At 34.5% G+C, this 132,201-nt stretch overlaps 7 protein-coding genes and 1 long non-coding RNA gene across 28 annotated transcripts; 3 read left to right on the top strand and 5 right to left on the bottom strand.

Moving 5' to 3' along the window:
• Nucleotides 1-15,603: 15,603 nt before the first annotated feature.
• LOC105215395 (G-protein coupled receptor moody) lies at nt 15,604-29,562 on the bottom strand. Of its 4 annotated transcripts, none has more exons than XM_029042347.2 (6): nt 29,392-29,561; nt 22,714-22,770; nt 22,236-22,376; nt 18,133-18,303; nt 17,076-17,851; nt 15,604-17,012 (listed from the first exon to the last, which is right to left on the bottom strand). In XM_029042347.2, exons 2-6 carry the CDS (start codon nt 22,767-22,769, stop codon nt 16,495-16,497), a joined length of 1,662 nt encoding a protein of 553 aa, XP_028898180.1. In that variant the 5' UTR covers nt 22,770; nt 29,392-29,561; the 3' UTR covers nt 15,604-16,494. The 4 variants fall into 4 exon arrangements, with proteins under 4 accessions (XP_028898180.1, XP_011187591.1, XP_028898181.1 ...); XM_011189289.3 differs by lacking the exon at nt 29,392-29,561 and adding an exon at nt 28,473-28,792; XM_029042348.2 differs by lacking the exon at nt 29,392-29,561 and adding an exon at nt 28,077-28,172.
• Nucleotides 29,563-50,128: 20,566 nt separating this feature from the next.
• On the top strand, nt 50,129-56,924 carry LOC105215396 (G-protein coupled receptor moody). 3 transcript variants are annotated; one of them, XM_054232435.1, is made up of 7 exons: nt 50,129-50,413; nt 50,484-50,535; nt 51,799-51,987; nt 53,953-54,191; nt 54,256-54,769; nt 54,918-54,991; nt 55,704-56,924. In XM_054232435.1, coding segments are annotated over exons 1-7 (1,434 nt in total). In that variant the 5' UTR covers nt 50,129-50,411; the 3' UTR covers nt 56,068-56,924. The 3 variants fall into 3 exon arrangements, with proteins under 3 accessions (XP_054088410.1, XP_054088412.1, XP_054088413.1); XM_054232437.1 differs by having other exon boundaries at nt 50,129-50,533; XM_054232438.1 differs by lacking the exon at nt 50,484-50,535 and having other exon boundaries at nt 50,130-50,413.
• A 1,024-nt stretch (nt 56,925-57,948) lies between these two features.
• LOC105215398 (MAP/microtubule affinity-regulating kinase 3) lies at nt 57,949-80,847 on the bottom strand. Of its 10 annotated transcripts, none has more exons than XR_008471580.1 (16): nt 80,711-80,847; nt 79,313-79,473; nt 78,835-79,100; nt 78,077-78,193; nt 73,905-73,968; nt 73,042-73,157; nt 72,817-72,987; nt 72,623-72,746; nt 71,660-72,567; nt 71,259-71,489; nt 62,785-62,912; nt 62,614-62,726; nt 59,841-60,210; nt 58,798-59,767; nt 58,332-58,706; nt 57,958-58,209 (listed from the first exon to the last, which is right to left on the bottom strand). XR_008471580.1 is itself a non-coding variant. In XM_054232430.1 (15 exons), the coding sequence occupies exons 2-15, from the start codon at nt 79,431-79,433 to the stop codon at nt 58,117-58,119; spliced, it is 3,792 nt and encodes a 1,263-aa protein (XP_054088405.1). In that variant the 5' UTR covers nt 79,434-79,473; nt 80,711-80,846; the 3' UTR covers nt 57,949-58,116. The 10 variants fall into 10 exon arrangements, 8 of the variants coding, with proteins under 8 accessions (XP_054088405.1, XP_054088404.1, XP_054088401.1 ...); XR_008471581.1 differs by having other exon boundaries at nt 58,449-58,706; XM_054232430.1 differs by lacking the exon at nt 58,332-58,706 and having other exon boundaries at nt 57,949-58,209; nt 80,711-80,846.
• A 3,579-nt stretch (nt 80,848-84,426) lies between these two features.
• LOC105215399 (uncharacterized) lies at nt 84,427-86,234 on the bottom strand. Of its 3 annotated transcripts, none has more exons than XM_011189292.3 (4): nt 85,894-86,234; nt 85,428-85,838; nt 85,269-85,371; nt 84,427-85,210 (listed from the first exon to the last, which is right to left on the bottom strand). In XM_011189292.3, the coding sequence occupies exons 2-4, from the start codon at nt 85,750-85,752 to the stop codon at nt 84,664-84,666; spliced, it is 975 nt and encodes a 324-aa protein (XP_011187594.1). In that variant the 5' UTR covers nt 85,753-85,838; nt 85,894-86,234; the 3' UTR covers nt 84,427-84,663. The 3 variants fall into 3 exon arrangements, with proteins under 3 accessions (XP_011187594.1, XP_028898170.1, XP_028898171.1); XM_029042337.2 differs by having other exon boundaries at nt 85,428-85,824; XM_029042338.2 differs by having other exon boundaries at nt 85,428-85,819.
• Nucleotides 86,235-87,213: 979 nt separating this feature from the next.
• Nucleotides 87,214-88,930, top strand: LOC105215400 (trimethylguanosine synthase). The gene is made up of 2 exons (XM_011189293.3): nt 87,214-87,569; nt 87,626-88,930. The coding sequence occupies exons 1-2, from the start codon at nt 87,327-87,329 to the stop codon at nt 88,787-88,789; spliced, it is 1,407 nt and encodes a 468-aa protein (XP_011187595.1). The 5' UTR covers nt 87,214-87,326; the 3' UTR covers nt 88,790-88,930.
• Nucleotides 88,931-89,169: 239 nt separating this feature from the next.
• On the bottom strand, nt 89,170-91,461 carry LOC105215402 (uncharacterized). Of its 4 annotated transcripts, none has more exons than XM_029042336.2 (5): nt 91,200-91,461; nt 90,872-91,097; nt 90,752-90,801; nt 89,521-90,697; nt 89,170-89,455 (listed from the first exon to the last, which is right to left on the bottom strand). In XM_029042336.2, exons 1-5 carry the CDS (start codon nt 91,381-91,383, stop codon nt 89,344-89,346), a joined length of 1,749 nt encoding a protein of 582 aa, XP_028898169.1. In that variant the 5' UTR covers nt 91,384-91,461; the 3' UTR covers nt 89,170-89,343. The 4 variants fall into 4 exon arrangements, with proteins under 4 accessions (XP_028898169.1, XP_011187598.1, XP_011187597.1 ...); XM_011189296.3 differs by having other exon boundaries at nt 90,752-90,816; nt 91,200-91,460; XM_011189295.3 differs by having other exon boundaries at nt 89,521-90,801; nt 91,200-91,460.
• An 8,674-nt stretch (nt 91,462-100,135) lies between these two features.
• On the bottom strand, nt 100,136-103,823 carry LOC128922340 (uncharacterized). The gene is made up of 2 exons (XR_008471582.1): nt 100,463-103,823; nt 100,136-100,354 (listed from the first exon to the last, which is right to left on the bottom strand). It is a non-coding gene; the product is annotated as an uncharacterized LOC128922340 (long non-coding RNA).
• An 8,314-nt stretch (nt 103,824-112,137) lies between these two features.
• On the top strand, nt 112,138-128,148 carry LOC105215403 (calpain-D). 2 transcript variants are annotated; one of them, XM_011189299.3, is made up of 10 exons: nt 112,138-112,568; nt 113,937-114,451; nt 117,733-118,483; nt 120,036-120,250; nt 123,185-123,448; nt 123,623-125,103; nt 125,976-126,182; nt 126,247-126,513; nt 127,609-127,751; nt 127,812-128,148. In XM_011189299.3, exons 1-10 carry the CDS (start codon nt 112,288-112,290, stop codon nt 127,987-127,989), a joined length of 4,302 nt encoding a protein of 1,433 aa, XP_011187601.1. In that variant the 5' UTR covers nt 112,138-112,287; the 3' UTR covers nt 127,990-128,148. The 2 variants fall into 2 exon arrangements, with proteins under 2 accessions (XP_011187601.1, XP_011187602.1); XM_011189300.3 differs by lacking the exons at nt 113,937-114,451; nt 117,733-118,483 and having other exon boundaries at nt 112,146-112,568.
• Nucleotides 128,149-132,201: the final 4,053 nt, after the last annotated feature.

Genomic DNA, 132,201 nt, shown 5'->3' with positions numbered 1-132,201 from the left:
CAAACAAACAAATTACTAATAATTTACTAAAAGTAATAAATATTGTAGTATAACACGGCAACTCGACATTGTAGTTTTGGGTCTTTTTTAGTACCACGCAACCCGCGCGAAGTGTCCATTGCCTTGAGTTGTTGTTGTTCATAGTACCAAAATCTGCACTACAACCCGCGCCAAGTGTCGATTTAGTAGTATTTATCGACATAAATCCTTGCGAAGTGTCTTGCGTTTTCCTTCATTCTATTGCATTCGTATCGCTATTTCTTTCTATGTATTTTAGATTATCTACTTGTAGGTTTCTACAATGAATCCAAGTTTCTTGTCCCTTGTCGAGAGGTCCGCGTCCGCTTTCGAGAGGTAATGAAAATAAAAAGTAGTAAAAAAAGTTTCCGCGTCCGGTTACGAGAGGGTCCGGTTGTTAGAGTGGAATTGGTTCTGAAAACGCAAAGTAAAACTTGGTTCCTGAATTTTTGTCCGGTTAAAAGAGGGGTCCGCTTATTGTAGGTGTCCACAAGTAGAGGTTTCACTGTATATGCATACAGAGCAATGCGCGCACATTTGAGATGTTCTTCACTGATAAGTAATAATGAGACAATTCGAATTTTTGAAGACATACCTGTATATGTACATATGTACATACGTAAATGCTCAATATACATATCCCAGCAAGTCATGGGTACTGAAACTCCAATACATTCAAAGAAATTTTAATAACACCACTACATACACACATATGCAACAAAGGGCGAAATGTGCATAAACATTTACCTCAACTCTTCTTTCGTAAAGCACCCTGAATGATAGAAAGAAACAACCAAAATTCTCGTGTTTAAACAAGTTTTGTTATAATTGAGCTATGTTTTATTTAAATCAGTGATCTGTATCCTAATTAAAGTTTAAATTATTGAAGCACGCATTTTTAAATAAGTAAAACGTAAAATAAAAGTTTGCTAAAGCCAAAATATGGAATTGAGCTGTATCACCCAGCAATACCATTGCATTGTCAATTCGAAGCACGCAATAGAAGCTACGCCAACAATGGTCAACTTCAAGGGCGAAACCATTGAATACGTAAATAATTGTTGAATATAATAATATTATCTTGCCTTAAATTCTAAAATTTTCCATACAGATATTTCAAACCTCAAACGGCGCGTTAAAGGTACGCAACCTAATTGGTGTCACTTATGGCAGCAGCGTAGAACTTTCGAATCGATGGAATATGTGCTGCAAGCAAATCCAGAACTATGGATGCAAACGCTGCTACATCGAACACAAATCATTTACACACCAGATATTAGGTTTAATGTCACTTTTTACGTGCAATTAAACCTTTTGCTCAACACAAGCCCAGGAAGAACTAAAAACGACATGGCTTAGGTGCTTTTGTAACCGTTTATCATCGCGACGTGTGTCAACTGGGTTTTGCCAATAAACTAGAGGGCAAAACAGTTGCAGTATTTTTAGAATTACCGGCCCCTCAGTTGGCCGTGCCATTAGCAGCTAAAACTCAGAAATTAAAGGGGAAATTTAAGTGAATGTTTGTGATCATAGAAATTTAAAAACTTCTTGTATGTTCAAATAGGAAGACTTTTTTGATTCATTTTCACCTTGTATTGAGCAATCATAACGTTGTTGTATCGCTTTACAAGGACATGGATTCACCGAAATTAGTTCAATGGAAATACTACAGCAAGAGCATGGATGTTAAGACTAGAACGTTACCAGTGCTAGATTTCGAATTCCTGCAACATAAGGTAATTATTACCAACTTTTATGTTGTAAAAATTCTAATTTTACTTTATATTTTATAGAAACCCTCCTCCCAGAAAATGGACGAATCTAGTACTAATGAAATTAATGAAAGAACAGATCTTCCAAATCTCCTAAAGAAACCAAAATAGTCCTCACATGATGTGCGCAACTTACACCCCCAGGCCGCTCGTGGTATTTGACATTTGCCACTCTTCCTCCAGCCTTTGTCAGATAGCAAAAATTGTTCAAATATTCGATACGTTTTACATATGTACATATATAGTGTAGTACGATAATACATTTATAAAGTAAATATAATAATAAACACCTAAATGGCATGATATTTTCAATAAATATGAAATATAATTAATGATTTTGTTATTAAATTCTCTTTTGGGATTTTGGTAGAACTAACCGAAAATAGCGGGTATAGTTTCTGGCTTTTGTGGGTCGCAGTACTGAAAGTGCACGTGCAGCACGTGCACGTGGTTAGCAGTTTTGGGTCTTTCATCCGTGATTGTACCAATACCATTCCCCAAATTGTGCAAGAGATATATATAAATTGTTAAATGATGAATGTAATGTGCAAGAAAGGGATGAACGATCACACGTACACAATAGTTTCGGGTACTTTTGTCAATTCGCCCTTCAGAATGGCATAGTAACTTTCATTGAAACTGCTAGTACCGCTCCCAGGCATTTCACCGAAGAATTCGCCGGTACCTGTCTTGCAGGGATGTATATGCAAGTTTAAGTTACGAAATTTGTAGTTCATTTTAGTATTATACGAAATTTATTTAGTAAATATAAAAATATAAAACATATTTTTATGAAAGTATGTCCATATGTATATTATTATAAAACATTACATAAATATGTATGTGGGTCCGTTTGCATATTTTTTTACAAATATACCTCTGAAATCGCATAATGTTTTCAATTGTGGATGCATTCATAAATATCCGCAAAACGAATTTCATATCAGTTGTATATAGTGAGCATATAAATGCATCAACATATAAACAAAAAACCTAACATGCGTCTATAATAGAAATGTAAACCTCTGAGCATATTTTTCAATTAATACTCAACTCTGTTACGAGGCACTGTTAATATTTCTCCTTCCGAGGCAGCAGTGGTGAAACTCGCTTATAGGATTTTGTTAGTTTTTGACAATTCACACGCTGGTCCGCAATTGGACCTTCTCTATATTCTACATTCTTTGGTGTGAAGTCAAATTTTTATATAAAACATCGACATAAAACATCGTTGAAAGTGACATTTTAGATTCGAGACATCGATGGCTAACATCGATGCTTTTTGACGAAAACATCGATACATCGTTTGCATCCCTACTTACAATCGGCAATATAAGGGCTGCCGGACTGGCAGCAACACACAGTTCTAATAAGAGAGTTGTCGAGTGAGGACAATTCCAAAGACAGAGTTGTCGAGTAATATTTCTCCTTAAACAAGTTATAAGTTAGAGTTGTAAAGTAGAGTATTGAGTAATAAAGCTAAAAGCTGAAGAAACTTTGCATGTGTAGTGGTGTATGAATTAGCTCCGTCTTGTAGGGTCTCTTTGTGGTTGAGAATTGATAGTAAAAGAACTAGCAGTAGAGAGTGTCAGCTGATGGCATGAGAGTTCTTGACTTCAGCTGGTGGAACTTTCGCTAGCAGCAATTAGCTGTATAAGGTTTGTATAGGTTTCCACAATGCTTTAATGCAAGAATGATAGAAAACAAGATTGTGATATAGTGACGCGCTCACGACCCCCGAATGGGAATAGGCAACAGAAGAATTGTCAAATGGAAAACGGAAATGTAAAACATAGTGAACCAAATTGAATAATGTGCAAATAAAATATCACAATGAACGTGATTCTTAATATCGTCATCTATAAAAGAATCCAATATAATTACAATTAAAGTTATATGTTTTGTTACAAAAAGTTCGCCATTTTGCCAACTATTTTGTTGGTTGGAAAAGTGAGAAAAATATCTTATCTTTTTCAAGTTAATACATTTTTCACTTAGAATTTTAAATAATAATTAAGCACTAGCTTCAGCTCTTTGTTTTGGTTTTATTGTTTTGTACTACCGTGCAATTTGTCAGTTTTTCATTTGTTTTTATACTCTCGCAACCTGTTGCACAGAGTATCATAGTTTTGTTCACATAACGGTTGTTTGTGTCACCAAGAAATATAAGAGTTAGATATGGGGTTATATATACATAAATGATCAGGATGACGAGTAGATTTGAAATCCGGATGTCTGTCCGTCCGTCTGTCCGTCTGTCCGTGCAAGCGATAACTTGAGTAAAAATTAAGATATCTTAATGAAACTTGGAACACATGTTCCTTGGCACCCTGAGGAGGTTGCTTTCGAAAATGGGCAAAATCGGTCCACTGCCACGCCCACAAAATGGAGGAAACCGAAAACACATAAAGTGTCATAACTAAGCCATAAATAAAGTTATGAAAATGAAATTTGGAACATAGGATCCCATTAGGGAGGGGCACATTTGGATGTAATTTTTTTGGAAAAGTGGGCGTGACCCCGCCCCCAAATAGGTTTTTTGTATATAACTCGCAAACCAATAAAGCTATATAAGCCAAACTTTCTGCAGTCGTTTCTTTTAGCCATTTCCTTATACAGTCCAAAAATGAAAGAAATCGGATAATAACCACGCCCACCTCCCATACAAAGGTTAGGTTGAAAATTACTAAAAGTGGGTTAACTCCCTAACGAAAAACGTCAGAAACACCAAATTTTACATAAGAAAAGGCAGAAGAAAGCTGCACTGAGATTTTTTTACAAAATGGAAAATGGGCGTGGCGTCGCCCACTTATGGGTCAAAAACCATATCTCAAGAACTATTCGACCGATTTCAATGAAATTCGGTATATAACACTTTCTTGACACCCTGATGACACGGGTGGAATATGGGCGAAATCGGTTCACAACTACGTCTACTTCCCATATAACCCAATTTTGAATTCCATCTGATTCGTTCACTTTATAATGTATTCATAAGGAACCAATGAAGCTAGCGGAATAAAACTTTACACAAATACTGTATTTGAGCTGTGACATCACTTGTGGAAAAATTGTCAAAATCGGACCATGACTTTTCAAGGCCCCTGATATCAAACATGAAGAACTCAGTGCCTAAGGTTAATTTTTCACCGAAAATATAGGTAAATCCCTCAGATATTTTAATGTAATTCATTCCCTCTGAATTTTTTTCTTATAACAGTTTCTCTCTATACCTGAAATGGTAAAAATCGGGTCATAACTTCCCCCAGATCCTATATACCTAATTATAAGTAATATTAAATTAAGTGATCGTATAGTCTTCGATACATTGTATCTTGGTGGTGAAAACGAGTGAAATCGGTTTAGGAATTACCTCAGTCCCCATATACTATTTATGATGATTTTCGTTATTCTATTGAACTTTATGCCAAATATATGGGTCGAATTGTGTTGTCTTTATAAAATTACATTAATAAATTGCGAGAGTATAAAATGTTCGGTTACACCCGAACTTAGCCCTTCCTTACTTGTTTGTTTTGCTCGCGTGTTTGGGGGTCTTGAGTGCGTCACTCAACAGGAAATTAAAACCCAAAAAAGCTAACTGTAAACGAATGGCGTAATCTTGTCTTCTATCATTCGTGGCTTCAATGTGTAGATCAGGGCTACTTTGCGCATTTGCTTTGATTTTGATCTTTTTAATAATTTATATTTGTTGAAATAAAAATTAAAAATTCATTAAATAACGCTGAATACACAAATTTTTTGAACTAATATGAATTTGATTTAAACGATGATATACGGTGATATATGATACTATGATATATATGTATGTGCATATATTAATTCATTCAATATTATTTTTATTTAGAAAATCTGAACAATTACGAATAATTATCTGAATCTTTAAGATAATTAAGGAAATTATCCAATCTTGATTATCTAAGATTATTCAAATAATCAACTGAAATTGTGTTAAAATCGGTAGAAATGGAAATTTTGATAGAAATAAAATGCTAACAATTTTTACTTTTTTAATATATTTATTAAATTCCTCGATTTGAAATATGCCTTCTATAGATACATGTTATATAAATTTATTAATAACGCAAAACTTTTTTAGAATATAAATAATAATATTTACAATTTGCCAATGCACAATATTTCCCGTTACTGCTTAAACGAAGCAAACAAATTTTGTGAACTATCTATCTAGTTCCCGAAATCGAGTTGACCTGTTAGAACCCACTTTTTTGCTTTTTGATAATGAGTAATAACCCTATATATTTTTTAATCGAGAGGACGTCCTCTTTCCAATGGTGCCCTTAGATCGCGGCGCCATAGTAATCGGAATTGTGACTATAAATCCACATGAATTTATATATATATTTGTTAATAAACATTAATAAATGGAAGTTGAACACTAATTTATAATTTTACGTTGATCTTCATCGATGACGTAGCACTTTTTATATTAGTCGAAAACAATAATGCTTAACGAGATATTCTTAGTTATATACGTCTTCTATATAAACTCAATCAAAGGGACAGAACGTAATATTGAGTATAAAAGAGAAAAACCGTGATTGAAGAAAATCTGTGAGAATATCATTTGAATAAAATTAGTATATTTATATATTTGGGTTAAGAGAAGGTCTTTATTAGAGTACATGGTGCCAAGCAATTATTAACTAACAACTTGTTCAATATATTCCGCATAAAAACTACTACAATAACGAAAAGCAGTAAACCAAATTTGGTGTATCCAAAATTACACTTACAAAATTTTACCAAAATGATCCGAAATATCGAGTAGAGTCCGATTTTTTTCGATATCTTCATTGGCTCTTGATTTATATATTGTATAGTGAAATAATCAGATAAAGTTGTAAATTGTATTATATGGGAAGTAAAGGTGGTTATGAACCGATTCCTATTGTTTTAGTTTTTAGAATATAAAGATGATCAATAATTGAATGTATAAATGTACGCTATAGACGACACAATTTTAACAATTTATGTCTACATTTGGGCCTTATACATATACATTCATGTTTTTGGGCTTAACATAACAGATATTTACATAATTCACCGCTGTATGATCTTGCATTATTCTAATAACTCGGTACTTTTTCCCTTTCAGCATGTCTAATTTTGCTTGTCCACAATGTCGCAAACCCAATCCGAAATCTCACAAGATATTTTTAAATTTGGAAGACACAGAAAAAAATAAGGCTGTAGATCAATTAAAAGCTGAGCTCAAGTTGGCAGAAAAATTGCAGGAAATGAGAAAAATGGTTCAAACTGATGAAGATATTGAAACGAAAAATAAATCATTGAATTTGAACTTTAAATTGAATGGTATAATAATGAAAGGAGTTTCTAAATCGGATATTAAAACTCCACTCATCAATACAATTTTAATGTTTGCTAATATAATGAAAGTACCTTGAAACTGTGTTTGTTTTCGATCGAAAATTTCTTTTAAGAACTCAAAATCACACTGACAAACTCAACATAGTTGTTAAATTTACAACACAGGAAATGAAGGATTTATTTCGTAATAATAAGAATATTCTGTCCGCGCAAGGCATAACAATTATCGAATATGTGACCCTAGAAAACAATGTATTATTTGATTTTTGTGCAGAAAGATGACGGCGATATACTGCACCGTATATGTAATAAAAACAGCGTTGATACTATCAAATCAATGTAAATAATTATTTTGTTAATAAACGATGTTAAAATGTTAGACAAATTGGTTTTTGTTCCACTGACACATATTTATAACCATAATAATATTTGTACTAGGGCTGCTATATATATTTCTGGCCTAATAATGAAAATAGGAATATTTATCAACGAAAATGGTTTTATTGTTTTTAAAAATATTCTCCATCAAGCTAAAAATGTCAAACTTTCCAATGGAAATGTCAGATTGCACCTGGCAACACTTAGTGTTGCCTAGGCCAGAAATATATATAGCAGCCCTCGTAGTTAGTAATTGTCATCGATTCACTAAATTTTGTTGATTGGAACCAAACTTACAAATATTGGTGTTAGTAGATAGAGGGGGTCTCCTCAAGGATTGGCGAATCAATAACTTCCGGTAGAAGTAATTTCGACTTCTTCTTGACTGGCGTAGACAGCGCTTACGCGGTTATAGCCGAGTCCACAACAGCGTGCTACGCATCTCCCCTTTTTGCAGTTTGGCGCCAATTGGTAATACCAAGTGAAGCCAGGTCCCTCTACACCTGGTCCTTCCATCGGAGTGGAGGCCTCCCTCTTCCTCGGCTTCCACCAACGTGTACTGATGCAGTCATCGAACACTTTAAGAGCTGGACCACTTTCGTCCATTGGAACAGCATGACCTAGCCATCGTAGCCGCTGTGTTTCGTTGAGTAACACATACAGCTCATCATTCCATCTTTTGCGGTATTCGCCGTTGCTAATGTTTAAGGGACCATAAATCTTCCGCAAAACCTTTCTCTCGAAAATTCCTATGCCGTTTCATCGGATATTGACATAGTCCACGCTTCTGCACCATAAAGTAGGACGGTAATGATGAGGGACTTGTAGAGAATAGTTTTTGTTCGTCGAGAGAGGACTTTACTTTTCAATTGCCTACTCAGTCCATAGTAGCACCTCTTGGCAAGAATGATTCTATGTTGGATTTCAAGGCTGACATTATTATCGGTGTTGATGCTGGTGCCTAGGTATACGAAATTATCTACAACTTCAAAGTTATAACTGTCGACAGTGCCGTGGGAGCCAAGACGCGAATGCGCTGACTGTTTGTGTGATGACAGGATATATTTCGTCTTGTCCTCGTTCACCACAAAACCCATTCGCTTCGCTTCCTTATCCTGGCGGGAAAAAGCAGAACTAACGGCGCGGGTGTTGTTTTCAATGATATCCATATCCTCGGCGTAAGCCAGTAGCTGTACATTCTTATAGAAAATTATACCTTCTCTGTTTAGCTCTACGGCTCGTACTATTTTTTCCAGCATCAGGTTAAAGAAGTCACACGATAGCTAGTCACCTTGTCTGAAACCTCGTTTGGTATCGAACGGCTCGGAGAGGTCCTTCCCTCCTTTGACGGGTCTTCTCAAAGATTTGGCGCATGGTGAATATCTGGTCAGTTGTTGATTTTCCAGGTCTAAAGCCATCCAATCGGTTTGTTGACGGTGGGCTTTAGTCTTTCACACAGTACGCTCGATAGAACCTTATAAGCGATGTTAAAGAGGCTTATCTCACTGTAATTGGAGAAGATTGTGGGTTCTCCCCTTTTGTGGATTGGGCAGAGCATACTGAGATTCCAATTGTCGGTCATGCTTTCTTCCGACCAAATTCCTCAAAAAAGCTGATGCATGCACCTTATCAGTTCTTCGCCGCCGTATTTGAATAGTTCTGCCGGTAATCTATCGGCCCCCGCTGCTTTTTTGTTCTTCAAGCGGGTAATTGCTATTCGAATTTCTTCATGGTCGGGTAATGGAACATCTGTTCCATCGTCATCGATTGGGGGATCGGGTTCGCCATCTCCTGGTGTTGTACTCTCACTGCCATTCAGCAGGCTGGAGAAGTGTTTCCTCCACAAACACAGTATACCCTGGTCATCAACAACTAGATCACCTATCTTGAAACCTGTAGTTAGTCGCCGGATCTTTTCGTAAAGTTTTCGAGCATTACCCCTGTCGGTCAGCTTGTCAAGCTCTTCATACTCACGCATTTCGGCCTCTTTCTTTGTTTGTCTGCAAATGCGTCTCGCTTCCCTCTTCAGTTCTCGGTATCTTTCCCATCCCGCTCGTGTTGCGGTCGATCGCAACATTGCGAGGTAGTCAGTCTGTTTTCTCTCCACTGCGAGACGACAATCCTCATCATACCAGCTGTTTTTTTTTACTTTTCCGAAAGCCAATGGTTTCGGTTGCAGCTGTACGTAAGGAGTTTGATATGCCGTCCCACAGTTCCCTTATACCGAGATGTTGATGAGTGCTCTCAGAGAGCAGGAGTGCAAGTCGAGTAGAAAATCGTTCGGCTGTCGGTTGTGATTGCAGCTTCTCGATGTGGAACCTTCCTTGTGTGTGTTGACGTGTGCGCTTTTCTACACAGAGGCGGGTGCGTATCTTAGCTGCTACAAGATAGTGGTCCGAGTCGATGTTGGGACTACGAAGCGTACGCAAATAAAAAAAACTGGGGACATGTCGTCCATCTATCACAACATGATCGATCTGATTGCGAGTGATTCGATCGGGGGACAGCCAAGTAGCTTGATGAATATTCTTATGCTGGAATCTATTACTACAGACGACCATATTTTGGGCCCCAGCGAAGTCGATGAGCCTCAGACCGTTTGGCGATGTTTCGTCATGGAGGCTGAATTTTCCGACTGTTGTGCCAAAGACATCTTCTTTACCCACCCTAGCGTTGAAATCGCCAAGCACGATTTTGACATCGTGGAAGGTATCTTTGTTCACTTCGTCCTTCTCTTCCGTCGGGGCGTAGGCGCAAATCGTTCCTGGCCACTCCCAAATGAATGGCATCTATCTCTATCTATTCTATCTCTGTTTGTTCATATAACCCTTTATTAAGGTATACACTTAATCTCTTTAATTAAATTAAAATTTATGAGATCATGAACGAAACATTGTTGGAGATGTGTTTAATCGAAGACGACAGCAGATTTGGGTGGAGGATAATTCATATTAATCGCCTGGGAGATTTACACTCCAATTATGTAAGGTTACTGGCGAATAGTCGCCAGTGTAGTTGCTTTGGCTACTTAGACTAGATTTCATATTACGGTAAGCAGATAACAGCCCTGAGTTTACATTTTTGACAATTATTTTGGCAGCATTGTTCAAATGTGAGTGAAAATTTGTGCAGTTAAAAATACAAATACGTGAACAAAAATATTTTATTTGAATCAAAATATAAACTAGTAGGGAAAGGCTAAGTTCGAGTGCAACCGAATATTTCATACTCTCGCAATTTATTGATGTAATTTTATTGAGATAACACACAATGTGACCCATATATTCGGCATAAAGTCCAATAGAAAAACTAAAATCATCATATATGGTATATGAGGGCTGAGGGCAATTTTTATTATACTATCTTCATCGGTTCCTTATGTATACATTAGAAAATTAAGGATTCAGAAGGAATTCAAAACTGAGTTAAATGGGAAGTAGTCGGTCGAGTAGTTCCTCAGATATGGTTTTTGACCTATAAGTGGGCGATGCCACGCTCATTTTCCATTTTGAAAAAAATCTTAATGCAGATTCCTTCAGCCATTTCTTCTGAAAAATTGAGTGTTTCTTTACGCCACGTCCATTTTCCATTTTGTAAAAAAAATCTTAATGCAGATTCCTTCAGCCATTTCTTCTGAAAAATTAAGTTTTTCTGTAGTAAGTTAACGTTTTCCGTTAGTAAGTTAATGCACTTTGAGTAATTTTCAACCTAACCTTTGTATGGGAGGTGGGTGTGGTTAATATTCGATTTCAACTGTTTTCATAGCAAGTGATGGGGTATGTAAAGGAAACGACTGCAGAAAGTTTGGTTTCTATAGCTTTACTGGTTTGCGATATATATACAAATAATGTAATGTAATTTTTTTGGGGAAGTGGGCGTGTCCCCCAAATAGGAAAAATGGGCGTGGCATCGCCCAATTATGGGTGAAAAACCATATCTCAGGAACTAATATTTTCTTTACACCCTGATAACACGGATAAAAATTGTATTGGTTAATATGTGAGATATCTTAGCAAAATAAGTGAGCGTATAGTCTCACATGATATAGTGTACCCTGCTGGTGAAAATGAAAAAATTACCTCATATATGTATGTATATTACGATTTTCGTTATTCTATTAAACTTTATGGCGAATTTAGGGGTAAATTTTGTATATTTGTAAGTTTCTTCAATAAATTGCGAGAGTATAAAATGTTCGGTTGCACCCAAACTTAGCCTTTCCTTACTTGTTTTATTTGTGTTTACAATTTCTTCGCCATCTCAATATATGTACAGCTTTACTCAAAACTGCAATCTATAATGAAGATGATCAGTAGCCTTTGACATATGTATTTGGATACTATAATGAGGGTTGATATTAAACTGTCAAATTAGCCATTAGCCTCTCTTAATGTATTTTTCGGGCTAAGGTAGACTAAAATCTACTTAACTCAGGCTATTATAGATATATAATATGGGTGTTAAAAATCTGTACATAAAGAATAATTGTTACTTCCAAATAATATTTGAGGATATCTTCCAAACATTATATTTCTTCGATTCTAGTGAGAAGGTACACATTTCTTCATATCATATCATACCATTTTTTGCCAGGCAAATACATCATACACATTGCATTGTCGCCGGCAGAAGATTTCGGCAATTCTAAGTAGTTTGTCCAGCTGATATTACGTCGGCTGATGTTGTTGTATAAAACTTATGCCACACAGCACATTGAAAGATTTGAATTTACAAACATTTACTATTTTATCAAATTTGAAAAGAAACACAATTTATGTAAAAGAAACAACATCAATGTAAGTATATATGTATGTATACCTGTAATGAGCATCCAATTGAATTTAATTTGTATTGCACTAAGTATTATAGTTTTGTTCACCTAGCGGCTATTTGTAATACCTTAAACTAATAAATATTTATGTAAGTCAATATAATTAGGATGAACTCAAATTGAATTTCGCATGTCTATTCGTCTGACGGTGCAAGTAACACCTTGAGTAAAATTAGTGCAGTAGTTTTCCGAAATAACGAATATTCGTTTTAACGAAAACCGCTTATAACGAACAAGCAAATTTGTTACATTGAGTACTTTAAATAACGAACATCGGGGATTTGTAATTACTTGGTTTAACGAACAACATGAAGAAGACATATGAAGAAAGAGAAAAAATCAAATAACTTCGAACCAGAATTAAAAATAAAACTTGAAAAATTTCAAAAGAAATGTGCAAATTGAAAAAATGTTGAATTTTTAAAAAAAGCTTAAAATTATTGATCAGCACCAAATAGAAGTATAAGTGCCAGAATTGGTCCATTTTGGAAGAATTTATTGGATTTGAATTGTTTTGTTATGGTTTTTCATTTTTTAACAAATAATTAATAAAACAATTTATTAAACTGCAATTTACTGATATTTAACTAATTTTTATTGAAAAACATACAACTAAGTGAGTACGAATTAATAGACCTGACAATTAATGTGTTCGTTATTTCGGAAAACTCCTGAAAACTAAACAAATCCTCATCAAATTTGTTGAAGACATTTCATTTTAGAATGTTATTAAACAGTGTAAAAATGGGTGAAATCGGATAATAATCACACCCAAACCCATAATATGGTTCGGTTAAAATACTTAAACCCGCCTACTTCCCATGTAACCCAATTTCAAATTTCATCTGCTTATTTCACTTGAATACATGAATCAAACTGAATTTGTCTGATACGTTCACTTTACAATATACATATACTCCAAGAACCAATGAAAATATTGGATAAAATATTTACACAAACACTGCATTATTTGCACTTACACTGGTCTACATCAAAATTGCCTTCTACATGAAAATATTATTATATTGATTGTATTTCACTCGTTGAACATAAATATACAAGTTAAAATTCATAATTAGCTCTTATTGTGCATTCATGCCTTATAAATATAATAGAGGGTAGCGCGACAGATTTATCACATTAATGATGATAACTCAAAATATTTAGTGATTACCCGCAGAAATTTTATTATTTCACATTTGTTTGTTGTGTTTAACGTTGACTGTGTTTTGTTCAACAGTTAAAATGTGAAATTGTTACCGTTTTTTTTGTAATTTTTAGTGAAAAATCTACAGTTTTCGTTATGTCGCGTAAATGTGTTAATGGTTCAGACAATTTTTACTACATTTGTGGTAAGGTGACCCTTACTAACCAAAGATGCTCAATAACACAACGTTTAGAAACTGCTTACTTCCATTATTTTGGAATTAAAATTAAAAACCAAGACAAATCGTGGGTACCACATTTTAGTTGCACAACTTGCTCAACAAATCTGATTAAGTGGCTAAACAAAAAGAAACGTTCATTGCCTTTTACTGTACCAATGATGTGGAGGGAACCTACCAATCATGCGAATGACTGTTACTTTTGCTTGACTCCATCCATCCAGCACGAAATATCACGAAAAAAGAAACGAAGCGTAGTATACCCTGACGTAGCCTCTGTATCGCGACCTGTACTACATGGAATAGATTTACCTGTTCCTCGACCTCCCGAAGAATACCATCAAGATTCTGAAGAAGCGATTAATTCAATGGAAGTTGACTACAATGAGCCTACAACCTCACAATCGCCACAGTTTGTGGGTGACAATATTTTTTGTGACGAACCTCATAGAATTTCGCAAGATGAACTCAGCGACCTTATACGAGATTTAAATTTGCCAAAAGATAAAGCGGAATTACTAGGATCGAGACTTAAGCAATGGAATTTGCTTCAACCGGATGTCAAAATCAGTTTATACAGATATCGTCCGAAGAACTTGATGCCCTATTTCAAATCCGAAAACCAGCTTACATTCTGTAATAACGTAAATGGCTTGATGAACACTTTGAACATTGAATACCATCCACAGGAATGGCGGCTGTTCATAGTCTCCTCAAAATTAAGTTTAAAAGCTGTTCTTCTCCATAATGGTAACACACAACCATCGTTTCCGTTATGCCACGCTGTGCATACTAAAGAAACATACGAAAATATGAAATTAATTTTAGATGCTATATCATACTCAGAGCACGAATGGCAGATTTGTGGTGATCTAAAAGTTATAGCAATGGTGTTGGGTTTACAAATGGGCTATACCAAGTACTGTTGTTTTTTGTGCGAGTGGGATAGTCGGGCTAGATCTTTACATTACATAAAAAAAGATTGGAATGCTAGACTAAGCCTGAATCCTGGAGAAAAGAACGAGAGATTCTAAAGGACCAAAACTTTGATTCAGTTTTACAGGGCTTTGAAAAAGAAGCATGGGAATCTTTTAGAGCAATCGTTCAAAAGTATCAACAGTTGGGTTGCAATATGTCCCTAAAAATTCATTTTCTTCCCTCTCATCCTGTTTTTTTTCCTTCTAACTGCGGTGATGTAAGTGACGAACATAGTGAACGATTCCACCAAGATATCTCGACAATGGAAAAGAGATACCAGGGCCGATGGGATGCGTCAATGTTAGCGGACTACTGCAGGAATTTGAAAAGAGATACCCCTAACAGTGATTACAAAAGACAAACGAAAAAGAAGAGAAAATCTTATTCAAATACGTTATTTTTTTTAAATTGTAATATTTCCAATTTTATATAAGTAAAAAGCAAAAAATAATAGTAAATAATTATTATATTTTTTTTTATACAATGTTTTGTACCTTAACGTGATACTAAAAGCCAAATTTTGTATATTAGGTATATTTCCAAAATAAGAGCTAATTCAAAAAACATATTCTTGTTTTCCTATTCAGTAACCTCAAAGCAATATAAAAATAAAGTATTCAATTGAAAGACACACAAAAAGTTACATTTTGTAGACCAGTGTTATCGAAAGCGGACTATAACTTTTCCAGGCCCAATATATCGAATAAGAAGACCTCAGTGCCTATGGCTAATTTTTTACCGAAAATATCGGTAAAACTCTCAGATATTAAAAAAAGTCATACCAAATAATTGATACCAATTATGATTACAATCCAATCACGGTTTCGTGAGTTAGTGATTAAAATTTGTACTTGCTTTACTTTTATAGTTTTAAATTGATGTATTTTTCAAGCATAAAGACTTATCAATAGGCAAATGTTGACAAAAATCTTCTTCTTCTACGTTGTGTGTATTAGTTGCATGTTCCTTTGCGACTTATTCCGAAATGTAGTGTATTTATATTTATGTTTTGGTATATGCTTTACAATTTATTAAACTCATATCTTAGATATATACAAAGTAATATTCGATATCGTCAATATTAAAACTTACTCCATCTATAAACATGTATACAAGAATTATTTAATCTGTATGCAAATGAAAACATTTTATATATGTATGTATGTATCAAAAAGCGATTATAATAATTTATGAATAATCAAACATTCAAAGGTTAATAAATAAAAATATATTATTTTAGTACCTGACTTTTTTTTATCTGATTACAATTCTGACACATTCGTTCTCAATACAAAGAATATAATAAACAAGTGGACTATGCTGATGCACTATATATGGTTGTATGAAAACAATTGCTTTTGGAGTTGTTAAATTTAAACATAGTGTTGTTGTCCTTATAAATAAACACGTTTCTTAATACGAAATCCATTAATCGACACAAATACATACATTTATAACTGTACATCAATGTATGTATTATATATGTCGGTTGCAATGGAAAAATACTGTTTAAACGATATTAACAAATCCTAGTCAATATAAGTAACTCTAAGCTAAATGTACATTTTTCATCCGAGTTTCAAACTCTACCTTTTCTTGATTGATTCGAAGCTCTACTGACTCCAAAGTAAAAGTCAATTTGTCTCTTATATTATAATTTTAAATATAAATTATTTCGTGTATTCTTAACTGCTACTTATGGTAAGCCATGTAAAAAATATAAAAATTGTAACAATATTAAAGCATATCAAGTAGTCTTTTAAATTTTTGGTTTATCTATAAGTTTGACATCATTATCTGGAATGACATTTATGTTTTGACCATAAGATGGGACTTTCTTCAGGACACCGTCCTTGCTCATGCTTGACTTCGTCTTTACTTCTGGGTAGATGGATGGTTCCGGTTGAGTTGGAGTCGCCACATCTTCCTCTTCCTCCAGTATGATGTCGTCCCCTACCAGAACTATTCGGCGATGCTCCTTGTTTGGGGCTCTTTGTAGGGAATGCGACGAATGGTTGGCCAATGGGGATACTTGTGTCACGAGCAGTGATCCGGGGAGCATTGTTGGTTTGTTTTTTGCAGGTATGCTCTCCTCCGTTATTGAATTTGTAGTTTCCAAGGGACTCTGTGTGAACACTTTGTTCGTTAATTCCATGGAATTGCACTGTTGTGGTTGGTGCACATTGTCCGGTTTGCAATTTTGTTGCTCTCCCACTGACATTTGTGAGACCATTGTTCGACTGTGGTTGTTGCTCAATGCGGTATCTTTCCATTTCTCTAAAACGAACCAGTGACTTAGTTTACAACGCTCATCCAAAATGATATATTCAGCTTACATACCTGCAGCACTACTTCCCCCCGCGGTGGATTTTCTAAAAGGCAATAACTTGGCGGGTTCGCACATAATTACCGTCTTGTATGCTTTTCGATATTGCTTGTTCATTATAACATATATTATTGGATTTATACAGGCGGACAAATAGAGCATAATGTAGCTGAATATATGGAAATTAGGATACTCCACTTCTTTGTCGGCTACTTTAGCTATCGTTATTGGTAGATAGCAGATCACGAACGACAAAAATATGGCCAATACCATTTTTGTTATACGCCACTCATTCCGTTTAGCTCTCATCTCTCGTTGATCCTTGATGCGTGATGGCTTTTGTACGGCTTCCTGTTTCACATCTGTGGAGAAGCTACTGTCCGAAGCCAGGTTAGATGACACTCTGTGTAGTTCATTTTCCATTACCGTCCCCGTTGGCGTTTGGATAGGTCGTAAATTGTTAGGAATGGAATTTTGCTGATTCGCATGTGTTTTCAGTCGCAACTCGGACTGGCGTACAACCCAGAATATTTTTGTGTAACAAGCAATTATGACCATGCCGGGTATAATGAAGGCAGTGATGAAAAGTGTGGTCTTGCTGCTACGGCCATGCGAGCTCATAATCGAACATGTTCCCAACTTATCATCATAGTCAAACTTTCCCCACACACCTAAAAGTGTTGGTACCTGCATGCCGTAAGAGAATGCCCAACAGAATATTATCATGACAGCAATCCAATGTTTCCTGTATATTTTTGCGTATGAAGCATGATGAGCGATCATAACGTACCTTGCAAAGAATTATGCACAACAATATTTAGTATTTTCATAAATTACAAAAATAAATTTGATTTGTCAACTAAGCGTAAAAATACATATATTGCAGGAATAATTCTAAATAAACAATGAATGAACCAAATTAATAATTTTAGGCGAATACGAGCGTTAATACACGAAATCAGTGTGAGTGATGAATTTATAGAACGAACCCTGTCCCAAACTGTTCTTTAGTATAGTTGAAGATCTATTACTTTTATAATGTAGTTTCTTCAGTTATTAATAAATTTTTACCTGTTGATTGTTATCATTGCAATGCATAGTAGCGATACACCGATGTTTCCATATTGAATGAAAGGTATCAGTTTACATAGGAGTTCTCCATGGGTCCACCTACCTTTTAAAAATCTTAAGGCACTGAAAGGCAGTACTATAGCACAGAATAATAAATCGGCCATACACAGACTGAAATGCAAAAACAAACAAATGTTCATATACATATATAGATCGATCCATACAAAATAAAAAATTTATTTTACTACATGAATTTGTAATCGAATACAAATTGAGTTGAATCGGGTAGTAGTCCACGCTGGAAATTTAGTTGTTGTTAATGATAAAAAAGCAATCAACTGAATAAACTTACAACTTGTTATGAACAACAAAAAGAATTGTAACAGCTGAATTATATCAGCACCCGGCCAACATAAAGAATTATATCAGTAGTCGGCTGCACGAAACGTAAAAACTAGCTTCCCAATTATAATCTTAATATGGTTGGCAAAAATCTCCCGCTGAACCCTCCTCGAGGGTGCCAATTGGAAATAGATACTACAGTGCCACAACTGCAACAGGAACGGTCTAGAACAGTCCGACTTGCTGCAGTCGGGGGGTCTCTAGCTAAGGTTTGGCCTTATCGCTGAATGTTCGTTGTTCTTCAATAGCACAGTATTCAACGATGAGGTCTTACCATGGTTGAGGGTACAAAAACGGCTGGATCAAGGTGTCATGCGACCCGTGTCGAGGATCAGCCTGGGGGCCCTTAAATAGCCCAGTCTCAAACGAGATACGGAGCTTACTGATACCTGGCGCCCTCCGTAATAAGATAGCCTTACACTCGTGGGTCCAAGATGAGTTCAATTAATAATAAAGGAAAAACAACATAGGAGTCCGCTCCGACAAAGCCGGAAGGAACTGGTTGTTCCGGAAAAAGAGTTAGTTTAAATAGTTAAAAAGACCAGTGGAAAGGCAGGAACTAAGCTTGGCCTAGAGGCAATGGCAAGCACTAGCACTGGAGATGCAGCTAACGCTAACTCCAGTAAAGCAAAAACATCGGCGGGAGCCCAAGCCAAGCTAAGTTGCCAGAGTTTGACTACAAGGCAGGAAGGCAAAGGTGATGGCAAAGGTGAGGTTGTGGATAGTGTTTTCGCCAAGGAATGGCCCATTCTCACGGTCGAGGAGAGATGAAATGCTGCGTACTTATTAAGAAGGGTAAATCTGCAACCGCCCTCAAAGGAGGAGCTCACGGAAGAGCTCCAGAAGTCCATAGATTGCGCGAAAGTAATTCTACCCAATTTTAAAATTGAACCACCAAAAGCAGCGGCAAAGCGACAAAGGTCAGCTGAAGAGGCTAAGCCGTAAGCAAAAAGACCGAATACGAGGATTGAATTACCCATAAAATCATTTGCGGAGGTCACCTGAAACTGCATTATCATTGGCGTCCTGGATGAGGGAGATCCCGAGGGCAAAATCCCCAAGACCCAATGGAAGTGAGTACAAGCCGCTCTGACAAACTTGGCGTTGGAAGTGCTATTAAGCAATCCAAGATAACACAGCTGTTAACTGGGAGATGGGCGCAAAGAAGTATCGGCTAGTTTCGAGCTACATACATGCCAGTACCATCGCAGCTGATAAAAGAGCTGGTACAGGACTGTGAGGCATCCAAGTGCATGATTATACTTGGATGCGACTCAAATGCACACCATACCCTTTGGGACAGCACTGATATCAATGACAGAGGTGAGTTGCTCTCCGCCGTCTCAACCTAAAAACAAAGAGGATTTAAATAACCTCGTTGACCAATTCACAAAAGCTTGTCGACAAGCACTAGAGGTCGCATGTCCATTAACACGCAGTAGGGGAAGGATAAGGCCTCCTTGCTGGTCACCAGAGCTTAAAAAATTACAGAATGATTGCAGAAGGCATTTTAATATAGCAAAACTATCTCGAGTAGAGGAGGACTGGGATAGATACTATAACCTTCTAAAGTCTTATAAAAAAGGAATAAGGAAAGCTAAAAGAACTTCTTGGAAATCTTTTTGCGACGATATAGAGAATACAGCAGATGTATCTCGTCTAAGAAAAATACTAGCAAAGTCTGATCATAACGTTGGATATCTCCAAAAGCCAGATCACGGCTGGACAACATCCAGTGAGCAATCCCTGGGGCAACTAATTGACACTCATTTCCCGGGTAGCTCAGATAATCAGGCAGATGAGTATGCAGTATACATAGAGGAAGGGTTAGAACACATTCCCCAAGATATAATATCGGAAAGTAAGGTAAGATGGGCAATTGATAGTTTCAAGCCCTTCAAATCTCCAGGACCAGATGGGATATTCCCAGCGCAACTACAGCAATCCCTGAAGTGCATTACGGACTGGTTAGTAACAATGTTCAAAGGAACACTGCAATTTAACTATATTCCATCGTTGGAGAATGGTGAAAGTAATTTATATACCAAAAGCAGGCAAGAGATCGCATACGAAACCGAAAGACTACAGACCAATCAGTCTCTCCTCTTTTCTCCTAAAAACGCTTGAAAGATTGATAGAAACAGATATAATAAACAAGATAGCTCCAGAAAAACTGTCAGTTTCACAGCACGCGTATTCTAAAGGAAAATCCACAGAGACAGCACTCAATTTATTGGTTGTAGAAATTGAAAAATCTCTGGGGATAAAGAAATACGCCCTTATAGCCTTTCTGGACATAGAAGGCGCTTTCAATAATATTCAGCCTAGAGCACCAGTAAACGCGTTTAAAGATCTAGTCATCTCTGAACCTCTTGAAAAATTGATTAACCAGATGCTTCTAAGCAGGGTCATAATCTCAACGCTGGGGGCTTCAGAGATGCGTAAAGCTGTTCAAAGAGGTACACCACAAGGAGGTGTGTTATCCCCACTTCTTTGGATTTAACAATAGATACAATGTTTTAGATCTGGAAAAGAGAGGAACATGTACTCCTACCTACGCCTACGCTGGTGATGTAGTTGTTTCGGTTAGAGGGGAATTTCCAAGTACTCTCGCTAATCTAATGCAAGTTGCATTAAACGATATAAACCGATGGGCAGAATCGTGCGGATTAAACTTAAAACGGAACTAGTATTATTCACAAGGAAACACAGAATTCCAAATTTTACACCACCAGCTATAAATGGTTTGCATTAAAAGAAAGCCTGCTCGTGCTGGCAAAGAGGGTGCTTACGACGAGAAATATGTATATATATTTTTACTGACAGCCAAACGGCTTCAAAATCACTTAAGACCCTAAGGATCTCCTCTAAGATAGTAAAATAATGCCATGAAATATTTATGGAACTGACTTCATACTACATCGTAAACATGCAATGGGTTCCTGGACACAGTGATATTCCAAGTAACTGTATGGCAGATGAACTAACCAGATTAGGCACAACGTTACAATTGGATCCGAGTAAGGAGGATATATGCATACCGTTGGCCACTTGTAAGCACTTTATTGATAAGCAGGTCATAGTTTGGGCTGAATCCAGGTGGATAGAATCTATGACTTGCACAACTAGCAGGCAGACGTGGCCTAATTGGAATAAAGGTCATACGAGCCGGCTACTGAAATTTAAAAGGAAGGACATAAGAACTCTAGTGGGAGTGTCTTATTGGAAGACATGCCGACCAACTGGGGTTACCAAACAATGACTACTGTAGAAGCTGCCAGGAAATAGAAGAAGAAGAGACTGCTGTGCATTTTCTATGTGAATTCAAAGCATTGTACAGGAAAAGACTCACAACAATCGAACATGGGTTTCTAGACAACATCTCGGAAGTTGCGCACGTTAAACTTGTTGAGCTGCTCAACTTTGTAAAAGCCAAAGAGAGGTTCAAAGAGGACATTGTAGTGTAAGGAGCCTTAGTCCCGATGGATTCACAATGGGCCTTCTAAAGGCCTAGGTGCGTCATTTGACAACCACTACCTTCCTACCTACCTATCTATAATCTTAATATATTAAATTAATTTGCTGTGCGAAAAGGCTATTACGTCGGACACATTTTCCTTACATTCCTTGCTTTTCTTATTTATTGATAGCGTCAACAAATATTATCGCGTTAAAATCTTACAACAAACATATACACATACCTTATTATAAACGCAGCGGCTACGTTTCGAACTTTGGGGCATTTATACAAAGCAGCAACGGTGAGAAAATTACCAAAGATGCCCACGATCATTATAATAAATGTTATAACTCCAGCAAATGTTAAAGCCGTCGGAGAAAATCTGCAAGGTATACAATTTTATTAGCATCCGATATTTTTCTTGTCTTATTAAATAGTACAATATTCTCCTAAAATTTCTTAATTTTCTTAAATTCTAAAAGATACACCCATGTATCAAAACTCATTTTTTAAGTCGGAGATGAGGTACCAAATGCTGAGTTTTCGAATTTTTTATAAAAAAAAGTCACAAAATACTGTTTTAATATACTGAATTGTTTAAATAAAATATATAATTGTATATATTATATTAAAAAATAGTAAAAGTATCTATTATTTTAACCACTGAAACCCCCCTAACCCCTATATTATTTTAGTATAAATTGTATATGTACACATACTGCGATTTATCGTCCTCATTCAACATACTCGGCACTTCAGTACTTATGAAATCCATTCTGAAATAAATAAAATAATAAATTTATTTGGGAAAACGTAAAGATGCATTATTTTTTTGAATAAAAGTATTATATTATTAGTATATTATTAAATCGGTAAAGTCAACAGGGTGATCCGAATATGTAATACAAAGCCGTCTGTATGGCCCAAGTTTTCATCGATATGTGACAATAGATGAAATAAAACATATCACTCGTCCGAGCGATTTCAGGTCGTTAAAATATGCAACAGTCCGCTGGAAAATCTGCCTGGTTCTCGCCCAGTGACTTTTTCTATTTTTCAGATCTCAAGGAAATTCTGGCTGGAATAAAATTTACGATGAAGAAGTAGTCCTTAGACCGAGCTATGTTTTGAAGTAAATTTAAAAAATAGTTATGATCGATGTAAGGCCTTCGAAGATTAGAGAGTAACTAGGAAATTTCCGTAGTCCAGGTCACATATATATATGTGGACAATGCCAATCATACTCTATCGCCGAATTAGGCATTTGATATTTTTTAAATATTCAGATTTACAATTATACGGAAAGAAAGCGAAAATTTGGAAAATAGTACAGTATTTACAGCTTTTGTCTGACAAAGCTACCAAAATCTGTACATATCTATAATATTAGAACACCAAATAAGTTAATTTGATTTTATGAGCGAGGCGTGTCAGAAATTATCGAACTACCAATTACTAACTGCAATCAAGAGAATTAGGTTAACCTTTTAATGAAGTTCAATTTAGCACTAAATTGCTGAGAAAAAGTATGAGTATGTTCATACAAACATACAATGGATATGCTGTACATATGTGTGTAGAGGCCGACAAATGCATGCTCAAACGCAATGGTATATGTATATGTGCATATAAAATTTAACTGACAACTCAACTTTTATCTCCAACAAACACTCAAAGGATGCAACATTGCGAGAGTGTAAGTAAATAGATAAGACATTTCATGTATGAGTGTATATAGATATGAATATGTATATAGATATGTGACCACCGATTTCGAGGCGGTAAATTAGTCCGTTGCCCACCCTAATACCATACCAGAACGGGGCATTTACGAGTACTTTGGCAATAATATTTAATAAACCAATAAGATTTTCACATTATATGGCAATACATACATACATATGTACAGTACATACATTGTTTTCTACATGCGAGTAAATGCTTTAATAAGCGGCTGTGAAGACTTTCGTTGGCTTGGTAGGGTTCGCCCAGAGATCGTGGTGTACTTCGTTGTCTTTAAATTAGAGTCAATTAAGTAATTTAAAAGGTCAATTCCAAATATAAAACTATTAACATCTGGCGAATAGTTTCTCTGTTATTGCATGCGTTCACGAATAGAAAGAGATGACTTTTCACATCAGAGCTTCGCTTAATAGAATTTGTTTAATTGAATGTATTATTTTCTGTGGATGCAACGATCAAATAGTTATTATGGAATTATGGTTGAGTGGTTTTATTTAATTTTTTTTGTGTTCTATATAATGTACATTATGAATAAATAATACTAAGATTCCCCTTATTATAATATATACATACATATGTATGTATGTAATATATAGTGAAAATGAAGATGTCAACATTTATACGCAATTTTTGTACTACGTCTCTTTGCACATTTCATGCAATTTCTTAGAAATATTATATTTGTATATATCACCTGTTATTGTACATACGAGTATATATTTATTGAGAATTACCAATCTTAAAACAGCCACAAAACCCAATAACAGTGAAATTTTGAATTAAATGCCATGGAATTTTTTTATCTACAAGTTATTTATAAATGTGAAATTAATAATAAATTGAGAGGCTAGTAAATCCGCCATTGGTGTTTATTTTTATTTGAAGAGGAGGATAATGCATGTGGGCAAAAACCTAAACCTCAGGACTAGGGACTGGACTGGACAAATACATATAAGTAGTAGATATATCAAATATTTTTGCTTCGAACTTTTGATTTGGCAATAGAGGTCAAATTTCATAGAAATTTACTCCCATAAATCGAACTTTTCGACCAGGGCATAGTACAAAAAAATAAAATTTTACTACCGACGCAGAATTTTAAAAGAGTCCCTATATTCGTATGAAGGCGAACAAGAAATTGGATATTACATTAATGGATTTCATAACTTATGTAACAAATGTATGGGATACAGACGTCGAGAGCCAAACAATAGCAAAGTGCAACCAACATGTATGTACATAAAACTTTTATCGTAGTAAATAAATAAAACTGTGTATAAATCTGTATTTTAAAGCTTTTTAGAAAAAATTAATTTTAATGAAAAATTTTAACACTCGAGGTTATTTTGTTGATTATGGTGATTCCAGTTAGAGAAGTTCCACTGTGTATTCAATATATACATTTTATATTTGTATGGAAAATATCAAATGTAATGTATATAAGAATATACTATGTATTTGGCGAGCAAAATAAATTAATGAATCATGATAATTATGTAATTGGCAGTAGACATAAGGTTTTTCCAGTACATGTCTAAGGGATTTACATTTTTCATTCAACATATTCCCGCTTTCAAGTGAGTTAATCACTTGATTTCTATTGTTGAATCCCTAATATTTTTTCTATGGCGAACGCACAGTTTCAAATTAAAAACTAATAATTAAACTAATAAAACTTTTATCGTAGTAAATAAATAAAACTGTGTATAAATCTGTATTTTAAAGCTTTTTAGAAAAAATTAATTTTAATGAAAAATTTTAACACTCGGTTATTTTGTTGATTATGGTGATTCCAGTTAGAGAAGTTCCACTGTGTATTCAATATATACATTTTATATTTGTATGGAAAATATCAAATGTAATGTATATAAGAATATACTATGTATTTGGCGAGCAAAATAAATTAATGAATCATGATAATTATGTAATTGGCAGTAGACATAAGGTTTTTCCAGTACATGTCTAAGGGATTTACATTTTTCATTCAACATATTCCCGCTTTCAAGTGAGTTAATCACTTGATTTCTATTGTTGAATCCCTAATATTTTTTCTATGGCGAACGCACAGTTTCAAATTAAAAACTAATAATTACACTAAATATTATAAAATTTGTATACTCTCGCAGCAAAGGTGCTAAAAGAGTTTTGTTCACCTAACGGTTGGTTGTAAGTCGTAAAACGAGTTATATATACCAGGGTAATACCTTTCGGGCACTTCCTTATACAGTATAAAAAGATGTGAAATCGGATTATAAACACGCCTACCTCCCATACAAAGGTTATGTTTAAAAATACTAAAAAATTTTTAAATCAGTAAGAAAAAACACCAGAAACCATACATTTCATTATAAAGTTGGTACAGAAAGACTGCACTCATAAGTTTTCAAGATACCATATAACGAACATGAGGATCTCAGTGCTTCTAATACATTTTTTAAGGAAAAGTCTCTCAAGTATTTTAATGAAATTCTTCTAATAATAAATTTCTCATCTAATAATATGTCTCCGTGCCAAAAATTAGTGAAATGGGGTCATAACTTCCCCTAGCTCCCATATAAATACATACCTACCTAATATTAAGGTTTTCCAACTTTATACCATACATATACCGAAAATCTTGATAGAAATTATTTAATTGATCTATTTCCGTTCTGTATAATTACAGCTTACGATTATTCCTGTAGTAAGATCATATTTTTAATTTTGGTATACAACATTATTGGAGAAAATATTCTGGTGCACCATGTCATATTTACATACCATATTTTATGTAAAAAATGTTCACAGCGTAGCATGTTTGCTACAATGTAATTTTTAGATTCAAAAAATCGCGATACCTTGTTTTATTTAACCTTTAGGTGCTCGGTAGTCTACATTTGTAGCATTTTTGCAGAAAAAGTTGAATAAAAAAATTTTTTTCATAACAACATGGTCCGAAATTTTCAGTAGCTTCCTAAAAATCAAGTCTAAGCAGCTTTGGCCACTAACACGTAAAAAAAAATAGTTTACAGCACCCCTAGACCCTACTTTTCAAAATGACCATCTCCTGGCGGTTAGTCTACAAATGTAGACAACATAGAAAATGTATGAAAATTCACATCACTCTTTCACGTTACTGACTTTTCAGCGTATTTCGCAATAGCAATAATTGTTTTTGCAGTGATTTATATTCAATATTCATATTGTGGTGATCAGTTTTGCGTTGCTTCTCAAGCATTTCTTGGTGCATAACAACAATAAATATGTCTATGCCTCAAACCGTCCGAAACGAGTCGTTAAACGGTAAGTGTATCTTTTTCCATGATATGGATAATATAAAAGAAAATAGTAAACACAGGCTAGGGTACGAAGTGTTCAAAACTATATTGAGAATCTATTGAGTGAGGTTGATGAAGAAGCAGAAGAGGGCCTAGATTTTGATGATTCTACTGATGATTACTTAACACCTAGTATAAATCCCGAAGAATCAGATGCCGAAAACGAAATGATACTTGAAGAAGACGATATTCGGATGGAGAGAATGTCGTGCAAAGACTGGTTTACCCTTGGCAAAACACCGGAATAACCATAATCTTTTTTACTTCATTGAATCTGGCTAGGCATTTGATGTCGAAAGTGCTCTCTCTTCTTGGTACTGTTCGTCAAAACAAAATAGTTGTGGCAAATGAAATGAAAGCAGACCGCAAACGAGCAGAACAGTCAACAATTTTTGGCTTTCTCGAATCAAAATTTGCGTTGGTATCGTACGTGCCAAAAAACGGAAAAGCTGTTATACTACTATCCAGTACGCCCTTGACAAATGCTATTGTACCTGAGAAGAAAAACAAGCCACATTATATCCCTGACTACAACGCTACCAAAGGAGGCGTCGATGCAATGGATAAAATGCTTTCTGCATATTCCACTAAACGGAAAACTTTTCGTTGACAAACGACGAAAGTTCCTGCGATGCCTTGCAAAACAGCTTTTCATGTCAGCAATTGAACAGCGCTCTGAAAATCCAAGGGTATTAGGCCATGCTCCAAAACGCCTGGCTATTGAAAGGGCACTCGATAGTTCTCCTGTTTCCGGCACTATTGCGAACCACTTGCCTGATATTTCTAACGTCTTTCAACCTATGCACCCTGTTCGTTGTCAAAATTGTGAAGCAGGAAAGCGTAAAACCACACGCAAGATTTGCAGTTGGTGTAAAAAACCTGTATGTGACACACATGCTACAACATATACTTTGGGTAAATGTTGTACCAAGAATGATATTTAAACATTTTCAACTTAACTATGTATCTAAAAACCATATATTACTTAACAACTATGCATTCAAGTATAAAACTCTTCGTACCAGTGTTTTTGTTCATATGTTGACATAGTTCTCCATACAAATACATAATTGCTACAAATGTAGACTTCCGACCGCCAACGTAAGTTTACAATCCCGAGCACATAAAGGTTAATGTTTCATTCCAAACAGATATTACCATATATCATACAGTTTCACTGGAATGTTTCACAGGAACACGGTTTGTTTTTTTAATTATTAACCTTTTATTTAAGTACACATATTTATAAATGTTGGCAAATACAAATTAAGAAAACTCCGTAATCATCGACACTTTTACATAAAAAAATTCTTAATGGAAAACTGAACCTTGGGATATCAACATAACTTGTTAAGTAGTATACATATGCAAATGTTTGTTAGATTGAAGACAGACTGCAGGGTTAATGTTGTACTCACTTTTTATAGTCAAATAATCTTAATAGTTGACCAAATTGTTATACGTAAATGAACTATGAATTTGCTGTAATTGAGCGGCTTATCAGTCACCAAAGAGCTGAGAGTGTCACTGAAATGTTTACATGCGTATGCACAAGAAAGTGATACTCGCCAGTTGTTGTATAAACAAAAATCGCACAATCGTGAGCGCCTACACAAGCCTGAAGTTATGTGAGTATGTATTCTTTATATCCGCTAGAGTGAGCTTAAATTGGGAGTGTGAGCTATGACTGCTATATACCACATTTCGTGAATTTAATTAATTATTTTATGGCCAAGCTCTAGAATGTAAGTATGTACGTATATATAGAATAGGAGTGTATGTAGTATTTATGTATGCCAATTCAAGCTTAACATTGTCTGAATTGCGATGACAACTTGAAATGTATTTGTGTATTTCTGTATTTATGTACGTGCAACCGCCAGTTAAGCGTGAGTCAGTAAGCCCGCTTTATTTGCAGCTTTCCTCACATATAAATATATTTGTTCAGTTCCGAGTAATGTAATGTAATGAATCGCATCAGCTCTACCAATAACCCCAACAACAATTGAATATGCCGAAGTGCCGCTTTTGTAATTATAATAACACAGAAACATAACTATGATTCACGTTTATAAGTCAGTTTCAAGCAGATGACTAACACTGATTTCTCACTTTTATAGCCAATATTTGTGCAAATGTATTTGGTCTTGTGGGAAATCGCTGTATAAACCACATTCTCCGTTACGTGCGCATACAAAATTAATATCACTCGTTTATTTAAAACTCAAAAAGATATTATCATTGAACAAACAGGAAAGAAATTGCAGTTTGTGATAAGAAATTTGATATTTTAGTTACATTCGCATACGCAGTGTGCTTGTGCATATGTTGACTTACATAAAAACACTTTGCTAACTTTTTCGAAAACTCATACGATTTGTAGTCGAAATTTCGTATTTTCGTTCTTTTGAATGAATTGTAAGCGCGTAAATACTATGAGTGCAGTATCAGCGGTACACGAACCGAATGCGTTGACATTATAACGACAATTGAGCGAAGCAAGAGAAACGATTAAGTAGTCAGTAAGCAGGCGAGTGGTAGTTACTCCCAACGACATCAATAACACGATCACCAGCACTACTCATCGCGACATGCATACACACTTACTTATGATTATTTCAACATGTTTGTGTGAATGGTATATGCATCGCTTACTTACCACAAGATTGGCATAACTCAAAAACGGAAATTTCAAAAAAACGGTTATTATTTTGAGAGTTTGTTTCATTACGTCCGGTATATATGTATGTATGTAGGAGGGCTTATGTAATTTTTGTTCTTGCTTTTATGAAACTGATTCCAGCGACTTTTTACTGATAAATTTACGATACTTATACACATACATATATATTAGTATGTAAGTTATGCATCAATTGAGTTATTTACGTGTATACAACAACACACGCTTCATTATCAACTTTAGACGTTTTGCTAGACGCGAACAACCGCTACATGGGTATATACACACATGCATACAAATAGATCTACTAATTGACACGGGGTTCGACATGCAGCCTTTAAAGTCAACTATAATAATAAGCGAGTAAATATACAAACGTATGTACATATATAACCAAGTAGGAAAATATATATACATTTACTGGCATATAAGCAATATCTTATCGGAAAGTAAACGCGAATGCCACATAAGATCGGTTCTGTGGGGAGAATTAGGGATTGACTGGGCGTCCACGCGTTGTGCGTTTATGTGCGACATATCAACACACAAACATATGAACATATATTCCGATATCGATTACAACATCAGACCTTTAAAGTGAAGTGTTATTTAGTTGCCTCCCTATCAAATGGGCATAGATTTGAAATTTACCTGGAATGCAAATATCAGTAGAAGAATTGGCTGGTGATATCAAGTCAGAAGCCAAGATGTTAACTCTAGATTTATTGTAACATTGTTGGTACAATAGTATCTGCGATGCGTTTACTTATAAATTATACTTACATATGTATATCGTATAAATAGTGCCGTCCATATCTACTCAAATAGAGAATGAAAGGGTTTGTTAAAGTGATCGAATGTCGGTTCATTCAGTGAAGAGCACTCATCAGCTTACGTTAATACATACATAGATATATACATATATATGTATATATATTTTTTTTGATATATTTGATTATATATATATACATAAATAAGTATATATTTGCGCTAGTGATTGTATGCTTCACGCATTGCACGATACGAAGACTGATAATACCACCATATTTTCTTATCTTCTATTTTTACCTCCTTACATACATATGTATATTCGATCACATACACATATGCATGTGTGTGAATTTTAATATTTCTACAAATATATAATGATTATTTAAGTCAAGATTAATGTTAACTTGTAAGTATAATATCGCGGCACAGTGTGCTAATTTCTCAATTTATGCACAGAAATTAATTTGACAATCCACTATTGTACTTTAATGCCGATAATACAAAAAATCACTACTTTTTTTTGCAGTTTGATTCATATGTCACAGACCCAATCATTCCTTGCGATAATATTATGAAGTTCTAGATAAAGAAATGCATTATTTTTGCATTAAATTGAATGTCTTATTTAGCACAGTTAGAATTATCCGATTTATGTCAAATATGCCAAGTGTTGTTCGACAACTCGTTGAGATTTTGAAGATAATTTCATAATGCCACTTTTATGGAAAGCCTCGTTGCTATATTAGAAAATAGCTTTCGGAGCATCTATCTTGTCCCTATCGACATACATACATGGTCTGGCGTTGTCCTGATGCCAAGTGCTTCCTTCAGACGGTCACATTTTTGACAGTTCGGATTCGAATTAAGTTTAGCTGTAGTGAGTTAGATCAATCCCCAAAACCATATAGTAAAACCTTCCTGACCGTCGATACTTGCTTGGCCAACGTTTGCGCCATCTCACAAAAATCATATATATAGAGTATTTTAACTTTTACAACCAACACAAAAGTTACCAAAAATGGCTAACTTTTTGTAATAATTAATTATAAATAAGGATGGGATCATGTATAGAAGTTCACGTAAGTGAGGAAAGTTTTTGATTGTTATTCACTTGGGAGCGGCCAGAAACGATTCTTCTCCACATGGTTCAAGCAGCTCACGACTTCCGGTTTTAGACCAAGTATCCTCTGGGTAGCCAACAAACAGTTTTGAGGCGAGCTAAAGTGAGAAGACGAACCCGCTTTTGCGGTTGCGCATAGGATTTGGAACCCACCACATAAAAACGAAATATCAATGAAAAATCGAGGAAAGCCTCGAAAGCCCCACCTTTTGATGACGACCCCTGCAAACGTTTTAAGGATTATGATTCGCCATGCACCTGGAATGTCCGGACCCTTAAATGGGAATATCCCTCTGCCCAGCTGGTTTATGTCCTCATACGAAAAAGGCTGGCATCACCGCCATCCAAGATATACGATGGACAGGACAAGGAAGTAGGAAGGTGGGTCCTTGTGACATCTACTACAGCGACCATATAAAGCAGCTCAAATTTAGTGTTGAATTTGTAATGGGAGAGACTCTGCCGCAGAGTCCTGGCATTCACTCCGGTGGTGGAACGAGGTTCTTCAACATATCGCTTATTTGCGCCCACGCCACGATGTCAAAATCGTGCTTGGCGATTTCAACGCTAGGGTGGGTAAAGAAGGTGTCTTTGTCACAACAGTCAGAAAATTCAGCCTTCATGATGAAACATCGCCAAACGGCTTGAGGCTGATCGGCTTTGCTGGGCCCGAAATATGATCGCCTGTATTACCAGCTTCCAGCACAAGAAAATTCATCAAGCAACATGGCTGTCTCCTGATCGAAACACGCGGAACCAAATCGATCACGTTGTGATAGGCGGAAGACATGTCTCCTGTGTTTTAGATGTGCGTACGCTCCGAGGACCAAATATAGACTCGGATCTTTATTTGGTAGCAGCGAAGGTACGCACCCGCCTCTGTGCAGCAAAGAACGCCCGTCAACAAACACAAGGAAGGTTCGACGTCGAAAAGCTGCAATCGCAACAAACAGCCAAGAAATACTCTACTCGACATGCACTCCTGCTGTCTGAGAGCACTCATCAGCATCTCGGTATAAGGGAACTGTATAACGGCATCTCAAACTCACTGCGTACCGCTGCAGCCGAATAAATAGGATTTCGGCAACGACAAAAACGAGCTGGTACGATGAGGATTGCCGTCTCGCAGCAGAGAGAGGTAACAGACTGCTTACTTCGCAACGACCACAACATGTGCGGGATGGGATTGATACCGAGAGCTGAAGAGGGAAGCGAGACGCATTTGCAGACAAAAAAAGAAAGAGGCCGAAATGAGTATGAAAAGCTTGAGAAGCTGGCCGACAGAGGTAATGCTCGAAAATTGTATGAAAAAATTAAGCGACTTAACGAAGGTTTCAAGGTTCAAGAGCATCCTCATGTAGAGGTCAAGATGGTAATCTGGTAACCGATGTCTAGGGCTTACTGGGATTATGGATGGAACACTTCTCCGACCTGCTAAATGACAGTGAAAGTACAACACCAGGAGATGGCGAACCCCCCATCGATGACGATAGAATAGATGTTTCATTACCCGACCATGAAGAAATTCGAATAGAAATTACCTGCTTGAAGAACAACAAAGCGGCGGAGGCCGATAGATTACTAGGGATGCAAACGATGTATCGATGTTTTTGAAACATGTGATGTTAGCCATCGATGTCTCGAATCTAAAAACATCGATGCATCGATGTCACTTTCAACGATGTTTTATGTCGATGTTTATATCAAAATTTTACTTCACACCTTCACACTTTTTCGGGTATTAACCCGAAACCCTCTATTTGGATACGCTTTACATTGGAATTCGATTTTTGTAAAATACGGAGAATTCGTTAAGGGAATGTGCGCTTGGACCCGCGGTTACATTTATGATTTATTTATATAATTTACTACATAATTCTGGCGTAGGATCAGAGATTCAAATTACTTAATTTTAAAGATGCTAGGGCTGAAGGAAATACTTTTTTTTTTGTTTCATAGAAAATTAATCGCGCTGATACAACGGAATCTTCGGATGAGTGTGAAACAGAATACTCGTTTGATGTTTGGAACCAGAATAAACATTTGGTCCACCAAAAGGTGAAATGTAAGCTGTCAAATTTATCTACAATTACAGGGACGGAAGGTTGAAGAGAAAGTGTATCTCGGCTGTTACCCCTACCAATCAGAAGCCAATAGAGTTTGGGTTGACTGTTTTCTAAACCCAGGGCAACTATCACGCAGAAGTAAAATCGAAAAGAAATGAGAGTGAAAAAATTTTCCATGTCGTTGTTTTGAAATTCTGTTATTTATTTGAGAAAAAAATTTAACAGACATATAATGCTTAGTGAAATAAAATGTATCAACTTAAGGCGTACTACATTTTTCATTTATTTATGCTTCTGCTTCTGTATTTCACACTAAATTTAAAATAAGTTAAAAAAAAACCAAAATACATCGATGTTTCGATGTATCGATGTTTAAATGGCCGATGTTTTTGATTTCGATGGTTTTTGAAGAACATCGATACATCGAACCATCGATGTTTCATTTTACGATGTTTGCATCCCTATAGATTACCGGCCGAGCTATTCAAACACGGCGGCGAAGAACTGATAAGATGATACTAAATAGAAACAAAGCCTAAGTATTTGTTTTGGATCGGCGATTCTTAAGTTATAAAATTATAGCGAAAAGTGGCATTATTTTTTATATATTAGATAAATTGGTTTGTATGATATTTTCTATTAATTATTTAAAAAAGTAGGTGAATTTTCTTGGTGAAACTGTTGATTGGTGTCGAAAGTTTCTGTACTAGGTCTATAACTAGCCTAACCCTTTTTTATACTCTCACAGACTGTTCTCACTGTTGCACAGAGTATGACGGTTTTGTTCAACTAACGGTTGTTTGTAACATCTAAAACTAAACGATGCTAAGGTTATATACATATATCAAAATGATCAGGAAGGCGAGTAGATTTGTCTGTCCGTCCATCCGTCCGTCTGTGCAAGCTGCAACTTGAGTAAAAATTTAGATATCTGGATGAAACTTGGTACACATATTTATTGGCACCATGAGACGGTTGGGCGAAATCGGACCATTGCCACGCCCACAAAATGGCGAAAACGGAAAAGCTTAAAAGTGCTATAACTAAGCCTTAAATAAAGCTATAGAATTGAGATTTGCTACGGAGGATCATATCAGGCAAGGGCATGTTAATATGGAATTTGTTTGGAATTTGACGTGGTTCCGCCCCCTACTCGGTTGAACATATCTCGCAAACTACTAAATCTATATCAACCAAACTCTATAGACAGTCCTTTAAACACTCTATTATACAGCATGAAGATGGATAAAATCGAATCATAACCGCGCCCACCTCCCATAAAAATGTTACATATGTTGAAAACGACTAAGTGATTTAATTAAGTAAGGAAAAACTCCAGAAGCTTTGAATTTAATGGTAAAGATAGTACATGAGAGCTGCACTCAAATTTCTATATAAAATATTAAATGGCCTCCGCCCGCTTATGAATCAAAAACCCGATCTCAGAACTACTCGACCAATGTCAACTAAATTCGGTACTTAACATGTGCTTGGCATCCCAATAGCTTAGTTTGGAAATGGGAGAAATTGGAACACAATCACGCCTACTTTTCCTATACCAGAACTTTGAAGTGTTCACTTGCTTGTGACCTGTTTTTTACCGGAAATATACTTAAATCTCTCAACTATTCTAAAGAAATTCATAGAAGATATGTTTTTTTTTTACTAGTGTGCCTCTGTACCAAAATTGGATCAATGCTTCCTGTAGCCTCCATATACCTAAAAAACGGATTTTCCTACTTACGGTGGACTCTATACCTTATATATCGGTTAATATGTGAGATATCTTAGCAAAATGAAGTGAACATATAATGTTGGATATAGTGTAGGTGGGTGGTGAAAATGAGTAAAAACTGTCCAGTATTTAAACTAGCTTCAATGTAATATATATGTATAATGACTCTCGTTATTCTAGTGGACTTTATGCCGAATATGTCGAATTGAGTGTTATTATAATAACAATCAATTAATAACTTGCAAGAGTATAAAATGTGAATGAACTTAGCCTTCCCTTACTTGTTATGTCTAAATATATTTACGCATTTGATTGTAACAATATATTGTTAATAAATATGTACTTATAGATATATACATACTTAGCTCTATAGTTTGAAAATATAGAAATCCGTTGGAATTTCACTGAATGATTTTAGCATTTTGTTTTTCAATTTATACGACTTTATTAATCCTGAATAGGAACTAACAGAACAGATTTAATATTTGAATGTACTAAACAACTATATAATAATGAATATACACTTAATTGCTACATGCTTGTACATAAGAGGTGTATTAAAAAAGCGATAATTTTAGTTTTTTGAAAAAAAAGTTACTTATTCGTCTACATCAAAGTTGTTGCCCTTAAAATAGTTCCCATTCGATACTTTGCACTTATGTCAGCGCTTCTTCCAATCGTCGAAATACTTCTCAAAGTCACACGCAGTCATATCAGGCGAACTCATAAAAACACGTCTAACCTTTAAAGGTTGGTATTGCAGGGGGACAAACTACCATTAAGTGAAAATCTATAAAGTGGATCACAAAAATCAGGGGCATCAATAGATAATTCTTTATTTGGAAAGTGGGAGTGATAATAATTTTTGTATATAACTTGCAAACTACTAGAGTTATAAAAACCAAATATAATGTTGATGAAATTGCATGTAAACCACGTCCGTTAACTCACTAACGAAAAAACGAAGCACTCAATTTTACAGTACATGCATACATACATCTGTTACAGAAAGGCTACACATTAAATTAACATATAGTACATCTAAATCGTTCACTTTACAAAAATAAAAGTTATGTAAATCAAACCCCAGTGAGTATATCGAAACGAAACATTGCATAAATACTGCATTGGAGTGCCACACCTCTGTGGCAAAAATGGGTATATTGGCTCTGATAAAATTACCAACAGCAATGTAATAAATATAAGTTATCTAAATACCTTTTTAACGTGAAACACAAGGCAATAAATGTGTTAATAATTCATTTGTAAATGGAAAATACAGCAAGCTTTTATGAGGTATGAAAATTGAAGGTTTGCAAAGTTCTGCTGTTAAGACGGTTCGACTCCCTAGAGCGCACTTGTATTTTTCTAATAATTTGTTCTTCAAACCACTGCACACGCTACATACTCGACCCTCAACCGGGTACTTGGGAGGTTTTGAAATTTTGTTCAGCAACCAGCTGCGAGCGCTCTTTTCTCGACTCTCCGCCACGCGATTGCAATGCGAAGAGAATGACTTGCAAGACGATTTTCAGTTTCAGATTAAGATTCTCTATCACGTGGTCTTTCTTGAAAGTTGAGATTCTAGCAATAAGTAAAAGCACAGTAGTTTTTGAGTTTATTCAATTCAAACATACATACAAATCTTTCCTCTTTATAATAGTAGTACTAGTATTACTAGTAGATTTCACTCATTTTCACCACCAACATACATTATATCTAAGGTTATATGCTCATTTAATTTGACTAAAAACCACGGCCACTTAAAATGAATTACAACAAAATGTGGCCCTCCCTAATGCGATCCTTTGTACCAAATTTTACATTCATAACTTTATTTATGGCTTAGTTTTTTTTTGGACGTGGCAGTGGACCCATTTTGCTCATCTTCGAATGCAACATGTTGCACGGAGTATAATATTTTTGCCTACCCAAATATTGTTTATACCACCTAAAACTAAACGAGTTGGATATAGAGTTATATAATTGATCAGGATGACGAGACGAGTTAAAATCAGGATGTCCGTCAGGGCATCCGTGAAGCAAAAACTTGGGCAAAAGTTGCAATATCTTGATGAAACTGACGTATACGTGTTTGAAAATTTTGGAAAAGTGGGCTATTTAATATTTATAAAAATACATACTCTCTTCACTTGGATCGGATAACACAACCACGCCCAACTTTCAAACAAAGTTTGTGATGAAAACTAATAAACGTGGGTTAAATCGGTAACGAAAAATAACAAAAGCACAAAATTTTATACAGAAGAGAGTACATGTAAGCTAATTCAAATTGGTATTCAAATTAGAAAATGGATGTATGCACCGCATATAGTATTTTTATTAAACTTAAAGTCTCGGCTTGTAGTCGGTTACCAACCACACCTAATACTAACCTAACCTAACAACATAATTCTGGATTCTGCTTATTCACTTTACAAGTTATAAGTGAATATATTGCAGTAAAATTAGCACAAGTACAGACTGGAAGTATGTCATCGCTTAAAAAAAACCAAAAAATCTCGAAATCGGTCTATAACTTATCAAGACCCCAGATATCGGTCATCAGTACCTGTGGATAATTTTTACCGAAAGTAATTCTAAACTTTTCATATATTCTATAAATTCAGAATATATGAGTCAAATTGTGGGTATTAATAAGGTTAATTAAATAAAAGCACTAAAGATTAAAGTTCTAATCAATAAAAAATTCTGAAATGAATTCAATTTCCGAACTCCAATAATATTGGAATTAACAGAGGAATCTAGTCTCTTTGTATTCTATTCATAATACAAATATATTTATTTAGTCATGATTTAAACGTCCCAAAAAACACTGGCTTTTTGACTTATGACACGATAAAGATAGTCGAAATACTAATTTGATACGGTTGTGAATGCGGTTAAGCGTCCTTTCTTCTGGAAAGTGTATTTGTATATTTTCAATATTATTATCATATTGTCAGGAAAAAAATACTTAAATGTAAACAAGTATATACAGTAGAATCTCGAAAAAGTTAACCAAAAAGTCCAAAGGGTGTTTTACTTTTCCGAAACCTAAAAAGGATTTCCAAAAGATTTTCGAATTTGAAATAAAAAACACAAAAATAAGCAGACTTTTGATGATATAAAACATTCAATTTATTTGCATGACTCACTTTTACTCGTAACAAAACATAAAACATTTTGTTTGTATTTTTTCACATTATACATACATACATATGAACATAATAATTTGAAAGGGCTGTTTTGAAGAAGCGGTGGATAGTTGTTTGCTTCGTTTCTTTTGTGTAATAGCTCCTGCCAATTTTCGTGCGCATATCGATAACTAGTTCCTTAACTTCATTGACAAACACTTCGAACTCTTTAACATCTGACGTCAACACCACCCACCTTGGATAATAACGATTGTACCTCTCGAAGTGTATCATCGCGAGAACTATTTGATATAATCAATGGAAGTTCGTCTTCGCTGTCGTATTGATCATCGTCCCACTGTTTTATATTTTTCCAAGCTTTTATAAGCACAGTTCTTGGTAATTTATTACATGCTAATTTAATCAGCGAATTGAATGTCCTTTCAAAATATTCTCAACCGGAAAGTTTTATGTGCTACAATGTTCCTTAGCTATTTTTGTGGGCTTTTTTTCTGGCTTGAAAGGATTTCCCCACAAAATTTTAAGTGACGTTTCTTGAAATTTGCTGGTTCTTGCATGAAATAGTTTTCCAGGGTGCAATTTGGTCAATTCGAGCTTGTCTCTGGTTTTTCAAAGTGGACCACTCATTGCAAAATTACGCTGTCTTTGGCTTAATAACCATTTATATAATCTTGCCTCAAGAACAGGATTTATGTAAGGTTTCCTTGGTTGCAACTTCATGTACATATGTTATCCACTGCCTCCAAATTCATGACGTTTTTATACTCTCGCAACATGTTGCACAGAGTATTATAGTTTTGTTCACATAATGATTGTTTGTGTCACACAGAAATAAAAGAGTTAGATATGGGGTTATATATATATAAATGATAAGGATGACGAGTGAAGTTGAAATCCGAATCTGTCCGTCCGTCTGCCCGTGCAAGCGATAATTTGAGTAAAAATTTAGATATATTTATGAAACTTGGAACACATATTCCATGGCACCCTGAGGAGGTTGGTATTGAATGGGCGAAATCGGACCAATGCTATGCCCACAAAATGGCGAAAACCGAAAACGTCAGAAACACTAAATTATACAAAAGAAATGGCAGATGGAAGTTGCCCTTACTTATGGGTCAAAAACCATATCAATTACTCGATCGATTTTAATGAAATTCTGTATATAATATTTTCTTGACACCCTGACAACACGCATGAAAAATGGGCGAAATCCTACTTCCCATATAACTCAATTTTGAATTCCATCTGATTCGTCACTTTATAGATAATATATACGTTAGGAACCAATGAAGATAGCGGAATAAAACCGAACATTTTATACTCTCGCAATTTAATGATGTAATTGTATAAAGATAACACAATTCGACCCATATATTCAGCATAAAGTCCAATAGAAAAACGAAAATAATCATAAATAGTATATGGGGACTGAGGTAATTCCTGATATCAATCGTTTTTACCACCAAGATACAATATATCGAAGACTATACGCTCACTTAATTTTATATTACCTATTATTAGGTATAGGGGAGCTAGTGAGACGGAGACATATTATTAGAAGAAAAATATTCCCTCTGAATTTATTCAAAATATCTGAGAGGCTTTCTTATATGGTCGGCAAAAAAATATTTCGAAGCACTGAGCTCCTCATGTTCGATTCGATAGTGGCCTTGAATACTTATGGTCCGATTTCGGCGATTTTTAGAAGCGCGATTCACTATAAATGCAGACTCTTTGCAAAGTTCTGTTCCGATATCCTCACTAGTGCTTACTTTATCTATACTACTATTATAAAGAGGAAAGATTTGTATGTATGTTTGTATTGAATAAACTCAAAAACTACTGTGCCGATTTCAAAAATTCACCATTGGAAAGCAACATTTACCCCGAGTAACATAGGCTATATTTATTGCTAGCATCTCAACTTTTTGGAAATAGTTATTAGGTGAGGGTATCAAACGGACTCCGTGATGGAGAATCATAATCTGAAACTGAAAATCGTCTTGCAAGTCATTCTATTCGCATCGCAATCGCGTACCAGAGAGCCGAGTAACAAGCGCTCGCAGCTGCTTGCTGAACAAAATTTCAAAACCTCCCAAGTACGCGCTTGAGGGTTGAGTATGGAGAGTGTGCAGCGGCTTGAAGAACAAAATATTAGAAGTATACAAGCTCGTACTAGGCAGTCAAACTCTGAGCGTCCCCAACGCCTTTATAATCAGTGAGAGAGAGACAACTGATATCAAAGGATATCAAAGGCTAGAGGTCGTAATAAGTTTTAGCTCATTACAAATAAAATATAATTTCATGTTCGAATTTTCTTCATTTTACTTTTTTTATATGAACCTACGCAAGAAACGGGAAAGTACATACATATATTATATATGGGAATGTGTGAATAAGTGTGTAAAAACTTATAACTTTTAAAATGTTTGTTTAAACCAGTGCGAAGCCGGAGCGGTCTGCTAGTATATTATAAAGTAAACGATACAGATTGACTTCAAAGTTCTGGTGTATAGGAAGTAGGCGTGGTTGTGAACCGATTTGGTATATTTTCACAACATATCATTGGAATGCAAGGAAAATATTAGAGATGTGGTTTTTGACCCATAAGTGGGCGGAACCACGTCCATTTAATACTTCGTATACCATTTTGAATGCAGTTCTGCTGTACCATCTGTATAATGAAATATAAGGCTTCTGGTGTTTTTTAAAGCACTTTTAGTAGTTTTCAACATAACCTTTATATGGGAGGTGGATATGTCCCTTCATAGTGCGATTCTTCATACCAAATTTTAGTTCCATAGCTTAATTTATGGCTTAGGTGTAGCTCTTTATATGTTTTCCGTTATCGCCATTTTGTGGCCGTGACAGTGGTCCGATTTCGCCCATCTTCGAACATAACCTTCTTATGGTGCCAAGGAATGCGTGTACCAAGTTTCATCAAGATATCTCAATTTTTACTCAAGTTACTTATTGCACGGACGGACAGACAGACATCCGGATTTGAACTTTACTCGTCACCCTGATCATTTTAGTACCTACAACTGCACGAGGCATTCTTAGAATAGTCTTATCCAAGGAAGCTATGCAAATGTTGCAAAGGGCAGAACTGTGCAAATGCAATAACCGCAAAAGCTACCAAAGAGGGATTAAAAATATTATTCTAAACCTCATTCAATGTATGACACAATTTATGTCTACGATGCAAAACATGATCCAAGATTTGATCAAATCACAAAACCATCTAAAAAGTGGGTATATTAAATATGTGTATATGGAATGCCAGCGGTGTAAACCAACACAAACTGGAGATAATACGATTTCTGAATGAAAAAAGAATAGATGTTATGCTACTGTCAGAAACTCATTTAACAAACAAAAATAATTTCTTAATACCGGGATATAGACTGTATGTTACGAATCACCCTGATGAAAAGGCGCACGGTGGAACAGCAGTATTGGTTAGAAATCAGTTAAACCACCATGCTTGAAAAATCTGGGTTCGAACCTAAATCTAACGGCTATATACTGTCCACCTCGTTTTAAAATTACAGATTGCGAATTTAAAGACTTTGTTGGAACACTGGGTTCACGATTTCTAGCAGATGGAGAATACAATGCAAAATATATCTACTGGGGCTCACGTCTTATTAATCCGAAAGGACGACAGCTGTACTAAACTGTTATGAATAAGCACAATAACCTTGATATAATATCTCCTGGTAAGCCGACATACTGGCCAGTGATAGAAATAAAATACCAGACTTAATAGATTTTGCTGTAGTGAAAAATATACATAGATAGATCGCTCATAACAGCAGACACCTGTACTGACTTATCTTCTGATCATTCTCCTGTACTAATAAAGTTATGCGAACAGCCCATGATATGTGAGCCAAAAGTAGCTCTAACATCTTATAAAACTAGCTGGTTGAAATATAGAAAATATATCAGTAGCCACATTAACATTGATTTAAAAATAAATACAGGAGGGGAGATTGATGAAAGTATAAGGGAATTTAATCACGTGGCACGTAGTGATGAAGAAAAGGCACATTGCTTCGCAAATCACCTAGAAAAAGTATTTCAACATACTTGCCCAAATAACACTTTTAAGTTGCCAACTTTGCCCTATTAACGATTCGACCGTGTCTATTAAGACGTCTACTTATGAAATTACTAGAATCATAAAAGAGCTAAATCCAAAAAAGGCTTCAGGACATGATAATATTACTCCAAAAATGTTAATTGAGTTACCAAATATTGCTATAATAATAGTGCTCTCCTTGCTCTTTAATGCAATTCTTGGTTTCGGGTACCATCCAATTTCGTGGAAAAGTCGCAGATCATTATGATAGGTAAACCTGGGAAAGACTTAACACAGCAGTCTTCCTACAGGCCTATAAGTCTCTTACCCTGTATTTCCAATACATTCGAAAAAATTTTACTATCAAAAATGTCTCCTTTCCTCCACGAAAATAATATACAGTGGAACTTCCTTATAGTGAATTCGCAGGGGACCTGAAAATCGCTTCACTATATGGAGACTTCATTATATAGAAATTCATTTTTATACTCTCGCAACAAAGTTGCTAGCAACAAAGTTGCTAAGAGAGTATTATAGTTTTGTTCACATAACGGTTGTTTGTAACACCCAAAACTAAACGAGTTAGATATAGGGTTATATATACCAAAGTGATCAGGGTGAAGAGTGGAGTTCAAATCCGAATGTCTGTCTGTCCGTCCGTCCGTCCGTCCGTCCGTCTGTGCAAGCTGTAACTTGAGTAAAAATTAAGATATCTTAATGAAACTTGGCACACTTATTTCTTGGCACCATAGGAAGGTTGCTTTCGAAAATGAGCAAAATCGGACCACTGCCACGCCAACAAAATGGCGAAAACCGAAAACACATAAAGTGACATAACTAAGCCATAAATAAAGCTATAGAAAAAAAATAAAGGTACGTAGGATCACACTATGAAGGGGCATATTTGGATGTAATTTTTTTGGGGAGGTGGGTGTGGCCCTGCCCCCAAATAGGTTTTTTGTACATATCTCGGAAACCAATAGAGCTATATAAACCAAACTTTCTGCAGTTTTTTTAGTCACTTCTTAGTACAGTCCAAAAATGAAAGAAATCGGATAATAACCACGCCCACCTCCCATACAAAGGTTTGGTTGTAAAGTACTAAAAGTGGGTTAACTCACCAACGAATAACGTCAGAAACACTAAATTTCACATAAGAATTGGCAGATGGAAGCTGCACTCAGATTTTTTTACAAAATGGAAAATGGGCGTGGCGTCGCCCACTTATGGGTCAAAAACCATATCTCAGGAACTACTCGACCGATTTCAATGAAACTTGGTTTGTAATAGTTTCCTTACATCCCAATGATATGTTGTGAAAATAGGCCAAATCGCTTCACGCCTACTTCCCATATACCACAACTTTGAAGACAATCTGAATCGGTTACTTTACAATATATAAAGTAAGCACTAGTGAAGATATCGGTGCAGAACTTTGCACAAATACTATGTTTATAGTGTGGCAGCCCAATTCTAAAAATCGCCGAAATCGGACCATAGGTTTTTAAGGCCCATATATCGAACACGAGGACCTCGGTACTTCTAACCTAATATTATGGTTTCCAACTTTCAATGGACTTTATACGATATATATGACGAATATTAATTATATACTCATAATATAAATAAAGTTAAATAAATAAATTGCGAGAGTATAAAATGTTCGGTTACACCCGAACTTAGCCCTTCCTTACTTGTTTTCTTTTGTAATTTTATTTAAAATAATCAGTAAGTTTGGTTTGAATTACTTTCTTCCATTTACATTCTACATTTTTCAAAATCATTTCCTTATTTTTTAGAATATTTGATAAAGTGCTGGGAAGTATTTCAAACTGATTAGCAATATCTTTTTTTCGTACCTTCCCTTCTTTAACTTTGTTAATAATTAATAACTTTTTAACGAAAACATATTAAGAAAATTCACTATACGGAGACAAAAACGTATGAAGCTTGATTTTCGAGCAGTAAAATTTGTTCATTATATAGAAAACTTCACTATATAGAAATTCATTATAAGGAGACAAAAATGCACCGAAAGTAGAACCAAAAAGCTGTATCTTCAAAATAACTTCATTATAGGGAGAGCTTCAATGTAGGGAAGTTCACTATAAAGAAGTTCCACTGTAATACCAACCCACCAATTAGGGTTTCGTACTAAACATGGCACTGTAGAGCAAAATAGAATTACTAAAGAAATCAGGAAGGCATTCGAGCACAGAGAGTACTGTTCAGCTATTTTTCTAGATGTAGCTCAGGCATTCGATAAGGTCTGGCATGAAGGCCTCTTATGGAAAATCAAAAACACTTTACCTTACGAATTGCATAAAACTTTGGAGTCATATTTAAGAAACTGGAAGTTTACAGTTAAAGTAGCAGATTTCATATCAGAAGAACGAGCAATAAGGGCTGGTGTTCCTCAGGGCAGTGTATTAGGCCCAACTCTATACATAATATATACTGCAGACATTCCAACAGCTAACGTATTGACATCCACTTTTGCGGATGACACAGATTTAGTAAGCCGTAACAAATGCCCTATCAGAGCATCAAGAGTATTAGAGGAGCACTTAACTTTTGTCGAAGAATGGCTAGCCAACTGGCGTATAAATATTAATTAGCAAAAATGCAAGCATGTTACATTAAGATCGGAAACATGCCGGACAGTTAAAATAAACAATGTGCTAGTACCCCAAGCGAATGGGGTATACACCTGGATCGAAGGCTCACGTGGCGGAAACTTATGGCGAGTAAAATAACCTACATGAAGTTAAGAGCAGCAAATATTAATTGGCTTTTAAACGAAAATTCTAAACTTAGCTTAGACAACGAAGTCCCGTTATACAATGCAATCATAAAACCGATTTGGATGTATGGTATTCAACTCTGGGGTACGACCTGTTCAAACAACATTGATCTAATTCAGAGATTCCAATCTAAAATGCTTAGAACAATCACGGGTTCACCTTGGTACATGTGTAACGAAAATATCCATAAAGATCTTGACATTCCTATGATAAAGAAGGAGATAGAGGACAGCAGAAAGAAATATATTTCTAAACTTCGTGAACATCCAAACCCATTGGCAAATGCCTACTACTTGCCTATTAGTGAGCACCGTTCTATCAAAACAGCTCAACCTGAGCTTTTTTAGTTGTAAATAGATTTAATATTTTATTACTTATTGTTAGGCTTTAAACAAAGCAGATCCAATAAATAAAGAAATATGTAAAAAAAACAATAAGTGTCGTTTATCATTTTAAAAAATGTACATAAATGTCACCGCTATAAACACTTTTTTATTTATATTTTGGAAATAATCCTTATCACAACAAATGACTTCATGTTTAAGTGCGCTTCAATACCATTTTATAACTTTTTGAATTATTCAATTACGACATTCCATTCGAAAGATATCACAAGTTTAACATTGTAAGATATTTGAAAAAATGCATGGTCGCCGTTCAAGCTGCACCACAACGGGGCAACTCGACGGCAAAAGTTTATAGCATATTAACTGTCAAATCGATAGCTTATTATTATTTATTCGAACTACTGCATTTTAAATACAAAAATATTTTATCATTTTATATGATTACAGATTTCAATAATTTCCCTGAATATTCCTTGATCTATTTGAGGGTACTAATTTCAGTAAAAAATATCTACATGTATGTACTATGTACATACGCCAACAATTATCTTTAAAATATTAACTAACATATGTACAACCAGCCTATATATGTACATGGGTGATTCTACGATAAGAGGTAACTTGTGCGGCAATCAGCTTAACGTATTGTTTTTGTCCTATATGTTGTTATTTTTTTAAATGAATCACATCATATTAATGTAATGTATTAAATAACAGTACAATTTACTCCATAATTGCAACAATTTTTTCTGAAATTCCTTACAAAGTCTAAAACAGTCTCTCCCCTGGCTTGTCCCGTTGCTACTTTTTATTTAACTTTCGGACAATACATATGTATATTTTTTATATGAGATGCTAAACCAAAAGTAAGTTCAATCAGAAGTAAAATAATTAAAATTAAGTATTGTTAAATAAAAAACAAAATTATTTGGTTTATTTCATATAATTTTTAAAATTAGCTTTTGTCCCGATTTTTTTATGTATCTACTCTGCCAAATTTTGTTCCGCTTGTACGATATAAATTCAAAGACGATCGCATTGAAAAAATTGCTCATGGGCTCATTTCAGCCTGAAGTTAACAATACTAATCGCGAAATCCCTTTGAGCGCTGTAGTTTTTTAGTTATTGCGCCCCTATCGTGCGGTGTACTGGATTCGAAAACTTATTTTGTCACTCCCCTGGCAATTTATATAACGTATACTATTAATTTAATTTATTTGCCTTTATTGTCCTAAGTTACTAATACTGTGATAATTAAAGTGAAATAAATAATTAACCCAAAAAATAATTCAGTCAATTAAAACAATTAAATTTTTCATGAAAACGTCTCTCCCCCGTGGTATTTCCCCTGGCAAAATAACTGCCAGGCACCCGGACCGGAAGTCGTGAGCTGCTTGAGTCTTGATACTTTCTTGCGTGAACTTCTGAACATGACCCCTTCTCCATCTCCAGCCATCACCAGCATCAACAAAACCAAAAAGATTAGCCTCGTAATCCAACGCAGAATCGCTCTTACCAACAGATACTAGTTTGGACTGAGTGGACATTTAAATGTTAAAGTCCTCTCTCGATGAACCAAAACAAAACTCCCCTTATCATCGCCGTTCTGCTTTATGGTGCAGAAGCATGGACGATGTCAACATCCGATGAGACGGCACTAAGAGTTTTCGAGAAAGAGGTTTTGTGGAAGATTTATGGTCCTTTGAACATTGACAACGGCGAATACCGCAGATGATGTAACGATGAGCTATACGACGACACTGACATATGTAGTTCAACGAATAAAAAGACAGACGCTACGTCATGTTGTTCGAATGACGAAAGCGCTTCAGCTTGGAAAGTGTTCGATGCAGTACCCGCTGGTGGAAACAGAGGAACAGTAAGCCCTCAATTCCGTTGGTAAAACCAGGAAAAAAGTGACCTGTTTTCTATTGGTATTTCCAATTTGCGCCAAACAGCAAAATAAAAGATGACTAGCGCGTTCAAATAGATTCGCCTATAATCGCATAAGCGGTGCATACGCCAAATATATATACATACATATATGTATGTATATACCAAATATATATACATACATATATGTATGTATATATGAAAAAAGATCATATTGGCCAGACTCTCCCCATGCCAAATATTCTTTTGAGAGGGCAGAGGAAGAAGTAATACTTTAAAAAGTCAGTAAATGTTTTTGAAAGAGCTTAAGATTTTATATTTAATATTTGTTTCTTTTATTTAGGATAAAGAGTGAATTTATTGATTTGTTCTTTTAATTTTAGGGTTTATTCATCTAGGAAAGAGAGTACCTTTATTTGTTAATACTATTTTAAATTAATTTTTTTTTGCTTTTGGTAAAATAATTATCTACCAAGTCAAATTTCATTACGTCTCTCCCCTGGCCGATGTAAAGGGTCATTCGACCCTGTTCGTCGAAAAAGTAATAAAATATGTATTAAGTGACTTGCCCTTACGTGAGAAGATAAATAAAAGGGACAAAAATCATAATATAGAGGATTCATGAAAAAAATCCAAAGTTTTTCTTTGGGCGTTTTCTCTATGCAATTGAGACGTCTTATCAGAGAATCACCCACATATCATTAGAGTTTTTGTTTTGAATCTCACAACTCTAAATTACAATTTAATTGAAAAATGATCAAAACGAAACATCAGTATTTTCAGAACTAAATCCATCTTATTTTAATTTTTTCAGTAAATAATATATTGTACTGTAACTATTCAAACTGCTTAATGACTCGAGTAGTTCTCATAATTTGTCAATTACATTTTTATAGCTATATACCAGAACTGTGAAGTCAATCGGAATCGTTTACAATATATATTGTGTGTTATATTAATAAAATTAAATAATTAAATTGCGAGAGTATAAAATGTTCGGTCACACCCTAACTTAGCGCTTTCTTACTTGTTTAGTAATTATTTATTTTATTTAATTAATAATAGTTTTTTAAATGGGCTTTCTTTCGAAATTCGAAGGCAAACATTTTGATTTTAGAAGCTAATTTCGAATATCGGATAATACAAATTTTTTACTTAGCATTCAATCTCCAGGAAACATTTTTTTTTGTTCCAACGGACATACATTTCAATATTGAAATAAACTAAGCAATTTTATTTATTATGGTACACCGAGAGAAATTAAGGTGATTAATTGAAATACAGGGCCAAACTTTAGTTTAACAGCAGTTTATTTTCGACTGCGCAACTGCTGCTTTAAAAAGAATTAATACTTTTGCCAAAAGAATAACAAGGTAAATACTCTACCTACATATTTTTCAAGTGCTTTGGTTGATCCTCTAGATCATTCGTAATTTTAAATTGTTTTCCTTACGAAGGCACTGTCTTTTTTGAATGTTATAAAAGCATGTTTATTCGTCGTTCCTAATATTTTATTCGGTTTATCTCCACATTTGTGATATAAAGTCAACCGGAGTAGCAAACTCCATTATACAGGGTGTATGGGAGCTATACGCTCAATTTAATATATATTTTTTTTTTAAGGATTTGAAAAGTAAATATTGTTAGTTCTCTACAGTGTTTTTTAATCCTTTATGGTCATATAGTTTACATGGATTAGCGATCAATTTATAGTATTGTAAGCGATTCCTAGTCTTTCTTTTGAACACTCTTTCATTTCTCTAGTAAATATACATACGTATATATTACATATATGTGCATACGTATGTATACCATGGATTTATCCAAAAAAATTTTTTGGTCCAATTTCGATTTCTTTGGGCGTCAATGAACACTCTCTTTTCATTTTACATAAGTGCATATACATACATTTATGTACATTTGTATGTATGTATGTATATACAGTGAAACTCCCATAACTCGAATTTTTGTATTGTCAATAGCGTTTAGAAATCAAATTTCATACAAATTTCCTTCCATAACTCGAAGTTCTTCATAACTCAAATTTCCATAACTAGAAGTTCTCCATAACATGAATTTGCAATATACTATAAGTCAAATTTCATGCAAATCTCCTTCCATAAATCGAACTTTTCGAACAGGGCATAATACAAAATTTAAAATTTTTCTACCAGGCACAATTTTAAAAGAGTCCCCCTATATCGTATGGAGGAGAATAAAATTTCTATAACTAACGAAGCCTCTCTAACTCGACGTTTTTTTGTGGATTATGGTAATTCGAGTTAGAGAAGTTCCACTGTATATTTATAAACACTTGTTTACGTACGTTTAGATATACAGGCGAGTCTATGGATGTATTCAAATGAGTATGCCCAGAAGTGAAATGTTGAAGATAAAAACAAACTGCAAATTAGTACAATGGCCAAACAAAACGATTTCCTATTGTTTTCTTGCTCGAAATTATAAAAATTAAAAAAATAGAAAATGTAAACAATCATCTTCGAGTTTTCAAAGACCTGTGCTTCCTAGAGTTCCTATGCGTGATTTTAGTAATAATTTGTTGTGCGAGTAAAATCGTCGGGTTGTAAAGAAAATTTGTGGAATTTCGGAATTGTGAAGTGTTGCAAGTTGATTAAAAATGTCAAATATTGCGGTGTAAAGAAGGCCTACGAAGGCACTACTATAATTTACTAATGTAACTAATAATGAAGTTGATTTTCTTGAAATATTCAAACAATTTTAACAATCGTATATTTATATATAAGGTGTTATACACATTACATACATAAAAGTTTCAAAATAATTCCGTCTAAAGGTGTGAGTAAATGCTATTTGGTTAATCAAAATTAATTGTTTCCAAGTGCTTTATGAACTTGTAGATGTGTATGTATACACTCACAGGCACATAAGAAAGAGAGTTCATAGTTTATATGCAACATGTATACATACATAAACATATTGGAATACTTTAACTAAAATAATATAAACTACTTCATATATATAATATATGAAGGTGTATACATGAAATTTTCAAAAAAAAAAAAAATAAATTTGATTTATATACATATGTACATACCTACTTAATCAATCCACATCACAAACGTCCTTCTCTTGAAGCAATTTTCTCAAAACTATCGTCATTTCATTTTTGATTGTTCCCAAAAAGTTCAATTTTAAAGTTGTCAAAAATACGACTTGGGCTGCAAATAAGGTATTTATTTTTTCAAAACTCTAACCCGACAATTTCGAAACTGTCCTTAATATAAAACACCTAAATGTCTTTCCATATACAATTGTACTTCCCTAACTCGAATGACCATAATCCACATTAACAATTAGATTTAAAGAGGCTTCCGAATTACGGTAGGTAATTTGTATTAAATTTGACCTATTGCCAATTCAAGAGTTCGAATAATGGAGTTCGAATAATCGAGTTATAGAAGTTCGAGATATGGAAGTTCAACTGTATTTCCAACCAGATTCAAACAAATTAGCTGATTAAATAGATCGAAAACATCAGAATTTTGCTGCTTTTAGAGTGATTTTTTCTTAAGCATTAACTTAACTGATTGCAACAATTGTGATAACTCTACAAATATCTTACCCACTTCCAGTTGGTCACAGATCAATATATAATAAGAAATTTTCATCGTTCGTTTTTGCAAGTGCATAGTTTTTTTTCAAATCGAAGAAAAGTCAAACCACTTCTAATTCTTCCTTGGGAAAAACCTCTTAAAGATTTTACATTACGGTGAATTTCACTAAATGCAATTTTTAGATTGATGACGGCTTTTATAAGTTGTTTTTTCATTTCTTCACTGCTAAACCAAGAAAGATATTGCTATCTCTGTTCAAACTTCATATCCCTCGGCAGAAGAAGAAAAAGTTTGGCCAGTGCTGTCAGGACCATGAATAAAGAAGACATTTCCCAAAATTAATGAAAATCACAAGGATTATTAATCGGTACATTTTATTTTTACTTTTATGTTAAAATTATTAACAGCAAATTTCAACAACAGCAACCACCTTTATGGTTTGAAATTGACTTAGATATTTATCATTACCATTACTTACTTTCAGATCTCCTTGGCTGTTACTGCTATGGCTTTCAATATTTCGGCCGTCAGACATGAATCACCTGGTGTCGAATTATTTGAAGGATATTCAGAAAAGCTTTTAATGTTTGCTTCAGTCGCTTGTATTATATTCATGATCGTAGGTATACCAGGGAATATGATAAACATAATCGCTCTGGCAAGAGGAAAACAGGTAAAATGAATAAATAAATAATAAATATCATACGGAGCGCTTCTAAATTATAATTTGTATAACATTATTAATCATTGGTTGACGAAACCAATTTTTATTAAATAACACTTACGGCAAAATCGAATTTTCCTCTAGGTATTTGACAAACTGATTTTTTTCTAGAGATCGAGACATATTTAAAATAAATATAGTTTAAAACAAGTAAGAAAAGGCTAAATTCGGGTGCAACCGAACATTTTATACTCTTGGAATTTATTGCAATATTTTTATTAAGATAACACACAATTTGACCCATATATGCGGCATAAACTCCCATAGACGAAAATTATCATATATAGTATATAGGCTGAGGTAATTCCTGAACTGATTTCACTCATTATCGTCACCAACATACATTACATCTAAGATTATATGCTCATTTAATTTGGCTAAGATGTTTCACATATATTAAGCCCATCGTATTTTTGAAATTCCTATAATTAGGTATATGAGAGCTATGGGAAGTTATGACCCAATTTTAACCATTTCTGGTACAGAAACACACTATTTAAAATTAATTACATTAAATTATCTGAGAGATTTACCCATATTTTCGGTTAAAAATTACCCTTACGCGATGAGTTCATCATGTTCGATATCCAGGGCCTTGTTATAGTCCGATTTCGACAATTTTTTCACAAGTAAAACCACAGATAATATGCAGTATTTGTGTAAAATTTTATTTCGCTATCTTCATTGGTTCCTTATGTATACATTATAAAGTGAAGGTATCGGAATGAATTCAAAATTTTCCACACGTGTCATCAGGGTGTCAAGAAAATATCATATACCGAATTTCATTGAAATCTGTCGAGTAGTTCCTGAAATATGGTTTTTGACCCAAAGTGGGCGATGCCACGCCCATTTTCCATTTTGTAAAAAAATCTGAATGCAGCTTCCCTCTGCCACATCTTCTGTAAAATTTAGTGTTTCTGACGTTTTTCGTTAGTGAGTCAACGCACTTTTAGTCATTTTCAACCTAACCTTTGTATGGAAGATGGGCCTGGTTATTATCTGATTTCAACTATTTTCATGGAATATGGTGGGGTACGTAAGGGAAACAACCGCAGAAAGTTTGGTTTATATAGCTTAATTGATTTGCGAGATATATGTATACAAAAAACCTATTTGGTATAGGATGTAGTTACTGAACAATCTAAAATATGCAAAAATCTATACATTCTTCTATGAAAATTTTCAGCCAAGCTTATATGACAGATGTTATAAGACATGCTGTAATTTTTGATGTATAAAATTTGTATTTGTATTGTTATATAAGCTTGAGTGAAATGGATTATCCGTAATGCTTCTGGTCCCGACCATAACGGATAATCGAAGCCCGACTGTACACATATGTCTAATATCCACGTTTTTCTAATACCAAAAACAGTAGAATAAAGTAAGAAAAATTAACATTAATATATTTTGACTAAGGGAAGCTTTTTTACCGTTTCAATATATAAAAAATTAAATATTCTTAAATTGTTTCATTTACACCATTAATATGTACATATTAGGTATAGAAGACGGTCCAATAAATACTCCTCGATGGTGCTACTATCGTGTAGAAAAATCTCTTTGACGGAAGCAATCGACATTTCGATCCAAACGGACCAGTAGTTTTGTAGTTGGGCCATTGCTTTCAGGGATTCACATAATGTGATCTACATCGACTATCACCTAAAGGACAAAAGTCGCAGGGTTCTACTATGCCTACCAATTCCTTTTGTAACATAAGTGCTTATTGGACTACCTTCAATAGTGAATAAAACTAATTAAGTGAATTAGTGAATAACTTAAAATTAAGATTGACTTATACACAGACACTAATAGATTTTTTGAAAGTATTGTTGTTAAATGTGCAATGAAACTTACAACCTTTAAATTGTATTACGACATATTTTTATAAAAGTGCTATTTACGTAGACGCGGAATTCAACGGCGATTTTTATAATGAATTTATCATCATCGGACTTGCTTTTTGACTGCTTCAATCTGCCATTAGCAGCTTCGACATTTTTGAGGAGGTCCTGGATTCACGGAGAACTACTTTGCAGATTCTTCCCGCTTATGCGTTACGGTTTGCTGGCTGTTTCGCTTTTTACCGTGTCACTCATCACCATTAACAGATATATTATAATTGCTCATCCTCGACAGTATTCCCGGTTTGGAAACTGAAATTCATCAACTATTACACATTTTAATGTTAGCATTTCAATTCAATTATAGAATATATCAACGACGTTATTTGGCTTTAATGATTGCGGGTACATGGATAACAGCTTTTTCTATAATGATACCGACCTGGCGTGGTATTTGGGGCAGATTCGGACTAGATACTTCTATTGGGTCCTGTTCCATACTGCTCGATAAAAACGGTCATACGCCAAAGGAATTTCTTTTCATTGCAGCTTTTGTGGTCCCTTGTATTTGCATTGTGGTTTGTTATGCCCGAATTCTGTACCTTGTGCGGAAGGCGGCATTTAGATCGCGAGAAACTCCTGGCAAAAATATTACATTTCAAAATGAAGCGCCTACTTCACGGCGCCCTAATTCCGAAAAAAATCAAACTAACAACCAAGATTTAGCGTTAAAAACACCGAATGTCGTGGAAAATCAACCGATTATCAAACCATTTGACGTCTATGAAGATTTGGAATATATAGATGTAAGCGATTCAAACGACAATGGTCAAGAAGTCGATGAGATAATTAAAGTTAACAATAGTGGTAACAACACGAACGTAAGTATATACAAACTCTATATTTTACAAACCACTAATTCTCTAATTTTAATAAGGGAAAATATTGCATGTTAAATGATATATAATATAATTGTATATATATGTGGATCATTATATAACTTTTTAACATAATCTCAAATATTTTCAGGTGAAGGAAAAGCTGAATGAAGCATCAAAAGCACAAATTGTTGATCTGGCAAGCGAGTCAAAGAAGACGCAATCGTAAGTCAAAAATTATTTACTGTAAGCGTCCAAAGTAAGTTTTATAGTTAGGGTATAAGTAAATTTAAACCAATTGAATTATTAGTAAATATTTAAAAATACGGAATTGTGTATTTCGACTGTTTTATAAGGCATGAGCTGGAAATTGCGCGATTTCATTTTGATACCGAAATTGCAAATCTCACAAATTGATTTGAGGTGTGATGAAATTCACTCGATTTTTGTCTAGTTCAAACTTAAATTCGAAACAGCTAATAGTCACATAACCGAATATACCGAAATGATTGGAAAAATAATGAGAAAGTTGTCCGACTCATTTTAAGAGATAACTCAAATCTTTTAGATATTCCATTCAGTGTAAGTGCATATACAGATTTACATATGTATGCCTAATGTTAAAATGCAGAATCTGATTATCTACAGATTATTTTCTTTATTTACAGAATAAATAAAGAATAACTTCAAAATATTATTAGCGGTATAAGGCCACTAATGAAGCCAACGACCAAAGCTGTTAAGCTGAAATTAGCATCTACGTAAAATATTTTTATTTAAATTTTTGTTTTCCACGAGTTTCTTACCTTTTCCATCGTTGCTAATCCAAAAGCGAACTATAAAAAGTACATTTTTATTGACGCTTACGATCTAGTTATTACACCAAAACATTTATTGATTATAAATTTATAAAAATATTTTTTAATTCGCATTTCAGTCATAAAGGATTCATAACCACATCTCTAAAAACATCGTTCAATAGGATCACACCCCGAAAAAGCCATTATGTTTCAATGGGAAATACATCGAATGCCTCCTCTATATATCCGGGGAGAATGAGTCAGAAGGATCGAAGGTTACTGAAAATGATTTTGGTTATATTTATATCTTTTCTTTTCTGTCATTTACCAATAACTGTAACCAAACTTTGGAAGAGCACTACAGATTTGCATATTGTTAATATCAGTGGCTATTTACTGATATATTTGACGACTTGTATAAACCCCATTATATATGTAATGATGTCTAGTGAATACAGACAAGCATATTGGAACTTATTACGATGCCGGAAGAAAGTGTGAATATCAGGGCAACATTATACATCTACATATGTATATTCTAACAATCTTGCCGAAGTAGATGTCAGCATAGCTTTATCTACTCAGTATTTATTTGTACGAAATAATATTGTCCTCAGCGGAGGCACAGGGACCACATTATGTATTAATTTAACATAGAATAATTAGCGGGCGGTAAATTATTAGTTTTAACAATCAGAAAGTATTATGGCTACATTACCAGGTTGCAAATGTAAATACAGTGGAACTTCTCTAACTCGAATCTCCATAATCCACAAAAAAAGCTACGAGTTAGAGAGACTTCGAGCTATAGAGTTTTCTTTAAAACATAAAATTAAAAAAAAAAACTGTAAAATTTAGAGTTATATAGAGATTTATAAGTTTACTTCGTATTAAGTTTTATAAACATTCGTTAAACATGTTTTCTGTACTTTTGATTGTTGAAGTGTGCTATTTTTTGGCTCTTGACGTATGTGTCCCATAACTTTGATTCATGATTTGTTCAATCCATAAGTGTAATATCATATTCTTTTTTCACCTCCATACGATATAAAGTGACTCTTTAAAAATCCTGCCTTGATAGTAAAATTTTAAATTTTGAATTATGTACTGGTCGAAAAGCTCGATTTATAAAAGGAAATTTTACTTCTATTGCCAATTCATGGGTTCGAGTTATAGAAGTTCAAATTATGGAAGGAAATTTGTATGAAAGTTGATTTCTAAACGCTATTGCCGATTCAAAAGTTCGTGGTCTTCGAGTTATAGAAGTTCGAATTATGGGAGTTCCATTGTATATTTTTTTGTTCGAATCACAGAAAACACATTGCAAAATAAAAAAATAGGTGGTTCCAAAAAAGTTTTAGACTGCTGGAATTATTTAAATAGTACATAAACAGCGCACATACATAGTAGATATATATGATATATGTATGTCTATCTATATATATAAAAATTTCATGTCACGTTGTTTGTCCGGGATTGGCGTCTAAATTACTGAACCGAGTTTTATGAAATTTTGCACACGTCGGCAGTTTGGTCCAACTTATAAGATAGGATAGTTTATATTTACAACTTTAGTCGCAATGTCAATTCGTCTGTCCATACGGCCATTCGGTCAAGCGATAATTTGAATTGAAATCTAGATATCTTAATAAAACTTCGTACACGTTACAATAAGCAATATGATATTGTAGATAGGCAAAACCGGACAAACGCAAAAAATAAAAAGAGAAGTCAAGAAAAAAGTAAGACTTTTGCAACAGATATTCACAGCTCGGAAGGACATTGGGATTTACACATTTTTAGGTAAGTGGATGTGGTCACAGTTCAATATCCGTCCGTCCGGTCAGCCAATTGGTCAAGCGATTATTTGATCTAGATATCCTAATATAACTTAGCTCACACTTAAACCTTGATACTATGAGAAGGTTGGTATTCTTGATGGCCAAAATCGGACTTCTGCAACGGAAAGTAGTGAAAGTAGTAGAGTCACAATGAGAATAACGCATATACAAAACATTTTATGTCGAAATGTTGAAACACAAATATTATTATTGGGAGCGGTGGAATAGACAATTTATGACTTATCGTTCACGATAAAAATTAATTAATTGAAATGCAAGTACAAAATAATTACTTGGATCATAACTGATTTAGTAATCCCGATACTTTGGTTTTTGCTACCAAAGTAATGTTGACGAAATTTACTTCAAGATACAGCAATTGCTATAACATTTTTGTATATATTAAGTTACTCCATAAATAATTTCATTTTATCAAATAGTTAACCAGAATAGAATTTAACATACACATACCTTATCCACAGCAAAGCGTGGCGCGGCCACTAGTAGATATATATATATATATATATATATATATATATGTATATTAATTTATAAGAACTGTCGATGTTTATTTTAAGCAATATTATGCATAGTTTTACAATAATAACTATTACTATTAAAGTGTAAATGCAATTATGTAATTGATATTATTTTATTGTTCTTGTTTTCGATACGAATTAACTACGTAAATTGTTTAATTATGTAATGATCATACAGACTCCAAATGTTCAGCCAATTCCAGAATGGGGCTTTCGCTGAGGGGTCTTATGACGGTTTGCCAGTTCGATGTGTAAACGTTTGTCTGGAAGAAAATTTCATAAACTGTAGTTTATATGCGAACAAATGTAGAAACATTAAAAAATTATGATATATTAATGATGGAGGCCGGATTAAAAGAATTCAATATAAAATTCGATTGTATACCTATTATAATAATTTCGGTTAAAATTTATGTTCAGTGCATGTAACGGATTCACGAAAACGTCAGTGTATTGACTTTCGTAAATTCTAGAAAAAATAAATTTGTGATAAATTACATACATAAATGGCTGCACAATTCTACATTTAGTTCTGGTTTAATTAAATTTCAATATAAGGTTCTTAGTGAAAGCGAAGTATTGAATTATACGGAATGTATCATTACAATCAATCAATTATATGCATTTTGAAGCTCTAAAAAGAGGTCATAAGTAATGTCCAATGAGTAGAAAGCTCTGGTCCACTTTTTACAAATTTTAAAGTCTTCCAACTCCTTTCATTGTTTTGAACTTTCCGAACTTCCGACTCCGTGTATTTTTCCTATAATTTTCCAGTGTCATGAATATAATGCATTATTACTATAAAAGATTGATGATTGTACTTAGAGGATTTTCACCATTAGTTTACCTACATTTGCATGAAACTGTGGCGCTAAGCGTCCGCCATTTTCAATTAATTTACTTGACTTTTTCAATTGACTACTGTTCACAGTTGTTGGAAGCGAGCTCCAAGTCTCTGATGCATGTCTACTTAACGGAGGTGTGTATTTTGTAGGCATCGTGAGCATAGAAAGGTCTTGGGATTGTTGTTTTATATAAGACGTCTTCATGTAGTTATTAATCGTTGGGCCGTAAGGCAGTGGGATTATTGATGACTGTTGGAATTTTGCTGAACCCCGTTCAAAAACATGCAGGCCATTTACAAAAATATCGTTTGGTGGGCATGGATCTGCAGACTCAAAACTGGTTGCAATTAAGCCTTGGCCAACAAATTGTTGTGGTGGACCCGCTTTGTAAGATTGTTCACGCATCATTAGCTGTTGCCTTGAAATATGAGACTCCAAAGCATATTGTTTTTGTAATAGTTGTCGTTTTTGTTGCAATAGCCTATGTTGTAACAGCTGTTGTTGAAGGGGCTGTCGTTGTATAACCAATGGATTAATATTGCACAGCAACGCCATATCACCACGAGCTGGCGTAGCCATAGGCAGATTACTTGCGTCGAAGCGTACATTATTTACGAATGGCGGCGAAAAATCTACGGTTTCGAAACTATGCTGTGGACGTACTAGATGTGGAGTCCTTGGAGTGTGTGGCGTTTGTACGAACTGGTGATGCAAATCTAATGACAGTCTATTTGGAATTGAGTAAAATTGACTACTTTGAAATTGATAATTGCTGCCGTCATCTAGAGGTACTTTATTGTTACGATATTTTGACTTTAGTGATACCACTTCCTTTTGTAGTTGTTGTAATTCCAACCAGCAATCTTGCTTTCGGGTATCATATCGATAACTACCGTAACCAACGCCAGAATTTAAAATTGTCATGGAATTCACAAATCCTTGAGCAACAAGACCATCACTTGCCCGTCGACCTTCCCTAAAAAATTAAAAAAATAGAAAAATAGTAAAACTAGGTCATTATGCTAGAATATGATTATTTAATTAAGTACCTAAAATGTATTGGAGACCTTTTATCCAGGCATTCCATAGGCAGCTTAGTACACAGCGTCGAAGAATTACTTGAGACGGGTATTTGAAAACACGAATTATTACTATTATAGATTGAGCGATCGGACATCCGATCCGATGCGGTAGCTAAGGTGGTATTGCTGGCACACGATGGCAAGCTGCTTGCCAGATCAATACTGGGTGCCATGTTTAGATCTATGCCTTCCAACACCGAACAGTTACTGTTTGACGATCCACGGCTTAGGTTTTGGCTCAAGCTTTTAGAATAACTTGCTAACACGCCGCTCGATGAACTGCTGCTGGCATAAGACTGAATGCGCTGTGTGAGATCGCACGTCGATTGCGAACAATCTAGGGAATTATAAAAATTATATTAGGTGAACTTGTGAAAATAAACAAAATATCGCTAATTTACATGAATAGTGTCACAACTAAAAAAAGTCGATTTTTCTTGAGAGCGGTTTAAAGTTTTCAATTGGCTCTTCTTCAGCAAATATAGAAAAATGCCATTAGTGTATAGAAAAAACTAGTGGCATGTAGTATATTAAATAAAATAATGAGCATAAGTGGATTAAAAAGTGTGTACTGAAGCTTTGCCGTATTCATAAACGAGACCCATTTGGAATTATGTCTTTATTTGTGAAAAATATTATTCAATTTCTTTGTCATAAGTTAAATGTGTCGTTATTGCTGAAAAAAGCAACATGAAAAAATTTAACACAAAATATGTCGTTCTTTCTGAGAAGAAAACCATATTCAACCTATGTCAATATGTGTTGTAACACAAAATATGTCGATATTTCGTAAAAAATAAATATGTCTAATTCTGCCACAACTGAGATGTGTCCTTTTTGTGGTTAAAAAATAATGCGACATAATAAGTTTAATAACGGCACATTTTTATTTAAAAAAATTTTAAAAATCAAACTTAGACAAATTAAGAAAGTATTAACTATGATGTACTATGTATGTACGAAGGTTGGGATCATATGTGGAAGTTCATTCATTTGGGAGTGGCCAGAAACGATTCTTCTCCATGTAGTTGAAATAGCTAACGACTTCCGGTTTTAGACCTAGTATCCTGCGTAGCCAACAAACAGTGATGAGGTGAGCTAAAGTGAGAAGGCGAACCCGCTTCTGCGGTTGGTAGGGTTAAAAACGAATTATTAACTATCTAACCATTAATATTGGCTTCGACGATTGTCGATTATCGAGAAATTTGTCCGATATCTTGATATCTCGATAACTCTTGGTACACGTATTCCTTACCATATTAAATGGCAGAAATTTTTATTGAAGATGGGCAAAATTTAACCATTGCCACGCCCACAAAATGATGAATTTGGTATAGAGGATCACGTCACGGAGTAGCATATTAGGATGGAATTGGTTTGGAAAAGTGGACGTGGCCCCGCCTTACTTTGAACTTTGCACAAATACTACATTTATAGAGTGGCATCGCTCTAAAAATCGCCGAAATTGTGCTGTAAGTTTTTAAGACTCCGGATACTGAACAAGTGGACCACAGTGTGACCAATTTTTTACAGAAAATATAGGTATATATCTCAGATATTCAAAAGAAATTCAGAGGAGATGTTTTCATTATAATAGTCTATCTCTGTGCTATTAATAGGGAAAATCGGGTGAAAACTTCCTCCAGCCACCATAAACCTGATTAACGGCTTTTCTTCCGGAGAACTACTGAGGAGAATATCTGAGATATCATAGCAAATTAGTTTTAGGTATAATCTTTCATATGGTGTAGCTTGTTTGCATTGTTTAAAAACAATGTATCCCATGTTATGCTATTTAATTAAGTGATTGTTGGTTCGATTCGTCACTCTCCAAGTAAAAGTAAACAACAAAACAAAAAAAAATATAAAATGCAATTTTTATATACAGTGTAACTTCCATAACTCGAACTTATATAACTCGGAGATCTCCATAAATCGAGCTCTTGAATTGGCAATAGCATGTAGAAGTCAACTTTTATTCAATTTTCCTCCCATAAATCGAACTTTTCGAATTTTAAAAGAGTCCCTCTATATCGTATGGAGGCGAACTAAAAATATTATTTAACACTTATGGATTGCATAAATCATGTAACAAGGGCATGGATATATACGTCAAGAGCCAAACGATAAATATCTGCAACAAACAAAATAACAGAATAGATGTTTTAACGTATGTACATAAATCTTTATGCGAAGTAAATAAATAAATTGTGTATAAATCTATACTACAACTTTTTGAAAAATTTTATATTTTAATGAGTTTTCTATAACTCAAAGTTTTCTTGTGGATTATGGTGATTCAAGTTAGGGAAGTTCAACTGTGTTTTTCAGAAATATTATAAAATGGAGGTTTGTACAAAAAGTATAGCGAATTAAGAATTTTCGCGGGCTACGTGTATTTATTGTTGGAACTCATAACCCTTATTATGCTGACAAGATTGGCCATTTTTAATGTTTAGTTAATTTTTGACAGCTGTATTGCTTGGCTTTATAATGTGGGAAGTCCCATTAAGTATTTAGTTGATGTTCCTTTAAAATTTAATTAGTTTTAATAAAATATATATAGGTGTGCTTAAGTTTTGTACAATGGATTTTTGACTACTATGAACTATTTTCGGTGAAACTTTTAAAACCATAAGAAAATTAAAACAATTATATTATTATAAATAACCTGAATATGAAACGCACCAGGGTGCTTTTGTTTTGTTTGATACTATATATTCGCTGTGTGGTTGCATACCTCTAATTTCATTTGCGTGGTCCGTTTCACAACCCTCGTCAGTACTAGTGCTGCACTGGGTGGCTATTTTGGTTGACTTTAGTCGAGATGCACACTTTTCGTTACAAAATTTCCTTTAAATAATTTGCAATCACTTGATTATGAGTATGTAATCGAAGAATAAATGTTTACCTGCATTTGGAATCAGTCTGCGATGATTTTGAGGTGCAACCGTTGTGAGCTATAGACATGCTAGGGGAGACACTTCTATTTATAGATGAATTTGATTTACTCGATGCTGGCTCAGAGGCATCCAGTTTCTTTAAAGATAAAAATTTTAAAACGCATAAACATCTACAATATATATAATTATTTATATAATATTTATTATTACAAACTATAACTATAATTATATAATATCAATATTAATGTTTAATGGCGACTTTACCGTACATATGTACATAATTTTAAGTCAGCCTACTATTCAACTACTATGAAACTGACTTTTCTTAGAGGAGCAAACTTGCATACAAGAGGAACTTATTTTTGATCAGTCAATAAAATTCTACAAATTCATAGGACAAACGTCATGTTAAAAGAGACCGTTTAAAACTTGATTAGTAAAGCCTTATTTACTACCTTTTTTGTATTTGTACGGCATACTGCTGCTCGTTGTATATGAGTTACAATTTAAAAAAATTATAAATACCGCAAAATTGTTTTAAATTTTTTTATACTATTTGATCAGTTTTTTTTTGTTATTTTTTAATTTTATTAGAAAAGGAGACTTACAACAAGTAAGGAAGGGCTAAGTTCGGGTGTCACCGAACATTTTATACTTTCGCAATTTATTTATTTAAATTTATTAATATAACAAACAATTTGACTCACATATTTGGTATATATATGGTAGAATGCTTGAAAACCCTATTATTAAGTATATGGGAGATAGGGGAAGTTATTACCCGATTTCACTCAATGTTAGCACGGAGACATATTATTTGAAGAAACATATTCCCTCAAAATTTCTTCAAAATATCTGGGAGACTGCACCATAATTTCGATAAAAAATTTGTTAGAAGTACTGAGGTCCTCATATTCGATATATAGGGTGTTGAAAACTTATGGACCGATGTTTAGAAGGGCGATGCCACTCTTTAAATACAGTATTTTTGCCAATATTTTCACTGGTACTAATATTATATATTGTAAAATAAACAATTCAGACCGACTTCAGAGTTCTGGTATATGGGACCAGTGAACCGATTTGGACTATTTTCACAACATATCATTGGGAAGCTAGAAGATAAAGGGTGATTTTTTAAGAGCTTGATAACTTTTAAAAAAAAAAAAACGCATAAAATTTGCAAAATCTCATCGGTTCTTTATTTGAAACGTTAGATTGGTTCATGACATTTACTTTTTGAAGATAATTTCATTTAAATGTTGACCGCGGCTGCGTCTTAGGTGGTCCATTCGGAAAGTCCAATTTTGGGCAACTTTTTCGAGCATTTCGGCCGGAATAGCCCGAATTTCTTCGGAAATGTTGTCTTCCAAAGCTGGAATAGTTGCTGGCTTATTTCTGTAGACTTTAGACTTGACGTAGCCCCACAAAAAATAGTCTAAAGGCGTTAAATCGCATGATCTTGGTGGCCAACTTACGGGTCCATTTCTTGAGATGAATTGTTCTCCGAAGTTTTCCCTCAAAATGGCCATAGAATCGCGAGCTGTGTGGCATGTAGCGCCATCTTGTTGAAACCACATGTCAACCAAGTTCAGTTCTTCCATTTTTGGCAACAAAAAGTTTGTTAGCATCGAACGATAGCGATCGCCATTCACCGTAACGTTGCGTCCAACAGCATCTTTGAAAAAATACGGTCCAATGATTCCACCAGCGTACAAACCACACCAAACAGTGCATTTTTCGGGATGCATGGGCAGTTCTTGAACGGCTTCTGGTTGCTCTTCACCCCAAATGCGTCAATTTTGCTTATTTACGTAGCCATTCAACCAGAAATGAGCCTCATCGCTGAACAAAATTTGTCGATAAAAAAGCGGATTTCACATTTCGAACCGAACACTGATTTTGGTAATAAAATTCAATGATTTGCAAGCGTTGCTCGTTAGTAAGTCTATTCATGATGAAATGTCAAAGCATACTGAGCATCTTTCTCTTTGACACCATGTCTGAAATCCCACGTGATCTGTCAAATACTAATGCATGAAAATCCTAACCTCAAAAAAATCACCCGTTATTATGAACCGAATTTCATTGTTGAAATTGGTCGAGTAGTTTCGGAGATATGGGTTTTGACCCATAAGTGGGCGGAACCACGCCCATTTAAAACTTTGTATACCATTTTGAGTGCAGCACTTCTGTGCTGGGAGGTGGGCGTGGACTGTATAAGGTAGTACCTAAAAGAAACGAATCTAGAAAGTTTCCTTGATATAGCTTTATTAGTTGGCGTGACATGTACAAAAAACTTGGTAGGGGCGGGGCCACGCCCATTTCCCTAAAAAAATTACATCCTCTTATCGAGCTTTTACCGCCATTTTAGCGTAAGCGACAAAAACCAAACAGGGGAAGGTTTTTTTTAAATATTTTTAACCATTAATGTGGTAGTAATTTAAAATTTCTCATACATTAATGCTTTTCAGACATTTACATATATAATTGAATGATAAACATCAACAGGGATAGGTCCGTTACGTCTTAAATTACTAGTTTCTATAAAAAACTAATTTTCGAAAAAATTGTCGCTTACGATAATTTGACGGTATTGGCTCGATATGCCCCTTCATAGTGCGATCCTTCATACCAATTTACTTCAATAGCTTAATTTACATTTTACTTCAATAGCTTAATTTATGGCTGAGTTATAGTTTTTTATATTTTTTCGGTTATTGCTATTTTACTTAGCGTTATTGAACTTAACCTTCTTATGGTGCCAAGGGATACGTCTTCCAAGTTTCATCGCAATCTCATCTCAATTTTTACTCAAGTTACAGCTTGCACGGACGGACGGCAGACAGACATCCAGATTTGAACTTTATTCGTCATCCGGATCATTTTGATATATATATCCCTATATCTAACTCGTTTAGTTTTAGGACTTACAACCAACCGTTATGTGGACAAAACTATAATACTCTCGTAGCAACTTTGTTGCGAGAGTATAAAAATTATATTTCTCAATTGGACTTATTGGAGCTTGTCCGGGCGTCTATTCGTGCTGTCAAAATAAAAACGAAATAATTTAAAATTTTATTATTTTGATTTCGATTTTTTATTTTATAAAACTTACGATGTACAGTGAACCAAAAACAACCAACTTGTACAGAAAAATGTGCTTGGCACACGGGGAGGGTTTTCGTCAAAATCGCTTGGCAGGTAATGTGTTAAACTAATTAAAATATTTCATTTTCCAAAAGTGAGATAAAGTGCGTTTTATTAGTATGTAATTTGGATGTAAATAAAAAATAAAAAGTAAAAGTAAAGCTTGTTATCACGTTAGATATACACTGAGAAAAAAAGTGCGCTTTAAAATTAAATGTGAACACTTTTAAATTTTATTTAAAGTGTCTCTTCTTTATGGGGAACACAAAAAAAAAATATTTTGTAAAAGTGCTAATTTTAAGTTTTTTAATTGTTTGCTTTTAATTTAAAAGTTAAAATTTTTGTTTTTAATGTAAAATTCTTAAATTTAAAAATGTTAACTTTATTTTATAATGACAAACTTTATATTTTAAAGTAAAATTTATTATTTATAATGTAATCACTTTTAAAATTGTATTAAAAGTGAATCCATTTGATTTAAAATTTTTAAAAGTTTAAAAATAAAATTATAACGTTTATTTTGAAAGTGTTAAATTTAAAATGTAAAGTGATCAATTTGCAGAAAAGTGTCAACGTTTACATTTAAAGTGTTCATTTTATAAATCAAAGTGGCACTTTCTATTTAAAAGTGTTCACTTTGACATTTAAAGTGTTCACTTTATAAATCAAGGTGGCACTTTCTATTTAAACGTGTTCACTTTGAAATCTAAAGTGTTCACTTTATAAATCAAAGTGACACTTTCTAATTAAACGTATTCACTTTGACATTTAAAGTGTTCACTTTATAAATCAAAGTGGCACTTTCTATTTAAACGTGTTCACTTTGACATTTAAGAATTTAGAAGTGTAAACAAGATACAAGAATGACCAGGAATGATCAGGGTAAAATTATACCGGAAAACGACTTGCTGCGAATGTTTGGCAACGATATCCAAATTAATGAGCAGGTTGATTTAACGTACACGTGTGTTGAGGAAGATACGGATCTCCTTAATCTGCTATAGGAGTTTGATCTAGAAACACTTTTTCTTGGCCTAAAAAGTAAGTAAAAATTCTTCGGCAATATTAACACTTATCCATTATTATTAATGTTCCTTAGATGCTGGAATAACTTTTCGAAGCTTAAAATATTTGTCGAAAGAAGACATTTCGGAAGTAGTAAAAAATATTGGTCTTCGAGCAGAGTTTAAAGAAAAGTTGTTTTTCTGGCGCAAGTCAAAGGTAAATATAATATTAATTTTGAAGCTTATTTGCGACGTTAAGCACGTACATAGATACAATTATCATTTGAATATTACTACGTTTATAATTTAGCAAACTTATTTTTTCAGTTTGGAATAGAAGACGAAACGTTGAGCCAGACTTCAAAAGTTGTTGGTTGGTAAGAAGAACAGGTAAGAATATATTGTATTAAATTTTATGATAAATTTCATTGCAGCCCCTTTCAACATTTTTAAACGATAACTCAGCCGGTAAACAACTTATTCAATATTATGAGGAACGGGCATGTTTTACGAATAAGCAACGCGATGCCCTCATTAAAATAATTTTAGAAGATGTCATGTTAACAAAGACAAAGCTTAGACCAGAACACTTTGCTAGTATTGTGGAAGAAATGATTGGTTTATTTCCCAATGAAAAAGAGTCCCAGGTATTATTAAAAACGATATATTTAAAAGAACATATTGTAAACTGATTTCTTTCAGGATTATTACTATATTCCTCGTCAAAGAAAAAAACCCATCTGGCAAGCTCTATTCCAAATATTTTAATTTAAAGACAAAGATTAGAAAGAGTAGTACATCCGCGGAAAGATCTCTTTCGAGTGAAGTACGTGATCCATTAGTAGACGAAAATGTTGAAGTTGACGAAACGCTGTCGTTATGTTTAAAAACTTCGCTTCAAAAAGATATCAATAATTGGGATGAGGTTATTGACAAATGGCAAAAAACATTTAAATTTCGGAAAAACGATTTGGCAAAGCTTTCGAATTCTGATTTTTTGCAAGAGTGGCCAATTGTAATTTTAAAAGACTCCAGAGCACCATTTCTGGTATTTAAAAAGAACTTTAACACAAAATTCAAGGATATAAAAGTTTTTATATTTTTTTAGATTAATCTAGATTTTAATTTGATTTATCCAGCAAAAGATAATCTTTTAAAAACAAAGTGGTAGATGGAAATACAAAAAAGAAAGCCACCATTAAAGATGCTAATGAAAGCTTCGTATTGCAGTTAACAACAATTAGCGATTACTCAATACGAATAAAAGAAATTATCGGTAAATATTTTTATAATAAATTGACTGTACAGCCGTTTATAATTATGGTAGGAGACTCTGAGGACGATCTTAAAACCTTTTACATTAACCTTGGTAAAACTTTGTACAAACTAAATTATTTTATTGAAAGTTTGGATATATGCTTTAAAATCTTTCACGTGTTTAATCTTAAATATCCTAAGATCTGCGAAATGCCATGGATATTTATCCAAAAGTATTTTTATGAATTAGATTCAAAATTTGATTTAAAAAGTTCAAATCTTACTTCATTGTTAACACATATGAATGAAAAAAATTACATTTTGTAAATTTTTCGATTATAATAATGTATAAATGTTTCAGATGTTTTCAGTTATTTAAAAGTGTTGATGTGCCAATAAGACATTTAAAACACATGCATTTATTGTCAAATAGAGATAAACTTCAATGAGAACAAAATAAATGTAAGCAAATTTTTTCTAACTTTAGTTCTCTAAAGCTTGGGTTTGGTAAATGACAAAATTATTTCATTAGACATTATTAACAGCAGAAAAAAATTTTTTCAGTTTGGAAATATTGAAATAGGAAATATTTCACAGCCTCTCCTTATGGACCGACTTCAATCGTACAACTTAAAAATGGCAGCTAGTGAGGTTTTATGCTTTACAAATTTTCTTCCACTCATGATAGGAGATTTAATTTCACCAGACGTGAAGCATTGGAAACTGTTGGTGTTGCTTATAGAAATAGTTGATTTATTATTTGATTCTAGTTTTTCTGAATTCGATCTAGATAAGTTAAAAAATTTAATTAAAGCACATCATCAATTATATATTCTACTTTACGGTAATTTTAAACCTAAGCATCATTTTTGGTGCACTACCCGCACGCAATTGAGAAATGTGGTCCTCTCAAGTTTCTCTTGGCAATGCATTTCGCGGCAAAGCATAAAGATGCAAAAATATATTTTAACAATATAACATCTCGAGTAAATCCTGCTTATACAGCGGCTATGAAAAGTTCTTTTTGTTTTTCAAATTTTTTACATAAGTATAAAGATGGGTTTCCGCATGCTTTTAACACTGAAACATTTATTACAAAGGACTTAACAAGAGAAGAATATTTTCCTAAAATATTGAACTTTGAAAATATTAACTATTAATCTGTTTATGTTTCGACTATAATACATTATAAAGGAATCGAGTATAAACAAAATAATTTTTTAGCATTACTGAATGAAATAAATTGTTGTATCTATAAAATCAAACTTTTTATTTACGAAAATGAAATTATTTACGTTCTATGTTATCCTATTGAAATTATTAAATTTGATGCACATTTTCAATCTTACGAGACTGGTATAAAACAAAATTGCCTTAATCTGATTAACATATCACATTTCACAAGCCTGCCTATGAATTTACATCAAATTAACAATGGAAAGACATATGCAAGATTAAAAAAGATATAATAATATAATGGTTTATTTTTTAATTTTAAATTAAATTATTTTATTTAATGAATTATAAATGAGTTATAAATAAGTTATTTCATAGATATAAAATAAATTTAAATTTAAATATGTTTGAATAAAAAAATGTAAATTAAAAACAATTAAAATAGTGTGTTTTCTTTAAAGTTTATAGTGAAAGCTTTTAAATTGCATTTGAAAGTGTTTACTCTCAAAATAAAAGCTAAAGCTTTTAATTTGAGGTTGAATGTGTTAACTTTTAATTTAAATACAAACATTTTTAAATTGGGTTAAAAGTGTGAACTTTAAAATCAAAAGTGTTTATATTGTATTCGAGAATGCGCATATTAAAAAGTAAAGTTTTCACTTTAATATTCAAAGTGCTAACATTAATAATTTACATTTTAAAGTGTTAACTTTAAGATTAAATATTTTTCAATACGGCTGGTTTTCATACATAAAAATTTTTAATTTTAAAGTTCCTTGTACTGTATTTAAAGTGACTTTAAAGTGTTTCTTTTCTGAGTATACTCTTTGGTATAGTAAACGTTTCGCAAGATTTCTCTTCGATAAGTGCGACTTGTTACGTGGTGTATACAGTCTAAAATCGAGTGAGTGCAAGAAGTTCTGAACACTTTAAAGGTGTACCAACTCTATAGCGATAGCCACAGGGGATATTTTGGACCTGTAAACACATAAACTTAATTTAAATGGTGGTTACTGCCTCGTTCAGGATAACGACCCGAGGCATTCCGCTTTATTGCGTACGGAATGGCTCTTGTACAACATTAAAAAGTGCTGCGGCATCCTCCACAGAGTTAAGCCCGCAATCCCACAAAATGTAGGCAAACATCTATGGGCCTATATGGAGATATAGCTATCAGAACCCAAAGTTGATAGTAAAAATGAGGTTAAGACTGCTCTTCTGGAGATATGGACAAATATACCTCTCGAACTTAATAAAATGCACTTTATCTCACTTTTAGACGCATACCTAAATCTTAATTAGTTTAAGAGATAAGTAACTTCAAAGTCAAAACATTTGCCTGTACAAGTTTTGTTTTTGGTTCACTGTATGTATGTATCTTTCTAGAAATTTTGATGAGCAGTTAATATCCGTCGTATGCCCATAAAAGCGAAGACTTGAGTATAAAATTAAATATCTAATAAAAATGGTCCACTTGTTATTATTATATTATTTCATATTATTCCAATAGAGATTTCATTCAACTTGTCCAAGGATATTTCTATTATTGCTATCAAAATTGCAATAGAAATATTTTAATTTAATTAAATGTGTCATTTTGTTTGTAAAATATAAGTTATTTTCTTAAATATTAAACAAATTTGAAGTTGATTGAATTATTTGAAATGTATTGTAATTTTATTTTGTGTTTATAAGGGTATGCATAAGTGCGAACCGAGCACTCAAATCTAACTTCGTAACGCGGCCTTTGCATACCTCAGCGGTACCTAATATATTCTGCAATACTGGTATCATTTCCAAATGTAATATATTATTTTGACAACGTTCTCTCAAACCAAAGTCTACACGGTCTCGTAAAAAATAGTTACGCCACGAATAGTATTAATACTCACCTCTATAGGAAGCGGACTTTCTTGTAATGTTTGGAAAAGTTTAGCGGCCTCTGCCGACATTTTGAAATGAAAATTCGCCTTTGCTTTTTGTCCGCTAGAAGAAGAATCGAAACTGGTCGAGCTTGACATTTTCTTTACAGCTGGTGAAGAATTCTTAAGTTCAATCTGTGCATCACTTTCAATTTCTGTTTCACTATTAGCATACGTCTTAGATTCGGCAATGGCAGTGGCCTATCAAAAAGAAAAAAAATTAAATACGTATGTTCTTCTTAAATTATTCACAAATTAGCTAAACTGCTTTGACTGATCAAACCGATAATATTAAAATCACTCCGTGACTACTAAATAAATTTTTCGTTATTTCTGTGAGCATAATTTTTGAACTGTGATGTTAAAGTTACTTGTTGTAAAAGGAGACGGCAATCCTCTGAGCTTTGCTTAATTATACACTCTCTTAAATTTTGATGGAGCGGGTGAGATGGACTTTCGTTTATCACGCTAGGTGCAGCCAATAAACCATTTATATGTTCATTCGATAATACATTCTCTTGGCGGCATTTCTCACTAACCGTCGATAATTTATTGTCTGTACTATATGGCGATGCTATTGGATGCTGGCTTGAGCTTATATTGGGCCGACTTAAACGAGAAATCTTGATAGGTGTCGGTCTTCCTTTTGTTGTTGATTGGCTTATTTGTGCCTCTTTGAGTTCGTAGTTTGTTATAGTCGTAGAACTACAGTTTTTATTATGTTCGTGGATTTGAGTGTTATCACAATCGGTAACGATTTTCTGAGAAAATTTCGTTGGAAAACTACCAAATTTCCCTTCGTCTACACCTGGCAGTGGTGATATTGTCTTTTCTTTTACTGTAGTATATGTTTGCTTCAATCGTTGTTTGTCGATCGAGGGTCTAGTTTTATGTAGTAGCTTTGAAGATCCATGATATCCCATTGATGCAATGCGTGGCAGTGTATTATCACTTAAACGTTTTGAATATTCTTGCATATTTTTCTTACTATTAACACGGTCTTGAAGCAATAAATATATCGCCGCAACATGGTCATAGCTATTCTTCTTCAAACTTGCTATGGTTTTTTCTGGTGGTATTCCAGCGAATTCCGACATTATCCGTAGTATGTCCTCGTTCGGTTCAATGCTTGAAGTTCCATCCATGTTAACGTTACATTGTGTTACAACAACGGCATCACGAGCTTCTCCACAAACCCAACGGTGACTTTTAATTTGATTGATTGTGTAACGCCGCGAGGGTTCAAGTACAAGCATTCTTCGAATTAAATGTTCACAGTCTGAAATAGATTGATTTAGATCAAGCTTAAAATTAAAATCAATGAATAAGCTCACCCGAAGACATGAAGAAAGGAATCCTAAATCGTCCTGACAGTACTCGATCTCTTAAACTCTGTAATGTAGATCCATCGAACGGCAGCGCCCCACAGACAAGAACATATAGTACCACCCCTAGCGACTGTAAAGATTTGTTTAAAAAACACACTCACTCGCAATCGAATATATGTAACGGAAAGGAGCATTAATACCCATATATCTATTTCCGGACCGGTGTACTGTTTTCCTTCAAACACTTCAGGGGCAGCATAAGGAGGTGAACCACACCACGTTGCTAACAATTCACCAACCTTAAAATGGTTCGAAAATCCAAAATCTGCGATCTTTATATTCATATTAATATCAAGTAGAAGGTTTTCAGCCTAAAATAAATTACCTTAATTTTATTTCTGATTTTAAAGAATTCAATAGTTTACCTTTAAATCTCTATGTACAATATTTTTCATATGGCAATATTCTACCGCTGACAAAATCTGCCAAAATTTACTTCTTGCAGAACCCTCAGACATCCTTCCAAATTTTGCTATGTAATCTAGAAACCAAAGTGAAATTAAAACAATATACGATTTCGTATTTCACGTTCGATACATGATTAACATTTTCGAAACAGAATTATACATGTCATTTTACAAACGACTATGATTCTTGTTATTGTCAACATATGAAGTAATTAGAAATAAATTTTTTCAACAGTTTCCTAATTTTTTAACTCCAAAAATCTTTAAAAATTAATATTCGTTAGATTTTTTGTAGAGCGCTATGTACATACATACATTTGTTCTAATTGCATTATTATTATTATATGATATGATGATAATGAAACAATATTTTCTTATAAAAAACACAATCGCATATTCCCCGAATCTGATCCAAAGCCCTTCAAACCTTAGGAGAATACTCACTGGGCAATTAAGTGACAATGAAAAAATGCCTCTTCTGAGATATATTTTGAAAACATGTACATACATATATCTGTTATTACAAAAAAAAAAGTATTATGGCTTCAACTTGGCTCACTCCTTTGCAATACATATCCTTGATTTCTTATCAAGAAGAAATAAAGTACAAAATTAAGTGAATTGTCCTCACGAAGAGCAATAACGCAGTCTTTTTTTCAGTCAATCAGCTTGTTTTTTTTAATTTATCACAACAAAATTATAACGGGGTGCTCACAACCATCGTATTTTTTTTAATTTTCATTTATGACTTATAACTTTATGACAACTTGTGAGTACCCCAAATGTAAAATTTGACATGCAAACATCTATTATAAACATACCAAATATTTCCCCTTGACTAGCGTATTCGGATACTATGTAAATCATATTTTTAGTTTCCATCACCTGGAAATATATAAAATAATATTAATTTTATTTAACTGCATTTATTTAAAAAGTATTTAAGCATTTGTTTTTAAGCGAAATTATATTAAAATAATTCGCGAACAGATTTCATTACAACGAAATTATTCACAACCTTCCCTCCTTTTACTAAATTACAGCCTCGCAGCGCCTAGACATTGAATTCACGAGTTTTTTTAGTGACAAAATATTGTTCCCCTTTTTATAATCTCGCAACACTTTGCACAGAATAGCAAAGTTGTGTTCACATAACGGTTGCTTGGAACACCTTAATCTAAATGACTTAGCCATTTTAGGACTTAAATTAAGCTATAAAAAGAAAAGGAGGAGCCTATTTAGATAGCATATTTTAGAAAAGTGGGCGTGGCACCGTTGTAGATTTTTGTATATGATAATATATCTCATAAACTACTTAAGCTATGTCAACCAAACTTTCTGGAGTCAGTTTCTACATAATCAGTAAGAAGAATGGAATGTAATAAACCTATTTATAACCACCCCTACTTCCCACACAAAGATTATGTGGAAAACTATTAAAAGTGCTTTAACTCACTAACTCTCATATTTCAAAGAAATTCAGAGGAAATGTTTTTCTTACAATAGTGTGCACCTCTGATAAAAATGGGCAAAAACTGGTCTATACTTCTTCTAGCCCCCATATACCTCATTTACGGAATTTCCAACTTCCGGTGGACTTTACCGCATATTTCGGTTAATATGTGAGATATGTTAGCAAAATTAAGTGAACGTATGTATGTGATTGGCGTTGCAACCGTTTAGCCGGTTATAGCCGAATAGACGATAGTGCGCCACCTCTCTCTCTCCTTCGCAGTTCGGCGCCAGTTGGAGATCCCAAGTGTAACCAGGTCGCTCTCCACCTGGTCCCTCCAACGGAGTGGAGGCCTTCCCCTTCCTCGGCTTCCTCCGGCGGGTACTGCATCGAACACTTTCAGGGCTGGAGTGTTTTCGTCCATTCGGACAACATGACCTAGCCGTCGTCGTATAACTCGTACAGCTCATCGTTCCATCGTCTGCGGTATTCGCCGTTGCCAATGTTCTGAGGACCATAAATCTTGCGCAAAGTTTTCCTCTCGAAAACTCCTAGTGTCGTCTCATCTGATGTTGACATCGTCCAAGCTTCTGCACCGTAGAGCAGGACGGGAATGATAAGCGACTTGTAGAGCTTGATTTTGGTTCGTCGAGAGAGGACTTTACTGTTCAATTGCCTACTCAGTCCAAAGTAGCACCTGATGGCAAGAGTTATTCTGCGCTGGATTTCGAGGCTGACATTGTTCGTGTTGTTGATGCTGATATTTCGTCTTGTCCTCGTTCACCTCCAGACCCATTCGCTTCGCTTCCTTTTCCATGCGGGAAAAAGCAGAACAAACGGCGCAGTTGTTGCTTCCGATGATATCAATATCATCGGCGTACGCCAGGAGCTGTACACTCTTGTAGAAGATTGTACCTTCTCGGTTTAGCTCTGCAGCTCTTATAATTTTTTCCAGCATCAGGTTTAAGAAGTCGCACGATAGTGAGTCACCTTGTCTGAAACCTCGTTTGGTATCGAACGGCTCGGAGAGGTCCTTCCCAATCATGACGGAGCTTTTGGTGTTGCTCAGCGTCAATTTACACAGCCGTATTAGTTTTGCGGGGATACCAAATTCAGACATCGCGGCGTAAAGGCAGCTCCTTTTCGTGCTGTTGAAAGCAGCTTTAAAATCGACAAAAAGGTGGTGTGTGTCGATCCTCTTTTCACGGGTCTTCTCCAATATTTGATGGTGAACATGACATGGTGAATATCTGGTCAGTTGTCGATTTTCCAGGTCTAAAGCCACACTGATAAGGTCCAATCAGTTTGTTGACGGTGGGCTTCAGTCTTTCACACAATACGCTCGATAGAACCTTGTATGCGATATTTAGGAGGCTGATCCCACGGTAATTGGCGCAGATTGTGGGATCTCCCTTTTTATGGATTGGGCAGAGCACACTGAGATTCCAATCGTCAGGCATGCTTTCTTCCGACCATATTCTGCAAAGAAGCTGATGCATGCACCTTATCAGTTCTTCGCCGCCGTATTTGAATAGTTCTGCCGGTAATCTATCGGCCCCCGCTGCTTTGTTGTTCTTCAAGCGGGTAATTGCTATTCGAATTTCTTCATGGTCGGGTAATGGAACATCTGTTCCATCGTCATAGATTGGGGGATCGGGTTCGCCATCTCCTGGTGTTGTACTCTCACTGCCATTCAGCAGGTCGGAGAAGTGTTCCCTCCATAATCCCAGTATGCCCTGGACATCGGTTACCAGATTACCACCTTGGTCTCTACATGAGGATGCTCCGGTCTTGAAACCTTCGTTAAGTCGCTTCATTTTTTCATAAAATTTTCGATCATTCCCTCTGTCTGCCAGCTTCTCAAGCTCTTCGTACTCACGCATTTCGGCCTCTTTCTTTTTTTGTCTGCAGATGCGTCTCGCTTCCCTCTTCAGCTCTCGGTATCTATCCCATCCCGCACGTGTTGTGGTCGTTTGCAACGTTGCGAGGTAGGCAGTTTGTTTTCTCTCCGCTGCGAGACGGCACTCCTCATCGTACCAGCTTGTTTTTTGTCGTTGCCGATAACCAATTGTTTCGGCTGCAGCGGTACGCAGTGAACGTATAATCTTGGATATAGCTTGATGTCAAAAATAGTTGATGTCGGTCCAGGAATTATACAAGACCCCATATGGTATATGTATATAATGGGTCTAATCATTGAATCCGCAGCGACTGTTTTACCACAAAGTGAGAACGTAAAACTGTTTCATGTTTTGTTAAAAAAAAAATTGAAACTGACCTTTATATTAAAACTTTATATTATGAAATTTCTTCCAAAAAATATTTGGTGAATGAGGCTCTTTGCGAAAATTATTTCGCTATTTAGAGGGTGGTAACTTTATTCGCTTTTAAACATCTTTAGTTTATTTTTGTTAGTCTGTTTTTGTCTCTTTGCTCTAAAATTCAATGATTTCTTAATTAGCGACATCTATTAGCCGCGGAATGTATATTTTCGAGTCGGCAAGTGAGTTTAATGTGATCGCAATTTTTATTTTCGATACGGTTGCAATGATTTCGCCCAATGATTAGGCCCAATGATTTTTGTTATTCTAGTGGACTTTATGCCTAACAACTGGGTCGAATTGTGTGTTTTCTTAAACGAATTAAATACATACTCATCCCTTCCTTACATCATAACAAAGTATACTTTTTTCCAAATAGGCAATATTCGACGGCTTTCCCTTTCGCTTTGCAATGTATGTATATCAAAATTAGTCTAACTAACACAAAACACTATATATTCACCATATTAGACCAGTGGAAATGTGCATACCAATAGACATAATGTTTAGTACCTACCAGATGGCATAATGCTAAACGAAATGTTAAATATAGCACATAAGCATACTTTTAAGAAAAAAGGAGATTACGAGATTTTCCGATATTTACTTTAAAAAATTAGGTATAGGAATTGAGATTCTCATATTCGGTAAATGGAGCTCTATATTCGGATTTCAATCACGAGTTATGTCCACCTCGAGTGCACTCTTTATGCTAAAATATATTATTATATCTTCATTGGTGCGGTGGTGCTGAGAGAATCATATGGGTTATAAAATTGTATTATATGGGAAGTATGCGTGGTAGTAAATTTAGTGCGTCTAAAATTAATTTCATAGAGTTATTGTAATTTAAATAGCTTTTAACAAAAACATTTATATGGGAATGATTGTGGTTTTTATCAGACACTGACAGCGTTTCAAGCCAAGTTTCATTGATATAACTTAAATAGTTTGGAAGATATGTTAAAAAACGCATTATGGTCGAGAGTTACGTAAAAACAAATGTTAAACGCCCATCTGGAATACCGTGCCAAGAACACGTGTGCCATGTTTCATAAATATATATATGTAAATTTTTACTCAAATGCGATAAATGTATGCATTTCCTTTAAATTAGATAAAATAATTATATTATATGTATATGCTTAGATTGAAAAATTCGGAGTTTTTGTATTGAAAATATATTTATTATACATTTGTATTATTTTTTCTGCATTACCTGATAGAGTTTGATGATGTGAGGATGATTCAAACGTTTCATTATTTCAACTTCACGATAGACCTTTTGCAAGTTTACTGAATCCAACTGGCTCTTGTCGATTATTTTTATAGCGACCTTAATAAAAAATGTATGTGTTGTACTAATAGGTTTCGTAAATATTAAATGTATTACGAAATGATATTACTCGTATTGGTTAAGAAGTGCAAATCATAAATCAAACAATCACAAATTTGTATATTTTTTTGTAAGACCTTCTTGAGTATAAAACCGTTAAAAGCTTAATTCTAAATAATAAAAATGTTTAACTTGTCCTGACAATAAAACGATAGACAATATGCAATGGAAAATGTGACTTTATTACATTGCAGCATTACAACAAAATATTTTGTTTCCTTTTCCCCTATATGTTCTCTTTAAGGTGTGTCCAACAAGAACATTTTCTTGCACATGATTGACATCGTCTCTTTTGGTCTGCATAGTCCACGGACAATTTCTGATTCATTAGTTTTTTCAAATTCTTGTACATTTTGCTTACACCGCCTAATACTCTATTTTCTAATAGATTCCTGTTATGCGAGTAGAATGCATATTTCTACATTTCTACACACATTATTAGTAAATTAAATATATTATTTAATCTCAAAATGTTGTAAATATTCATTTCACATTGAACATATCTTCAACCACTATGCAATCTCAAAAGGAAAAGGAATGTCGAATACTATATTTTACACTACAATTCTCATCTACCTTACCTCGTTTTTAGTTATTCTGTGCCGTGCAAGTTTGACAACGGCAAAATTTCCTTTGCCAATCGTTCTCTCAATATCATAAAAGCCAACTCTTATCGGTTCCTTCGGCTTCAAGGTGGTTTTGGAAGCCAGTGTACTCAAACTCACGGGATCTGGCGCACCATCATCAAGAACAGAAACAGGCTTCGCCTGTGCTGAACTTTTACTTTCAAGCGAATCCGAATTCGAGGGGAGTATTTTGGTCGGTGCTTCTCTAGAAGCTCCCCTATCTAAAATGTAAAGGAATAATAAGCAAAACAGATTATTGTAAAGAACAAATAAAAATTATATACAGTTATGGATAGCACAATAATATCCATGACCCCAACCTGTCCTAAATACAAAAATAAGAGTGTAAACGCATTTTTTAACTCTGATTTGATTTGCGATACTATTCTATTTGAATGTAAGTAAAATCTGTTACTTAAACTTGTGTCCTTACCATATTTGGTGTCTTTTCTATTTTCCACATCTTTTGTTGTTTGTTTTGTGTTACTCGACTTAAGTACTTCCAAAGAAGCTGAGGGTTCACTTTCTTGTTCCTTATGTTCATTATTACTCATGATTAATCAGTTCAAATGCTGCTCCGTATACATGATGACCCTTTAATAGTATTAAAGTAATATCAATGATCAATCACTTATTATACTTACAAATGCTTATTAAACATATATTGTATTCCAAACAATTTCATATTTCAACTTGAAAAACTGAATTAGAACGTTAAGTCCTGTTTTAATAATTTTCAATACATGACAATGCTGAGATAACGTTATTAAAACCATAGACAGAGAAATTCTATATTTCTATATAACCATAAAAACCTTCTAAAATTTACAGTATATGTGTGCCTAGAATTCTCATGAATAGTATCTTCAAAATGTAGGCAGAACGGTTGAGATGTTTATGAGACTGAAATTGCATGCAATAATATATAGTGCTGCAGTCATAACAAAATTTTAATTTGCTTCTGGCGTTTTTCGATAATAAATTTTCGAACACAATTAGTTCTGTTTGGATTATTATGTGTTGAAACAACCCGTTATTGAACAGATCTATTAAATAAAATGTGTTGTTGCACTACTATATAATATAAAACTGCCTATGGGATTTATGTTGGAACAAGTTAGTACAAATTGTGGAATATCCCATATATAGAACATATAGAATAAATAAGAATATAGAATATAATGAATATAAAGTGATGTAAAAATTAAATTCGCACAGTGGTAATGTTTGTAAATTCAAACCATTCAGATCCACATCTGTATGGAAAATTTTAATGTAGGGTTTAGAACTTTGAAATGGCATTGCCGCAAAAGGGCAATACAACTGTATAAATTTTAAATTTCTATTTGCGAAACATCCGATACACATTCATATGTGTCGCGACATGTGCCTTACTTTGTGAATTGATAATGCTATCACCATCGTTTGAAAAATCAATAGTGAGTTACGTACGAGTGCTTGCAAGTGTATACATCTTTTGCACTTCATTTCACTGGCTCGGTAAATACGGCTTTTGAACCATACAAGGCTACAAGATTTATGATTGATAAGCCTTTTTATTAAAATATTTCAGAATTCGTTTGAGGAATTTTCTTTTTAGCTTAAATGTCGGCATTTTTGCAAAGTATCACATTCATTGATTCGCTGATATGCATTTTATTAAACATTCAAATGAGTGGCACAAAATATTATTTACCGTTAAATTACCTTTCTCGCAGTTATTGTCCATATATGTTTCTATTGTATGGTTTTTCTTATATTAAAAATCTTAACTACCTTAATGCAATACAAAAACGATATTTGGTAATGCTTATGTGTGACACAAACTAACCATTTGACAGATTAAGTACAGCCAAAAACTTTTTTATTTGCATACAAATAGTATTTATACTATTGCCATGCGCAAAGTGCATGTATATCACTGATTCCACACTTTGACAAAACTACTTGCTGCAAATTCACCAAATACGAAACCAAGCCAAGAAAGACGGAGTTCACAACATGCTTAAAAATATGAAATTCTACCTAAAATTACAAAAAGTTTATTGAAAACAATTGCATTAATTGTCGGTTATCTATATTAATCTCAAGGAATGAGGCATTAATCACATCATATTGCTCGTTATGTTTTAAACCACATGAGTTAAGCTAGTTGTCACAATGGTGTCACATTTTTATCACTATTGGAGTTCTATGTTATATGGGGGTATCATTAAACTTTTCTAGTCATATACGTATTCTAGAAAGTTTTAAAATGTGTGCTTTTCACTCAATACAACGCTACCTAGCTTATAGCAATTTTTATAATTTTGTCGGTGGTATTGAGGTTCCATCGAAACTTGAACATTGAATTTGACATAATGAAATCAGCGCATTAGTCAAATTAGTTTTAATATTCCAAATATATGTAGGTTTGAGTACATAGAGTAGGATATTTATACTCTCGCAACAAAGTTGCTAGAGAGTATTATAGTTTTGTTCACCTAACGGTTGTTTGTAACACCCAAAACTAAACGAGTTAGATATAGGGTTATATATACCAAAGTGATCAGGGTGAAGAGCGGAGTTGAAATCCGAATGTCTGTCTGTCCGTCCGTCCGTCCGTCCATCCGTCTCTGCAAGCTGTAACTTGAGTAAAAATTAAGATATCTTAATGAAACTTGGCACACTTATTTCTTGGCACCATAGGAAGGTTGCTTTCGAAAATGAGCAAAATCGGACCACTGCCACGCCCACAAAATGGCGAAAACCGAAAACACATAAAGTGCCATAACTAAGCCATAAATAAAGCTATGGAAATAAAATTTGGTTTGAAGGATCGCACTATAAAGGGGCATATTTGGATGTATTTTTTTTGGGGAGGTGGGCGTGGCCCCGCCCCCTAATAGGTTTTTTGTACATATCTCGGAAACCAATAGAGCTATATAAACCAAACTTTCTGCAGTCGTTTTTTAGCCACTTCTTAATACAGTCCAAAAATGAAAGAAATCGGATAATAACCACGCCCACCTCCCATACAAAGGTTAGGTTGAAAATTACTAAAAGTGAGTTAACTCATCAACCAAAAACGTCAGAAACACTAAATTTCACATAGGAAATGGCAGATAGAAGCTACACTCAGATTTTTTTACAAAATGAAAAATGGGCGTGGCGTCGCCCACTTATGGGTCAAAAACCATATCTCAGGAACTACTCGACCGATTTCAATGAAACTTGGTTTGTAATAGTTTCCTTACATCCCAATGAAATGTTGTGAAAATAGGCCAAATCGCTTCACAATCACGCCTACTTCCTATATACCAGATCTTTGAAGACGATCTGAATCGTTAACTTTTAAAGTAAGCACTAGTGAAGATATCATTGCAGAACTTTGCACAAATACTACCTTTATAGTGTGGCAGCCCCATTCTAAAAATCGCCGAAATCGGACCATAAGTTTTTAAGGCCCCATTAATCGAACATGAGGACCTCGGTGCTTCTAACCTAATACTATGGTTTCCAACTTTCAATGGACTTTATACAATATATATGACGAATATGTGGGTCAAATTGTATATTATATAATACAAATAAAGTTAAATAAATAAATTGCGAGAATATAAAATGTTCGGTTACACCCGAACTTAGCCCTTCCTTACTTGTTTTATTTAATTTAATGTATTTTTAGTATACGATATTTTTTAATGTATGTATACGATCAAAAAAAACCGCGTAAATATTTTCATACTGCATACTGTCATCGAATGGCTACGCGTTATAGCCAATGCGTCTATATCTTATCGATTACTCAACAAGCGGCGATAGAATTTTTAATGAGGTATCCGCATACTCTCTTGTACGAATTCAACTTTGTTGTTGCTTTCACATGTAAAATTTTTGACAGGCGGGCAGCACCCAAAGATAGTGAGCAGAGTGACCAATGCATTACAGCTTATATACACCACAAATGTGGTTAATCTTGTAGAATTTTGTTCATTAAGCATTGTCTATTATCGATATATGTGTTTTAGAGGATGTACTGAATCAGTTTTATCCATTTGTCCTTATTATGTCCAAAAGACCTTATTATTATCAGATAAAGATGTCTACTTAATTTCAATAATATATCTCACAAATCTAATGATAATTCGGTATAAAGTCAGCCATAGATTCGATAGTTCGGTTTTTGGGGTCTTGAAAATATTCCATTCGATTCCTATTTCGTTTATTTTAAGATAGGTAATGTCACACTAGAAACGCAACGCAAACGAAAGTTTTGTTCCGATGTCTTCACTGGTGCTTATTTTGTATATTGCTAAATGAACGACTTAGATGGGCTTCAAAAGCACTTTATTTGTTTTCGCCATTTTGTGAGCGTGGCAGTGGTCCGATTTCGCCCAAGTCTCATTAAGATATCTCCATTTTTACTCAAGTTATCACCTGAACAGACGGACGGACGAACATCCGGAACAAAATCTACTCATCACCCTGATCACTTTAGTATATATAACCCTATATCTCACTCGATGGTTTTAGGTGTTACAAACAACCGTTATGTGAACAAAACATAAATATTGATTTATTTTACAAGGACGAAAATATTACGGCCAAAACAGAGGTGCTGTGTATACAAAATCATATCATATCTTGATCATTCGAAACCGTTAGGACTTTTAACCACCAAGAATATTAGTGTTGTAGTACTATTATGGCTTTTTATATATGTAAATTCGTTGCAGATTAAATAAAGTAGCATTTTGTTTTTTACTAAATCAGATAGAAACATTTCGTTTTTCTATACATTTCTAAAAATTTTTATATAATATGTTTTATTAAATCAACTGCACTAACGTAATTTAAAAATCTTCGAGCACATCGCAACAAATTTTACTTGTTGATTTCGCATATTCAAAAATTGCATGGGTGTGAATTTTCATATATAAAATTGGTTTATCGAAAAGTTTATTCCTCAGGTACGATTTGTACTTTTCTGACTTATAAAAAACAAAAACATAATAAAGAACAAAAATAATTGTACATATCTCGCAAACTACTTAAGCTGTATAAATCAAACTGTAGTTCACATTTTCTATTAGAAATCGGACTATAACTTTTCAAGGCCTCGGATATATCGGTAAATCTCTCAGGTGTTTATTCAATTTAGAGGTAATATTTTTCTTATAATAGTGTCTCTGTACCAAAAATGGTTTAAAACGGGCCATAACTTCCCCTAGCTCCTATATACCTAATTATAGGGTTTTCAAAAACATGGTGGGCTTTATACTATTGAATGTAGAGTGCCTTGGTGGTGAAAATGAGTGAAATCGGTTCAAGAATTATGTCAGCCCTCATATACTATATATGATGATGTTCGTTATTTTAGTGGATTTTATGCCGAATATATGGATCAACTTGAGTGTTATATTAATAAAATTACATCAATAAATTGCGAGAGTATAATATGTTCGGTTACACCCGGAATTAGCCCTTCCCTACTTGTTTTTTATTTAAATTATAGCATACACAGGCGGTCTGACCAAACATCAATTATGTGAAAACTACTCGGGATATTTTTTACATATTGTTCAATAATTTTATTTTTAATTAAGAATATAATCAATAAAAAATAAATGACATAAATGAAAATTTCAAAGACAATATGAGTACCTAGATCATAAGAACGTACACACCAACTAATCAGATATTATAATTTAAAATATAAATCCATACATTGGATGGGTGCCATTCGGTAATGCTTCCCTGTTGTTTCCTTTGTAGCCCAACCAGTTCATTTAAATGTATTTACTATATCCCACACGCATAATGACACAACGTATGCCTTATTTCTTCGGCATAAGGTTCATTACCACATTCTACTAGGATATTTGTAGGACTGTCGTGATTTGTACTAATTTGCAGAAGTTCTAACCATTTCTGCTCGACATCATCGTTTATCTCGTTGAGAAAGTTATGTAAAATACAAGTGATTCGCGTAATAATTTGGGCATTCCCTTTTCTATCATCTATACCGATTTCTATACGCCGAAAACGTGCTTTCAAATGCCGAAAAGCGTTATTTACTATTTCTGTGCATACTAATAGCTTATTATTAAACTGCTTTTGATTTTCGGTTAAGGAAGGACTAGAGGCGTAAGGCGTCATTAAAGTCGGGGAAAAATCGAACGTCGAGTCGCCTATAATATATACTGGAACTTGCACTCCATCTATTTCCTTTGTACTTTGAATTAATAACCCATCACTATTTAACAAATCTCTTAGTGTCGATGAGTTGTATGTTTGTGCGTTATTATATTGTCCTTGAGCCCCAATATTTACATACAAGAAGCGACATCTGTAAAGTTACATTTAGATAATACAGATAGTTATATTTTAATAAAAACAACTCTGACCTGTAATCAACCAGCGCTAGAAGAATAATAGAATGCCAGCCTTCGTTATTCAAGTACCCGTTAGCTTGGCTTGGATTCGGTTTCACTTTTATATGGTAGCCGTCTATAATCGTATTAATAATGTTATATTCATTATATGCAAATTTGTATTTTACCAACCAATTACTCCCATACACTGGGGGAATCCAAGTTTGCAAAATCCATCAATATAACAAGCTAGATCTTCCTTCTTCGGAGGCAATTTATTAATAAAATTTGACATAGATTTCCACACTTCCTCACAAAATTCAAATAAAATTTCGCACACCGTTGATATTCCAACACCAAATAGTTCAGAAATTTCTCTATATTTTATCGACGTTCCAAGTGTAAACAAAGCAATAGCCACACGTTTTTCTAATGTAATCGCTTTACGCCAATTCGTATCTGCTCTTTTCATTCTATTGAGCAATCCACAAAGTATATCAAAACTTGACCGCGACATTCGGAAATGCTCCTTAAAAAAGTGGTCATCATTCCGATTGCAATTTGTTTCCCAGAATTGAGATCGCCTGTTCTGAAATATGATTTCTGTAATTTCTTTAAGGAACAAGCATAATAACATATGTATTTAGTTTTGATTTACCAATTTCCACAATGATCTTTGATTTGCCGTTTGCTGCAATATTTCCAGGCACAAAAGTTGTTTTTTTCTTAATTGGTGTAATACCATCAAGTTTCGTCTTTTTCTCCTTCTATATAGAGTAAGAACACTATCATAATTAGATTGTACTGATTCAAAGTGTTCAAGATGCGCAGAATACGCCAAAAGTAATTTCTTAAGCATTGTAATTTTCTCCATTATTAAAAAAATCCACAATCAAATATATAACAGCATAAATTCTCTTTTGTTAATTGTGGATTAATTAAGTGATTGTAAATACCAAATTTTTAACTTGATTACTCTTAATTGAATCGTTTTGACAGCACCACATAAAGCAATGTTTCCACAACACCCGAATTGTCTGATTCAATTCATAATATCAACTACGTTAAGTATCGGACGAGCTTTACCTTTAGTTATTGTATTTCAGCCGTGTTTTTTAATTTAAATCTTTATTTTTATATATTAGCTGCCATCGATTGCCTATCCGTTATAGAGAAAACAATAGAACGCACTATCCAGTAATTCAAACAAACAGGCAACACTTGTGTTGCAACCCTGCGCTGAAATATCCTCTTAATCATGGGCAATAGTGCTGAACCATTTTGTTAGGTGGAGCAATACTTAAATCTGCACAAACATATTTTTCTATCCCTTTGTTTCGAGCTGCGTCTATTCTGAAATTTAATAAATTAAAATGTAATTCAAAGTAAAAACAACAAACATATATATTTGTATCGTCATTTTTGTCTAAAATTTGTATTTTGAGTCGTTTTTACCACAACGAATTGCCTACATAAATAAAATAAAACTTGGTAGCACTCTTTCAAGCGACGATAGCATTTTAAATGAGGTAATCGCATACTCTCCTGCACGAATTCAACTAGATAACTTTGTTGTTGCTTTCACATGTAAAATTTGCTCCAGCGAGTAGCGCCCAAAGATAGGGAGCAAAGAAGTGACCAATCGATGGCAGCAATTATTTTAATTGTACTGTTTCCTAATATTTCTTAATGCATTGACGAATTTGTGCCTCGCAGTTTTGGGTGTAATAGGTAAATATACATTGCTAAAAGATGAATGTAATGTGCAAGAAAAGGATGAACGTTCACATGTACACAAGAATTTCGGCTACTTTTGTCAATTCGCCCTTAAGAATCGCATAGAAACTTTCATTGAAACTGCTTGTACCGCCCTGGCTTTTTCCCGCAGAATTTGCCGGTGCCTGACTTGCAGAGATGCTATATATAGTTTGTGCAAACTTTGTTGAAAAATATTTATAATCGCTTATCGAATAATCATGTGATTTTGTCATCTCTTTGACAATGACATGCCGCATATGGAATCAAAATAAATAAATTGGTTGGACAAGGAAGCAAAATTAATGTGAGCTTTATCCTTAATGTATTAGCCTTATGACAAAAAAGTTCACAATTTGTACTATGTACCAATATTTTGTGGAGTCAACTGGATGTCAACCTCAATTGTACGTTTTTAATCAGATTTTTAAGGCAGGAGAAAGCTTAGAACACATCCAGCGCTGTATTGCAGAAAGGTACGAGTCTAAGCAGCAAACAAAGTTTTTGGAATTCTGGTATTCAAATGGTGATAACATTGTGTCCGAAAAATATTGGGATCATGAAAGGAAAAAAGAATGGGTATGTGGCATTGGTTTTAAAATAATGTTATAAAATAATAAAAAAAATAATTTTAGTCCGAAGAAACATTGAACCAAGACACTGAAAACGTATTTGATGATTCTGAGGGGAAAAAAATACAAAATTGGGAGGAGTACTACAAAAATATATACGCAGAACAATACCAGTTTTATGCAATAATTTTTTACGAATATTATAAACATTTGCATAAATCTTTAGATGAACAAAGTATTGAGGTCATAGAGGATAAACTTGAAGAACCCTTCAATAATAGTCTTACGGTGGACTTTGCACAATTAAAGCTTCTTGGACTACCTACAGCATTTGGTAAAGCACAAAGTGTTAGGAAAAATCATCCACAAAAGTGCAATAACTTACAGCAGGTGTACAGCGGGTTTTTCTCCGATGAAGAGGAGGATTTCTTAAATATGGACATAAAACAATCAAGATTACAAAAAAATGAGCCAAAAGATGTCGATAAAAATGCCCAGAAATCACTTTCATTATATGATATTAAAGAGAAAGTAATTAAAAAGAAGAAAACAAATCGAAAGCTTCGACATGTTCCATCGTTTCTTTTGGAAAATAAAGGTATGCTCAAATACTGGCGAAAACGTTTTTCTCTATTTTCACGATATGATGATGGCATTCGGTTGGATTGTGAAAGTTGGTTCTCAGTTACACCTGAAAAAATTGCTGCTCATTTAGCGGAACGTCTATCATGCGATATAATTATAGACGCATTCTGTGGTTGCGGAGGAAATGCTATACAATTTGCGCGTACCTGTAAGCGAGTTATAGCAATTGATATCGACCCTGTAAAAATAAATATGGCGAAACACAATGCCAAAATTTATGGGGTGGCAGATAAAATTGATTTCGTTATTGGCGACTTCCTGCAATTAGGCGAATCTGGCAATTTTCGTAGCGATATAGTATTTTTAAGTCCTCCTTGGGGAGGTCCAAAGTATAAACGAATAGAATACTATGATATTGAATGTTACTTACAACCTTCAGGTGCAACGAAATTAATGAATATCGCCAAGAGATTTAGTGAAAATGTGGTGTTTTATTTACCACGCAACGCTTGTATGAAGCAAGTAATTGAATTGGCTGGTGTTGGAAACAGATGTGAAGTAGAACACAATTATTTAGATTCGCGGCTTGTGGCTATATCTGCGCTATATGGTGAAAATATATTAAATGTAGAAGAACCATAATGTGTACAAATAATATTGTATATATTATTCTAAGGAAAAAATGTCTAAATCATGATTTCTAACAGAAAAAAATTAAATATATGGGACATTACCGCATGGTAAAAAAATGCTCTTATTAATTATACTTAATTAAACTTTCAGGGCCCTCCGAGATAAAAATGATATACCTTCTTCGTATTGTAGCTTTCATAATTGCGTTTCTATACTAAGAAAAAAATCTGTTAAAGTCATTGTGGAAGATTAACCTTTGGATAAACTAAATTAGTTTATAAAATTTTGTATAATATATATATATTATATAAAATATGTTACATATTCATGTGTATTTACAAAAAAAACTATTTACAAACAACGAACTATTTAAATAAATATACATGGTATTAAAACACTTTTCATTCATAATTTTTTGAATAAACTCTTGCTCATATAAAAACGTATAAAATATAATAAATACTCAAAGCGCAGTTGCTTTAAAATCATAAAACAATCGCAACTATTTTATTTATTTATATCTTTCATGTGTTGACTAATGGTGTAAGGTTATTGTTGAACTTCTAGTCCCTTGGGACACTTTCACTTTCGTTTCCATAACATCGCCTTTTAAAGTCACTAAGCAAACAATTTTGCAAACCGTTTTGGTCAATATGAATAGATTGAGTTGTGTTGCTATATGATATAAATTGAATGTCTTTTTAATATACGTAAATTTGAATTAAGGATGTAGAGTTTACCTGGTCTTGTTAAGTATGGCGCATCCATTTGTCAATGTGATATGTAAAGAATACAATGTGGCCAGATTAAGTAAGCTTTCATGCTCATAGATTTCTATATCGGGCAGACGGATTTGTACTTGTCTCGGGTCTTGCAAGAATCGAGCAAGCCGCTCATTAACACTTGTTTTTATGCTAAAACCAGGTCTCTCATCTTTGATCCGTCGGCAACCAGCACGTATTTCTCTTATTTCATTTAAATGTGATGGTGGCGAAGAAAGGAATGGATTTGACGTTTCACCTGACATTTCGCTTTCTATTTGTTTGAAAGGAATGATGGCTTCGTCGCATATACCTCGTCCTAAATCAAAACTTTTGTTTGTGATAGCGATTGGTTCTGATGGTCGATAACGAAGTTCTAAATTATCATTTGAAATATTTGGTGACCAATCTTCACTACCTAACATCATTGTATCATCTTCACCCATCATAGCTGTAATGGAGCTTTCATCTGATTTCATAAGAGGATTTGTATTTTTCTTTGTAAGTTTACGTTTAAAATCATTTTTTTGGTCTGCGGGACCACTAACACATTCATTTCCTGGCCAATCTGTTAGTTCATCGTCTCCTTCTCGATCCGTATCGTTTGCACTTTGTTCGTCATCGGATTCGGATGAACTTAGGGAACTCGAACTTAGAAAATCATTAATATTACTGCAATCCATGGGATGCTGTTCAACAGGAAACTGTAATTCTTGGAGTTGAGAACGTCGATATTGGCTTCGTTTTTTACGCAGAATTTTGAATTCCTGTTGTTGTTCTTGTATTTGTAGACTCATTGTAGAGGTGTTTGTTTCAGTATTGTTCAGAAAAGAAGTTGACGATTTTTGCTCACATTCAGTCTTTTGTAATTGTGATATTTTTTCTATTCTAGAAAGAAGACCTTTATTTAAAGGCATCAAACGGTCACTATGAGGTTTCGATGTGGAGGAATAACTTCGTGGTCGTATTTTATTATCTTCCATATTCGAATAGCGGGGCATACTCGTTGAGTGGGATTTCGTGTGATCATAATCTTGGTATCGATCACGATTTGATCTTTTACGTTTTCCACAAAAAAATAAGTTATTGCGGTTATTAGGGTCGGGTTTCAGAACACGTTTCCTCACTGTACCACATCCTGTTGCAGTAGCTGTAACTGTTGATGACGAATGAACACTTGTATCTGGATTCTGTATTGGTGCTACAATACCTATATCACATTCCATAGACATTTTTTTAAATTTTCTTTTCCTTCTGGCACTGGATTTAAAAAACCTATGTTTAGATGAAAAGATTATCAAGCAATAATTAGTTTGTAATGAAATCTTACCTTGACGGACTGAAAGTCTCATTTAAGGAATCTGATTCTAGTGTACCCAAGCGAATTGCTGTTTTCAAAGGAGTCTTTGTGGGAAAATGTGTTTCTTTATCATCGGAATCACTCATATTAGGTAATTTAATATTGCTTATATCTAAACCATCTATATTTCTTGCTTTTCTTATGTCGCTTGGGCTACTAGAAGAGTCTTCTTTCTCTGTTGGTTGCGGCGCACATGCTAAAATGTTTAAATTAAAATTAATTATTGTGCGACTAACTCTATATGTCTTTAAATTTCATATACATACAATGTAAAGATTCCTCAGTGGTTTTTACTTACGCAAATTCCCCGTAGAACGAGTCCTTCTTCGTTGGCCCCACCTACTTACTCGCACTCGATCTAACAAAGAAGTCTCTTCCATCAATGCAACAGTTAAATCATGTGAAAACTGGTCCATTTTTGAATAAACACTTAGCCTGTCTTTTTGACTTGACGAATTGTATTTTACGCAAAACAAATTCATAAATTTGTCTTGAAATCTTGGAATGATTACAACTAATGTCAATGAACGAAAAAAGTGATATTGCAATGTTTTTAAGAATGAAACATTACAGGCATAACAATATGAAGAGAGTTGGGCAAGCATTTTATAATATATATATTTTTATAATATTTTTTATTTTCAATATTTATTAATCGTAGAAGTAACAATCTAAAAATCCATTTAATTCATACTAGAGAGTATGTGGATACCTCATTCAAAAATATATCCAAGCATGCTTAATGTTAGACAATTTTGTTTTACACTTTTAGAGCATTCGCAATGGTAAAATATCTCAAAGGACATATTATTATCACAACGATCAATACAAATATTTATTTTTTAAATGTTTTTAACTTAGGCTGGGATTTAGTTTAGCATCCCACGATTTAGGGGTTAAATTGGGTGTGGTTTGATATAGGGGAACCTCACCTGAGAGTTACAGTTTTAACACGTAATTTGTCGATATATAGAGAGTTTTTAATTTATATTTTGCTCTTCATTACATTCTTTCTACGTATTTATTTTATATTAATTACTTAAAAATTTGCTGTAAATAAGCATTTTAATTTTTATTAAATGCTATCAATTCACACAATAACAAAAGGGTTGCTGACAAAAAATAGGCATTGTCATATCTAAAATTTTTTTTTAATCTTGAGGATCTCCTCTATCCAACCATACACATTTTAACCCCGAAATCATGAGATACTTTACAAAAGTTTTCCCTTAACTTAAAATATACTATAATTGTTTAAATAAAACTTTAGGTATGGATGCGGCTCAAAAGTAAGTGTTAAAAAACGTTTTATTGCGTAGATTTGTTTAACGCCGAAAATAGCGGTAGACTTTTGCGCATGTATCCATCCATAAAAAGGGAGATCCCACAATCTGCGCCAATTACCGTGGGATAAGCCTCCTAAATATCGCATACAATGTTCTATCGAGCGTACTGTGTGGAAGACTAAGGCCCACCGTCAACAAACTGATTGGACCTTAGGGGCCATCCATAAATTACGTCACACGTATTTAAGGACTTTTTAACCCCTCCCCCCCTCCTTGTCACAAGTTGTCACATTTTGAACTCACCCCCTCCCCCCTAACGTGACGTCACCCATTTTCCAATTTTATGGATTTATTATAAAATAAAAAAAACAGGTTATTCTATTTATTCTTATATTTATTGAATAATCTTTAATAAAATCAACATTTAGTTGAATATTAAAGTATAGAAACAACGAATGACTAATCAATAAATAATAGATACTTAATTATGCTAATTAAAAATACTTCAGAATACTACGACTTAGAAATTTATGACTGTTACACGGCAGAATACAATTGTCAAGTAAACAATGGGAACGAATAGAAGTCACTGCGCCAGCGCGAAGCATTTGCGACAGTCAGTCTTGCAAACAACAACAAGCATGCATACGCAGCGGTAAAACCACGCCACCGCCGGCAGAAGTAGCCGCGCGTGATCAGCGTGGTACAGAGCAGCCAGTCGTCTAGCACCCAGGAGCGCAGCAGCCCTAAATTTTGAAATGTGATGTCACAAAGCTTTTGACCCCCCTGCCCCTTGTTACACAATGTTACTTCTGAATGATACCCTCCCCCCCTTCAAGGTGTGACTAAATTTATGGATGGCCCTTATCAGTGTGGCTTTAGACCTGAAAAATCGATAACTGACCATGCGACAAATCTTGGAGAAGACCCGTGAAAAGAGGATCGACACACACCACCTTTTTGTCGATTTTAAAGCTTTCGACAGCACCAAAAGGAGCTGCCTTTACGCCGCGATGTCTGAATTTGATATCCCGGCAAAACTAATACGGCTGTGTAAGTTGACGCTGAGCAACACCAAAAGCTCCGTCATGATTGGGAAGGACCTCTCCGAGCCGTTCGATACCAAACGAGGTTTCAGACAAGGTGACTCACTATCGTGCGACTTCTTTAACCTGATGCTGAAAAAAATTATAAGAGCTGCAGAGCTAAACGGAGAAGGTACAATCTTCTACAAGAGTGTACAGCTCCTGGCGTACGCCGATGATATTGATATCATCGGAAGCAACAACCGCGCCGTTTGTTCTGCTTTTTCCCGCATGGATAAGGAGGCGAAGCGAATGGGTCAGGAGGTGAATGAGGACAAGACGAAATATCTCCTGTCATCAAGCAAACAGTCGGCGCATTCGCGTCTTGGCTCCCACTTCACTGTTGACAGTCATAACTCGTATACCTGGGAACCAGCATCAACAACACGAATAATGTCAGCCTCAAAATCCAGCGCAGAATCACTCTTGCCAACACGTGCTACTTTGGACTGAGTAGGCAATTGAAAAGTAAAGTCCTCTCTCGATGAACCAAAATCAAACTCTACAAATCGTTTATCATAAGAGTGACCTTTTGATGCACAGAAATTCTTTCTTCTACTTTGCAGGTAACATAGCGACTTCATTTCGGAGATGCGCAATAATATATTTTTTATCCTTTGTTTCGAGTTGCGTTTTCCCCAAGTGCTAACGGTTCGCGACTTAAAAATCTTGTTTCGGCTCTGAATAGTATAGTATATATGTATTTTTGTGCATACAAATATAATACACTGTCAGGTGCAACATCCAATATTTTGGAGTTATTCCCTTAATGAGCTAGCGCTTCTTTTCGGGTCTAAATGAATTTCAACTCGAAACGAAACATTTTTATATTGAGACAGAAATATGTGTAAAATATAATTGTACTGATTCGCGATCGATTTCAATTTATTAAGACGCAAAACAAATAAAATGCCAATGATGTTGTTACTACTACAACCTATCTTCCGAAATTAAAAATTAGCTGTCAAAGTGCTGAAGTGACAGATTATTGCAGCAATCTCTGGCTTGCCAGAATCACTGTCATTGAACAATGTGCGGTCTCCACTTATATTCGAGCGATATTCCAGCTCGACATCACCTGACCGGATAATTACCCTGCAAGACAGGTACCGGCGAATTCTTCGGTGAAAAGCCTGGGAGCGGTACTAGCAGTTTCAATGAAAGTTTCTATGCGATTCTTAAGGGCGAATTGACAAAAGTATACGAAACTCTTGTGTATGTGTGATCGTTCATCCCTTTCTTGCACATTACATTCATCATTTAGCAATGTATATACAGTATACTCTCGAAAAGTCAATTCTCAGAAAGTAAATAATCGCGGAAAAGTGAATCACCTTTAAGATTACACATGCACCTCGAAAAAGTAAATTTTTTAATTTACTTTTCAGAGAGTGTGATAAAAAATTCGAAACGAAGCAAGCATCGTTATTTACGATGTTGCAAAAACACTTACTCTCTTGTTTATCGCGTCTTTTTAGTAAATAAACTCTCCTACTTGATCCACTGGTTTAAAAATGAAAACGATGCAAATCAGGTGTCAGACTTTTTGAATTGTCGTACAAAAATGGTCAGAAAATATATTGCAAAAGAAAAAAAAAACAAAAGAATATTCAAGATTTTTTCTATTCATAGCAAATACATATGTATGTATGTAAATGTAAATACGTTTTTCATGTAAATCCATATGTTTTATTGAAGCAAATAAATGAATGATTTTTTTAAGTTTAAAAATGCATTTAATATTATAAAAACAGACAATTATGTATATATTTGGAAAAGTAAATTATTCGAAAAAGTAAATTACCCAAAATACCAATCGATTTACTATTCGAGAGTATACTGTAGAGGTATTTGGGGAATATTATTGGTACAATCTCGGATGAAAGACCCAAAACTGCGAACCAAAACTACATATGCACTTCCAGTACTGTTCTTGGTACCATCACGGATGAAAGACTGAAAACTGAGAACAATATCTCCACGTGCACTTTCAGTACTGCGACCCATAAAAGCCCAGAAACTATACCAGCTATTTTCGGTTAGTTCTACCAAAATCCCAAATAAAATGTCGTTGTCGCTAAATTAAAAATGTTTCTAATTTTGGCGACGACAATGGGAAATAATTTCACTTTAAACCAAATATGTAAATTTTGTTGAAGTGAAAGGTTTTAGTACGGCAACAATGAAATTGCTGTTTGATATGTCGCTGCCCTCTTCAAAATGTTCAAGACGCTGGCTTCAAAGCGACATTTGTAATCAGCCGTCGCTACGTCGTGTCGTCGTCTTTGTGTTCAGCACTTAAGATGTAAGGCTCGCAAGAGGTGGCCAGCTACAATTTTTTACTGATTTGTATTATGGGTCTGGAAAAGCTTATGAACGATTCTATGAGAAGTTTACAAAATATCTACGTAAATATGTTATATATATGGACCAAATTATTTATTTTTCTCGAAACTCCCATATGTTTTCCGGAGGTGGCCATAAAGTTATTAGAGTGGTTGTTGAAAAAATATTTTTGATAGTTGACACGGTCTCTATTATTTCCCATAGTAGATAGGTACTTGATCTTAAAATATTCTTGAAAAATTTGATAACTCTCCACATTTTTTTATACTCTCGCAACAAATGTTGCTAAAGAGAGTATTATAGTTTTGTTCACATAACGGTTGTTTTTAACACCCAAAACTAAACGAGTTAGATATAGGGTTATACATATATACCAAAGTGATCAGGGTGAAGAGTGGAGTTCAAATCCGAAAGTCTATCTGTCTGTCCGTCCGTCCGTCCGTCCGTCCGTCTGTGCAAGCTGTAACTTGAGTAAAAATTAAGATATCTTGATGAAACTTGGCACACTTATTTCTTGGCACCATAGGAAGGTTGCTTTCGAAAATGAGCAAAATCGGACCACTGCCACGCCCACAAAATGGCGAAAACCGAAAACACATAAAGTGCAATAACTAATCCATAAATAAAGCTATGGAAATAAAATTTGGTATGAAGGATCGCACTATAATTTTTTTGGGGAAGTGGGCGTGGCCCCGCCCCCTACTAAGTTTCATGTACATATCTCGCAAACCAATTGAGCTATATAAACTAAACTTTCTGCAGTCGTTTTTTTTAACCACTTCCTAATACAGTCCAAAAATGAAAGAAATCGAATCATAACCACGCCCAGCTCCCATACAAAAGTTAGGTTGAAAATTACTAAAAGTAACCATAGGTTTTTAAGGCCCCATATATTGAACACGAGGACTTCGGTGCTTCTAACCTAATATTATTGTTTCCACCTTTCAATGGACTTTATACAATATATATGACGAATATGTGGGTCATAGTGTGTATTATATAATATAAATAAAGTTAAATAAATAAATTGCGAGAGTATAAAATGTTCGGTTACACCCGAACTTAGCACTTCCTTACTTGTTGGTACTGATGTTATTGACTTCAGACCCTTAAAAATTTAATGTACTTTTAGAGAAACCTGAAGCCTAAAACTTTCAATATCATTAGTGCTTTCCAAAAAAACGAAAACATCTCGAGAACTTAGGAGCGTGGAATAATATAACTTTTTCAACATTTTTTCAATCATATTAGACACTTTCACTTCGAGCATGAATTTCATACAAACTAGAGAGAGATTAACAGAACATTGGTTGTTTAAACTAATTATCTGGAATCTTTTCCATTAAAAAGTAGTCTCAAATATATGTTCGAATACGAAAACGCCTTTTGCGATTTTCAAAATATGTTTTCGTTAGTAATCTTGGTATTCTTTCGAATTCAACTTCACGTCAAAAACTTGTTCTAAAAGCTCAGAATTTACAAGCCTTTATTATTTTCTAAGGAACTCACTAAGGAGCTCCAACCTTTTCGCTTGATGTGCTGAACACATAGAAGACGACAAGCGACGAGCGACATCAGTCAAATATTAAAATACACGCGTTCTTATGGGCCGTCGATTCTGTTGTCGCAGTTGTGCGACAAGCAACCAGTACCTGTGGAACGAATGATTCATGAAACCACTGAAATTTGTTACCTGTTACATACAACCACAAAAAAATCGTAATTTGCTATTAGGGAAATCACGAAATACAGAATTATTTAAGGTCGAAGCAAAATGTTTTAGAGCTTTCTTGCCTTATTCACGTTCAGTGCACAAAAAAACGGGTTCACATTTCAGGGTATTCACTTTTTAGAGCGTGCGCTGTAAATACAAATAAAAGTAAATTCGATTTTGATGTCCTGTGATGATTTTGATATTTGTTCATTTTCAGTGAAACACCTAAAACTAAACGAGTTAGATATACCAGCATATGCTGGAAATCGCGCGATTTTATTTTTGTGATTATGAATGTTTTTATTGTTTCTGCTTATTTTAATACCGAAATGATTGGAAAAATAATGAGAAAGGTGCTCGACGCATTTTAAGAGATCGCTCAAATCTTTTAGATATTCCAGAGTCAGTGTAATCCCATATACAGATTTACATACGTATGCCTAATGTTAAAATACAGCATCTGATTATTTACAGATTCATTTGGGTTTACAGAATAAAAAAAGAATCATTTCAAAATATTATTAGTGATGTAAGGCCACTAATGAAGCCAACGACCAGAGCTTTTAAGCTGAAATTAGCAGCTACGTTAAGATCTCTTGCGCAAGGGGATTTCAGAGATACCGTGCTTGGACGAACGAGTGTGCTGGGTTTTTCATTATTTAGATTTTGTCATGGATCATTCATTATTCTGAGCCACAGTCTGATTCTGATATAAGGAAACAAATTGCAAATAATTTAATGCGAACAATTTTAGTTTTAGTACATTTTATCTAATAAATATAGGAAATAAAATACCAAAACTAAATTAACTTAGCTTTAATAACTAATGTTAATGATTACATTTTTCCAAATTTTGCGCTATCAAATATATGTTTCGAATGCACAAGGCCAACCGATTTCATACCGGAAAAAATATGACGATTTCGATTTCACACAATCTTAAATCGTTACGATTCGAAAACGAAAACGGAACAGTGAAATTCAACACTTGGCTTGAAATCCAGTTGGCTGTCTGTCCGTGCAAGCGATAATTTGGGTAAAAATTTAAATATGTAACATGTAACTAATCTGCTTGAAATATACTCCAAAGTGCATTACAGAACCTGCCCATTTTAAAGGTTTCCCTAAACACCACACAAGCTCTGGGTCAGACGCTAGAGATGTCCAGGATGTTTGACCTCCCTTTATATCCCACGGTCTTTGGATCAGTAGGACTGCCAGGTTGTCCGAAATTAACCTATTCTTCTAGAGGTGTCTCTCATTCTTCTCTCGACCTGTTGGCCTACATATTTCCTAAAACTGATCCGTCATGACCCCTTGAGTTGACTTGCAGTTTCTTCATCCTTGCAGTCTGAAATAGACCTCTGTAAAATTTTCAGTAAGGCACCATCAACAAACACCTCTTTTGTAATAAATCGGTTCGTTCAATATGATATATTTTATATATCTTTATATCGAAAAATACTGGCGGTATGTATTAAATTTCAACCTTCCTTTCTTGTATCTTTTTGGTATATTAAACAATGACGTACGAGTTCGATATACAATTCACTAATATCTCGAATAAATTTCAGCCCTTCTGACAACCGAATGACAGATTCAGGTTAACAAACTTTTTATACTCTCCCAACCTGTTGCACAGAGTATTATTGTTTTGTTCACATAACGGTTGTTTGTGTCACCAAGAAATATAAGAGTTAGATATGGGGTTCTATATATATAAATGATCAGGATGACGAGTGGAATTGAAATCCGGATGTCTGTCCGTCCGTCTGTCCGTGCAAGCGATAACTTGAGTAAAAATTAAGATATCTTAATGAAACTTGGAACACATGTTCCTTGGCACCCTGAGGAGGTTGCTTTCGAAAAAGGTCCACTGCCACACCCACAAAATGGCGGAAACCGAAAACCTATATAGTGTCATAACTAAGCCATAAATAAAGTTATGAAAATGAAATTTGGAACATAGGTTCCCATTAGGGAGGGGCACATTTGGATGTAATTGTTTTTGAAAAGTGGGCGTGACCCCGCCCCCAAATAGGTTTTTTGTATATAACTGGCAAACCAATAAAGCTATATAAACCAAACTTTCTGCAGTCGTTTATTTTAGCCATTTCCTTATACAGTCCAAAAATGAAAGAAATCGGATAATAACAACGCCCACCTCCCATACAAAGGTTAGGTTGAAAATTACTAAAAGTGCGTTAACTCACTAACGAAAAACGTCAGAAACACCAAATTTTACACCACTTATGGGTCAAAAACCATATCTCAAGAACTATTCGACCGATTTCAATGAAATTCGGTATATAACACTTGACACCCTGATGACACGGGTGGAATATGGGCGAAATCGGTTCACAACTACGTTTACTTACGTGACATCACTTGTGGAAAAATAGTCAAAATCGGATCATGACTTTTCAAGGCCCCTGATATCGAACATGAAGAACTCAGTGCCTTAGGGTAATTTTTCACCGAAAATATAGGTAAATCCCTCAGATATTTGAATGTAATTCATTCGCTCTGAATTTTTTTCTTATAACAGTTTCTTTCTGTACCTGAAATGGTGAAAATCGGGCCATAGCTTCCCCCAGATCACATATACCTAATTATAAGTAATATTAAATTAAGTAAGCGCATAGTCTTCGATACATTGTATCTTGGTGGTGAAAACGAGTGAAATCGGTTTTGGAATTACCTCAGTCCCCATATAATATTTATGATGATTCTCGTTATTCTATTGAACTTTATACCGAATATATGGGTCGAATTGTGTTATCTTTATAAAATTACGTCAATAAATTGCGAGAGTATAAAATGTTCGGTTACACCCGAACTTAGCACTTCCTTACTTGGTTTTTATTTATATAATATATGTATGTATATGTACATTCCAAAATTAAATACAAAATATTTATACATACTACTTATAACCTTATAATAAGGATCACTATATACTGTTCCATTATAATTCTGAGACACTGTATCTGGTTTAAAAATTGCTTTTACTGCTGAAATTCTGAGAGGAAAAAAGTTAATATGATTATATAAATATACATTTGTACATACATATATATATATGAATTTGAACATATCAAATATATAAGTTATCGATATTAATACATACCTGTATAAAAATACTATGTGTACATATGTGCACACAAAAACTACAGTGCTTAACTAATCTATTCAATATGTTCTACAACATTTTTGTACAATCCCATTGAAAAAATGTGAACACAAGCAATGCATTGTCCTTATATTGGTAGATATATATACCATGACTTTAATTCGTTATAAAATTACTTGGTTCAAAAATTCAAGAAATGAAAATCTTGACTTGACTTGAAAATCTTCATTCCTCCCTATAGGACCAAAAAATTTGTTGAAATATCTTGATTCTTGCACTTAATTAAAATTTTTACTGCTATATAACTGACTCTCAAATAAATATGTTTAATCTTGAAGGCTATATTGGGAACATTCAATTATTTTTTGTTTGATTTTCCCTAATAGGAATTAAAGGCACTGCCATTGTATTTGTCATTTTATCTATATTCAGATAAGAAAATATTATATACATAAATGCGTCGATTAACACAACATCGAGTCCATTTTGAAGAAACTTCGATCAGGTGCGTATTGTATGTGCACAAGTTGTGTAATTATTGAAAGTCGATAGGTGTATTTTTCATTCCACAATTTTATACAAATACATTAATTCATCAATTTACATTTATTTGTTGTGAATTTACAATAATAATAATATACATATTTCATTTAAATTAATAGCTTAAATAAAAACATAATTAAAAATTCGATGCTTTATGGTTAGTGGACTAGGGAGCTCTTCACAGATTATAACCATGTTGTGAGATTCTTCTAATCTACTGGCAATAAGCATCTTTTACATCGCCAGAGTGTTTTGAAAGTACATATGTGTTAATGATATTAATATAAATATTGTAGTTGATTTATATGGAAGTGCTGGCGCTTGGAAAAACTTAATTATCAAAGGTATCATTTATATTTATAACTTTAACATGTAAGAAATTTCTTCATATTGACAAAAGTTGAATAACTTAAGTGTAACCAAAGAGTATCGAAATAAAGGTTTAGAAAGGTTTAGTTTTAGAGATGTAAGAAGATGCAAGACTTGCTGTTTGCATATCTGTCTATCATTCGTCTCGCCTACACACTACATTTAAAAGTAATAAACAAATTATTTTGAGTTAACTCTTTGGTATGTATATTAATAATAATTTTCCCAAAATTCTGTCCAGTTAACCAAGCAATATGTAATATTCTAACGAATATTTATTAAATTTGTATTGTTTTTATACTCCGCTATAAGTTAAATAGAATAAAGTATTATAGTAATGTTCTCCTAACTATTGCTTTCAATATCTTAATATATCCGAGATAAAATATATCTGCTGTTTTTTATACATTGAAATTACAGTGGTACCTCGACATACGATTTTAATTCGTTCCGCAACCTTGCTCGTATCTTGAATTATTACTCGTATCTCGAAGCAAATTTCCCCATACAAAACAATTGAACTACTATTAATTCGTTCCAACCTACAAAATGTCACTGGTCTTTGCCTTTTTCGCTACATTTTCCTCGCTTCCACCTGTAGGCCGTTTAGAAAAAAAATGTCCAAAGAGGTTTGTTTCTTCCTCCCTCTCAGAATGTTCCGGAAATGAGTTTGGCAAGTGTCATTAAAAAGGTCAGATGTACGACCTGTTGCAACTTTTTCTGGGTGTTTTTTTTCACGAACTGTAAAACTCTCTCCCACATTCCTAATAGGCTAGACAGACGGCAGAGTTATTCCCGATTAACTGCGCTTTTAATCAGTTCCAATTTTGTGGGTGACAGACGACAGCAAAGCGAGTTATAAAGTCCCATAACAGCAGATTGGCAATAATAATTCCATTTTGGTGAAATAAAATTGGATAGAAAGCAAATATTGCGGTTGTTAGCCGCACAACTAGTACAAAATTAGAAAGAAAAAATTAGAACTCGTATTCGAAGATGCACAGAAGTAGAAAATTTTCAACTTTCATGCGCTAACACAGCAATGTTCACATTCTTAAGAATAGCAACCAACATTATGTTACTTACAATCTTGTATGTTTTTATTGTTTAAGCTTGTTTTCAACGATACAATATAAGTATTTTGTGAAATATAATATTTATTAAGATGTTCAAAAGTATCTCCAAGTGTACGTGTTTGCCAGTACATAGTACAGTACATATCATAAATTTAGAACTCCATTTCTTCTGTTGTCCAAAATAACGCATATTTGAAAAACATTTTGATTGAATTACATATTTTGATAACATTCTACAAACAAATACATATTTTAACAATGACTCAATGGTCTTGTGACTACTAAAATATAGCCCACTAAAACTGCTTGCACAATAAATATTATAAATTATATGTACATGCATATGTATGTAGTTATAAAATTATTTCGTTTTGTTGAGGCCTTTTTAGTACAGTTGGTTATGGCCTACTTTCTATAGAATACAATTTATAATCGCATTGCCTTATCTGACTTTACAATAGATGACATAAACACTAATAAAGGTATCAAACTAAATTATTAATATATACTTAATATGTATATAAACTAGGGCTCTTAGAATTATTCGATTAACCTGAAAACCAATTATTCAAATATCCGTTTTGTAACCGTTCGTACGAATATTAACCGGTTAGTACTATTCGATTAATCGCAATGTTACGACTATTCGCAATGTTACGACTATACTATCACTATTCGAATAAATGAAAATTGTTTGAAATCACAATTCCAGTCACTTTATCAGAATCAGAGAGGACGTTCTCCATTGCTGGAAACATTGCTTAAGCTGCTTGCAACCAACAAATGTTAACCTTTTAACTGTCTTATATCAAAGTAGACGTTTTATGAAAAATACTGATTTAATACATTCGCCCAGTTTAAATGGTTAAAAACTATTTTGTCATTACTTAATGGTTCCCGTGAAATCATTGTTATTTTTGTATTTTAAAGCAAGTTAATTGTTAGGTAAAATGTTTCACTTTTTTCAATAAAAATATTTTGATAAATTTATATGCTTGCACTATTCGAATAGTCGACGACGAACGGTTAACCGAATAGTCGAAAATGAGCGGTTAAACGAATAGTCGATGACTGACGACTATCCGAATAGTGCAAACCGAATATTACCTCCCCTTGATAGTATAGGAGGATGGAGTCATATGTAGAAGTTCACGTAAGTGAGGAAAGTTTCTGACTGCCATTCACTTGGGAGTGGCCAGGAACGATTCTTTTACATGTGGCTCAAGCAGCTCACAACTTCCGGTCTTCGACCAAGTATCCTCTGGGTAGCCAACAGACATCCGTCTGGAAGCGAGCTAAAGTGAGAAGGCGAATCCCGCATCACCGCAATCCAAGAAATGCGATGGACGGGACAAGGACGGAAGAAGGTGGGTCCTTGTGACATCTCTACAGTGGCCATATAAAGGAGCGCAAATTCGGTGTGGGAATCGTGGTGGGAGAGAAACTCCGTCGTCGAGTCCTGGCATTCACTCCGGTGGATGAACGTCTAGCCACAATCCGCATCAAAGCGAGGTTCTTCAACATATCGCTGATTTGCGCCCACGCCCCGACGGAAGAGAAGGACGAAGTGATCAAAGATACCTTCTATGAGCGCCTAGAACGTACCTATGAGCGCTGCCCCCGCCACGATGTCAAAATCGTGCTTGGCGATTTCAACGCTAGGGTGGGTAAAGAAGGTGTCTTTGGCACAACAGTCGGAAAATTCAGCCTCCATGACGAAACATCACCAAACGGTCTGAGGCTGATCGACTTCGCCGGGGCCCGAAATATGGTCATCTGTAGTACTAGATTCCAGCATAAGAAAATCCATCAAGCTATTTGGCTGTCCCCGGATCGAATCACTCGCAACCCGATCGATCATGTTGTGATAGATGGACGACATGTCTCCAGTGTTTTTGATGTGCGTACGCTTCGTGGTCCCAACATCGACTCGGACCACTATCTTGTAGCAGCTAAGATACGCACCCGCCTCTGTGTAGAAAAGCGCACACGTCAACAAACACAAGGAAGGTTCGACATCGAGAAGCTGCAATCACAACCGACAGCCGAACAATTTTCTACTCGACTTGCACTCCTGCTCTCTGAGAGCACTCATCAGCATCTCGGTATAAGGGAGCTGTGGGGCGGCATATCAAACTCCTTACGTACAGCTGCAACCGAAACCATTGGCTTTCGGAAAAGCCAAAAAAACAGCTGGTATGATGAGGATTGTCGTCTCGCAGTGGAGAGAAAACAGACTGCCTACCTCGCAATGTTGCGATCGACCGCAACACGAGCGGGATGGGAAAGATACCGAGAGCTGAAGAGGGAAGCGAGACGCATTTGCAGAAAAAGAAAGAAAGAGGCAGAAATGCGTGAGTATGAAGAGCTTGACAAGCTGGCCGACAGGGGTAATGCTCGAAAATTTTACGAAAAGATGCGGCGACTAACTGAAGGTTTCAAGACCGGAGCACACTCCTGTAGGACCCCCAGCGGTGATCTAGTGGTTGATGACCAGAGTATACTGTGTTTGTGGAGGGAACACTTCTCCAGCCTGCTGAATGGCAGTGAAAGTACAACACCTGGAGATGGCGAACCCGATTCCCCAATCGACGACGATGGAACAGATGTTCCATTGCCCGACCGTGAAGAAATTAGAATAGCAATTACCCGCTTGAAGAACAACAAGGCGGCGGGGGCCGATGGATTGCCGGCCGAGCTATTCAAATACGGCGGCGAAGAGCTGATAAGGTGCATGCATCAGCTTCTTTGCGAAATATGGTCGGAAGAAAGCATGCCCGACGATTGGAATCTCAGTGTACTCTGCCCAATCCACAAAAAGGGAGACCCCACAATCTGCGCCAACTATCGTGGGATAAGCCTCCTTAACATCGCTTATAAGGTTCTATCGAGCGTACTGTGTGAAAGACTAAAGCCCACCGTCAACAAACTGATTGGACCTTATCAGTGTGGCTTTAGACCTGGAAAATCAACAACTGACCAGATATTCACCATGCGCCAAATCTTGGAAAAGACCCGTGAAAAAAGGATCGACACACACCATCTATTTGTCGACTTTAAAGCTGCTTTCGACAGCACGAAAAGGAGCTGCCTTTATGCCGCGATGTCTGAATTTGGTATCCCCGCAAAACTAATACGGCTGTGTAAGTTGACGTTGAGCAACACCAAAAGCTCCGTCAGGATCGGGAAGGACCTCTCCGAGCCGTTCGATACCAAACGTGGTTTCAGACAAGGTGACTCGCTATCGTGCGACTTCTTTAACTTGATGCTGGAGAAAATTATAAGAGCTGCAGAGCTAAATAGAGAAGGTACAATCTTCTACAAGAGTGTACAGCTACTGGCGTACGCCGATGATATCGATATCATTGGAAACAACACCCGCGCCGTTAGTTCTGCTTTTTCCCGCCTGGATAAGGAAGCGAAGCGAATGGGTCTGGTGGTGAACGAGGACAAGACGAAATATCTCCTGTCATCAAACAAACAGTCAGCGCATTCGCGTCTTGGCTCCCACGTCACTGTTGACAGTCATAACTTTGAAGTTGTAGGTAATTTCGTATACCTAGGAACCAACATTAACACCGATAATAATGTCAGCCTTGAAATCCAACGCAGAATCACTCTTGCCAACAGGTGCTACTATGGACTGAGTAGGCAATTGAAAAGTAAAGTCCTCTCTCGACGAACAAAAACTAAACTCTACAAGTCCCTCATCATTCCCGTCCTACTTTATGGTGCAGAAGCGTGGACGATGTCAACATCCGATGAGACGGCACTAGGAGTTTTCGAGAGAAAGGTTTTGCGGAAGATTTACGGTCCCTTAAACATTGGCAACGGCGAATACCGCAGAAGATGGAACGATGAGCTGTACGATTTATACGACGACATTGACATAGTTCAGCGAATAAAAAGACAGCGGCTACGCTGGCTGGGTCATGTTGTTCGAATGGATGAAAGTGCCCCAGTTTGAAAGTTTTCGATGCAGTACCCGCTGGTGGAAGCCGAGGAAGAGGGAGACCTCCACTCCGGTGGAAGGACCAGGTGGAGAAGGACCTGTCTTCACTTGGTATTACCAATTGGCGCCAAACCGCCAAAAGGAGAGATGCGTGGCGCACTGTTGTGGACTCGGCTATAACCGCGTAAGCGGTTTCTACGCCAGTTAAGAAGAAGAAGATAGTATATTGCGACTTTTACCAAAAACATTTTTTCTATAGATCCCAACTCGTATCCTCAATAAATAAAATCAAATTACATAACTCCAGTTGTTGTTAAACAATATTCAACATCGTGATTTCGTACCAATAATTATGGCCCACATATTGTGGCCCTATGCTCACTGCAGGAGTAATAGGAACTAATATATACATATATAATTTGAATAACTATTTCATACATATGTTCGTTTTTTATAATAATTTTTTTCGGGGCCCTTTAATTCAAGAAATGGCAGATTTAAATAAATATGTAGTTAATTATGTGATTTTACGATATTGTATAGTAAATAGTAAGTAGTAGTATAGTGTACTATCTTTATAGCAGAACTTCACAACAAAAAAGTTCCAACGATTAATAAACAGTATTCATATGCAGTATATACATTCGATTCACATTTGATAAATATTAAATAAAGACTAAAATAAATTTTTATTTGATTATATAAATATGGTATATAGGTACCTATGTACATACGTATTAAAAGAAACATATAAACAGTCATTGATATTAATAAGTACATGTAAATATACTTGAACATATACATACAAAATCTACAGGGCTTAATCAATCTAATCAATATATTTTATAAAATGTACGTACAGTCCCACTGAGAAATTTTTGAATATTCGGCAACAACAAAACGAAATATCTCGATTTATGCTCTGACTTAACATTTTTTCTACTAGCAATGGTTTTCCAACAAATATATATAGTCTCCAAGGCAATATTGGAAATAATCAATTCTTTATTTATTAATTTTTGTCACGTTTTTCCTAATAGGAATTAAATGATCTGCCATTGTATTTGTCATTTTATCTTTATTGAAACTGAAGAACAGATAAGGAAATTTTATACACATAAATGCGTCGATTAACACAACTTCAAGTCCATTTTGAAGAAACTTCGATCAGGTGCGTATTGCATGTGCACAAGTTGTGTAATTATTGGAAGTCGATAGGTGTATTTTTAATTCCACAATTTTATACAAATACATTAATTCATCAATTTACATTTATTTTTTGTGAATTTATAATAATAATAATAATTTTATAGCTTAAATAAAATATAAATTAAAAATTCGATGCTTTATGGTTAGTGGACTAGAGAGCTCTTCACAGTTTATAATAATGCTGTGAGATTCTTCTAATCTACTGGCAATAAGCATCTATACATCGCCAGAGTGTAAGCTTCGAAAATCTGTGTTAATATTATTCAAAAGTTTACTTAACATGTTTGGTTTTACCTAAAATATAATTAAACAGCAGAAACTGAGAGACTTTAGTCTTATTTTCTGATATAATTGCAAATTTTATATTATATAACATTGAAATATAAGAAAATATTTCACAATATTATCTGGTAATATGTCGCAAGGAATTTAAGTGCTTATATGTAACCAAAGTGTCACAGAAAGTTATTTATTGTTTAATTTTAGAAAGAAAATTAGAATCTATTAGAATTATATAATTATGTTCTTCGGTCTGAATACCATCCCACATACATACGTTGCAACTCTCCAATCAGCGACATTAAAACTAAAAAAAAACATAAGTGCAATAATTGAGTAGTAAAAAAAAATGTGATAAACTTAATGACTGCTAATCAGTCAGACTTAGTAAATCAGATATTGACCATGTATTCTTCAAAATGATTTACTAAACATGCGAAATGTCCGAAGCGTGCATAGAAGACTTTCAAAGATTATACATATACTATATGTATATGTATGTGTGTAAGTGGGTGAAAATTGAACATAGGCAGTGGCATTTTGTTATAGGTTTATATATATTTGAATTGAACTTTAATTAATCTTATTACCTATATTTTTATATACTAACAATTCTGTGATTTTCCAAGAAAATTTGATTTAGGTCGCGATTAAGTTTCTGCTGTACATGTAATTCAGAATAGCAACTAATGCAATAGACATTCCAACATATCAGACAGCGCTATAATAAATCGATGTTAAGCTTCCACGAATTTCTTAAGGCCGAATTAACAGAACTGCGCTTAATGTAAATAAGATCCCTTTCTGACTTTTTTTTAATAGTTTATATCTACTGGAAATGTGTCACATATAATGTGCTATGTGATACCATCATCAAACTTAAGTAAAACAAAGGTACGCTATTCAAAATAGTGTTGTATGGATGTTTTTGAAAATGTCCAAAGAGGATCTTAATGAATTCTATTTAAATCAAATTTGCTTCAAATCGGTGAACATATAAAATGTGTGCATAAATTATACTAGCTTTCTTCGATTGGTAAAGCGATGGAGAGAAACCAATCGAACATAATATTCCGATATTAAAACAAGGCAGCACTTGGGGTGCAATCCTGCCCTAAAATGTTTTTTAAGCATACGCAATAATGTTTCACCATTTTTTTTTGTAATAGAGAAATACTTAAATCAGCGCACAAAAATTATCTTTATTCCTTAGTTTTTAAATGCGTTCATGCTTTACGTTTTCTTTTTGACAATAATTTATCCTTTGAGTCGTTTTTACCATTGTGAATGGTATACTTATGTAAAATAAAATTTGGTAGCACGAACGCAAGTGGCGATAGATAATGAGGTATCCGAATATTTCTTTAGCTACTTTTATCGTTATTGTCGATTTTTTTATATATTTCAATTATATTAACCATATTCTATATGTACGTGCATATTACATACTAAATATTTAATAAAAAAATTCATATTTCAAAATATATTAGGGTGATTCTCTTGCCATTGAGAAACCATTGCACGGTGCTCGGATTGCAAAGTTTTCCAATCCACAACAACAAAAGAAACACAAAATAAAATTTACAATGGTGCAAAATATGCTACACCAAAACCATGTTTACTTTCATGCAATCAGTCGTAGCAAAATAAATGCAACCCTGTGTCAGCTGTCATGATACAAATTCACACATACATTTCGCTAATATTTTGTTTTCTGCTATGGGGTGTTCTCGTGTACATGTCCATGTCAAGCATATTCAAATGGAAACGAATGCTGCATTATGTCGCAGTCAATAATGTTATTCATGTCTGTCGCATGACGTCACAAAGACCCGAAACACGTGGGCAAAACAAACAAACGAATGAAAAACTGCCGAATTGCACGGTAGTACAAAACAATAAAACAAAGCCAAAAGGTAGAAGGTAGAAGGTAGCGGTAGTGCTTAATTATTATTTAAAATTCTAAATGAAAAATATATTAACTTGAAAAAGAAGTGCGCAAAGGCGCAATTTAATAACAACAGTACAAAAAAATTGTATATAAAGTTTTTTCACATTCCAACCTACAAAAAAGTTGTCAAAAACTGGCAAACTTTTTGTAACAAAACAAACAATTTTAATTATAAATATGCATTATTACATTGGATCATTTTATAAATGACGATTTTAAGAATCACGTTGCATACCCCCAATCTTGGTCCGGATGATGTTACTATGTGTTGATTTGTGTTCTATCATAATTATGTCGCAACGAATTGTTAAGCCGAAGCTCCATAGCTCGCATATGCGAATGCAAAACAATACGATCGACTGTGTATATTTCGAGCACCTCCACAAATGCGATTTTGAATGCGTTGATAGCTGTGATACAAGGTGATAAACATACACACTTTTTATTTGCGAGTTTGAAAAGCAACTAAATAATATGGATGACGATTTTAATTTTTGGTGATTTTTATAAGCAGTTTATATAGTATACCTCAAATTGAGCAACGGAAGGAACTTAAACTGAATACATCGTTTGTTAAAACTGTATCACCCCTTATCTTTTTAAATTAAATTAAATATTTGATAAATATATTATTAGCTGTCATATATTATGTAATTCAAACCGGCAGGCAAGACTTATGTCGCAAGCCTGCGCTAAAATGCCCTCTTAATGATACGAAATAGTGTTGCACCATTTTCTTAGGGGGTGAAATACTTAAATCTGCACAAAAATATTGTTTATCCCTTTTGTGAACAACAAAAAAATATATTTGTATAGTCATTTGTGTCAAAAATTTGTTCATTAAGACGTTTTTACCATTGTGAATAGTCTACATGTGTAAAATAAAATTTGGCAGCACTCAGCAAGCGGCGATAGAATTTTTAGTGAGGTATCCGCATACTCTCTTGCACGAATTCAACTGGATAACCTTGTTGTTGCTTTCACTTATAAAATTTTTGACAAGCAAGCAGCACCCAAAGATACCGAGCAGAGAAGTGACTAATCGATTACAGCTAGTAATAAATTAAGAAATATTATATTTCATAAAATACTAATAGCGTAGCGAAAGAAACAATTAAAACAGACAAGATAGTAAGTAACTTTATGTGGATTGCTATTCTTAAGAATGTGAAGGTTGCTGTGTTTACGCTTCCCAGCGCATGAATTTGAGAACTTTCAACTTCTGTGCGTCTTCTATTCGAAGTTGCGAAAACATGCAAAAGCTATGGACCTCATCTTATAAGAACATATGTATTAGTGATGAGCGATATTATTGAATCACTATGATTTCAGTGAGTGTTATTTTTAAATCACTGTGATTTTACATTGCTATTGCGATCGCAACAAAAAATAACGAATTTATGATAATTTGTACTCCACATTTTATTTTTAATTTTTTACATTTACATTTTTATTCATTTTAACAATATCTAAAATTTACCTGCTTTGTAATCACAATTAACTAATTAATAAATTTGGGGTACATTTAACTGCTTTCGTAATCACCGTACCATCAAAATGATCGAAATCGCAACTAAAATTGCTACTGTGTTCACTGAACAGTGATTGCTACTTTCGTACTGATATTGCTCCTGAACCAAAGAACGTATAATAATAAGAAGGAAGGTCATTCCCCGAATTGTGCAAGAGGTATTTATAAATTGCTAAATGATGAATGTAATGTGCAAAAAAGGGATGAACGATCACACATACACAAGAGTTTCGGGTACTTTTGTCAATTCGCCCTTAAGAATCGCATAGAAACTTTCATTGCAAGTGCTAATACCACTCTTTGCCTTTTCACCGAAGAATTCGCAGGTACCTGTCTTGCAGGGATTGTTGCCGGTAAATGTGGTTCAATCAGCTGTTTTATATGGATATGGATATGGATATGGATATGGCAACTATAATTCAACTTTCAGCATATCAACTTAGAGCTGTTTCAGACGTGTCAACTCCTGTTGCGGCAATTCTTAGTTTATTAGAGAGCGGCCGACGAAGAGAAGAGAATTTCTCCTCTCTTGAAATGAGCTGTTTCAGGCATGTCAACATCTGTTGCGGCAATTCTTAGTTTATCGGAGAGGGGGCGACGAAGAGAGGGGATATTATTTTCATTCTTACAAAATAGATTTTCTGAAACAGTTCATACAAGCAAATATTAATTAATAAATTGTGATCGCCCTGTGCTGTTCTTTAAAGAATGAATCAGGTTGCACATCGCTACCCTTTTGTATAAGTATCTTGGGAATGAATAAATAAGATTGTTATTTTTATTAAAACCATTTATGTGTTTGAATGTTTATATTAAAAACAAAAGTATTTATTGTGTTATAATTGAATTGGTTTATAGAAAAGTGAAATTGTAATGATAATTGTGAGTAAGAATTGTGTTAACCATTAAAAAATGGGCACTATAGCTTCTGTTTTGCAATGGAAATGTGAGATTTGTAATAGTATCGACCCTAAAAAATGTATAAACTGTGGTACAATGCAGAGAATTTTGTCGACAAGTACAAATACCGCAGAAAGCAATAAGCGTGAGCAAAAAAGTGAAATTTTGATTTCGAACGAAGCGAAAGATCTGTATAATGCTGAAGGGTCAGAAACTCATATTGCCTCAAGATCTCTTTCCGCCTCTGACCCATCTTACAATGTCTCATCGGAAGAGGATGAAATTATAACCAAGTAGGTTAATGTTTATTTGTCTATGGTCATGATTATAATCATTGTTAAAAATCAATTAAGTAAACCTCTTTCTGACACATTTTATTGATTATTCAGCAATATAATATAACATCGGAGGTAGTGAACAAAAAGCTACAACGATATGTAAATATCCTGTCTTTAATATATGTATATACCTTCGTACTTACATAATTAAAACATTATTTGACAAAATTGCTATAATATTTAATGAATGTGCAATAACATTATTTATAACAAAAATAAAATAACAAAGGCAACAGAAATACAACAAACATATGTTTACACACATAATTTATGTTTTTATTTATACTAGACCAACATTTTTAATATAGATGTTAATTATTTTGAATATGTATATATTTATAATTATGGCATATAATATAAAATAAGTTCAAAGCTTAATACTCACCAAACAAAAAACATTTCAAATCACATAGAATCTACATTAAACCGACTAAAGTAGCTATGTGATTTCAGTCAATCTTGAATTAAATCTAATTTAGCAACAACAAATATAAAACATATATTTAAAACACCTGTTGACAATAATTTATCCATCAACGAAACCACTAACCAACAGGGAATAAATTTGTATTCCCTACACGCCATTATATAGAACTTTTTAATAAAAAAAATAACATTAATTATTTGGGGAACTTTTTCAACAACAACAACTATAACCACCTCTTTGAATGCAATGCACCATTCACTCATGCAACACTTTTCTGCCTATGGTCCGACCACGTTGAAACAGCTTGTTTTCTGAACATCCATTAGATGAATCCTATGAAAATTAACTCTTCAACATCCCTCTAATAACAACAACACTTTGAGCAAAATTATACTTCTAATCGAATTGAAATACTTTTGAGACATACTCCACTAACGTACACTATTTTCTTTTAATTTTCAATGATTTCACTAGTATTCAAATTTTAAAGTACAATAAATAATTCTAACATAAATAGGTCTGAAAACTTGCTTTAATATTTCGTTTCATTTGGTATATATGTATATGAACATATACATATGTACATGTGTATATATATTATAAAAGTCCCATAAAGATAAACATGTTTTGTAAATAATACCAAAATGTAATACCATGCATAATAATGTTTAATTAAAAAATATTTATTGAAAAATAAATGGTAAAATGATTTAATTGTTATTGAAAGATATTATATGTTTGCTAATACATTTTTTTTCTTCTCCTATCTATTATGTATTTCTGATATCATTTGTATGTATTAAAAAACTTATAAAATATATTTTAATTCATTTTAAATGTTTTTAAATTAGAGGTTGCTTAAATAATTGTTATATAATTTATAATTCGATTTTCAGAAATGAGCATAAACGGGTTTATAAGTCTATGCTCAGAGGCTGTCTACGAAGGCCCCAACGCAACAATAAAAATTTGCCATCAAATTGTATAGACTGCGAAGATACGCGGAAGTACGTTAAAACCTCCATCGAGTTATTTCATCACTTTTCTAATCCATCGTTGAACCGGCGATGGGTTTGTAATAACTGTGAAACTGAAAATAGTTCCGTTACATGGCATTGCATTATTTGTGACACAGTCAGCTATTTGGCGCCTATATATAAAGATACAATTTTAAATCGTGGGCACAGCTATTACAAACAAGGCAGCGCAAAACAATCAATACCGACAAATAGTAAAAAGAAAAAGGGGTTCACACGCCCTATTTGCTTACGTAGAACCCAGAGTCTCACCACAGACAAGTCAATCTCTTGTCGAAGTTGTCATATTTGCTTCGTAAATAATTGTAAAGACATTTTTAACCTTCCGGACACATTTATGCTAAAATGCGACAAAAAGACAAGTGATATACCCGGTGAGATATTTGTTATAATTGTTTACGCTCATATTATCATAATTTAACCAAAAATTTATGTTCAAATATTCGTTTCTATCCAAATTTAGCTTTGAAAGTAATAATAACAAATTAATAATGGGTGAGATAACGTAATTGATGGCAAAATGTTCTTTTTATTCATTGCATAAACATCTTATTACAGTGGTATGAGTATCACCTGTTATGATTCAGTAGTGGAATTCTGTAACATAATTGTCCTTAAATCAAACATAGATAGGGATGTTTTCGGGCAATATTTTCGTATTTTCGATCTTCAAATTGTTTGATTTGTTCTGCAAATATCGTTCGGTTTTTGTTTTTTTTTTTTCAAATATCACCAAATCGTTTTATCGCCCTGTTCTGCAAATCGTTATAAAATTTCCGATTTCATATTCGGCAAAATAAACGATAGCAATTTTGAATCTAAATCAACGTTTAAAAAACATTAATTACAATGTACGTATTTAATAAACAAAAATAAAATAATATTATTGTATCCATAAGAATATATTTACCAAAGAATGTTTTGCCAGGATTTGCGAAACTTTCGCGGCCATTGAGGGCATTTAAGATTCCTGAAGTTTTTGGGTAGAAAGTTAGTGAATCGGTGGAAGAACGAACTGATAGAAACATCGCATTTATGTCGAAAAAAATATTTTCTGTTTAAAAAAAGTTGTTCGTTTACAAATCGTTTTCCCGCAGCTGCATGAGTGCCATCAATGATCCTATAACTCCTGGTATGCAAAATTTTTTCACAAAATGAAGTTTTGCTTTTCTAGAATCCACTTCAGACATTTGAAGCTTAATCCACTTCGAATACAAAATCAGGGGTGTTGTGAAATCCAAGACAGATTTGGGGAATGTCAGAATGGCAAACCAATTCTGCTTTTCATTGGTGTCACAGAATCTGATTGGATTTTCACCTTTTCGAAGATAACCAAACCAATATTCGAATCAGCTGTGTCACTATTTATTCAAGGGACAAAATTAACAAGACAAATTTTCTGGAATTTTAAACAAATAATTACTTCAAAATATTCTTTAATCCCGTAAAATAGAATTAAAATGAGAAATTATTTCAGCTTTTCTTTTATTTAATCTCAGTAATTTGATTTATGCTCAACGGAAGTCAAAAGTGGTATTTATACTTATATAAAAATGTTCATATATAAATGTTCATAATAAGTATATTGTTTAACTTTGATGTAAAAAGTTAGATATTTCCATGATCTAATCTGAATTACGTCAATTATCTCAAATCTGACTCCCCTGAAACTTTTGGTTTGTTTCTGATAATAGTTAATCCGATAAAATTGGTTTCCATGACACCTAAAACCAATAAAATTTCTTATTCAAACCAATAATATTAGAATTCATGACACGAACCAGATTTTTTGTCGGTTTGAATTCTGATTCCGAAAACTATCAGATTCCACAACAACCCTGAATATTTTCTAAAACATTAATCACTTCGGATAAAATTTTGGATATTGTGCTTCTACCCATAACTGAACGTTGATAAGAACCTTCAGCGAATAACGTAAGACATTTATTTTATTAAATTAGGTATGGACGTTTCTCTTCCAAAAGGTATCGTTGAGTATTTCTAGAAATGTATGCTTACTTAACGAGACAAAAAGAAATCATCTCCAGTCGCCAAGTAGAAACGTTTTAGCAAAACTCACGTGGAATTAGGTGCAAACAGGGAATAGTCTCTCAAATGCCGCCTTTCGATTCTACCTTGATAATATCGTTCACAACAAATAAATGACCATAAAAAACATTTAATTACAAATTATTTAAAATTTTGAACCAACAAATTCTCTTTTAATTGTTTTGCCAAATTGTCACACAGTAATCAGGTGTTTCGTATTGAAAATCAAATGAAATCGGACGAATTGCAGAACACTTAAAAAAACGTACGAATTGTAATTTCGGATCCGAATTGAAATCGCGCGATTTCCAGAACATGCCTGAGAGCTTTTGTTGACACCTTTTTTTACCCGCATATTGACATTAGGGCTGGATCTCTAAATGCATTACTTTTTGAAATTAGTTAATCTTTTTTTATATATAGTTTTTTATAATATAGTTTTTTATAGTATGTATTTCCTTAATTTTTTTTACATAGTACTAGAATATGACATATAGTACATACATATGTATTACGTTTAGTCTCATACACCTGATTCCCAATAACAACGTTGTTCTTTGTAAATAACGGGATATACAAAGATGATCATTGATGGTTTTATGTCTCCCACAACCTATTATTCTAACGGTTGATTAAAATTTAGTTCTAAATCTTTTAAGCTAAATAGAGATAGAGAATATTTTTGATACCACGACTTGCAGAATACTTGCAGCGGTAGGAGGGTAATACGGTTAGGTTTATTACAGTTGATCTCCTTTTTGCACGGTTAACTGGGACAGTAAATTACTCGTGTAAAAAAAACCGTGCAAAAAAAATCAAATTTTTATATAAAACTCACTATTGGGACCAATTTAAGAAAAAAATCGTGCAAAAAATAGAAAACGTGAAAAAAAGATCTAATTTTACATGAAAATCTATCTATTCGTACAGTGAAAATTTACACTGTTGTTGTTGTTATAGACTTTTCTGGTATTATACAAATGTATGTACATATTACTGTTAGAAGGAACAAACAACAACTATTCTGGGAATGGTAAAAAATAATACATTTCAAAGTTCCGTCATTAATCGCTGTGTCTTCTTTTTTCTTACTTCTTCATACAGCTTCATTTATTTGTTTACGTATTGAAATTGTTGCAACTTTTTCAATGGCTTTCGAATCTAAAATTTGTATTTTTTAGTTTAAACCTAATTTAGAATTTATTAAATTCTATTAACAGCAATGGATTTGTGACGTATTGACGTATGGAATTTTGATTTTATTGCAAAAAAGTATACAATGAAAATAAAAAATCCGTGTAAAAAAAGTAAAACCGTGTAAAAATGGTATCTGGGAAGTGTTCAAAAACACCGTGTAAAAAAAACCGTGCAAAAAAAACCGTGTAAAAAGGAGATTAACTGTATTATAATGTTTAAATTATTTCGAATTCTTTTGTTTTTGAAATGTTACAAGTATGGCAAATAAATAATTTTTAATTTATTTTTAAAGAGTAAATTTAATTAGGAAATACTTTATTTAATTCATATTATATTATTATTAGATAAGTTTAAAATAATAATTTGAACAAAACTATATTTTTGTTCAATACTCATGCGGCTTGTCCAGGAGGAAACAGCACTGAAGCTACATCCACCAATAATTACTGTCGTGAGCCAATGGGCAATTTTACAATAACAACACTTGCTAAAGGCAATAAAGTAGAGCAAGATAAAAGCATTTTTATTTTGCCAAGCTCCAGCGTTTTAATAGCAGTCAATGATTGGGCCCCACAAACAACAAATTCTTTGCCAAAGGATCAAAAACGAAATTCAATAAACAATGCAGAAAGAACTATCGACTTTATCGAAGCTAATCGAATTTTCAAAACGGAATATCTTCAAAGTAGCTATGCAAATTTAAAAGATGAGAAATTTAAAGAACCACAACCAATTTATAAAAACAACACAAATCGTTCAATAAATATTAACGATGGAAATGTGAAAGTGAATGAATGTAATCAACCTATATATGCTATTGTTAATAAAAGTAAAAAAATTAAGAAACAAAATATTTCATCAGAAAACGCCGTGGAACAGGATTTTTTACCCAATGCAACCAACCTTAAAACAGAAAAACTTACTATTTTACCGAAAATCTACAGCAAAACAAAATGTAAAGAAGTACTTGACACTTACACTGATATAGCGGTAAAAATGATTGCAAATGAAAATGTTTCGCATAGCGATTATGCAGACATCGATACAGTCAACATAAGCGCTAACTCTATAACTTCAGATCAGAAAGTGGATGTTAATGCTGAACACTCAATATATGCAAAGGTGTGGAAAGGCCCTCGGAAAACCAGTGAATCAAAAATGTATGCTTTAATTTTTTAGCTTAAGATCAAGAAGCATGCGTATGTTATTAAAATTTAATGCACACCTAAAATGTCAACTCTTATGCATCTGTACATATATATTCGTATACCTCAAAATAGAAATAGAAAAAGATGAAATATTATTGTTTATCTTGTAACTTATTTCAATCAAAATTTAGCGTATTTTTAGTATATTTAATTAACAATACCGCAATTTTAAAATGTATAATTTATGAAAGTTACTTTTTGTATAGGGTAACAGTTAACTAGTAAACATTTGAATGGAAAATAATAAAATGAATTAAGAGAATGAATCTTAAGCACTAATCGATGATTGGTCAAGCGTTGGAAAGAAGTTACCCCTTAATAGATTTATTCAAACAATTATACCTTTAAGCTACTTTTACCATTGTGAACTTTTAAACAAAACTTAGAATTAAAAGTAGTTTCGCAGGCAGTTTAATGATTTATCTGCATACTCTCTTGTTCGAATTAAACTGTATAAGTTAATGGCAGATCTTACAAGCAAAACTTTTTTTTGACAAGAGATATCCGAAAGCGAGCAGAGATTGAAGACAGCGCTAGTTACTATAACTTTCTGGACCCCGACATCCAGAATATATGTACTGCACGCAATTAGTCCACGCATGATACTAGTCATTTCTTTGCATGCCCATCGAACCCAAATCATCTAACACCCCTACCATATTTGATCTGTTTTTTAACCGAGTAAATTATATACATATTTAAAAAAAAAGTTTCTAAACATTACCATAATATTTATGACAATATGAAAATTAGAAATGAATGTGGAATAATTATTATAGGCCGTGTAGTTAATTCAACATGCTCATGAATATCAATGGCACATTTCAGATAAACGAAAAAAAAATTATATTACCATAAAATCTCACAAAGGACAATACCTACGTCAGTTTTACTCTAACGATTCACTACATGAGAAATCTGTATCTTTGTAATTCATATAATAAATCACGAATTTTTATAAATGAAAGGTTTTATGCGAATGCAAAATACAGTTTTTTAGAAGATTGTTAGGGTCCTGTAAAATATAAGTATATAAGATATAATATGATATATATGCTTGCGTAGCTCTTTGGTACAAATGCCTTTTTAATAAAATTTTCTCCCTATAAATGGAATATATACATATGCTGGTCCTAACGATAACCCAAATGTTTCTTGACCCTTTGGCGCACTACCGATTTCCGTTGCTTTCGTTTTTGACTCTGCTAAAACAATAAACAATATTTTTATTTGAAAAAATAATTATAGTTATATATATGTATTTATGTAAAAAATGACTAAATTATACATGGAGGTACTTCTTAAATTACCATATATAATTTACATACTAATATCTTTCCAGATTTTTGTTTATGTTCTATGGATATGCATTGGTATAAAGTTATACATATGTATATAGATGCGCTTCAAATCAAAACTGATTCTATATTAATTGCATGATTCTATATGATTATATTTTAAGAGAGACATTTATATACATGTTTAAGCTAATTCACAATTGTAGATTGAATGCATCCTCGAATCGATGTGGACTCCATGATGACAATAATATGCTTAATAACACAAGAAGAACGTGGACATGCTCAAAATGCTCGTATGCATACAATCGTATTTGGACAGATAGCTGTGAGATTTGTGAATCGGTTCGTAGTCAACCAACGATAGAACAACCAAGTTTAATAACGGTAACGAAGTCTGAAAACTCAATAACACAGCCGGGTTAGTATATCAATTATACACATAATTGGTCTAATCATTGAATCCGTGTCGATCGAAAAATTTTACGTCAGAATCGTTGAAACCGTATCGAAAATAAAATTTACGATCACATTGAACTTACTTACCGACTGGAGAAATACATTCCGCGGCTAATAGATGTGGCTAATTACGAAATGACTGAATCCGCAAAATCGAAAATATTGGCCGTAATATATCCATTGGTGAATGAGTTGCGGAAATGTAAAAGAAATTAATCATTTGGAAGTTTTTATGTAAATAATTACTGATGACGGACTAAAACAGACTAACAAAAATAAATTAAAGATGTTTAAAAGAATTTTCTCAAAGAGCCTCAGGCGAATTAAATATTTTTTGGAAGAAATTTCACAATAGTTAAAGGTCAGTTTTAATTTCAATGATTGCATGAACATTTTCAATCGAAAATCTTCATCGTATCGAAATCGAATTATCTGCGGATTCAATGATTAGGCCCAATATTTATCTGCTTTTAATTCGTTTTAATCGACTTTAAAATACTTATTAATGGTATCTATTGAAACCAATGAAACTAAACGATTGTTTCTTTTGATTCAACCGTAAACATAAGTATATGTTAATTAGTAATGTAATGCTATAAACAGTTTCTTACCGTATAAAGAAGTGGGCCCGGATGGGATTATACCCATAATGCTACAAAAGCTAAAATAACCAATAGAAAATCGATACCAAGCCAGTATTCAACTATCACACATACCAAAGAGCTGGAAATGAATCAAGGTAGTGTTCCTACCAAAACCGGGCAGCAGAACGCACGATAGTGCTAAAAGATTTTAGACCTATCAGCCTTACCTCTTTCATGTTGAAGGTTCTAGAAAGACTAATGGAAAACTATAATAACTAATAGAAAACTCGCTACATCACAAACAGTATACTATGGCTGCCTTCTTGGACAAAAAGGGAGCCTTCAACAATATAGAATTAAGCACGATAATTGATTCACTGACACACGCCGGCATAGACCATATGGTTGGCAGTTGGGTGAAAACGATGCTTATGAACAGGATGATCATAGCAACTAACGGATCAGAAACACGAACCAGTTATGTAAGCAAAGGGACTCCTCAAGGAGGTGTCCTATCCCCGCTTCTATGGGTAGTGTCGCTAAATGAAATACTTCATGAGCTCAACAAAGGTGGTGTGAAAACAGTAGCATACGCAGACGAAATAGTGTTGATGGTAACAGCTCTTTTTCCATCCACTATCAGTGAAATTATGGAAAGGGCCCTAAGAAGGCTACATCAATGGCCAGCTGGCAATGGCTTAGATGTAAACCCTGGCGAGACAGACCTGATGCTATTCCTCCTGTCCTGTCCTCGAGGGCTAAGTACCTAGGGATGCAGAGGGATACTAAACTTAACTGAAAAATTAATATTGAAAACAATTAAAAAAAATCATAAGTGGCCTACTATACCAGCAAAAAAATAATAAGCAGAAACTGGGACCTCAAACCAAATATAGACACGTGGATATACACGGCCGTGATCAAACCAATACTAACATATGAAGCTCTAGCAATTAATAAGCATTATGACATCAAGAAGTTGAATGAATTACAGAGGGCAACTTGTGCAGGGATTACTGGAGCGCTTAAGTCAGGTCCGACTGACGCACTTAATGTACTTCTACACCAACTGCCCATCGACGTTTTCATAAGAAAAACAGCATTTTCTGATATAAGAATAAATGATCTAGGTGGTCGGAAAAAGTTATAGACATAGCGGTATCCTGAACCATTTCATTAACAATTTAAATAAATCAGACTATATCTACCTAAAGTTAGATTTAAATATTGACTTTCAGGTGAGGATACCCTTTAGACGTGAATGGAGAAGATGTCCAGAAATAGAGGAGAATACATTCTCCATCTATACCGCTTGGTCCAAAATTGACTGCGGAGTAGGTACGGGGACATATTCCAAAGATCTGGACATATCGCTCTCTATCCATCTACCAAAACCAGCCAGAAGTGCTTGGCATACAGAAGCTCTGTGGATATATATTGAACAACAATGGGGGGATACAGAAAGTGAATATATACACGGCCAAGCAGCATTACTGGCTTTGTCGTCTCCGGAGATTAATTCCCACGTAGTCAGCAAGTTTTTGTCCTCAGCAGAAAAACTCAACCTGTCCATTATATGGGTTCCCGGTCACAGGAACATCTTCGGTAATGAAAAAGCAGATGAATTGGCAAAAACAGGAGCCGCTCTATATAAATCCGAGGCGGAACAAATACTATGCCCATTAGAAACTATCTGGAGTGAGATATACACACATTACAAACAAATAGTTCAAAACAGATGGAAAGCTAATAACAAATGCAAAATAACAAAACAGTTATGGACTGAATATGATAAAAACTTTATTAGATTAATCCAGGAAAAGCATATACAGCTAAAACACAATAAAGGGGCACTGGCCATTTGGAGAACATGCGTTGAAAATGGTTATGGGGCAGCACATACATATGTCGCTCCTGCAAACTAGTAGACAATAAGGAAACGGTCTTCCACTTTTTTTCCGAATGTCCGGCCATAGCACAAATCAGACATAGGACTCTTGGAATTCATCAGGCACCAAATCTTGAATGGTTGGTCTCAAAAAGAATAACAGAAATAAGTAGTTTCATAGAGAGCACAAAATGGTTCGAACGTGGAGGTGAAACGTTATGCAGTATTACTTAGGTCTTATAATAGTGTAACAAATGGCGCATCTAGCGCTAATTGAGCCCAGAAGGGCTGCACTTCTACATACCTATCTACCTAGTAATGTAATTCATCTTCGTCTTTAAAAAATTATTTTGAACTTTTTAAACTGAGCAATAGCAAAACTTATTTAATTTAAAACGTATTATTTTTTAAATTTTACTAATAGATCGACTTGACGGCCAGTGGACATGTAAGAAGTGTACATTAGTTAACGATCCATCATCAATTGCCTGCGCAGTGTGTGGAGGTTCGAAATTACGAAGTATTTGTTCAATAGAGGATATGACCTTACGCAAAGGGGAATTTTGGACTTGCAGCAAGTGTACTCTTAAAAACAATCTTTCTACCGGAGTCTGTATCGCATGTAAATCGGTACGATCTTTACCTATTGAACCCAAGAGACTACAGTTAAATGAAGTCGCTACCGAAGGTAAATTTTGTCTTATTGAACTAGCAAATATCAAATATTTTAATGAAAATGGTTAAACAAAAAAACAAATACGGATTGTAACCTTAATATTTATAGCGTTCCAATTTTTATATTGATTTTTCTTTGAATTATGTGAATTTCGAACATCTGATTGATCGATTGATTTACTTGCAGAAACAATTGCTTCAAACTCGATGAATTGCAATTTGCCTTTCGGACAACCCCTTTTGATGAAGACAGTAAATTTAAAGCCACATCAGACAAAGGTTTCGAGAAGCCCATCCCCTCGACAAATACGGAGTTCATCAGGTGCCATTCCTAAAAGACACAGCACCGGTGGCAGTATATTAACTCGAAACGCGAGTTCAAATATAACATCCGTTTCACCAACATCAACATCAAATGAAAGCAACAGTCAACATGGGATCAGTACAAGTACTAGCCATAATGCTGTGGCATCCAAAATGTGGCAGTGCCCAGCGTGCACTTATGAAAACTGCTCAGCTTCTGTAGTTTGCGACATGTGTTCTAGTCCTCGAGGCTTAGTCTGCAACTTAAGCGAAGTGACACTACCAATGTGTGGCAAATTTAGTTTGGACATTCGACAAGAAAGCAAACTTATGGAAAATCTGCGACAAAATGAGGAAAAGGAGGCCCTTAATAAATGGAAAAATATTATTCAGTACTGTAGTGATAATAACGAACTTTTTGTCGACGATTCATTTCCTCCGGCGCCAAAGAGTTTGTATTACAATCCAACGAATAGTATTCCTGATGGCAATCCAGTTGTGCAATGGAGACGTCCACATGAAATAAGTTGTGAAGGCGGAGTATTTCCTCCTTGGGCAGTGTTTAGAACTCCACTTCCATCGGACATATGTCAAGGTGTGTTAGGAAATTGCTGGTTACTCAGTGCGCTTGCTGTTTTGGCAGAACGCGAAGACCTCGTTCGAGAAGTGCTGGTGACAAAGGAAATATGTTTACAAGGTGCCTATCAGGTACGCCTTTGTAAAGATGGCAAATGGATAACAGTATTGGTTGATGACTTGTTGCCTTGCGACAAACGCGGACACCTTGTTTATTCACAAGCCAAACGAAAACAGCTATGGGTTCCTTTGATTGAGAAAGCGGTAGCAAAAATTCATGGTTGTTATGAAGCCCTCGTTTCTGGACGTGCAATTGAAGGTTTGGCCACCTTGACGGGAGCACCTTGTGAAAGCATTCCGTTGCAAGCAAGTTCGCTTCCAATGCCAAGTGAAGACGAATTAGATAAAGATTTAATTTGGGCGCAGTTGTTAAGTTCTCGCTGTGTACGATTTTTAATGGGTGCTAGTTGTGGCGGAGGCAATATGAAGGTAGATGAGGACGAATACCAACGAAAAGGTCTACGGCCTCGACATGCGTACTCCGTGCTAGATGTTAGAGATATTCAAGGGCACCGTTTATTAAAGCTCCGTAATCCGTGGGGGCATTACTCCTGGCGTGGAGATTGGTCCGACGACTCTGAACTTTGGACCGAAGATTTAAGAGAAATTTTAATGCCACACGGGGCATCGGAAGGTGTTTTCTGGATATCGTTTGAAGATGTATTAAACTACTTCGATTGCATTGATATTTGCAAAGTGCGCTCTGGGTGGAATGAGGTCCGTTTGCAGGTACATTCCAATTTCTATTTACTTACAATTAATATGTACAAAAAAATATTAACATAATTGTATGGGTCTAGATTAGGGCTCTTAAAATTATTCAATTAACCTGAAAACCGATTATTCGAATATCCGGTTTGTAACCGTTCGTAGGAATATTAACCGGTTGCTACTATTCGATTAGTCGGTTATTCGAACAGTTAAACTGTCACTATTCTAATAAATAAAAATTGTTTGATATCCAAACAGCCTTTGATTTTTTAAAGTATCCGCATTCCAGCCACTTTATCAGAATCAGAGAAAACGTTCTCCATTGCTGGAAACATTTTGACACCACGTAGAAGCTGCTTGCAACCAACAAATGTTAACCTTTTAACTTTATTTTTATCAAAATAGACGTTTTATAAAAATACTGATTTAATACATTCGCCCAGTTGAAATGGTTAAAAACTATTTTGTGATTACTTAATGGTTCCCGTGAAATCATTGTTATTTTTTGTATCTTAGTTTTAATGATGCACTTTTTTCAATAAAAATAAGAAAATCAATGAACTTGCACTATTCGAATAGTCGACAACGTACGGTTAACCTAATAGTCGAAAATGAGCGGTTAATCGAATAGTCGATGACTGACGACTATCCGAATAGTGGAAACCGAATATTATTATTCGAATAATGCCCTATTCGGTTAATTCGGTTAGTCGAATACCAAGAGCTCTAGTCTAGATTTATCCAAATTTGACTAAAGTTAAATAGATCTTCTTTTCCAAAATTTGACAACACATTTCATTTTCATAATTTATCAGTCTGATAAATTAAGGTACACTGAAACAAACTTCATAAAATTTATCCTCTGAATCTATACGTAAATTTTTTTCTAGGATACTTTACAACCACTGTGTTCCATTTCATGTGTTCTGCTCACAGTGTTGGAGCCAACTGAAGCCGAATTTACACTATTCCAAGAGGGGCAACGGAACTCTGAAAAATCTCAGCGTTCACAACTAGATTTGTGTGTTGTGATATTCCGAACTCGTTCGCCAGTTTCACCAGAGATTGGACGGCTAGTGGAGCATAGCAAACGGCAGGTAGAACATTTGTGAATGTCATAGAATTCTTACATATTTATTTGATATTGTACGTCATTATTAGGTGCGCGGATTTGTGGGTTGTCATAAAATGCTAGAACGTGATATATACTTACTAGTTTGTCTTGCATTTAATCATTGGCATACTGGAATCGAAGAACCTCATCAATATCCCCAGTGTATTTTAGCCATACATAGTTCTAAACGTCTTCTTGTTGAACAAATCACGCCTTCGCCACATTTGCTAGCTGATGCAATAATAAGTCTAACTTTAACAAAAGGCCAGCGTCATGAAGGGAGAGAAGGAATGACTGCTTACTATTTAACAAAGGTAATTAGATTACGTTTAGACGCTTGAATAAATATTATAAATACGATTTGTCCACAAAAAATTATTCGAACTTTCCTTTAAAACAGTAAATTAGTAATTTTTACGAGTAGTTCAAAATCTCCGAAGAAAACAGAGAAGATGCCAATGACATATTTTAGTTTTGTATATCATTGGGAATTTACTGATGACGTTGGCATCTCATTTCACATAAATTTTGCAAATCTGTCTGATGTTGATTGAGTTTGAGCACAAAATATATAAAATAATGAACCCTATACCGATCCTATTTTTCAATGCATATATTAATAAAATTATGTTGATAATAAATATTTGCAATGTAACCTGGCGAGGGCTGCGCATGTAATCGTGCCAATGTAACAAGCTCAGTTTCGAATGCTTCTGGCCGACTGTAATCTGTGGAGCCTTTCAAGCCCAAGCTGTCGCATTAATTCATTATTTTTCCAATATATGACTTTAGGAATTTGTATTTCGAATTGTATAAGTGTGATCGAATGACGCTATATGACGATGAAAAGATATGCTTTTTCTACTCTATGAAAGTGACATCATGAAAACATCCTCAAAATGTCGACAATATAGCGAACAAAACGGTGCATATTTGACCGAAATGATGGATTCATTTTTACTGGACCTAATATGGAATTTATTATTTCAATTTCCCATTTTCAAGGGGTTTATCCTGAGTCCTACATTATGGTTATATTAAATCTTTGCTAAGCTCAAACCGTTTTGTATAATGTCTTAAAAAGTATTTTCAAATTTCTATGAATCACCCTAGTTAGCAGATAAAAAGCAGTATTGGTGGACCTATTGGGTTTGCATGTACCCCATCAAGTTATACTTAGACTTATAGACCTTAAGAATGTAGCTATGGATCCCTCCTTCTTCCTTTTCCGAACAATCTTCTGCAGTTTTGGGAACTACCTCAGCGATCAACAACCCTACTGGTGGAGAATGAGGTACTGAGGTTCTTCATTGTATAATTTAATCTAAAATATTTACTTTTGTAATGAATTATATATATCTAATCAAAATAATGTTAATATAACTATATTTATTTTTTCATATAACTAGGGATGGGCAGGACTTGTCGTAATGGTTGAAAATCGTCACGAAAATAAGTGGATTCATGTTAAATGTGACTGCCAAGAAAGCTACAACGTTGTATCTACAAGAGGTGAATTAAAAACGGTTGACTCAGTACCGCCTTTGCAAAGGTAAATACTTAGAAAAATAGTTTTAATTTCAAATTTCAACAAATTTTATCTCATATTCAGGCAAGTTATTATCGTTCTAACCCAACTAGAAGGTAGCGGTGGTTTTAGTATTGCCCATCGCCTCACCCATCGTCTTGCAAATTCCAGAGGACTTCATGACTGGGGACCCCCAGGCGCAACGCACTGCCCGCCAATAGAAAATGTTCATGGATTGCATGCACCTCGTTTAATTACTTAACTTTTCAGCATTCTAGTCTACATTTCACTATAATGAAACATACATATTTATAAATTCAAGTACGAATATACATATGTACGTAGGATTAATAAATAATGTAAATGTTTTGTTTTCCTAGTAAAGTAAGGTAAAAGTAAATAAATACCGAATTGAAAATAATTGCTTGTATTTATGGTGGAAATAATCTCCGGTAGCACAGATTCCCTCCCACACCGACCTGAATAATTTTAGAAATAAATTTCATTTGATATCTTTATTAAATAGACCTGTTACAAAAATGGTCTTATGCAGCACCTTTTGTATTTATTAGAAAGCAACAAGTGCAGTTGACGTGTAGTGTGGTATGCTTATAACTATAACTAAAGATCCGTTTGGTGAACGAAGAGCCAAGTTCATATTATCAAAATTACCTTATTATAGTACCAACGCAACATTACTCTAAATGCTGCTGGCGTTATGAATTGTGCTCAAAAACACTTTGCATTGAACGCATGTGCTTTGCTCAATTTCATACCTAAACCCTTTAACTTCTTAATCTTCTTATTTATCCTTCCATCAGATTTGATTTGGGCGTTAATGGGTTGAAATTATGTATGTATTTTAGGAAAGGGGACATGGACCCACTCTTACAAGATTTTGTGTACATACCTAAACTATTAAAGCTATATCAACAGAACTTTCTAGAGTAATTTAATCGGCACTTCATTATGCAGTATGCAAATGGTTAAAAACGGATTATAACCACTCCTACCTCTTACACAAATATTACGTTGAAAACTTCAAAAGATGCTTTAATTCAGTAAGAAAAATACAGAAACCTCAAATTTGTACACACAATTTGATATAAGCGTCACTTATGGGTCAAAAACCATATCTCTGAAACAACTCAACCAAATTCAACGAAATTCTGTTCATTACATTTTTTTTTTGTTAAGCACAAGTTAAGATATCGGAACAAACTTTAGTACAAATACAGCATTTCTAGTGAGGCATAGCCCGTATAAAAATTGCCGAAATCGAACTATAATAAAGGCTCCAGGTATCGAACATGTGGCTAGTATTTTACTGAAAATCTCCCAGATATTCTAAAGAAATGTGACCCTCTGAAAATGGACAACATCAGATTAAAACTTCCTCTATCCACCATATACCTCATATATGGATTTTCAAATTTCCGGTGGACTTTATATTGGCTAATATGTGAGATATCTTAGCAAAATTAAATAAATGTACAATCTTGGATATAATGTAGCTTGGTAACCAAATTCTTTATTGTATATTCCCTATTCTAGAAGACTTTATGAAGAATATGTGGGTCAAATTGTGTATTATCGTAATACAATTACATAATTAAATTGCCAGAGTAGATAATTTTCGGTTACAACCGAACTTAAACTTACTTATTAACTTATTAAAGTATAAATGATCTAACATGTGAAAAACTACAATTGGTTGCATTGAAGATAGCGGCTTTACGATTTTAATTAGTTGGCGATTCAAACACAAGAATGATACAGGTGTGCCGTTAGTTTTTTTTAAACATTCATTAGTATATGGAATAATTTTATGATGACATCTAGATCCTAGATCCTACCAACAAACAAGGCAAAGGCGAGAAGGATGAGACATCATAGCGATCAACTGAGCAGCACCCTAAGCAGAGCTTAGCAACAACAATAGCAGCAACACGAACGCATCAACAAATAAGCAGGTACCTGCACGCGAGCAGACAGCGAAGAAAAGCATAACGCAAGGTGAGAATGCACAAATCAAAAAAGGTCCGTCTGTTCAGATTGGCATTGGCCGCTACGTCAATATTAAAAGGAAATTAAGTCCTGTGAAGTCAGCGGTCAATCCTAAAAAATTTCAAGGCGGCACGCCAACCAAGAATAAACCTGACGTTTTAAATGGCAACAGATTTGCCGTACTAAGCAATGGTTCTGATGATGATGAGAAGTCGCGTATGCCAAACCGCCCCCAATATATTTGCGTGAGCGTAGCTCAAATACTCTTGTTGCTAAATTAAGCGAAATTGTAGGTACAAAAAACTTTCATATAGTGCCTTTAAAAAAAGGCAATATAGATGAAACGAAAATACAGACATACACTGAGAAAAGTTTTATGGATGTAGTAAAGTTTTTGTCGGATAAAAACAAAAATTATTATTCCTATCAGTTGAAGAGCTCAAAGCGCCTAGCTGTAGTAATTAAAGGTATAGAGTCATCTGTAGACTCTAGTGAAATCAAAGAAGCTCTTGAAGAATGTGGCTTTGAAGTTAAAACTGTCGTAAACATCTTTAACAGAAACAAAGTACCACAACCAATGTTTAGAAATGAATTGATGCCGGATTCTAACCAGCTTAAAAAGAACGAAGTGCATCCAATATATAATTTAAAATATTTGCTGCACCGTAGAGTAACCGTAGAAGAACCACACAAAAGAAACGGTCCGGTACAATGCACCAACTGCCAAGAGTATGGGCATACCAAATCTTATTGCACTCTACGCAGTGTTTGTGTGGTATGTGGAGATTTGCATCCCACTTCAAAATGAATCCTCAAGAAAGAGGATTTAAACAAAAAATGCAGCAACTGTGGAGGAAGTCACACTGCCAACTACAGGGGTTGTCCTGTTTATAAAGATTTGAAATCGAAGTTGTCACAGGGAATTCAAGCACGACGTAACCAAATGTTACATACTCCCCGTACTGACATTATAGATATCACAGACCATATTCCGAAATCTAGTAATATTAAAAATAATACTGTACAAGGGAGCTATGCCAATGCTGTAAAAGGCAACAATGTACAAATGCAACCACCGCAAAATCCTCCAAATAGTGGTATTGAAGCTATGATCATAAATCTTACGCAGCGGCAGAGTAGGCAAGTCACTACTCCTGGCATCCCAGACGGGAAAACACCCAAAGGAGGTTCGAGCGAGCACGAACCCCAGCAATGTACCCTCTATCGCAAAGGATAAAGGCAAGGAGCCGGCGAAGGAACGGAACGAAAATCTGAATGAGCCCAACAAGAGGCGAAGACACAGGAGGGGTAAATACCCTCCGCTACCTGAGGCAGGCTGCCAAGGTGGTCCAGACGATCCCCGCAGGAAAGGAATGAGTGGGGCCACTGTAAAGTGGTACCTTCGGCATCTGGACGAGGGTAAATCGCCTGAAATAGCCAAGGAACTTGCCCTTGGCAGAATACGCGGTGACGGAGGAAACAATAAAGAGGAAAACTCTGACACCAGGCGGCAAGTCAGAGGTGAAAGAGCTGGCAAACGCGACAGAAGCCAGATAACGCCACAAGAACTACCAAGTTCTAAGCGGCGCAGACCAGCCACGGTTCCGGAGTCGAGCGGGCATGCTAGGTCCGAAGAAGCGTCCAGGTTGGTGGATAGCCAGCGCAGGTATGCGGACACTCTCAGGAGCGTACGCATTGCAGTACTGCCGCTCAACTACCCTAAGATCGCTCTGGTCCCGGCTCAACTCACCGTCCTCCAGAACCGCATCATGAAACGGGTAGCTAAAGGATGGAGGCACGCTCTATCCTTTAATGGCGTCTACTTTCGATCAGGCATGCTACTGGTTGACTGCTCCCAAGCTTGAGGGTTGGGACGGTCCAGTCCTCTGCGCCAAACGAGGTCAATAAGTACCGCCTATACACAGTATGACGGTATTTCTTCCTAGAAGCGCTGATGAGCCGCTTGAATTCGCCATGGAGCTGATTACAGCACAAAATGTGGGCATTAACTCCTCAGCTTGGCGAATTATAGACAGCAAGAAAGAAGACTCCGGAATAAGACTATACGTTGGGATAGACGACGTATCCTACAAAATACTCCGGACGGCGGGCTTCCGCCTAAACTTCAGGTTTAGCGCCGTCCACATGCGCCCTTGGCGGCCAAAGCCCGTGGAAGAAGCAACGGCAAATGAAAGCGCCAAAGTGCAAGATGGAGCGGGGACAAATGTCAAATCCGCCCCCTTGGTTCCCGTCGCGCAGGTTTCCACTGCCGATGTCATGGACACCACGGAAGTGCTTCCCAAAGAGTCAGTAGGGGAGGCACCCTCTACTCAGGAGCTATTGGAGGGGATGGAGGAGGTAGTCGCCGCAGATAGCAAGGCCAGCGACTCGGAGGACCTCCCCCTCCTAGGGCCCATTCTATGATGGACTCCAGTTTAGAAGTTGCTCAGGTGAACCTGCATCATGC

The sequence above is a fragment of the Zeugodacus cucurbitae genome, chromosome 5, assembly GCF_028554725.1.
Source record: "Zeugodacus cucurbitae isolate PBARC_wt_2022May chromosome 5, idZeuCucr1.2, whole genome shotgun sequence".
Classification (NCBI taxonomy): domain Eukaryota; kingdom Metazoa; phylum Arthropoda; class Insecta; order Diptera; family Tephritidae; genus Zeugodacus; species Zeugodacus cucurbitae.
This window is presented reverse-complemented; position numbering and strand designations above follow the sequence as displayed.

What these genes read in the sequence shown, in the direction of transcription:
- LOC105215395 (XM_029042347.2), bottom strand. Translation starts at nt 22,769, where the DNA reads ATGGATTTCATAAGTACTGAAGTGCCGAGTATGTTGAATGAGGACGAT. An exon ending in AATGAGGACGATAAATCGCA is followed by an intron (nt 22,377 to 22,713) that starts GTATGTGTACAT and finishes TATACCTTGCAG; the next exon opens with ATTTTCTCCGACGGCTTTAA. An exon ending in GCAATGATAACAATCAACAG is followed by an intron (nt 17,852 to 18,132) that starts GTAAAAATTTAT and finishes ATTCTTTGCAAG; the next exon opens with GTACGTTATGATCGCTCATC.
- LOC105215399 (XM_029042337.2), bottom strand. Translation starts at nt 86,109, where the DNA reads ATGGAGAAAATTACAATGCTTAAGAAATTACTTTTGGCGTATTCTGCG. An exon ending in CCAGTGTATGGGAGTAATTG is followed by an intron (nt 85,372 to 85,427) that starts GTTGGTAAAATA and finishes ATACGATTATAG; the next exon opens with ACGGCTACCATATAAAAGTG. An exon ending in CTAGCGCTGGTTGATTACAG is followed by an intron (nt 85,211 to 85,268) that starts GTCAGAGTTGTT and finishes GTAACTTTACAG; the next exon opens with ATGTCGCTTCTTGTATGTAA.
- LOC105215402 (XM_011189294.3), bottom strand. Translation starts at nt 91,383, where the DNA reads ATGAATTTGTTTTGCGTAAAATACAATTCGTCAAGTCAAAAAGACAGG. An exon ending in GAGACTTTCAGTCCGTCAAG is followed by an intron (nt 90,817 to 90,871) that starts GTAAGATTTCAT and finishes ATCTAAACATAG; the next exon opens with GTTTTTTAAATCCAGTGCCA. An exon ending in GCCATACTTAACAAGACCAG is followed by an intron (nt 89,456 to 89,520) that starts GTAAACTCTACA and finishes TATATCATATAG; the next exon opens with CAACACAACTCAATCTATTC.
- LOC105215396 (XM_054232435.1), top strand. An exon ending in AAATAATTCCGTCTAAAGGT is followed by an intron (nt 50,536 to 51,798) that starts GTGAGTAAATGC and finishes ACTTACTTTCAG; the next exon opens with ATCTCCTTGGCTGTTACTGC. An exon ending in CTCTGGCAAGAGGAAAACAG is followed by an intron (nt 51,988 to 53,952) that starts GTAAAATGAATA and finishes CTATTTACGTAG; the next exon opens with ACGCGGAATTCAACGGCGAT.
- LOC105215400 (XM_011189293.3), top strand. Translation starts at nt 87,327, where the DNA reads ATGACAAAAAAGTTCACAATTTGTACTATGTACCAATATTTTGTGGAG. An exon ending in ATGAAAGGAAAAAAGAATGG is followed by an intron (nt 87,570 to 87,625) that starts GTATGTGGCATT and finishes AAATAATTTTAG; the next exon opens with TCCGAAGAAACATTGAACCA.
- LOC105215398 (XM_054232426.1), bottom strand. Translation starts at nt 79,433, where the DNA reads ATGAGTAATAATGAACATAAGGAACAAGAAAGTGAACCCTCAGCTTCT. An exon ending in GTCCGGAAATAGATATATGG is followed by an intron (nt 72,747 to 72,816) that starts GTATTAATGCTC and finishes AAATCTTTACAG; the next exon opens with TCGCTAGGGGTGGTACTATA. An exon ending in CGCCACAGTTTCATGCAAAT is followed by an intron (nt 58,707 to 58,797) that starts GTAGGTAAACTA and finishes GGAAAATTATAG; the next exon opens with GAAAAATACACGGAGTCGGA.
- LOC105215403 (XM_011189299.3), top strand. Translation starts at nt 112,288, where the DNA reads ATGGGCACTATAGCTTCTGTTTTGCAATGGAAATGTGAGATTTGTAAT. An exon ending in AAACTCAATAACACAGCCGG is followed by an intron (nt 120,251 to 123,184) that starts GTTAGTATATCA and finishes TTTTACTAATAG; the next exon opens with ATCGACTTGACGGCCAGTGG. An exon ending in TGGAGCATAGCAAACGGCAG is followed by an intron (nt 126,183 to 126,246) that starts GTAGAACATTTG and finishes CGTCATTATTAG; the next exon opens with GTGCGCGGATTTGTGGGTTG.